The 144,179-nt window shown below is 36.1% G+C and overlaps 8 protein-coding genes and 1 long non-coding RNA gene across 12 annotated transcripts; 4 read left to right on the top strand and 5 right to left on the bottom strand.

Moving 5' to 3' along the window:
* Positions 1-17,551: 17,551 nt before the first annotated feature.
* On the bottom strand, positions 17,552-18,982 carry LOC131650533 (uncharacterized). Its single transcript, XM_058920237.1, has one exon. The coding sequence runs from the start codon at positions 18,980-18,982 to the stop codon at positions 17,552-17,554; it is 1,431 nt and encodes a 476-aa protein (XP_058776220.1).
* A 6,991-nt stretch (positions 18,983-25,973) lies between these two features.
* Positions 25,974-31,957, top strand: LOC131652831 (polyadenylation and cleavage factor homolog 4). The gene is made up of 6 exons (XM_058922809.1): positions 25,974-26,484; positions 28,168-28,269; positions 28,354-28,614; positions 29,051-30,355; positions 30,460-31,008; positions 31,460-31,957. Exons 1-6 carry the CDS (start codon positions 26,224-26,226, stop codon positions 31,505-31,507), a joined length of 2,526 nt encoding a protein of 841 aa, XP_058778792.1. The 5' UTR covers positions 25,974-26,223; the 3' UTR covers positions 31,508-31,957.
* A 9,317-nt stretch (positions 31,958-41,274) lies between these two features.
* LOC131652832 (uncharacterized) lies at positions 41,275-43,718 on the top strand. The gene has a single exon (XM_058922810.1). The coding sequence runs from the start codon at positions 41,404-41,406 to the stop codon at positions 43,453-43,455; it is 2,052 nt and encodes a 683-aa protein (XP_058778793.1). The 5' UTR covers positions 41,275-41,403; the 3' UTR covers positions 43,456-43,718.
* Positions 43,719-45,269: 1,551 nt separating this feature from the next.
* LOC131650536 (uncharacterized) lies at positions 45,270-45,707 on the bottom strand. Its single transcript, XM_058920241.1, has one exon. The coding sequence runs from the start codon at positions 45,705-45,707 to the stop codon at positions 45,270-45,272; it is 438 nt and encodes a 145-aa protein (XP_058776224.1).
* Positions 45,708-45,894: 187 nt separating this feature from the next.
* On the bottom strand, positions 45,895-46,913 carry LOC131652833 (uncharacterized). Its single transcript, XR_009298842.1, has 3 exons — positions 46,667-46,913; positions 46,501-46,574; positions 45,895-46,017 (listed from the first exon to the last, which is right to left on the bottom strand). It is a non-coding gene; the product is annotated as an uncharacterized LOC131652833 (long non-coding RNA).
* Positions 46,914-55,031: 8,118 nt separating this feature from the next.
* Positions 55,032-66,628, top strand: LOC131652834 (uncharacterized). Its single transcript, XM_058922812.1, has 8 exons — positions 55,032-55,247; positions 55,357-55,540; positions 56,071-56,168; positions 57,521-57,593; positions 58,012-58,229; positions 65,038-65,080; positions 65,518-65,771; positions 66,062-66,628. Exons 1-8 carry the CDS (start codon positions 55,063-55,065, stop codon positions 66,441-66,443), a joined length of 1,437 nt encoding a protein of 478 aa, XP_058778795.1. The 5' UTR covers positions 55,032-55,062; the 3' UTR covers positions 66,444-66,628.
* Positions 66,629-81,438: 14,810 nt separating this feature from the next.
* LOC131652835 (plant cysteine oxidase 2-like) lies at positions 81,439-84,940 on the top strand. The gene is made up of 6 exons (XM_058922813.1): positions 81,439-81,592; positions 81,749-82,053; positions 83,196-83,314; positions 83,498-83,660; positions 83,917-84,135; positions 84,718-84,940. The coding sequence occupies exons 2-6, from the start codon at positions 81,837-81,839 to the stop codon at positions 84,840-84,842; spliced, it is 843 nt and encodes a 280-aa protein (XP_058778796.1). The 5' UTR covers positions 81,439-81,592; positions 81,749-81,836; the 3' UTR covers positions 84,843-84,940.
* Positions 84,941-98,696: 13,756 nt separating this feature from the next.
* Positions 98,697-101,042, bottom strand: LOC131647322 (uncharacterized). 4 transcript variants are annotated; one of them, XR_009297788.1, is made up of 10 exons: positions 100,693-101,042; positions 100,340-100,506; positions 100,056-100,154; positions 99,900-99,968; positions 99,685-99,825; positions 99,515-99,604; positions 99,247-99,414; positions 99,081-99,156; positions 98,888-98,992; positions 98,697-98,800 (listed from the first exon to the last, which is right to left on the bottom strand). XR_009297788.1 is itself a non-coding variant. In XM_058917223.1 (10 exons), the coding sequence occupies exons 1-10, from the start codon at positions 100,961-100,963 to the stop codon at positions 98,795-98,797; spliced, it is 1,203 nt and encodes a 400-aa protein (XP_058773206.1). In that variant the 5' UTR covers positions 100,964-101,040; the 3' UTR covers positions 98,697-98,794. The 4 variants fall into 4 exon arrangements, 3 of the variants coding, with proteins under 3 accessions (XP_058773206.1, XP_058773207.1, XP_058773205.1); XM_058917223.1 differs by having other exon boundaries at positions 98,888-99,003; positions 100,693-101,040; XM_058917224.1 differs by having other exon boundaries at positions 98,697-98,992.
* Positions 101,043-102,555: 1,513 nt separating this feature from the next.
* On the bottom strand, positions 102,556-110,029 carry LOC131652836 (uncharacterized). Its single transcript, XM_058922814.1, has 5 exons — positions 109,723-110,029; positions 109,333-109,382; positions 107,640-107,763; positions 107,419-107,526; positions 102,556-103,386 (listed from the first exon to the last, which is right to left on the bottom strand). The coding sequence occupies exons 1-5, from the start codon at positions 109,904-109,906 to the stop codon at positions 102,734-102,736; spliced, it is 1,119 nt and encodes a 372-aa protein (XP_058778797.1). The 5' UTR covers positions 109,907-110,029; the 3' UTR covers positions 102,556-102,733.
* Between the last annotated feature and the right edge of the window lie 34,150 nt (positions 110,030-144,179).

Genomic DNA, 144,179 nt, shown 5'->3' on the forward strand with positions numbered 1-144,179 from the left:
AGCAGAGGTATTTTTGGGTTTTCGCTGGAGGTTCCTTCCATAGGGGGTCTACAAAGAAATTTCCTAATTATTTCCGCCTTGGGGCGACAAGCTAGACTTGTGAGTTGTGACTCAATGAAATTGTTGGTCCATACGAGACATTTTCTCCTGCCACCCTCGAATGTATTTGAACCCGCACACCCCTAATTTTCTAAAATATTTAAAATTTTCTTTTCGAATTATTAGTTAAAAATAATAGAGAAAAGGGATGAAGCATTGTAAAATAGTTTTACACTGTCAACCAATCACAATCATGTATCTAATTAAAACACTCTTTTATTTTTAAAAAATTAAAGACATGGAAGATTGATGGTTTTTTATTGAATGACAGTGTAAAACTATTTTACACTGTCAGTGCATATCTATTAAACCCAAAATAGTATACGAAAATTCTGGTAGTTCAAATAAAAAATTTGGTATCAATGTAAAAATCTGATAGATTATTTAAAATGTTTGTTTATGCCTTTTTATCGGTTTTTATAAAATAACCAATAAGTGAAAAAATATACCATTTCTTTAAAACACAGATTACCAAATATTTTCCAAAATGTTGAAAAATACGGTAGTGTAAAATCACTGGTTTTTTTAAAATCTCATGCATTTATCAGATATTCACCAGAAATATGAAAAATTCGATAGTTTAAATTTTCACGATTGAGATTTTGGCGACAATTTTTTACAGTTTTGATTCCATAATGAATCCAAATTTGAATAAATAAGGATCATATGTTGTTAAAAAAAACATCTTAGAATCTCTCAATATTCCTATATGAAAGTTGTATAGTTCAACGGTGTGAAACTCCATGGTGATTTTTGGCTCCCCAAGGACACCGCCAGTCTCGCTGTTCTGAGATTCAAATTGGATAATCTGTTATCCCACAGCGAGAACAAAAAGGTGGATAAGATTGAGTTTCAAAAGGTGGGATCATCTACAAGCATTGTTGGTCAGCCACACTAGGTGGAGGTGCTGGAAGTTGTGGCACACCATCAGAAGGTCCCCCAACACAGAAGGTTCATCATCATCTGAATGGTCAACATGTAGGATGATGTGAAGGTGTGATACATACAGTAAGGTACCACTCTAAGTAACCATCCACACACTACCTAAAGAGTTGAACCTCCACTGCATGATCTATAATAGCATGGGCACAACAGGCAACATTATACACAAACCATATATTAATGCTCTCAGTTGGAAAAGTAGGGACTGGTTGTGGGATGTCATGAACATATCCAAACTGGCGCAAACACCTCTCAGGTAAGTGTCTAGCCGCTAAGGTCTTTCATCGCAAATAGCAAAAAAAGGATGTGCCATCAAACACCTGATACACTTTATGGCTTGCGTATGGTGTCCATATATGACATCGTTTAAGGTTAGTACATTGATCCTTTGTCTATACTTTGGATGACTGCAAGTGTAAATGTCTAACCCTTCATCTCTTGGTCTGTAGGGAGCCAGTAGTGGTAGGAACATTAACACACGTGTCAGAAATGGACGAAAAATGCTTGCATATCCAACATTGCGCAAGAACATAGGCAAATTAACACATGTCATAAATAAGAACTAAATTAATAAGACATAACAAATTTCTATACATGAAATAGACTAATACAACAAGCAAGATGCCTCGTCTCAAAGACAATCGCCTTTCCAAGTGTATAATATAGTATAGCCAATTCAGCACACCCCCGTGCCTAATTGACACAAATAAGATTAGTAAACAGAGACCTGTGTCATGGCAAGTGTGGTGTCGTTTTTTTACCTCCCCGTTTCACTTGGGAGGACGGCACGCCGGACCCTTCACGCAAAATTTGGAAGGAGAAAGGCGCCCTTGCGGGATGACTTTTATTTCAGTTCTTCCTACGATAGCACACAAACTTTTTAATTATCCTACGAGGAGGAAGGGGAAAAAGATCTCAAATAAACCCTAAGAGTTTTCTAGGTGTGGGGATTTCACCTAATCAGAAGTTCTGGAGTCCGGGAGGTCGGTTATACATAGGGAAGATTTTAAGCACCCTACATATCCGTAGTACTCTACGGGAACCTTCTCTATGTCTATGTGTTTGTGTTGCTGCTTGATTGGGAAAGTTTCTCCTTTGTGTTAGGAGAAAGAATTGAATTTGAAAGAAAGATGGGCTGACTATTTTTGGTTTTTGATTAGCTCGCTGAGATTCCTTATGAATCTCATGCCTACATATCCCTAATGGAAGTCCGAGCTTTTTGTAGTTCGGGGAACTAATTAGGGAAATGAATTGATTTTTTTTTTGGTACCTTGCTTGAAGCTTGAATTAAATCTCTGTTTACAGGAAAGAGACATGAAGTCATCTTTATAGAGAGGAAATTATACTATTCCACCACAAACATTTGAAGTGACAGAAAAGTTGGGTTCGTTTCATAAGAGAGGGACCTTACTTGGTTGTGTGTAAGTATGCCACTCGCGTGTCTCTTGAATGAAAGAAAGTTTCTCAACCAGTTTAGGGAAAGTGTACAAGTCTGGGTGTATGTTCCCCAGAGCATGCCTTTCAGAGTCCTAAATGGGAGAATGTTTAAATTGAAATTGAAATGTTTGTATTTTGAATGTGGTGAAATAAGAGAAATATCTCTCTATAGAGATAAATCATGTCTATCTACTGTATGAAAGATTTGAATTTGAATGGCTTGTATGAGGCCCAAGCTTGAGGCTTAAAAGAGTTTTATTGACTCTGGGAGATGGCTCCACTGGGAATTGACTTTGACTGAGGAAATTTGTGTTCTGTATGAAGCCCAGAATTGTGGCTGACTCTAACTGGAGAGTGTTTATTTTATTTGATTGATTTATTTAGTGTTCTGTACAAAACCCAGAATTGTGGCTGACTCTAGCTAGGGAGACTCTATTTTTCTGCCTTGTACAAAGCCCAAGGTTGTGGCTGAGTGCTAAGGAAACAGAGTTTGGAGACTATGGATGACTCTATTTTATGCCTTGTACAAAGCTCAAGGTTGTGGCTGACTCTTGATGGGGAAAGATCTACCAGTGTGGAATCTTTTGACTCAAAGGGGAGTATTTGCCTTGTACAAAGCCCAAGGTGGAGGCTAACTCTACTGAGGATTACTCTGTTGTTCAGAGATTGAAGGTTGACACTTCTAGGGACTGTGCTCTTATTAAGCAGGGATTGATGAATGAAAGACCCAGGTTTTAAGGTTGACCTTACTGGGGAATTTGTTTGATCGATTGAGACTGACTTAGGGTTGACACTACTGGGGAGTTTTGAAGGTTTGAATGATGTATGATTTGGAAGCTAACCCTTTCCAGGGAATTTTGATTTGAAGGATTGATTTTGGAGGATGACCCTTTCCAAGGAATTTGGATTTGAAGGATTGATTTTGGAGGCTGACCCTTTCCAGGTAATTTGGATTTGAAGGATTGATTTTGGAGGCTGACCCTTTCCAGGGATTTTTATGAAAAAAGAGTGTTTTCATACTTCTTATTTAAAGTCCAAGATTAAGGCTGACTCTGACTGAGGATATTTCATATGTGGAATCTAGACTCTACTAAGGAGAAGACTTATTGAAGATTGAAAATATAGTGACAGAGACTGTCCATGTCTCTCATTCCAAAAGGTGAACTCAATACTGAGATTGAGACATTCTTGGCTTATTTAAAGTCTGGTTTGAAGAATAGAAGAATCTCACCAGGGTAGGCTAAAAGGTGGCTAAGGACCTGTTCCTATGTTTATAATAAACCTGATGGGTCCTTGTATACAAGCTCAAGAGAAAGCTGTGAATATGCTTTTAATAAGCCCGTGGGTCCTTGTATTGTAAGCCCAAGAGGAGGCTAATCGAGGGTCCTTGTTATTGCACAAGAGAAAGCTATGTTGGTTTTGAACTTATTTTGGCTCTAAGCAAATGGGTAAGAGGTTTCACCGGGAATAATTCCTCTTGGATGGATGTGCCCTATTTTTGTTCTAAGGCTTTTTTCAAGATGTTTCACCGGGAATAATTATTCTTGAGGTTTGAACTAAAGAATTCTAGTTAGGAAAGAGCCTTCACCAGGAAGACATTCTCAATCCTAGGCCATAGTCCTATAATATATATACAGTTTATTTGTCCTAAGGTTGTTCTCAGACGGAGTTCTAAACAGTGTATATACAGTTTATATTTGACAGTAGTTTAAATGAAAGCTTGTAAATTGAAAGTTGTAAAGCCTAACCTGGATGAAGAGGAAGCCTTTGAAATATGTATGTACAGAAGGGGTTGGGTCTTAGACTCAAGGAGAGGCTTAAGGGCAATTAATTTGAAGTTATTGTTGTTTTGAAAACAGATTGAAAGTTTGATTGAAAACAGTTGAATGTTTATTGAAAACAGTTTTGAAATATTTTAATTTGAAAACAGAAGAAGTGAAGATGGACACTTGGTCACATAGGTATATGAAGAGTTTCACCGGGAATAATGCCCTTCAATACCGAGAAGAAAGTTTTGAAAACAGATGAGAAGTTTTCTATTTAAAGAAGAGTTTGAAAACAAACTATGAAAATAAAAAGTGTTGGGTCTTACACTCTATTAGAGGCCCAAGGATTGATTTACTGTTTATGAAAAACAGTTGAAAATATTTTTGAAATACGTAAGGTTTTGTTGAATGAAAACCTTAATCGTCTGTTTGATCGAGGTTTGAAAATAGTTTGAAAATTGACAAAAGTCAACTTAATTAGGGTAATGGCAAAGTCTACACCTAATAAAGACCTAAATGATTAGGGTTTTATCACAAAATATTTACAAAGTGATTAGGTTTTGAAAATTCAATGAAAACATGTATTAAAAGTATTTTAAATACTTAAAAACATACTATTTTAAACCTAATAAAAATATATCAAATAAATAATATTTTTTGTGATTTTTTTGATTATTCATAAAATAGATATGATAAATGAGAAGTGTGTAAAAAATCAAGAGAAAATGATTTAATTTGATAGGTGAATTAATTGGTTAAAGTTGTGAAGAAAAATGAAATAAACAAGTGGTAAAAAAATTGGTTTTGGCCTCACCATGGCTTGAACCCACGCCCTCATGACCAACACACAAAACCTGGCCAACTGAGCTAAGTGCTCAGTTTGTATAACATATATGAAACAAGTGTGGAAAAATGGAAAAAAAATAACAAAAGGTCCGAGGGGGGATCGAACCCCAGACCTTATGGAAAGAGAGGCAAGAAGCGCATGTGACCAAGTGAGCTAAACGATGTATTCGTTTAATACACGCTTCCAATTAATTATATTTGAAACTTCCCTCTGAGAATTCAAAAATGGCGCCACTCACCATCTTCGTCTTCAACCTCAAGCTCCACTATTTTTGAATTTTTGAACTTACTCATTTCTCAACCAAATTGGATGATGTAAACATGAATTTTGTTCTAAATTTCCTCACGAATCCAGATATGTAACTAATATTAATTTATATTAACTACAACTATCTAATTCTTCAGAAATATGAAGAACACATAAACCCTAATTTTAAAATTAAATGATGATGAAGATGAATAAATGAATGATGATAGAGGGTTTTTAATCCTCTGATGATGCTGAGGAAACTGGTATCGAGATATATTGCAAAGAGTACTTGAATAAGAGTGTTAGAGTTTGAAAAAATACCTCTGAAAATGGAGGTCATGGTGATGGTGGAGAGCTTCTGGCTATGGCTGGATGATTGCAAAAGCTTCCTGGTAGCTCAATGATGCTAACTGAATACTTATTTCAACTTGAATACTTCATAATTGCTTTACTTGATACCTTCTATTTGAGCTTCAAGTGAACATGGAGAGTGTTGATTCTGCACTTACAGATGTGTTGCAGGTATCTGAATAGCTTCACTACACCCTTAAGAACATGTTGATGTGCTTAGATTTGTTTGACACCCTCTGAATTGTTCTACAGACCTCCAACTGCTTAAGCTCTAAATTGAAAGTGGCTATGGTGTTTCTCCACTTCCAGAAGTGCTCCAGGTGCTTGGATCACTTCTAATGATCCTCCTTGAGATGTTAGAAGGCTCACTTTCAAAAGAAGATCTCTGGTTTGAAGAATTCGATTCTTCTTGCCAAAGAACTTTTGAAAACCATAAGCATGAGGAAGAGAAGGAGAAAGAAAGAACTTTGAGTTGCTTTGGTGTGTCTAATACTGAGGAAGGCTCTGCTATTTATAGGCAAAAGGTTCAGAGCATTTGGATAGAGTGAGCTTGCTTAGTGAAGTTAACTTGGTTTCTTAGCTATGAAGAAATTTTGAAAATATCACATATGCAATGATGGAATTTCGAGCTAGCTCCCCAACCATTGATCTCTTGTGATCTTAGGGGACATTTCTGATGCAGAGGAGAGTTCCAATTAGCTTAGCAAAGATTCTAATTGATGAATCATCATTTGCCATAAATTCACAAATGTAATCATTACATAATCACATGTTTTGGTTTTTGGAATATTCTCTCAAATATTTGTGAAATGATGCAAATGATTCCATATTATCCCTTATGGTAATTCTGAAGTTTATAGGTACCATTTGGTTAAGGCATTTGCAAAATCAAAGTGTGTCATTTCTTGGATTTTCACTTCATGCACCTTACTTTAATCAATCATAACTCCTAGCTCATGATGAATTTGGAGAAGGTTAAATACAATTTGAAAAGCCCTTGATATGTTCTTTGATTCATTAGTTTGGTGCTTGTCCAAAATCCTTAGGGAAATTAGTGAAAAAGTCACATAAAGTTTGACGAAAACTAGGGTTTCTTTACTAGTTTCATGAAGGCAGCAACTTTGAAGCTCCATATCTCTTCAATGGTTGATTTTTAGCCAAAAAATTATATGTGACAAAGTTGTTCATTGGATAAAAATCTACAACTTTGATGTTGGAAGTTTTTTTCAGTTTGTACTTGAAATTTTGAGATATTCCCTTCCAAAGTTTTGAAAAAAAGACCTTTAAACACTTAGAAAAATTTCTAAGTATGAAAAGTCAATCTTTGACTTTTTGATTCTTGATTTATTTTCTTGATTTTTATTGATAAAAGGACCTCAATAACCATATATTGTTGATTTTGATCTTCAAAGGTCCATGGTTGACCAAAAATCCAAAAAGTCAAAGATGATATTGTATAGTTGACTTTTCCAGGTAAACTGTGATTTTTGGAGATTTCAGGTGAATCAAGCTACCATATTCAAATGGATGATATGAGTGGATCATATTAAGATAGTAGAGGTTCTTTAGCCATGGTTTGATTTGTGGAGCCATGTCCTGATTAAAAGTCAACTGTCCAGGTGAATTAGGTCAAAAACCCTAATTTGTAGGCCAGATGAAATTGATGACTGTGGATCTTGAATTGAAGTACAATTCCCATTGAATATTGACATAGGGATCATTTGAAGATGATTAAACCCTTTGAGTGATGCTCTGGAGCCTTTTAGGGTTTCCCAGATGTGGGCCCTGATTTTAGTCCTTGATGGGCTCAAAACCCTAGTTTGGTGACCTGAGCAAACCTGAGTCTTGATGACAGATCCCTGATCAACATAGGTGGATGAATGAATCATTTTTAATCCTATGATTGTATTAGAGGTAATTTTCTCATTGATTGATCCTTTTCCTGAGCTTCTTTGTTCTTGAACACCCTCGACTGAATACTAGGTAAACAAGTGACTGCTCTGGGTATTTGTCTTGAGCTGATGAAATGTCTGGAGATGTGACATCTCGGGGGGGATCAAAATTAGGGTATGACAGCAGGCAAAACTCACAGAGTCACCACCATATTTTCTTTATTCCTATGGAATAGGGGAAATAATGATAAAGCCTAAAAAAGGGGTAAGACGGTCATCACAATCGAATAGAGGGTTCGGGAGCCGGCTAAGTGAGGAGAAGATTTAGACACCCTTCACTTCCCTTGTACTCAAGAGGAACCTTCTATATTTCTAGGATTAAGGTGTGTTTGTCTAAGTATGCTTGCCTAATTATTATTTCTTACTTTTATTATTTATTTATTTATTTACAAGGGATGTGATATGTACAATTAAGGGTTAGTGGACTCACCTTTGGTTTCGCAACCTTATGCCTACGTATCTTCATCAATGAATGAATAAATCAGTGTCATCGTAGTTCAGATAACATGCAAACATTATGATGTAAATTATGCTGAAATTATGGGTTCAAGCACGCCCAAATCGCACCATAATTTTTCTAGCCACTTTTGGACAAATTTTCACAATTTCCTCACCTTTCTTGTCTTTTGACAACCTTGTGCCTTCTCTCATATTTTGTTGATTTTTCCTTTAAAACTCATAATATGTTCACTAGTACAACTAAAAACAACAAAAATTTATTCTCAAATTACATGATGACTAACTTCATCATAAGCCAATTTGGCTGATTCCTTTTGTCGAGCTTCCTCAAAGAAACCAGAGAAGTAAGTATAATCTTCGTCAGAAGCTGAAGACCAAAACTCTATATCTATCCTCAGACCAGGACGAGCTAGCAACACATGGTTTAACTCCAAATGAACAAAAGCATCTCTTATATATCTAAGCCCGAGACGTTTATGAGAAGGTCTTTCAACATGAATAACTTTGGGATGGAAGCCAACCTTTCTTCTCCTTTTTGTGTGGAAATGGTAAGACTTCATTTACCACGACACAACTAGGGGAAAATCATACCTCTTTTCAAGTAGGAGAGGGAGAGTCAAATTGAAAATCCCGCTAACCAGACCAGAAGGTGTCCTAGTAGGCATACCCGAGGGAGAAGGTCCCACAACGAAATGCATACTCGGAATTTCGACCAAAGCAGCAACAACCTAAATCGCATACCTTACTTGTTGCATTGCATCCTAACTCTTCATCTCATCTGCATAATTAAGAAAGGAGACATCAAAGAAGTTTCAATAAGCTGAAACGGGGAAGACAAGGCTGTTGCTACCGCGAAAATTAACAGAGTCGCCACTAACATATTTATCCTGAAAAGGAAGGGAATGCCAGCAAACCACAAAACAAAACAACGGTCTCACGACCAGAGAAAAAGGGTAAGGGAGTCGGTTACGCGAGGGGAAGGTGTTAGCACCCCTCACGCCCATCGTACTCGATGGTATCCACGCTAGTGTCTAAATCTATGGGTGTGTAACAAATCTATGCTAATCTGGACTAAAATGAATGCAGAATGTAGGGAAAAGAAAGAGTTATACTCGCACGGGCCCTACCCCGCTGCCTACGTATCCGTTTTGCGGAATCAGAGGTACCGTAGCTCGGCTAACTAATTTCTGTTTGTTTTGTGTTTTTTAGGTGAACAAGTTAAATTCACACTCCGCTGCTCGACCTTTGGAGACTTATGCCTGGGAATGGAGCGGAAATAACAAGCTCTTAAGAAAAGAAAATCAAAGAGTGTGGTTTGTGTTTTAAAGGATGCATGAGGAAAACCTAAGCTAAGGGGGAAAGCTTGCTACCTAATGTTATCATACAAAAGGTACAAGTCTAAGCTAAGCTAGCAACCTACGAGAAAAAGGGAAGCACACAAATAGCACACAAACGAGCATCCGCTCGTGAAGCAAACAAAACCAACGGTACTGACCGAATGGTAGAAAAGCGGTCCCGCCATAGCCAAGGGGAGCAGCTCAACCCAAGTCAACCAAGCATTAGACCTCGTGAAAATGATCGGGCCATAGACAAGAGGGCGGACCCCTCTCAGCAACCAAGCCGTCACGGATCGTAAGGAAAACGGTGCGTGCGTACACCGAGCATCAACGTTGAGCGACGCGAGCTATAGGAAAGGCGGGGGTCCGGCTGCATGAACCCTTTTCCTGACATACTCGATAACAAGATCTTGTGCAGGTTCATAAGCGAGCCACGCGTAGCGTGCGCATACCAAACGGACTCGATGAGACTAGGCGGGGGTTGATTGCTAACCCTTTCCGCATGCCTTCCATGAGGACTTAACGGAGTGCCATATAGGACTTATTACACCGTGACTCCCTGCCGCAAAGCACAAATATAAACACACCAACAAAAATAGAGCCTCATTCCAGGACTTGGCCAGATGAATGTCTAGGTCCTACTTCTCATGTTAAAGGATGATGCGAGAAAGCGATAAAGTGCGAGAAAAGTAAAATGAAACGGGATCAATACCAAACGGATGATGATCCGTAAACTAAAGCGATGCAAAGCGAAGAAAGTAGAATCCCGCAAGCGAGCTAGCAAAGCAAAAGCAAATAGTCAGCACACCGATTAGCCACAAAAGCGCACAACGATCAATGTATGCATCAAGCATGATCACAATACACCTGCAAGAGGAACAAGCAAACCAAACAAGCAGATATAAAGTAATAGTGACCGTGTCTCACGGATGAGAACACGATACGAGTGAATAGGATTGTGTCCCGCAAATGATACGGAACACACAAGTAACAGGTGCCGATCGATGACTATCCAAGAGCTTTGCACACTAGCACACAAGTTAGAGATAACAAACATCGCAATCGGAATTGCGTTATTACCATAAAACGAAAGGAAAACGACAAGTAAGGTAAACATGAAATGGATAATGAAACATCTAAGAGAAATCAAACATGGATGATCTACAAATTAATGAAAACAAAGCATCTAGCAAGATAGTACGTCTCATAAGCTTTCCGACGATATAAAGAACGTGCAAATCGGAGCTACGAGTAAAAAGTTATGTAAGATTGAAGTTATAAAAGAAAACACAAAATTTGCACACAGGAACCGGTTCCTGCATAGGACAACCCGGTTCCTAGTACTAAAAACCAGAGGCAGAAAATTGGGAACCGGTTCCCACCTAGGGACAACCCGGTTCCTGGTACTAAAAACCAGAGACAGAAAACTGGGAACCGGTTCCCACCTAGGGACAACCCGGTTCCTGGTACTAAATCACAGAAGCAAGAATATTTCATACAGCTGGGAACCGGTTCCTGGCTGGGACGAACCGGTTCCTGGCACACAAACACAGGGAAAAAAACAACGCAGGAACCGGTTCCCACCTAGGGACAACCCGGTTCCTGGTACAAAAATCCAGAGAATCAGTATTTTGGATTGAGTGGGAACCGGTTCCCGCCTGGGACAACCCGGTTCCTGGCGTAGCTAAACAGGTTTTTATGCATTTTTAAGGCTCTGGAGCCATTCGCACTCAATCCAAAACCGTTCCAACTTGAGATTAGAGCAAACAAACATTGAAAATTCATGCCATACGTGAATCCGCGAATCAAATGAGTCACATATCAATAAACATGCTAAGTGCGACGCGTTAAGCAAGGCAAATATTAAGCAAAAGCACTACACATGCATTTGTGCAAACACTTTGAGTGCGACACAAGTAACATACATGAACATCAACAATTAAGCACACAAAATCATCCAATAATCACGGATTCGAACATGAATATCACAATTCATCATCAACGAGCAACAATTATATGCAATCAACATAAAATCCAAACACAATTCACATGAATACGACAAATTCGAGCAAGAAACGAACAAATTCACCGATCAATCATCATCAATCATCCATTAATCAAGAACAAGAAGTGGACCGGGATTCGAATTCACATGATAATCAACAATTAAGCACTTAATTCAAGATCCGAAAGCTTACCGAATGAAGATCTAGCCGAAGCGCGAACACGAACACGATGCGAACGCGAACACGACACGAACTCGAACGAAATCCGGAGGGAGAGAGGGAGTGATAGCGTGCGAGATGCGAGGAGAACAGGAGGAACAATTCGAACTTCCGATCTTGATTCTTCAATCCATGTTCTTGATCTTGGTGGAAATTGATGAATCTTGATGAAAGTTTTATGTGTATTTGTGGTTTTGATCTATGAGAATTGAGAGAGAATTGAGAGAAAGTGTTTGTGAAGAAAATGGGTGAATTGAAATTATGAGAGTTCCCCCTTGATTTGTGAAGAGAAAAATGTTTATATATTGTCAACGCGAAATGTCCAAATTGCCCTCGGTGCATCTTATTCTGGCTCGTTTTAAGGAAACTCGGTTCGGCTCTGAATTCCGGAACGAAACCAACGCCATTGCGAAGATGACCAAATTTATGACTCGTCTCCGCGAGAATCGTCTTGATCCGATAAGCGATGAAGAAATTACGCGCGTTTGAATGACGAGAAACGTCGATTCATCTGGTGCGACTGTGCAGAATTTTGTGAGTACCGCTCAAAGAACTCGATAAAACTCCATCTTCGGCTCCAGATATGAACAGGCATGTGTGACGAAGAATCGAAACTAACGAAATTTCTGAGAGAATGCCGCCGGAATGGACTTCATACAATAAAAATTGAGGAAGTTATGAATTTTCGAACTCGGCGCGACATACTCGAAAACACACTTTTTACCGAAACAACGCGACGATCCTTAAAATTATGGGAGTTTTCCGTGCATAATTGGCCAATGGTCCGAACATATGAAATCTTGATAATGATGGTACGGAGCTCCAGTTAAATTTTCAAGTGAATCCGACGAGCGGATTGGGAGATATGAATTTTCCGAGGTCCAAAACCCTACATTCAGCACTGTTTTTCACTGTGAAATCTCAAATAATTTGCATATCTGGCCACCTTCCTCGAGGAATTGGCTTTCGAGCCGAACACGAAAGTTGTAGATATCGTCGAAACAGTCGAGGAAGCGCGGGAACTTGGTTCACATCACCTTCCAGATAGGACTTATGAATTTTCTCGTATTTCCCTCGTCTGAACCATTTTTTACACCTTATCTTCTTAAACCCATGAAAACTCTTTATTATTTTTCTTCAATTTTTGGATGACGAAATAAACGTCATTATTAACTTATAGCTCAAATAAAGAGGGCAAATTTTGGGGTGCAACAGCTGCCCCTATTCAAACTTCTTGAACCTGACGAGTGAGAAACGAAAGTTTCGAACCGTTGAGGTGGAAGGAGATTGAATACCAGAATGAACTCGAAAATTTGCACTCTTGATCAATAGAAGATTCCGTCTTGTAATAAGAAGGAATGTACCACCCCGCAAGTAGGGAGAAAAAACTTCAATTGATCTGGGCATCGAGAATAAGTAAGCCTTCATCTGATCTGACAATTTCAGGGAGAGGGAGACAAACTTCTTCCGATTTAAACATCAGGATGAGCGCCTGTAATGATTAGGCGAGTTTCTCTCTGGGAGGCATTTGAATCTGGATAACTTTCCTGCAGAAAGAAACAGATATGATATGCTTTATGCATGATGCATGTATGAATGTGCATGGAACAACGCTCCCGAGAGGGAAGGCGCTATACGCTTAGAAAATGCAATGTGAATGATGCATGATTCGAACGTTGCTTGGGGAGACAACGGGTGAGCACTGAATTGCTGAAGAAGTCCTGGAGAGATTATGGAACTCTGCGGGGAGGACAAGATGAATGACCAGAAGTCACAAACTGCGAGCTGACAGAGATGAATCAGAAATCTCCTGGAGACGATCAAATCTGGATGCGAGCTCTATTTGGGAATAAATCCTGTTTGGGGATATGAACATCCCGATTGACTGCTTGGGGAATACCCTGGCAACTTCACTGGAGAAGCAAATTCTTGACACACTGGGGATGAGGAGATAAGAGCAAGTCAGGGAGATAACTCTGGTGAGGAGTGACCAACTGTCTTGTATATGACGCATTCCGCTGGGGAAGTCTTAGATGAGAACAGATCCTGCTAAGGATGCAAATAACTCTTTGCGGAGGGAAGAAGCTCAGTGGGGAAGATGAATACTTCTGCAAAGTGAGCTGCTGGGGATAGGAGAGATCCGTTGGGGATAAGGAACTTAGCATAAGAACCTTTTGTTAAGACAACTCCATTGGGGAATAAGATGACTCTCCTGGGGAAAACAGGTCAATCTGTTGGGGAGAAAAGCGCTCTACTGGGGAAAATGAGGCATTCGGGCAAGGAACCTCATTAAGAGCTTGCTGGGGAATCAGATACCATTCAATCATGATTCAACTGGGGAGAAGACATTCCACCGGGAACAAGACTTTTGTAGCATGGAGAATGCATCAAGATGTGCTTTACTGAGGATATGAGAATCTTGGAACAAAGAAAGTCTCATCTGAATGTAATCCGCTGGGGAATGAGAATCTCTCGTTAGGAAGCACTCGTCTGGGGAGTGAGAATCTCTCATGGCTAGGTCTGCCAACATGTTGATGCGAAGCGCTTGCAAGGACGTACCTGCGAGACAAACAAATGAAAATGCCCCGGGATATAGCATGGCATCTTTCACAGGGTCTCCTCACATGGCAGAGAGCGGTAATGCTCACCCACAATGGGCAAATGCAAGAGCAAACAGATTGTCAGACATCTTAGCTTTGAAACTTTCTATACAGGCAATTCAATGAGTTGACAAGCAAGCAGTGATTAGAACACCAAACAAGTATCGGCCCGAGTATCAAACAGGCATTGATTCTCCAAGAGAATGCCACTAGGAATTATGCTTAAGGGGTCAAGCAAATGTTGACTTCAAAGGGACCAAACAGGCATTGGTTTTCATAGTGTTCTGCATATTCATATTGATTGTAAAAATGCCAACAAGTAATGGGCTTACAGACACATTGAGGTGTACACGACAACTATCCGCAATTGTTGGAAATCCACGACGCGAGGGTCGGAAAGGAATCAAACTCACGACGCGAGGGTCGGAAAGGAATCAAATTCACGACACGAGGGTCGGAAAGGAATCAAACTCACGACGCGAGGGTCGGAAAGGAATCAGACTCACGACACGAGGGTCGGAAAGGAATCGAACTCACGACGCGAGGGTCGGAAAGGAATCAAACTTACGACACGAGGGTCGGAAAGGAATCAAACTCACGACACGAGGGTCGGAAAGGAGTCAAACTCACGACGCGAGGGTCGGAAAGGAATCAAACTCACGACACGAGGGTCAGAAAGGAAATAAACTCACGACTCGAGGGTCGGAAAGGAATCAAACTCACGACGCGAGGGTCGGAAAGGAATCAAACTCACGATATGAGGGTCGGAAAGGAATCGAACTCACGACGCGAGGGTCGGAAAGGAATCGAACTCACGACGCGAGGGTCGGAAAGGAAATAAACTCACGACTCGAGGGTCGGAAAGGAATCAAACTCACGACGCGAGGGTCGGAAAGGAATCAAACTCACGACGCGAGGGTCGAAAAGGAATCTAACTCACGACGCGAGGGTCGGAAAGGAAATAAACTCACGACACGAGGGTCGGAAAGGAATCAAACTCACGACTCGAGGGTCGGAAAGGAATCAAACTCACGACTCGAGGGTCGGAAAGGGATCAAACTCACGACGCGAGGGTCGGAAAGGAATCAAACTCACGACGCGAGGGTCGGAAAGCACAGGACTCACAACACGAGGGTTGGAAACTCACGACTCGAGGGTCGGAAAGCACAGGACTTACAACACGAGGGTTGGAAACTCACGACTCGAGGGTCGGAAAGCACAGGACTTTGATGTCCACATAACAGGACTCTAGTTGAGGGATACTGATAAGCAACGGTTGCAACCTCTGGAAGAGATTTGAAAATCACACTGAAATGCAAAGAGATACCACTAAAGATTGGACTTTCAGCTTCAGACCATTGAGGATGACGACCCTGATGGTTCTCAAGTTCATAAGTTGTTTAGCTCACACCTGAACTTTAAACTGGACACCTCCTGATGAGGATAAAATGCCAATGCATAGTGTCTTGCCCCAACTTGTAAGGATTTTGAAGAGATTCGTCTTGTAAGGACCTTCTGATATCTGTTTATACCAAACTGACTTGCCCCATTATCAAGAATTTTGACACCATGCCCCTGCCTAACTTGTATTGTAGGTAGGTTTGACTGCACTTGGGTGAATGCCCCTGATTGCTTAGCATTTTGAGAGATTCTTCGAATCTTGACCTGATTGCCTCAGATTGATTGAAAACTTACTCGATAGAGTAATCAAACGCTTTTGTGCCCCTGAGGGTGATTAGACTTTGAAATATTGCTGCCTCTGCTCAACAGAGTTTTGAAGACAACTTGCCCTTCGGGAGGGATAAAATTTTCATCTGAAGTTCACGATGGAAACTTTCTTGATGTTAAGCACTCGTTCACATGCAAAGAATGTTTATTATGAGAAATATAATTCTAATGCAAAGATTATGTTTGTCTTGAAGTTTAAAGAAACTTTTTATGAAAGGATGTCGTAACATCGATTTTTTTGTGAAAGAAAGAAAAGATGGTGTGATACCAACTCAAGCGTTTAGCGGATTTCCTAGGAGTCAGCTTACCGTATTCTCATGTATAGTCTGCTTTCGAATTAACCCTGCTTCAATTAGGACTTTCAAGGGTTGTAACGTGGCCAGGTTCACGGTTTGAGAAAAAAAGATTTTAGGCTCAAATTATTTGGTGCCCACCCCCTTCATGATGTTCTCCAATCCTAAGTTCAGTTAACTTGACACGAGAATTCATTTTTCAAGAGGAGTTTGGAAATGATTGAGGAGTCAATGAGGTCTTTTGGACACGGCAGTCACTTTACCTTTTGTTTTTGGTGTCTGATCACACGACTTTGTTCTTTGTTGAGGATCTTTATCTTGTAATCCTGGTTTTTCGCTTTTGCTTTCTCTCTTTTTTTTGTTTCCCTAACTTTTGCCTGGACAAATTATTTTGAATTTTGATTTGGATATCCAGCGGGATGCCCTAATTTTTGCCTAAGTCACATGTTTTCAACTTGTTGACTTAGCGGGCTTTTTTTTTCTTCTTTCTCTTCATTATTTCTTTGAACCAGTCGTGTGATCCTGAATCTCAGATTTGTTGGAAGTGATCGTGACTGCCTGAGTCTTTGATTGATGAAGAAATACCATTGTGGTATCGTCATATTTTGACCTCCTGATGTGAGAGATAAACCACAGCGGCTTTGATGTTGGTCTCGACCTCCTGGTGTGAGGGATAAATCGTTGTGCATTTGAATTTCCTCAATCTTCTGAAGGATATCCATTGTTGTATCCTTAGATATGTGCTCCTGATGAATTTTGAATGCTCGATCAGGTTAACTGAACACTACCCGCCCCTGGGTTAAATGTGAGGGTTTTTTCATATAGAAAAGAAACTCCTACTTCGAAGGCTCAGAGGGGTTAACAAAGGTTTCACTCCCTTATATCTCCAGTGTTTAGGAATTTGAAACAATGACTGTACATCATCAACAGGGTTTTACTCAAAAGCATACCATTTGAGGTTCTTGATATTATGTTCATCATTCTCCCTTCGGAGTTATCATGCTTTATTAACAAGAGTTGAGTACCACAAAAAGCGTAGAAAAACATATAAGAGCAAAAAGCGAATGGATTTTTTCAAGACAAACATATCCAATGCATTATTATTATAGTTCAAAAACAAACAAGTTTTACATACAAACAGTATTGCATAAAAAAAGAAAGATTACACATGAAAATGCATGATGAATTTAGGAATTGCCAACATGGAGGAGATTCTCTCTGTATGGACTTATTGCTTCAAAAGATCCATTGAGTCAAAGGAGAACTTCAATTCTGGCCTTCAGGTGTGAATGCAATAGCCTTTGCATCAATTAGGTCTTGAACCTTGTCTCTGAATGGCTGACAATCTTCAGTCGAATGACCAGGTGCCCCGGCATGGTAGCCACAACTGACATTAGGGTCAAATCCCTCAAGATACAGGAAAGAAACGAGATCCAACTGCTTTGGTTCCACCAAGGAAAGTTTGAGCAATTCAGATAATAGCTCATCATGAGTCATAGGAATGGCATCATACACTCTTTTTGGCTTTCTACGCCTCTGTCTACCCTGCTGGTGACGATTTTGTTGGTGGTTCTGCCATGGCGGCGCGTACTGAGCTGATTGATCATGCAAAACCGGCTCCCTTTGGACAAACTGAGTAGGTGGATGATTGAGAGCTGTAGCACAGATTTGTGGGTCATCCTGAATAGAAATAATCGCTTCCACTTCATTACGAGAGATCTGATCGAGAGGATGATTAAGAGACTCCTCTTCATACTCAGGAATTACACTGGCTCTTCCATCCACACGCCTGGGGAATTCAAAAAGATCATCAACATCTTGGATATTACCATTCCTAAGACCGTTCTCAATTCGTTCGCCGACGACAACCAATTCTGCAAATTCAGAAGCACCAATCAAGCCTTGGTAGTATGGACCTTCCAACATATCTTTGAACATACCCATGAGCTCTTGTTCTAATAGTGGAGGTTGAACACTGGCAGCCAGTTCTTTCCATCTTCGGGCATACTCTCTAAAAGACTCATCAGTTCTCTGAGTCAAAGCTTGGAGTTGAATTCTGGTCGGAGTCAGGTCGCTGTTGTGCTTGTAACGCTTGACAAACGCTTCTGCTAATTCTTTCCATGTTCGGACATGAGTTCGTTCAAGTTGAGTGTACCACTCGAGGGATGTACCACTGAGGCTGTCCTGAAAGAAATGCATCAATAGCTTGTCATTCTCAGCATAAGGAGCCATTTTGTTACAAAATGCTTTCACGTGAGTCAACGGACAAGTGGTTCCCGTGTACTTCTCGAAGTTAGGGACTCGGAACTTAACAGGAATCTTGACACCAGGGACTAGGCACAACCCATCAGCATCTAAATCAACGGAGTCACGACCTTCTATAACTTTCAACCTTTTCTCCAAGAGGTGGAACCTTTTGTTAGTTTCATTATTCGGGAACCTGAAGGCTTCAGGTTTTAAGTTTTTCTCATGATGTGCATTCTCCTGAGTAGGAATAGGAATTTCAACAACATTTCTGACATTCTGATTCACAAGACCTTCTCCCAGGGTGGGAATACCATCCGTAACTGGCCTCTGAAGAACCTGTCTCAACTCTTCTTGTCTAAGAGCAAGGGTTTGAATAGCCTCCATACACTGACCCATGTTAGTCCCCATTTCTGTCCTCATCAGATTCAAGTTTTCACGGATTTGTTCCATGGCTAACTCTTGATTGTTGATCGGTGTCGAGAAGTCAGAATCGTACTTCTGTAGAGAAAACCAAGTGAAGAGAAGGTTGAGAATAAGAGCTCCATATTTGATTACCTGTCACGAATGCATGTATGCATGAATGGATGCAATGTTATGTTCCCATCATTTCTAAGGAATCCTCATGTTTTGATTGATTTAGCAAGTAAGAGACGGAAAAGCTCGGCACGAGGCTTAAAGATACGATTCCTTGGAAATGGAAAGAACATGTATGCTAGTTATTTTTTGTACATCATTTTTTGGAAAAGTAAATATGCAATGATGCAAAGTGGTGGGGCTTGTTGCCGCCCACCAGGCATTCTGGACTGCCGGTAACACACATAGTACGAAGCCAAAGGTTCGGCCCCAAATGGTATACCACACGGAACACGAAATATCAATCCATAGAACCAAAGCCCATAGTCAGTAACACACTAGAATAGAACACAGATTACCACTCGAACAAGAACCATAATACCCCACGAACAGGAACCAATAGTACACTCAAACGAGAACAGCGGTAACCCACGAACAAGAACAACGGTAACCCACGAACGAGAACAGCGGTCACCAACAATGTACCTGTTATATGATCATTGATTCCCGCCCCACTCACGGGTCAAATCTAGGCCAAGGTAAGGTCATGAAACGCAGTATACAGTCCGCCCGAAGGTAAGCATCATCACAACGCGGATGCGGGTGATGATAATACCTCCGTTTGAAACCACTACTCTGCTCGTGGTCACATAATCCATCCCGAGACGTACACCTCGAGACAAACCATGCTCCCACTCTATCCTAGGGTTCCTATGGTTCACACATAGCCTGGGTATTGGGCCTTTTACCTCTTGAAACATCCACCCAACAGACAGAGATCCAGCCAGTCCAGAATATGATGCAGAAAAGTAAAAGCGCACATAGAATGCAATGCAAACAGGTAAATATGCAAAGCAGTAAAACACCCAATGATAAACACACGAGCGCTAGGATCGACTCGCTAGGTCCGGACCAGCAACAGGTCAAGACGTCCCCAGCAGAGTCGCCAGCTGTCGCTACCCCGCGAAAATTAACAGAGTCGCCACTAACATATTTATCCTGAAAAGGAAGGGAATGCCAGCAAACCACAAAACAAAACAACGGTCTCACGACCAGAGAAAAAGGGTAAGGGAGTCGGTTACGCGAGGGGAAGGTGTTAGCACCCCTCACGCCCATCGTACTCGATGGTATCCACGCTAGTGTCTAAATCTATGGGTGTGTAACAAATCTACACTAATCTGGACTAAAATGAATGCAGAATGAAGGGAAAAGAAAGAGTTATACTCGCACGGGCCCTACCCCGCTGCCTACGTATCCGTTTTGCGGAATTAGAGGTACCGTAGCTCGGCTAACTAATTTCTGTTTGTTTTGTGTTTTTTAGGTGAACAAGTTACATTCACACTCCGCTGCTCGACCTTTGGAGACTTATGCCTGGGAATGGAGCGGAAATAACAAGCTCTTAAGAAAAGAAAATCAAAGAGTGTGGTTTGTGTTTTAAAGGATGCATGAGGAAAACCTAAGCTAAGGGGGAAAGCTTGCTACCTAATGTTATCATACAAAAGGTACAAGTCTAAGCTAATCTAGCAACCTACGAGAAAAAGGGAAGCACACAAATAGCACACAAACGAGCATCCGCTCGTGAAGCAAACAAAACCAACAGTACTGACCGAATGGTAGAAAAGCGGTCCCGCCATAGCCAAGGGGAGCAGCTCAACCCAAGTCAACCAAGCATTAGACCTCGTGAAAATGATCGGGCCATAGACAAGAGGGCGGACCCCTCTCAGCAACCAAGCCGTCACGGATCATAAAGGAAAACGATGCGTGCGTACACCGAGCATCAACGTCGAGCGACGCGAGCTATAGGAAAGGCGGGGGTCCGGCTGCATGAACCCTTTTCCTGACATACTCGATAACAAGATCTTGTGCAGGTTCAGAAGCGAGCCACGCGTAGCGTGCGCATACCAAACGGACTCGATGAGACTAGGCGGGGGTTGATTGCTAACCCTTTCCGCATGCCTTCCATGAGGACTTAACGGAGTGCCATATATGACTTATTACACCGTGACTCCCTGCCGCAAAGCACAAATATAAACACACCAACAAAAACAGAGCCTCTTTCGAGGACTTGGCCAGATGAATGTCTAGGTCCTACTTCTCATGTTAAAGGATGATGCGAGAAAGCGATAAAGTGCGAGAAAAGTAAAATGAAACGGGATCAATACCAAACGGATGATGATCCGTAAACTAAAGCGAAGCAAAGCGAAGAAAGTAGAATCCCGCAAGCGAGCTAGCAAAGCAAAAGCAAATAGTCAGCACACCGATTAGCCACAAAAGCGCACAACGATCAACATATGCATCAAGCATTATCACAATACACCTGCAAGAGGAACAAGCAAACCAAACAAGCAGATATAAAGTAATAGTGATCGTGTCTCCCGGATGAGAACACGATACGAGTGAATAGGATTGTGTCCTGCAAATGATACGGAACACACAAGTAACAGGTGCCAATCGGTGACTATCCAAGAGCTTTGCACACTGGCACACAAGTTAGAGATAACAAACATCGCAATCGGAATTGCGTTATTACCATAAAACGAAAGGAAAACGACAAGTAAGGTAAACATGAAATGGATAATGAAACATCAAAGAGAAATCAAACATGGATGATCTACAAATTAATGAAAACAAAGCATCTAGAAAGATAGTACGTCTCATAAGCTTTCCAACGATATAAAGAACGTGCAAATCGGAGCTACGAGTAAAAAGTTATGTAAGATTGAAGTTATAAAAGAAAACACAAAATTTGCACACAGGAACCGGTTCCTGCATAGGACAACCCGGTTCCTAGTACTAAAAACCAGAGGCAGAAAATTGGGAACCAGTTCCCACCTAGGGACAACCCGGTTCCTGGTACTAAAAACCAGAGACAGAAAACTGGGAACCGGTTCCCACCTAGGGACAACCCGGTTCCTGGTACTAAATCACAGAAGCAAGAATATTTCATACAGCTGGGAATCGGTTCCTGGCTGGGACGAACCGGTTCCTGGCACACAAGCACAGGAAAAAAACAACGCAGGAACCGGTTCCCACCTAGGGACAACCCGGTTCCTGGTACAAAAATCCAGAGAATCAGTATTTTGGATTGAGTGGGAACCGGTTCCCGCCTGGGACAACCCGGTTCCTGGCGTAGCTAAATTGGTTTTTATGCATTTTTAAGGCTCCGGAGCCATTCACACTCAATCCAAAACCGTTCCAACTTGAGATTAGAGCAAACAAACATTGCAAATTCATGCCATACGTGAATCCGCGAATCAAATGAGTCACATATCAATAAACATGCTAAGTGCGACGCGTCAAGCAAGGCAAATATTAAGCAAAAGCACTACACATGCATTTGTGCAAACACTTTGAGTGCAACACAAGTAACATACATGAACATCAACAATTAAGCACACAAAATCATCCAATAATCACGGATTCGAACATGAATATCACAATTCATCATCAACGAGCAACAATTATATGCAATCAACATAAAATCCAAACACAATTCACATGAATACGACAAATTCGAGCAAGAAACGAACAAATTCACCGATCAATCATCATCAATCATCCATTAATCAAGAACAAGAAGTGGACCGGGATTCGAATTCACATGATAATCAACAATTAAGCACTTAATTCAAGATCCGAAAGCTTACCGAATGAAGATCTAGCCGAAGCGCGAACACGAACACGATGCGAACGCGAACACGACAGAACTCGAACGAAATCCGGAGGGAGAGAGGGAGTGATGGCGCGCGAGATGCAAGGAGAAGAGGAGGAACAATTCGAACTTCCGATCTTGATTCTTCAATCCATGTTCTTGATCTTGGTGGAAATTGATGAATCTTGATGAAAGTTTTATGTGTATTTGTGGTTTTGATCTATGAGAATTGAGAGAGAATTGAGAGAAAGTGTTTGTGAAGAAAATTGGTGAATTGAAATTATGAGAGTTCCCCCTTGATTTGTGAAGAGAAAAATGTTTATATATTGTCAACGCGAAATGTCCAAATTGCCCTCGGTGCATCTTATTCTGGCTCGTTTTAAGGAAACTCGGTTCGGCTCTGAATTCCGGAACGAAACCAATGCCATTGCGAAGATGACCAAATTTATGACTCGTCGCCGCAAGAATCGTCTCGATCCGATAAGCGATGAAGAAATTACGCGCGTTTGAATGACGAGAAACGCCGATTCATCTGGTGCGACTGTGCAGAATTTTGTGAGTACCGCTCAAAGAACTCGATAAAACTCCATCTTCGGCTCAAGATATGAACAGGCATGTGTGACGAAGAATCGAAACTAACGAAATTTACGAGAGAATGCCGCCGGAATGGACTTCATACAATAAAAATTGAGGAAGTTATGAATTTTCGAACTCGGCGCGACATACTCGAAAACACACTTTTTACCGAAACAACGCGACGATCCTTAAAATTCTGGGAGTTTTCCGTGCATAATTGGCCGATGGTCCGAACATATGAAATCTTGATAATGATAGTACGGAGCTCCAGTTAAATTTTCAAGCGAATCCAACGAGCGGATTGGGAGATATGAATTTTCCGAGGTCCAAAACCCTACATTCAGCACTGTTTTTCACTGTGAAATCTCAAATAATTTGCATATCTGGCCACCTTCCTCGAGGAATTAGCTTTCGAGCCAAACACGAAAGTTGTAGATATCGTCGAAACAGTCGAGGCAGCGCGTGAACTTGGTTCACATCACCTTCCAGATAGGACTTATGAATTTTCTCGTATTTCCCTCGTTTGAACCATTTTTTACACCTTATCTTCTTAAACCCATGAAAACTCTTTATTATTTTTCTTCAATTTTTGGATGACGAAATAAACGTCATTATTAACTTATAGCTCAAATAAAGAGGGCAAATTTTGGGGTGCAACAAAGGCCCTGGGGCAACTTACCAAATATTTTCTTCCTTTAATTTGGCATCCACCAGCCAACGAGTGTGAATGCATATTTTCAATCGGTTCCTTAACCCCTGTCAGATGAGACAACTCTACCAACACAACCAAGCTCCTATAGAAGGCCACCAATTGAGTCTTCAAGTATAACTCATATTAGGACTTGTCCCCCTATTTGTATAGGTATGGTCTTGCTCCTGTCAAGTAATCACTTTGAGTCTAATACTTACAAAATTCGTTTATGCATACGGGTGAAAGACTAAGTTCTAAGTGGCAGATATTTGCACACGCTTCTTCACCAAGTGGAGTAACTAGGTGAAGTTGATCCTTGAAATGCTTCATGCTATCAAAATAAGCCTCAAAATATCTAATACTTTGCCTAAAAAAAAAGAAAACCAGAACCATTCGGGTAGTTGGCATTTTTGAGTTTTAATAAGATGAAAGAACAATGTCACAACTGGTTTACCCCCTTATACTTACCTTGATGCTGTAAAACTTTAACAAATACCCAGCTCAACGAATGTAATTTTGAAGGGGGCGATCAACAAATGATTCAATATGTTTACTTCAAAAACATTGAAGGGAAGACGATAACCTATGAGAGAGAATAGACACTCGTGAGAAGGCATTGCACACCTATCGTACTGATTACAAATACTCTTATTTTTATATGGAGGAAATACTCTTCAATCAGCTGCAGGATCCATGCCAGTCATAGATTGGTCAAAGACATCTTCGCTAACAAAAGTGGAAACAATCCCCAGTATCTATGGATCCACCTAGTCCCCTAAAATATCCTTACCGTCCTTTTTTGTCACGTTTGACATGAACACTATGATTAAAATAAGTTATGAAAAAAATAAAACATGCAAGGGGAACGAGAGCAAAATGACAACATTGAACTTTGGAATTCAAAAGAAACAACAATAAAACGTGCAAGGCCAATGCCAACGAACGAAGTCGTCTGACCTTGATCTAACACTTGAACAAGAATGCTCCTTGAGAAGAACAGTAAAAGAAGGAGAAATATTCTCCTTTGCAGGTCGATAACGACATAAAAGGTAAAATGGTGCTTCAAAAGCCCTTTACATCCTACTTGAGTATTAAGGATCGTACAATCACTCCCACGTTACCAGCGATAGAGATCTTCTCGAAAATAGTTTAAAAAGCACTTGATTACTCTAAAGATGGAGAAACATCATTACTAATTAACATGGGAGACGTGCCATTTTCCCCAACATCGTGTTACGTCTTACAAGGGAGGCATTCAATGCACCTATTCCCAAGAACGACAACATACATCTAAAACTTCCACATCCGCGAATTATGTGAATGTACACATGTACGTGCTACAAACCTTCGTCCTACAAAGCAAAATCAAGGGCTTGGGGGCAACTGTTCCAGGGCGTCCACAAAGACCTAAAAAGACGAAGATCTAATAACAAAGCAACAAAACATTTGACTCATAACATGTAGACTATTTTCTTCCACCGAACAGACAATCATCATTTAGAGTGTTATGCCATCTCGCCAGATCAATCTATCGGCTGACCACATCCCATGTGCGTGCAATTACCAACCATATTTACGACAATACCGCACGTTGTGCAAAAGCTACCAATAGTATCTTCTCAAAATTACGTTAAAGAGGCTTAAAACATACGGTGACGGTTACCGACTAGCATTTCAAAGACACACTTAATCTTACAAGATAGCCCCTCAATCACATCAAAAATTCCGAACCACCATAGTAAACTCTAATTCCACACTTTTCAATCCTTTCTAATTCCAATATAAAACAAGAATAATAAATACCTCCCACTAACCTTTAACCTTTCGTGAGCATCTTAGATAATCAATAATATCTTATTTACTTTTAATTTGTAAGATTAATTCAATAATATTTTATTTATTTTATTTTTGATATGCAATATTAATTTAATTCTGAGAATGAAAAAAGATGTCTCAAAAAGATTTTGTAATAAGAAAAATCTATATATCTACTTCATCAGTCACAAATTCACAAGCACATGCAGGGTTTGTGTTTCGTTTGTTGAAAACCCAATTCAGAAATCGTGAGAAGCAACCACTCTCACAAACCGATTCAAACCCTAACCGCTACTTTCAAAATCAAATTCCCCATGTTTCAATTTCGCCCAAATTCAAAACCCTAACCCTAAAAATCCATTCTCCATAGATTCCCTCCGCAACATGAGCAATGAGAATGGACAGAAACCCCCACCGTCGATACTGGTTGGTCGATTCAAGGCTCTGTTGAAGCAGCGTGAAGATGACCCAAGGCTGAGAAATTCGCAACCTTCAACAGAAGAAATTGTGCAGATTTACGAGGCTTTGTTGGGTGAACTCACGTCGAATGTGAAACCTATCATCACTGATCTTACCATCATTGCTGAACAACATAGGGAACATGCTAGAGGAATCGCTTATGCTATTTGCGCTCGTATTCTCGAGGTTTTCATTTTTTCCTTTTTACCCTCTTGTAAACCTCAACACCATTGTTCCGATCAAAAGCTATCGTTGTTTCAATTCTCGCTACTTCAATTGTTATCTATTTTCTCGTTCGCTTTTTGTTTATTTATTTTCAATTTTACCAGCTTATGTTTATTGCGGCGTGTAGATAGGAGAAAGTTTCGATTTTTTGTTTTCATTCGCTTTGCTTAACATTTTCTTAATCAATTAATCATTTATCTAATTGGGAACTGGAAATTTAAAGGAATAATTTTGATGTAATTGTAATCATGTTAAAACAATTAGTAGCTTCTGGGCATTTCAGTAACAAAGTGTAAAATTAAAAGATTCAAGTAAGTATACTCCAATTCATTTGAGCACTTAAAAATGAATTCCGGAACCTACAAGAATTCAAGAATCTACAAAAGTGAAATACTCAGTGTTATCGAACACCGACGGCTGACAGCGGATTATGGCAGCCAGCCCGAAACTTTTTCGTAAAATAAAAATAATGAGGTTTAAGGCCTATGGTGAATATATAATAAGCATTCTGACTGTGACTGGTGCAAAATCCGTCTGTCATACCACCATGTTGCTGTTGAGGTGACAATTTGACAACGTTGGAAATACTATAATATTATTTAACTTTTAAAGGATTTAAGCAAGCCTGTTTTCATCTCTGATTTTGTGAGTGTTTGTGTTTGAGCTTATCGTAGTTTTGAAATGAATGAGACTGATCAATGATGAATGAATGATCTTGTCTTGCATAATTCATATAAGACTATTGATAACCCAGCTTACTTTACATATGTTGCATGCCTATGTCATTTTGTAGCACTATTTACGGTGTAGTATATTTACGGAGATTATATATGTTGGGTTGTTGGTGTCAACTTACTGACAGTTAAGGTCATTATAAGACAAATCTATCTATTATATATCTTGATTCTGTGTATTGATTTCATCACTTTGGCATTTCAGAATAACCTAACATATTCATAACAGTTTCATGTTCTATCCCAAAGGATCATCACCACTTTCTATCATTTTTTTTTATCAATACCTATATTGCTAATTTTCATTTATCTTACTACGCTACTCACATTTTTAGTATTTCCTTGGGAAGAATGTTTTTTCATCATTTGCATTCAAAGTAACTTGCTCATATGTTTGCTTTATCTTTGTCGACACTGGTGATCTCAAAGGCGGAATAATTTAAAATTGTTTAATTATGATACCAATGGCTTTTCGTAGATAAGTTTAAATGGGCATTGTTTGCTGATATCAATGGGAAATCTCAAGTTTGATTTTTGTTGGAAATTGATACAGGAACTTTTACTAAAGTATTGATTCTTATTTCTTAAGATACCCTGTGTCAATTTTTCCATCTTAGAGATTAATCTCACTAATCTCTCTTCTGAAAATTGGAACTTTGTAAGAAATGTTTAAAGAATTTGGTAAATAAATTTGCATTAAAGCATTTTAGTAAAAGTTCAACAAACATAACACTTCTCACAAAATGTTGTAACTAACATGCTATTGAGTTTGGTGTGAGGAGAATAGCCCCTTTTTCTTTATTAAATTTCATTTGTAATTTAGTTGATAGTGTGCAGTATAAGTATTTCTATTATTCGAATCTTTGCTGTTTGCATGGTTCTGCAATTTTTTGAAGCTATCTTTTTCCAGGTGTCTGCAGAACATAAGCTTCCTTCACTCTATCTCTTGGACAGTGTTGTGAAAAATGTTGGCCAGGAATATGTTCGATACTTCTCACTACGTCTACCCGAAGTAAGTCAATTCAAGTTATATTAATTTGAATTCCTAAATAATTTAATTCTGTCATTAAAACTTGTAGTTCTATTGTCTCCCAAGGTGTTCTGCGAGGCATACAGACAGGTTAATCCAAGTTTGCATTCTGCGATGCGACATCTCTTTAGTACCTGGTCAAAAGTTTTCCCTCCCTCTGTCTTACGGAAGATTGAAGCACAATTGCAATTTTCTCAAGCTGTTAATAATCAACCATCAAGTGTTAATCCCCTCAGGGCTTCTGAATCTCCTCGGCCAACTCATGGGATACATGTTAACCCAAAATACATAAGACAAATGGAACACTCTACCTCAATTATGGATAGTGTAAGTTTTATTTGTAAATATGTACTTATAAACTATTCTGGATGGTCAGTATCTCATTTACTTTCATATTTAATAAGGATGTGTTTAGTATCATTAATTTGCATGTATTCAGGGGGAAAGAAAAAATGAAACTGGTTACATGTAACCAGAACTGAATGTGGATTTTTGTGGAAAATATCTTAACTTTGTGCAGATACTCTGGATCTTACTCAGCAATTTGCTTGTAAAATCATCTGTATTTAAATATTTTAATTTATGCTGAGGCAGTGAAAGTCATGGATGACGTATTAATTGCTTCTATTTCCTTGTATCCAATTAGCACTTTGTTGTATGAGAAATTGATTCTGTCGTATGTGTTAGTGTTCTCTGGCAACAGAGAGATCCTGTAAACTACTATAGGATACATTCTGACAGTGTGTTGGTTTCATCCTGTCAGGTTGTGGGTGAAAGGTTAGGTTCACCAGGAACTGTAGGAAATGCAAATTTTGGCCTTGCAGCTAATAAAGTTCATCAATTGGTGCCAAGTAGGGTTGGCAAATCCTCTTCACCGTCAGGAATTGGACTTGATAGGCACATGCCTTCATATATGGATGAATATGTAGTTGACAATTCTGCTGGCAGGATAGTTGAGAGAGAATCTCCTCATCGTGCTGTTGATTATGGACTAGTTAAAGGATTGAGTAGAGAAGAAGAGTTGCGTGATTGGCCGCGAAAGCAGTTTTCCGGTGATGGTCCGAAGAGATTTCCAACTTCTATGACATACAGTCTTAGTAACGGACAACCACGCCAAAATCCAAGAGCTCTAATTGATGCCTATGGTAGTGACAAAAGCCAAGAAACTTCTGGCAGTAAGCCTTTGTTAGTTGAGCGGTTGGATAGAAATGGCATGGATAAGGTTGTGACGACATCATGGCAGAACACTGAAGAGGAGGAGTTTGATTGGGAAGATATGAGTCCAACACTAGTGGACCATAGTAGAAACAATGGTTTCCTGCAACCAACTATTGGTTTTTCCTCAGAAAAGCCTGTTACTATTCCAGGCAGTGCAACTTCTTCAGTGTCAAGGATATTTCATGGTCTCAAGTCTAATATGGAGTACCGTCCACCAGTTTTGCCGGCAACTTTTGAAATAAGGAACTCTATAAATGTGCATGCTCCTCGTCCTCCCAGCTTAAATCCTACATTTCCATTTAAGAACCCTGTTAGGAATCCATTCGAATCAATAAACGCTAATAGTACCATTGTGAGTCATGGTCTGAATAGACCATTTCCGATCCATGAACAATCGTTGCCCGGTGTTGAGAATAATGACATCAGTAAAAGAAACCCGTATCAGTTACCTAATCAGCTAGCTGGTCTGATTTCATCTAATCCACAAAACCCTGTACAAACACCACAGTTACAGTTTTTTCCATCTCAAGATTCAGCAGCATCGCAATTTAGTTATAGGCCATCTTTGCAAGGACATGGTGCTGCTATAAGTACCCCCATGTCAAATGTCCGACCTGTTATGCCATTCCCTTTGCCTGGCCAAAGAACTGTAAACAACTCTTTTCATTTCCAGGGAGGACCGTTGCGGCCTTTACCTCCAGCCGGTCCACATGCTCCATCCCAGATGCTACCTCATCCCAATCCTAGTCCTTTTGTTTCAAGCCAACAGCCCACTGTTGGATATTCTAATTTGATTAATTCACTCATGGCCCAGGGTGTAATCTCGTTGGCTAATCAAGCCCCTGCACAAGTAACTAAATCTATCCCAAGTTCGAATTTTATATTCCCATTTTTCTTCCATTTTTGATTTAATGCAAACCAATTTTGTAATTGAATTAAGTTATATATTTGTAGGATTTTGTTGGAATTGAGTTTGATCCAGATATTCTGAAGGTCCGTCATGAATCTGCAATCAAAGCCTTATATGGTGATCTTCCTAGGCAATGCACGACTTGTGGCCTCCGTTTTAAATCCCAAGATGAGCACAGCAGTCACATGGATTGGCACGTGACTAAGAACCGTATGTCTAAAAACCGTAAGCAAAAACCCTCTCGCAAGTGGTTTGTGAGTGAGACAATGTGGCTTAGTGGTGCAGAGGCATTGGGAGCTGAATCAGCTCCAGGTTTTTTGCCAACCGAGACCACTGAGGAAAAGAAAGAAGATGAAGAGTTGGCGGTTCCTGCTGAAGAGGACCAGAATACATGTGCATTATGTGGAGAGCCTTTTGATGAGTTTTACAGTGATGAAACGGAGGAGTGGATGTACAGAGGAGCTGTATACCTTAATGCGCCTAACGGAATAACAGCAGGCATGGACCGGTCGCAGTTAGGCCCTGTTATCCATGCTAAATGCAGATCTGAATCTACTAGCACCCCTACTGAAGAATGTGTGATGGACGAAGGGGTATGTGTTTCTCATATTCTTTACTTATCTAGGCATCTGTCCTGTTTTTGTTCCACTCTAACTCATTGACAGTCATTTTGATCCTTAGACCAATACTGGCTGACTACAATCCTTACCAACTTTACCTGTCATGTTTTCACTTCCCCTTTGTAGAATATATTTTTGGGGGAGATATAGAGGTCCTAAGTTCTGCAGCCATATTATTCTTTTAGTGCCGTAATTCTGTGTCTTCAAGTGATAATCAACCCATTATATTGTAAATTGCACGTTTTTTATTAAATGCAAGTGCAATATCCCGTTTTTTCACCATCTTCTTCACTGTCCTGTTTTGAATAAACACTTGTTAATTATGTTAAAAACTGAAATTTTTTGTGCCTATTTAACCTGTACTGATATGCTTCAAGCTGTCTTCAGCAAATAATTATTCTTTTGTTTTCTCTTTTGTATGCAGGGCACATATGAAGAAGGAAATGAAAGAAAACGAATGCGGGTCGTCTGACCAAAGTCGACCATTTTTGTTCGCTGTAACTTATGAGTTTCAGATAAATGTATGCTTTTACATTTATTTTTTTAAAGTAGAGCAGAATCTTCTAAAATACAAAGGCCTCTTGCCTAAATCATGTACATGTATAGTTGCTCCTGTAACATGCATATTTTATTGCAGTAAAATGTTACATTTAGCCTGCAAATTTTCAGTTCCTTACATTTATTGTACTCAAACAAGTTTTCAAAATTTCCATTTCTATTACATGATTTCTTGGATGGAGAACAGAGCAGGAAGCTAGAGGCTGTTTTTTAGCATGGAATTTGCAAAGGATCGGCGAACACTTACTGTTTGAATTGTTGTATTCTATATAAATGGTTCATTGATGAGAGAGAATACTACAGATATTTGACATTGTTTTCCTTCTATAATTATTTCAGCTAGACATTTTGTTTTTACTGTCAATGCCCAATGGCTTTTTCAATTAATGTTATTTAATTGCTTTTCCTCTATTGTTTTTTGTTCTAAAATACTTATTTGTGATCTTAACCTACTCATTTATGATTCGACATATTAATGGAGAGATTAGTGCAGTTAGACCATGTACAATGGTTTCAACACTCAACACCCACTTTTTCAACTCCCAACACTCCATATCATTTTCTCTTTCTTCCACCTAATAACTCAACACTCATTCAACTTTTACCCTCTCCAATGGTTTTTCACTCAACACCCTACTCCACCACTTTTTATTTTCATATTCTTATTTAATTTTATGATTCAGTCATTCATCTGCTGCCACGTGTCCCCTGCGTCAGCCTCAATTGTGTTGAGTTTTCTCAACACCTCTCTCTTCCAGCACACACTCAACACCTCTCTCAACACTCATTGGAGGGGATTTTGCATGTTGAGTTTAAACTCAACAGACCCATTGCACATGGTCTTAGGGAGTCTCAGTTGTAACTAACTGACATGTGTCAGTCAGTAAACTGGCTACACTCAATAATCTTCTATTCCATTTCCATAGACACTATAAATAGGACTTTCATATAATAACTAACTGAATTCATTCAATAAAAATCAGAAGTTGAAATTCAACATTCAGTTCATGACTCTATATTTCATATAATAACTAAATGAATTCATTCAATAAAAATCATAAGTTGAAATTCAACATCCAGTTCATGACTCTATTTCAGCGTTTATGAATTGCATAAAACTACAGTTTTAGGAATTCAATGATGAGCTTTGCTAATTTGACACCATATTTGAGTAAACCGTATAAATCATTAAAGCAAAATTTTCTTAGACTCAAACCAATTTAAAATAAGTTATTAAAAAATGAAACTTATATATACTATTATGTAGTGTTTTACGGTGTAGATCTTGAAAATTGGTGTAAAAATAACTTTTCTCTTCTAATATGGTATTAGAAGTTTGAAAAAATTGGTGGGTGTTGAAAATTGGTGTAAAAATAACTTTTCTCTTCTAATATGGTATTAGAAGTTCAAATCACTCTTATGGCCTTTTTGAACGTTACTCTTGTGCATACTACATAGATCCAAGGTTGCTAGGCCTTACTTTGTCGCCTGTCACCAATAAACACTTTTGAGAAGTTAGATTAGGCAAACTACCTACTATTGTGTGCCTTACTTTGTCGCCTACCACCAATAAACACTTTTTGAGAAGTTAGATTACACAAACTACTTATTATTGTGTCAGCAAGTAGAATCATCAATCAAAGCACGTAAACTTCATCACTTTTTAGTAAATCCTATTATCCTTACCAAGTTTAACTCGACCGTCGATGCCACTACAAATTGTTTCTCTTCTCTTTTGAGTATGATGTTTGGGAACAACAAGATCAAATCCTATTGGCATGGATTCAATCTACTTTGACGCACAACATGCTTATACGCATAATTGGTTTGAAACACTCGTGATGCTTTGGATTGGTTCGAAACACTCATGGATGCTTTGTATTAGAGAAAATAGAAAGGTAGAGAGAGAGTTTCATTTTCTGTTATAACAAAATTTGTATTTGATTGAATGAATGCAGTTACAATCAACACTTGTGCATTATATAGCACAAGTGATAAACCTGTGATAGCAGGTAACATTATATCAATACTGACAGCTGTCAGTTACAATGCTAAGCTCACACTAATACTGCCTATACCTTCAATACCCCCCCTCCCCACAAACTTAGGGGAGCTAGCAACCCTAAGTTTGTGTATTAACTCAAGAAACTTTGTAGAGGCTAGAGGCTTGGTAAGAACATCAGCAAGCTGGTCAGTACCAGGAATATGCACCACTTGAATTTGTTTGGCCAACACTTTTTCTCTAACAAAGAATAAGTCAATCTCCATGTGCTTAGTTCTAGAGTGAAGAACAGGGTTATGAGCCAGAAGTACAGCAGATTGATTGTCACATAACACCACAGGGGGTTTGGTAGTGATGCAGAGTTCAAGCAGTAATGTCTGAATCCATAGCAGATCAGCAGTGGCCTGAGCAAGACTTCTGTATTCTAACTCAGTACTAGATCTGGCCACAACACGATGCTTTTTAGACCACCAAGAGATGAGATTAGACCCAAAGAATATGGCAGCACCAGAAGTACTGCGCCTATCATCAGGGTCAGATGCCCAATCAGCATCACAGAAAACATGAAGGGTAGGAGGGGCTTTAGGAGAGAGGGGACTTAGAACCAGGCCATGATGGAGAGTACCCTTGATGTACCTAAGAATCCTCTTGACTGCAACCCAGTGAGTGTCAAGAGGGTGTGACATAAACTGACACACTTTATTAACAGAATAGGTCAGGTCAGGTCTAGTAATGGTGGCATATTGCAAGGCACCAACCACAGACCCGTACATGAAGGGATCAGAAAAAGCTGCAGAACCAGTTTTAGTAAGCTTGCAAGTAGACTACATGGGAGTAGAAACAGGGCTAGACTCAAGCATATTAGTCTTCTGCAATAAGTCCCTAAGATATTTAGTTTGAGTCAGTAACAAGGAACCCTGAGCAGCATGTTTGACTTCTATGCCAAGAAAATAGTCAAGCTCACCAAGGTGTTTGAGAGAAAAAGCAGAATTCAGTTTGGAAATGACTTCCTTGAGGAGAGCAGGTGAACTGCCAGTGAGGATTATGTCATCAACATAGACAAGGAGATAGAGAGAATGTCCTTTGGAGAAATAGGTAAAAAGGGATGGATCACATTTGCTAGGCCTGAAGTGAAATTGAACAAGAGCTGACTGCAATCTTTCAAACCACTGTCTAGGTGCCTGTTTAAGGCCATAGAGTGCTTTATTAAGCTTGCACACAAGGGAGGGGTCAGAATGGATAAAACCTTGAGGTTGCTCCATGTAAACTTCTTCAGAAAGCAAGCCATTCAAGAAGGCATTATTGACATCAAGCTGGTGAAGAGGCCACCTGTGAGTGACAACAATAGTAAGAATGACCCTAATAGTTATAGGCTTAACCACAGGAGAGAATGTCTCAGTAAAGTCCAGCCCATGTCTATGATGAAAACCCTTAGTAACTAGGCGTGCCTTGTACCTACTAATAGAGCCATCAGGATTCTCTTTAAGTCTAAATACCCACTTGCAGCCTATGACATTTTTGTGGGAAGTCAAAGGCACCAGGGACCAAGTATTGTTCTTCTGAAGGGCATCAAACTCAGCTTGCATAGCTGACTTCCAATTAGTGTCAGCAAGAGCCTGTTTTACAGTCCTAGGCTCAGTGTGAGCAAGCAGTAATCTAGGTTCAAGCCTAGGTTGAAGGAAGCCAGATTTGGCTCTAGTTTGCATAGGATGATTGTTAACAGGGACTTGAGACACAGGGATGGTATGAGAAGGGATAGAAGGAGCAGAATCAGGTGAAGAAGAGGAGCTGGGACTACTAGAACCAACATTAGAAGGAGCTGACACAGGGCTAGATACAGAGACACTAGAATTGGGGTTAGGGACAGGACTGCTAGAAAAAGGAGAAGAGGGAGGAAAGGGAGAAGGATTAGGTGGGACTCTGTTGAGATGTGGAGTAAGAGAGCTTAGAACAGGGCTAGAACAGCTAGGAGCTAAAGAAGAGGATGAAGAGTTAGTAGGAAGAGAAGTTGAGAATAGTTCAGGAAAGGGAAATTTAGACTCATTAAAAACCACATCCTTGGAGATATACAGCCTACCATTAGGGGCTAAACATCTATACCCCTTATGAGAGGTAGAGTAACCCAAAAACAAGCACTCTTGAGACCTAAAGGCCAGCTTATGAGTGTTGTATGGTCTTAAGAGAGGGAAACAAGAACATCCAAAAACCTTAAGAAATGTGTAATCAGGCTACTGATGAAATAAGAGAGTAAAAGGTACGGCAAACTGTACTGAGGCAGATGGCAGCCTGTTGATAAGGTAAACTGCAGTAGAGAAAGCATAGTCCCAGTAGGAGAGAGGAAGAAAGGCCTGACTGAGTAAAGTAAGCCCTAAATCAACAATATGCCTATGTTTTATCTCAACAACACCATTCTGATGGTGTGTATGAGGGCAAATCAGTCTATGAACAACTCCTGAGGCAGATAGAAAGTTGGTAAAAGGTCTAAACTCCCCACCCCAGTCAGGCTGGACAACTTTGATGGGAAGATTGAGCTGCAGTTCAACCATAGCCTTAAACTTCTGAAAAACAGACAAGGCCTCAGACTTATGCTTAATGAGATACAACCAAGTAAACTTGGAGTATGCATCTACAGAGGAGATATAATAGAAGAAGCCAGTAGTGGACTTAAAGGGAGAAGGACCCCAAAGATCAGTGTAGATTAATTCAAGTGGTTGAGTATACACAGTGTGTGAAGTGGGTGAGTGAAGTCTATGAGATTTCCCAATACAACAAGCAGAACAGAAAAGATCATTGGCTTTATTAGTAAATGGAACATTACATTGTTGTAAAACAAGTTTAAGAGCATGTGTATTAGGATGCCCAAGCCTAAGGTGCCACATATAGGGCAAACTAGAAGTTACAGAAACAGAATAAGCACTTTGTGCAACATTATTGGAAGGCTTAGAGATGGAAGCCAAAGAAGACTTAACAGACTTGGAAACATTGATGGAAGGAAACTCATACAGACCATCAGCACCCACATGACCTTCTAGTAAAGTGGCATTAGACACCTGACATTTAACAAGGCAGTGATTAGCAGAAAAGACAAAATAGACATTATTATCCTTAGTAAACTGACTGACACTTAGCAGATTTTTGGTTATAGATGGAACATGAAGTAAGTTTTTAAGAGTGAGGTGTGTGGGAGGATGTAAAGGTGAAGGAAAAGAGCTAGAGCCAGCATTGTGAATAGGCAGACCTTGTCCATTGCCTACATAAATCTGGTCATGTCCTTCAAATGGAGTCAACTGCTGCAAGTTGGAGGCATCCATTTGTAACATGATATGATGCCCCTGAGTCAGGGAACCAGGAACCTGAAGGTGAGGGCACTGAACTGGCCACAAAGGTACTTGGAGCTTGAGCAATAACTGCAGGAACAACTGTAGGTACTGTGGCAGGAACAACAGCTACAGGAGGCCTAGCCCACACATAAGGAGAAGGTTGAGTTGCAGATTGAGGAACCTGAGTGTAGTAAACTCCAGCACCAGGCCACTGAGGTTGCACATAAGAAGTGGAGGCTTGGGGAACAGAGGACTGAAACTGATGATTGAACCTATGCCAGCATTGTAACGCAGTGTGACCAGGTTTGGAGCAAACCTGACACTGAATGTGAGATGTAGGAACTCTACCACCTCTGCCTCTATAGAATCTGCCACCACGAGAGCTCCTGCCTCCTCGGAATGCATGAGACTCCTGCACAGGCTGAGTGGAAGCATTGGGAGTAGAGGAAGAGGAGTCTACTGCAGGTGAGGGAGGCTCCTCAGGAGAAGTTGAGGGAGCAGCACAGTGTGTAAGGTTGAGTGACACCAGATCCGGAGGAGATTGCTTCTTGAACTTGTTAAGACGAAGTTCATGAGCTAACAAAAGGATCTCAACTTCGTCTAGATCCATAACACCAAACTTGCTCTCAACAACGGAAACAACAGGAGCAAATTCAACTGGCAATCCTTCCAAAATGACGTCAATGTGATGAGACAGGGGAATAGGATCTCCAATGGAAGCTAAGGCATCAACAATCGTGCGAATCTTCAGGAGATAGTCCTGAACAGAGAGAGTATCAAGTGTAAGAGCACGTAATTCAACACGGAGATGACGCGCTCTTGCACGAGTTTGCTTCTGAAAGTAGCTGAATAAACGATCCCACAGTTCGTGCGAATGTGAACATCCAAGAACTCGCGAGAGGATCTCGCTCGATAACGTGGATTGAAGCCACGAGAGAAGCATCTGATCCTTGTGGATCCACACTGAGTACGCCGGATTGAACGAACCGGCACGGCGAGCAGCTTCAGAGAGGAATTTCGGAGGAACACGAGCACAAACCACCAGATCGGTGAGATCGTGTGCGTTGATGTACGGCTCCACCTGTTGGCGCCAGAGATGAAAATTCTTTTCATCTAGCTTTTGCGCGATCTTAAGAGATAAATGAAGACGGCGAGATTCGTCAGAAACCGGTGGCACCACCGGCGGACCGTCCGGTGAACCAAGGTTAGAGTGCGGCGGCGAAGGCGGCGGAGTAACGTCAGCCATGGACCAATTCAGAAATCTGATACCATATTAGAGAAAATAGAAAGGTAGAGAGAGAGTTTCATTTTCTGTTATAACAGAATTTGTATTTGATTGAATGAATGCAGTTACAATCAACACTTGTGCATTATATAGCACAAGTGATAAACCTGTGATAGCAGGTAACATTCTATCAATACTGACAGCTGTCAGTTACAATGCTAAGCTCACACTAATACTGCCTATACCTTCAATACTTTGGGATAAAGTTCACACCTACTTTCAACAACACACTCACGTCAAGCTATGTAACTCTTTTCAGATATGAGCAATGTGCGTTTTAACAATTGCAAAAACTTTATTTCTATGTTTCTTCTAAATTCACTCCTTAATTGGCTCCATCAGCGCAATTGGAGAAACGATATATGTTGGTGAATATTTAGATATCATTCTTGAAGGCTTACGTTAAGAGTTTGAGTCAACTATATCTATAATCAACGACAAATTTGGTTCAATCTCCATTGAAGAAGTTGAGACCTTAATTCTTTGTCATGAAGTGTGTCTAGATCTTTTTCGTAAACAAACATTAGCCGTTATGAACATTCAACTACATCTACACATGTAACATCCAACTCATCTACTGCATCTCAAGCTAATCTTAGTCAAATACCCGAGCTCAACTCTAAACCTAGTGTGCAGCCTTATGGTGGTCGTAGCTGTGGCGGTCGTGGTTCAATTCAGTGTCAAATATGTTACAAATATGGTCATGATGCCTCAATTTTCTATCACAGACTTAATAGAGACTTTATTCATTAACTACCTCTTGGTGATATACCTACCACTTCTCAACTCTATCCACTTTGGTTCAATCTCTAGCGTCCACCTCGCAATCCTACACCTTGACCTTCATCTGCTTACTTACCCTGGCCTTACAACACATGGCAAAATCCAACTTACACTAAACCTCGCAACATGGATCTTCAACCTATGTTGCCTATCCTAAACCCAACACAGTTTAAATAATTATCCCCTAAACCTCATACACTTATTCTCATTATTGACCCTACGAACTAAGTCTGTTGGTATCTTGACTCTGGTACTTCTCACCATGTCACCTCAAATTCCCTAAACATTCACCAACACTCCCTTTTTGAACGTCGTAATCAGATTGTTATTGGAAATTGGCAAGGTTTGTCAATTTAATTTATTGTCACTTCCTCTTTTAATTATCCTTATAATTCTAAATTTGAATTTACTTTGCAAAATCTTCTCTATGTTCCAACTATTACCAAAAACTTACTAAGTGTCAGCCAATTTGTTCGTGACAAAATTTTTCCTTGAATTTCACCTTAAATTTTGACTTGTAAAATCTTAGACTACAAATGAAGTCCTTTTCAATGGCACACTTAGTTCAAGCAGTGGTTACTCATGTTATATTCTTTTGTTGATGCCTTTACCAAATTTACTTGGTTATACCTTCTAAAGAAAAAATCAGTTGTTGTCCTCATCTTTCAAAAATTTAAAATCATGGTTGAACTACAATTCCCCTTTAAAATAAAAGATGTTCGGTTTGATTTGGGTGGTGAATTATGTCCCTTCACCATCACGAAAATGGTATAATGGAGAGAAAACATAGGCAGATAGTAGAGTTATGTCTTACACTTTTGGCTCAAGCTTCTTTACTTTAAAAAAATTGGGACCATGCTTTCCTCACTAGAGTCTATCTCATCAATATGTTACCCACTTCTTCCTTAAATTCAAAATTCCTTATACTAAATTTTTTAACCCACCTCTTGATTGCAATAAACACAAGCTTCCGTTTAGGTCTAAAAAATGCGTGTTTCTTGATTATTCCACATCACACAAGGGATACGAATTCCTATCTTCTGATGGTCGCGTCTACATCTCTAAAGATGTAACCGTTAATGAAAACTAGTATCCTTATCCTAATATATTTCCCACCAAAGTTACTCCTATACCAACACATGCCATCTCTTCTTACATTCCCACAATTAGCAAATCACTTTCACAAATGTCCTTACCCCTTACATATCATATATCTTCACCTCAATCACATACTTTTGCAATGCCCATCATATCTCAACCAATATCGCTCATAACTATACCTATTTCTTTTCAGCCTAAGTCACATTCTCCTCCCAAATTAGCGCACACTTCAACATGACCATTCATCCTCAACTTCCTAAAACTCCCCACAACCAACCTCAAGTCTCTCCATTACCACAAATCCTTCAACAAGTCCATCACCTAGCATTCTTAGACCAATCTACATTATCTCTATAACTGCAACTAACAATGACCATGCCATGTAAACCATATCCAAAGTTGGATTTCTTTGTCCTAGAGTTAATCCTATACTTTTACTCGCCCGTGTTGAACTCAAAAATAACAAAACAAGCCACATCTGACCCTACATGGCTAGCTTATATGAATGTTGAATATAATGCTCTTATTACAAATGTCACTTGGTCTCTTGTCTCTCCCCCACATGGTATAGAGTTCATATTTGTTGCAAATGTTTTTTTTAGATAATGATTGTGTTTAACTTAATTTCTCATGTTTCTTTAATTGTTTCTTAGATAATGATTGTGTAATTTTCAATCACAATACCTGATCATAATATTCAATTGTATAGTCCTAATGTGTCTTGATTGAATGCAAAGTCTCAGCGACAATGAAAAATTATAATAAACTTACGAAAGATTCAACTGACTCAAATTTAGTTGTCTGTATACTTGTATGATTGATTATAATATAAATTCTTTTAAAAATTCTAAAATTGTTTGCCCATTGAGTTTAAACACATATAAAATGAAATGGATAATTTGATTTGATTTTCAATAAACTTATCAATTGCAAACAAAAAAAAAACCAAATCAATTCAATTAAATGATAAAAAATTAGTAAAAGAATAAATTAATTAACAAATTATTAATGTTTCGTTAAATCAGCTTAATTGATAACTGCCTAGAAAATTCACGCTAGTTTAAATCCACGTCTATCCGCTTGTTTACTAAAAAAATATAAATTAATTAATATTTTTTTGTTTTAAAAAAAATTAAATTATCTTTTATAGAAAATTGTTAAACAAAAAAAATACTTCAGTATTACTCTTTCATAACATCGTTCACTACACTAACCAGCAGCATCGTCATTACCCGCAACACTTCACTTCCCCCAAACCCAAAACCCCAATCCAACACTCAAATGCTTCGAACACCAAACCCGAAAACATAAACACCACCATGCCGTCCTCCGCCACACTGTTTCTTGTAACACTGGTGGCGCTGATCACCACCATCGCCGCCACCACCACCACTCCAATCATCGGCCTAGACTCCTACCTAACATCCCAATCACGAACCGATCCACAAGCCTCAACCGACTCCTTCCAATCTCTCTCAACCTCAATCAAAAAATCTCTCTCCCATCTCCCCTCTCTCTCCCTCTCCCTCTCCCCAATCCCAATCTCTCTCACCATTCACCTCATCGGCGATTTCCCCCCAAACACTCACTCTCTCCTCTCCACCTTTCTCTCTCCTCTCCCTTCCCCCTTCCAAGTCATCACCCCTTTCTCTCCTCTCTCCCAATCCCAATACCAATCCCACACACTCTCTCTCCACCACACTCTTCACCTCCACGTCACCACTTCCCAAACCCAAACCCTCTACCAATCCATCTCCCAAACCTTAACCAACCTCTTCCAAACCACACCAACTCCACTCCGAACCTCACTTCTCCCCTTCCCTCACTCCTCCGTCGATAAAATCATTTCACAGCATTTCAATTCCATTTCTCCCAAACCTGAAGGCTTTCATCTTTACCTAATCAACCTCCCCAAACCTAAAACCGATCCTGTCTCAAATTCCGTTAAACCCTACGCTTACACCTACACCTCCACCGCATCTGATAACTCCTCCCCCGGTTTCACCAACTGCCTCGGAACGTTCTGGACTTCCTCCCAACGTTATTTCTGGATCGATCTCTCCGCCGGTCATGTCGATTACGGTCCGGCCGTATCCGGCGATGGACTTATTCCGAAAGGCGAGTTTCATCCGTTCGCGACACTGCACGGTGGACCGAAGTCGCAGCGAGCTTTGGCGGCTGATCTTGCTTCCCTTGTTTGGAGTGCTTATCAGGTTTTTCTTGCTCCTAGTTTGAGAATTCCTGTTCATTTTGAGAATAAGCTTGTTGTTCAGTTTATTCATGTTTATTCTGGTGAGGAGAAGGATAGGAAGGGATTGGATTGGAAATTGATTGAGGAAAGTTTTAGAGATGAGAGTAATGGTAAGATTTTGTTAGGGGAGCAGAGTTTGAGTTTTAAGGTTTATGATGTTAAGTATGATGAGTGTCCGATTTGTTCGTTTGCGGTTTCTAGGTCGACGAATTCGTATACTTCAAGGTTTTTGTTTGATAATTATACTTTGATTGTGAGTGAGTATTTGGATTCTAAGAGGTTGCATCAGATTTTGTCTGATTCGGCTGATGAGATGAGGAAAGTTGGTGGGATACCGGAGGAGGATTTTGGGAGGGTTATTCCTGTGTATGTTTTTGACTTGGACTATACTTCGTTGTTGATGTTGGATCGGTATCATCAGAGTGTTGCTTTTAAGGATATGGTGATTGCGGTTAGGACTAGGAATACGCAGACGGTGAGTGATTATAGCTGTAATGGACGGCATGTGTTTGTGCATACAAGGGAACTTGAGAGGCCTATTGTTGGATCAGTTCTGCAGAGTATGTGGGGGGTTTCGCCGACACATTTGTCTTGGAGTCCTTTGCATAATAGTACTTTGGTGGATTATACTTGGAGTATGGGGCAGACTCCGTTTGGGCCGTTCTCGGAGTTGTCGTCGTTGTCTTTTGTGCAAAAGGATGCTGCAAGGAGAAATATTCTATTGACAACGTTGAATTACAGTATATCGAGTGCTTTTGATGTTCTGCAGTCATTAGAGACGCATGGCGGGGATAGGAATATGCTGAAGCAGAAGCAGCATGATGAGTTTGTTCAGAGATGGAACCTTTTCAAGTACAAGCTTAACAAAGCAGTGTCTGCGATGTCGCATCTGGATTATGAGATGGCTCTGTTTTACGTGAGGTCTTCTGATCATGATCTTTATGCCATTCACTCCATTGTGTATCATGCCTCTCAAGAGATTGAGGCATCACTCACATGCTTTAAGGATCCTCCCTTTCCCTGGGTTTCGGTCTCAACTTCTGTCGCGGCCTTCATTGCTCTCTCTTATGTTTATGCAAAACGGCATAAAATTTTCAGAAACAAAAGCAAGCAATTTTGATGCTCTCACAACAGGACAGATGTTTGTATGATTTTAAGAAAGCACAACATGTATCATTATACAAGAGGTATGCTGATAGGCTTGATATTTAAATTTGCTGGAATGATCAACTCCTGTTCAGCATGCTGTTTTCCTATTATGGTTGTTCTTTGTAATCAGTTTTTTTTAGGAATTTATCACCTTTTCAGTATGATGACTTAAGTTTATCATTTCTATGTGGATGAGTATTGTTAGCAGAACACAAGTAGATTGGAATTCAAAGCTTTAAATCTGTAAACACATAAGAGAAATAGAAAAGAAAATGATAGACAATTGGATCTTAAAACAGTCAAAGACAGCTGGAATTATGGTTTACCACCAGGTACAATGACGAGAAGCTTTTGTCATAAACAAAATAGGAATTCTGGTTTCACTAAATCCTTTAGTCATAATATAAGTCAAGTTCAAAACTAACCCAAACTAGTGCACACCCTCTGCCTAAATTGTCAACATATCTTATTGTAGTTGTCTTTGAATGAATGCAACTAACAGGGTATAAATTAAAACCAAAATCACTGTAGACTCGCAGTGGCTGGCATCATCTATGCTTTTGATTTTCAAACATTTTAAGGTTCATTAATTTTGCATAAGCAACAAAGAAATGTGTAGCAACTCTGATGCTTTAACAAAAGATAAGCTTGTCTTGCAGCTTAGAAATAACTATATTTGTGGTCTAGTGATCAATTACCAGATTTTTGCACCTCCTATCTTGGAGGTTGAAGTTCAATTCAAATTGAATAATATAATTCTGTTCTGCTGGTGCAGAAATCATGAGTGGTCGAACTCATTGCTTCAACATTTTCATGTCTAAGGCTTGCTTTTGTACCTCTAAGTGTGAAGTGTTAGAAATATGTACTACTAGTTTTATTTGCCATAGGTGAAAATATACAGACAGTTTCTTTCTTCTGAATTCCTATTTTGGTATGAAAAATCTTTTTGTATGACTGCATCTGTTAACATGTCAACCTGGATAGCATGCATGACAGAAATTGTTCTCCCTGATATTGAAAATACAGAAGTTGATCTTCATTTAATCCTGTTGTTTATTATCAGTGGAAACATTGAAGACTGCTCAATAGTTCGTTAAAAACAACTTATTTTTTATATTGGGTGAAAAACATAATTAAGCCTCCCTATTACACTTCAGAACGGGAACTGGTAATGCAAAATTAGGAATTCATAAAATTATCTGAGGTTAACCTATTTTAGTTTAGAGATGCACCCGAAGTAGTCTAGGTTTGAGTAATCTTGACCTCTTAAGCTAGCTTTTGGGTAGAGGTAGGCCTAAATATGTACCTCCGACGTCTTAAGATAGAAATACTACATGAATGAATTTTGAATCAAAATAGAAACCTTACTATGTATTACTGGTTGGTTGCAAATATGCACGGTCATACATGATTTGTTAGCACTAAAACATGTGGTCAAATCAAAGGGTTTAGTTATAAATTAGCTATGAGTACCTTTTTGTCTTACTAGATCTTGTTAATTATGGTTGGCGTGTATATATTTTGGGGAAGCCAAACATATTATTTTAAGTAAATGGATTTTTATTTTCAAGTCCGAAACTGAAAGTCATGGGATCTTTGCATATAAGTAATTCAATGTTACAAAGGAGGAATTCAAAATTATTGTTCTGCATGTTTCCTTCAGTTATGATGCTGTGAATTCTCTAGCACTTGTTCGCCTTGGCTTCGAAGGACGACACTTCTCTTTAAAAATCTAGCCATTTCAAAATATCAAATTTATGTTTCATTCCTACATTTCTAAGTTGTCTAATGGGGTTTTAGAAACGGGATGTCCCCAATTCCATCACGGAAGATCCCATCCAACTCGTCATCATCGTCACTTGCCATCTTTGGCCGTCGATCGTTTATGTCTTCCCCATCAGTTTCATCTCCAGTTATGTTTGAGTTCTTTTTCACTAATTCTCTAAATACTGTAGAGCGGAAAAGTAGCCCTAGTGCAGTGGGAGAAGAACACGACTTAGTGCTGGACATTTGGTATTTATTATTGTCAAAAACTTCATACTTTTGAGGGGAATTCAGATATTCTGAGTTATAAGTAGTAGTACTGCTGTGGATGGCCAAGGATTTCGATCCATCAATTGGAAAACAGTTAGATTGGGATGCTACTCTCTGAGTCTCTGGTGCTTCCAGCTTTTCGAGTTTTGTTTCTGAGATATTTCCTGCTGAAGATTTTAACCATCTCATATAAGTACTCAAGTCGAAGTTAGTTATAGCATGACTCCCTCTGTACTCAATGGCTGCTATGTCATAAGCACGAGCAGCTTCCTCTTGGGTACCTACGTTGGGGAAGGTACAGAGATTTCGTTAACTAGATGCTCTAAGAAGTTAATGAAATGACAGATGCATATCCATATTCTATGTTTGTGTATGTCTGCGTTATCTGTAGCCCTGTGATGGGCTATGGAGATGCAACTTACTGTAGGTGCCAAGGTAGAGATACTTGTTTCCAAAAACCCTTCCAATCCGTGCTTCCCATCTACCGTTGTGGTGGTGCCTGCAATTTACCAACCATTTTAGTAAGTATCTTCATCTACAACAACTCAGAATGCCTGTACATCCAGTCATAATCTGTATCACCTTGCAACACCCCTATACTTTGATGCCCCTCTTGAAAAGCCGCTGCTCTTTCTGTAAGATATAAAATGAGTCACATAAGGGTGAAGAAGCTGTGATAATGCTCCTAAACTGAGATTAGAGACACCCATGTAACGTAAACACCACTATTAAGATTAAAGCTTTCAAAGTCTATGAAGCACGGACATCGACATGGCACTTACTCATTGACATTAATAATAGTTTGTGAAAATGCTATTATTGAATGTAATCACTTGTGTCGATGTTGAAAACCATGTGTCAGACATCAAATATGACTTCAATATGAAGTCTAGGTGTTGCATAGTTCTGGTGTACTTTCCTGGAAGGGATTGAAAGTCCCAGCACCATTAGGAACAAAGACATGATTAAAGTCTACATTTACCTTCTTAAAGTGGCCAAGTACTCCTCTTTTGTCATAGTTTGCATTATTTCTACTTGTTCTTCATACTCTGCAACCTGTTGGAAGTATAAAGAACATGAATAATCTGCATATAAGCATCAAGTAAAAATGTGTGCCACAATATTTAGACATATAAATATCATCATACAGGAAAATTGGTGACAGTCAATGTTCCCCAGTACTTTAGTGCAGCTAAATCATATGCTCTGGCTGCTGATATTTCGTCATCGTAAGCCCCTGCGATATTTGGAAGATAATTTGTCTTTGTCTAAGTAATTAACAGGGATAAAAGCAAACCTTATAATTAAGGTACTTACCAAGATAAACTGTTGGTCACAGTATCCAATTCCAGTCAAACATTCCAAGTGCAAAATTTGAACATGAAAGCACACTTGTATGTTAGTAGCGACACAGTAGTAAAATTTGAACAAATATTGGTTGTTCTATAATACACTTGTTTTTAAAGTATTTATTTATGCTATTAACAGCACCAATGAGAAGTAACCCAACCTTGCTTCCCTTTCTTTTTTTGGGTTATGTTCCAAGAAAGCTTGTCCCATAAGTGAGCTTCATATCGACCCGTCCATCTATGTCTGTTTATATTCAACTTTTGATTAGTAAATTTAAAAGAAGTGTTTATGTTGATGCTCGACATAAACTTATTAGAACTATAGAGCAAAAGAGTTCATTCTTTACAACCTGCTGACACCCCGAAATCTTGAACTTCTCTTTGTGGTGTTGGTAGTAGCATTTTGACAAACTTGTTGCTTCTGACCTTGGTTTTCCTCAGAAGTAACCACAGGCTCTCTTCGCCGTCTTTTGGCAATTACTTGAAAATCATTATCTGCCATGGACATGCTGCTCATTCTCTTGGTCTCTTCATTCTTTATCATCACATCCATTCCTCTAATGACTTGTTTCAACCTCTTGGGTAAAAAAAAATTCCTTGTTAATTTTCCTTGACTTGTTGCTCGTGTAGGTATGTATGTATCCTTAAGCTTGCATACTTGTTTTGGACTTGTTATGTTTTTGTTTTTTGTTACTTTGAGGATTGAAGTTAAAAACAAGGGGACGATGATTACATGGAAATTCAAGGACAAATTTGTGTTCTGTTTGCTAGCCTAAAGTCCAAGTGTATTAATTTACTTTATATTGGTGACTGGATGATTTAAATAACGTTGCCTTTAAAAAATTTAGAAAAATAAACATGTAGCTAGTGGGGCTTGTTTAGCTTGTATCAACTTTTAATTCTAAAAAATAATAAGGAAACGTTTGATATGTTTAGTATTTTCAGTTTTCACATCAATGCTGTACTCCGTATAAAGTGACGCATAAGTACGTAAGTTTGCACATAAGAGAATGGAGATTATGTGTCAAATTAATTATGGTGTTTTCACACACACAAAAGTAATCATGGTAAAAAATAGGAACCTTAGTATTATTTCCCTAAATAAGGTTATTGTTCTAATCTAAAGTTTATATTATTTGTTTATGAAATATTGTTCGCATTGAACCTTGTGTGAGCTTTAATAGTTTTGTTCTTTGGGTGAAACTCACCTCATAGGTTGAAGATAGTCGATATTTATAAATTATCTTTAGTCGATTCTTAAGCAACATAAGTTTTTGATGTACTAGAATACTAGTTTACAATCGAAGCTAAAGTACTAAAGGATCATCATCTATCAAGTGTGAAATATGTTCGACCTTTCTCTAGGGTATCAATGTTTTGAATAGAATTCAAATCATTAAAATGAAGATACAGATTTTGGCTTGGGCTTGACCGTGGGGACTTTTTTTCCCAGTTGTTAAGATAGCATTTGTTTGCTTTTTTCTTGCCTTAGTTGTTATTCATTAATGGCCGCTGCATCAACTAGACATCCAAGAGTATGACATGAGTATATATGAAGTTGATTACCCTGGCTTCTTTTGCACTCTTCACCAATCATTTGTGTCAATATGTTGGTCTATACATCATCATCACTAGTAATGATAAGACTGATATTCACCGATTGAAACATCATTTGTCTCTCCACTTCTAGACTAAAGATTTGGGGAAACTAAAATATTTTGTAGGGATTGAAGTTGCTCAATCTAAAATTGGTGTGGATATTAATCAACGAAAATATGCTCTTGATATACTTGAGGAAATTGACTTGATTGTCGATCTAGATATACTTGAGGAAATTGACTTATTTGATTGCCGATCTAGTGACTCTACTTTGGATCCTAATGTTAAGCTACGACCAGATTTGGAGAATCCACTAAAAGACCTTGGTAGATATCGACGTCTTATTGGCAGACTTAATTACAGTACCTCACAATGATTTGACCAGACATTACATTTGTTGTTAGTCTGGTTAACCAATTTCTAGATACTCCAAGTGATGACCATTGAAACAATGAGATTCACATTCTTAAGTATATAAAAATGTGTAGGCTAAAGGGAAACACCTAAGTCATGAGTTATTGTGATGCTAATTGGACAAACTCATCATCATATAGAAGGTCCATTTCAGGGTATTGTATTTTCTCATTGGAGGAAACTTGATCTTATGGCAGAGCAAGAAATTGAACATAATCGCAAGGTCTACTGTAGAATATCGTGTTATGGTAGCACAATTACTCCAACAACTTAAATTAGGAAACATTAAGACAATTAAACTAATTTGTGACAACCAAGTTGCACTTCGTACTGTCTCCAATTAGATTTTCCATGGAAGAACTAAAACATAGAGATCGAATGCCACTTTGTAAAATATAAGGTTCTTTCAGGAGAAATCATAACTGATTTTGTTGGTTCAAATATTGATTAGCTGACACATTCACCAAATCCCTTAGAGGACCTTTGGTTCAATCTATTGTAACTGGTTCAATCTATTGTAACCAGCTTTGTCCATATGACATGTATGCTCCAACTTGAAGAGGAGTATTAGAATTAATTATGAGAGTAGATATTCTAGAGTGATTGTTAGTATTCCTATACTAAAGAACTTTCTAGATTAATGCTTATTCATTAAGTTTCAATTTATTATTTATTGCAATACTATGACAAATACATACAATGTGATCTAACTTAAGACTAGGGCTGGAAATGAGTTGATTCGAGTCGAACTCGCCTTAGTTCAGTTCGACTCGTTAAGAATTGGTCGAGTTCGAGTTTATCACGAACTTTTTTTCAGCTCAAACTCGACTCGTTAAGAATTGGTCGAGTTTGAGTTCATCACGAACTTTTTTTCTGCTCAAACTCGACTCGTTAAGAATTAGTCGAGTTCGAGTTCAAGTTCATCACGAACTTTTTTCAGCTCAAACTCAACTCGTTAGAAGTTCACAAACAACTCGGTTCAACTCGTTAGGTTTATCTCGTTAGGTTCAACTCGCTTGTTTCACGGACTTAAAAGTAATTTTTAAAGTCTATTTTTATATGTATATTTGACATTTTAAATTAATATTTTTTTAAATAAAAATAAAATAAAAGTTATTATATTGAAATTTACACGATGTTGATTTTATTTGTATAATTATTTGTAGAAATATTTTGCTCACTTGAGAATATATATTATCAATTAAAATCTTTAGACTAAAAAAAAAATATGGGACTAAGATTTGGAGCAAATCTTTAAATCTACTCTTAAAGACAATATAATCTATCTCGTATATAATCGATTTGACTTATGAATCTAACGAGTCGAACTATGTATAGTTCAAGTTCAACTCACTTAGTTAATGAACTTAGTTTTTAGCTCATATTCAGCTCATTTGATTCATGAATCTAGTTCAACGATTTAATTTTCGAATATAATTTCGAACTATTTTCGAGTTGGTTCGGTTCATTGTCAGTCCTACTTAAGACACACAAAAATTTATAGAATTTTATAGTTATTAAATCAGTCACAAACGTTGAATGCTACATGTTATTCGTCACATAAGCAAAAATTGGCGTCGTTTCTAAATTTGTATAACAATAACAAACATAATATATTTTTAAAATAATATATTTTAAAAAGTTGAAGTATTAGAATGGTTTTTTTTTTTTAAAATTATGAGATCAAAACGAATAAAAAAATTGCTATAAATTTATAAGAGTTGCAATATGCTCATCATCAACCAAAAAAAAAAAATTTGCTATAAAAAATAAATAAATAAGGAGTTGTTACATTCTGATTTCACTATGCACTATATAATATACGCTTGAAGAGAATAATAAATATCAAAGTTGATTGAAACCAAAACAGATTGTTACCATCAAATAAAAATAAAAGTTGTTACAATCCGACTCGCCGCAAACAAAAATAACATAGCCACATTGTTTTTTACATTTTGTTCCTAAACAAAGATGCTCGAAAGAGTGTGTTGAATCTTAAAAGCAACAAAAATAACAACCAATCTTTAAAATGTCAACACTTAAAAATAAATGAAGAATATACTATTGTGATTACAATATATTGAATTTATCGCTGTTGAGTATAAGTTTGCAGGCAGTAGTATATTATTTCACCATAGGTATCTCAAATGGATGAAATTTTATATTATAACATACATTATTTGACAGTTGAGAATTTGTCTTTTTTTTCTTTTTTCTTTTTTTCATTTAAAACAATTTCATGTTATGCAGCTCTGTATAAAATCCCAAGGAAAGTTATAGACCTATTTTCGTTAAGTTTAATCCAAACACATTGTAAAAGATTATAATTATAATGCTCACAACTATATTTGAGATAAGAGCTTTATCCTATTTTTGAATGAATGATCCTATCATCATTTTTTTTTCATACAAAATAAACATATTATTAGTCAAAAATAAATATTTTCTTCCAAACACAACTATATTCAAATATTTAAGATAAAACTTCTAAAGACTTTTTTTATTTCTTTTTCTTATCATCATCGGGTGGTCCTCCCTACCAAATCTAATGTCAATTATCATTGGACTAACTAACGATTAGTGAAAACTTTCTTTAATATCAAGAGAGATACCGTTTAAAAATAGTTTGTCAACAATTTCTTATAAATATTCGACAAATTTATCAAACAATCAAAACATTGACAATGAATACATGAAAACTCATAAATCAAGTGCTTCGACAAATAGACTAACACTACAAACATACAGGACGGTAATACAAGAGAGAAAGAACCTTAGAATCTCTTGATATTGTCACGAAAAGAGAAGTTTTGTGCCTGAAAAATGAGAACAGGAAGAATCTATCATCATAGTTGAAGGAGATGAATGTTGGTAAGAGTAATAGTTGTACTACTACTGGCCATCAAGCAGACTAAGAGCAAGGTCTCATGCAAGTGTTGTCTAATAGTAGATATAGTGTAGCGGAGTTTGAACACCCCATAATTTTCTGCAATGTGCAATTGACCATACTGCCTCATACTAATTCTTTAGTTCAAACTTTACAAAGTTTGGTTCGCCATCAACATAGGTTACCTCATACAAGTAATTTCTGCTTTATGATCATTCATGGTATGCTTTACTACATTTTGACGATCATATAGTCAACATTCAGCAACATTCAGATGAGTAAATGCAAAGTAGCAAATGACATAAACACTTCTATAAATGTTTAGATACATGAATAAAATAAATTAGTAAGATAGTCACGGGGTATTTTTAGAATGAGTTTAATGGTATAGGAATTCATCACTCAGCCATGTCATGTTACTAACTTAAAAATTATAGAGTTATGTTATTTAGATTCTTTGACACCTTAAGTGCAGTTATTATTGGTCTCTATTTCTTTTGTAGGCTTTTGATGATTTTCTTTACATGATCTGCAGTGGTATAATCTTTGTTAAAACTTTCAAGTCAACAACAAGAGTCTAAAACCTTGAGAACATATCCTAGTTTCTTCTTCTTCCATTCTGAAGACTTCATACTTTTGAATCAAGGCCAAAACTTTAGTTTCTTTCACTTGTTTGTTTCCTTCATGAGTCATTCTAAGAGAATTAAATATAAATTTTGCAGAGTCTCTCTTTGTTATCTTTTCATACTTAGTGTATATGATAGCATTCAACATAATAGTTCTTGACCTATGATGATTTTTGTTGTCCTTTTTCTTTTGATTACTCATTTCACTTTTTTTCATTCTAGCACCATTTTTATTCAGAGGATGTCTGTAGCAATCTCTGACCATGTCCCACAGATCTGCATCAAAACTAAGGAAGAAACTTTTGATTCTATCCTTCCAATAATCAAACTCGTCACCATCAAAAACTGGAGGTTTATCTTAGTAGTTATCTTTATCATTGTTAACATCTGTCATTATGTGTTTTAAAAAAAGATCTTTATATGACATGGTTAAGTGTTTGATGAAAAGAAATCAATACCGAAACTGGAGCTCTGATGTCAATTGAAGATAAGAAGAAACATAAGAAATGAGAGTTTGAATTGGGTTTCTAGATTAAAACGTTTTGCAACCCAAGAATACAAACAACAAGAATGCAACAATGATAAATGCACAAAGATTTATTATCTTGATTCGCTGCCAACGAAGCTACCTCCAGTCCACCTGCCAAAGTGATTTTTCCTTCTCAATCATAACTTGATCTACTAATCAAAACTTTGATTACAACCTTAATGACAACCTATCAAAGACTTCTTAAGAATCTCGATTATACCCTAGTCTTTCAAAGAATTTAATAACTGTTAAATACAAGATTTGTATTTACAAAATTGCTTCTAAAATAGGCAGATACATACAGTAATAAACAAATATTACACTTGAGAAAATATGATATAAAAGGCTAAGTGTTTATTTCTATTTTCTCTTTCTCTTCGTACGAGTCTCTTCCTGATTTTCCTTTTCAATCTTCTTGTATTTCCTCTTATTTTCCAAGCTTCCAAAACCTCTTTAGATAGGCAATGAAATAGATTTGTTGGAGGGTGAAGTTGGAATATTCTAATAAAAAAATAAATGATGAAGATACTTGATAGTACCATAGGAGTGGTGCATGCAGCATGTAGTGGATGAAATGAAGGAAAACGTTGGTACAATAGAACTGTCCTTTTTTTTTCCAGATTTTCAGAGTATTGGAAGGAATATTTGATCTTGTACTGGTTGTACTCTTGCCACATATTCTTCTTTTAATCATTATCTTCTAGTCAGAGACTTCAAATGTAAGTTGATGAAGTTTGAGTAGAGTTCAAAGTCTGTCTTCAGAATTTGGTGAAAATGAGACGTGAGAGTCTGTCTTCAGAATTTGGTGAAAATGAGACGTCAGAGTCTTTAGTGTTCAGAGTCTTGAGGCTTTAGATACTTGAAATATCAGAGTCTTTCTCAGAGTCATTTTGAATAAATTCTTGCAGAGATATAAACTTGATAATCCAGATGCTTGACTTCTATTTAAACACACCTTTATTTCTTTCATTGGTTCAGAGTGTGTCTCCAATTCAGAGTCGGCTTGCTTCAGATTTGATTGATCTTCAGATTTTGCATAGATTAGACTTCAGATTCGCTTTGTTTAGATTCTGGTTCTTCTGTACTTGACTTCTCTAGGGTCAAAATTTGTTTTCTTTGATCTACGCACTTAACAACATGATTAGAGAACAAAATTATCCTATCAAGCTTTGTTATCATCAAAACTCAGGGATAATTGCATAACCAAACTTATTCCAACATATAGGATCTTGCTCGGGATGGTCTTTAAATGCGAGTGAGAAAATAAATGTCTAAAGTAATGACACTTCTCCATACTCATCATAACGAAACTAATAACTACTCCCTCTGTCCCATAATGAGTGATCCATTTGGAATAATTTAGTGTCCCAAAATGAATGACCCATTTCAATTTTCAATAAAAATTTTCCTATTCTACCCTCTAGTTAATTAAACTTTCACAATTTTCAATATATGATTAGAGGTACTATGGTAAAAATATTATTCTCTTTCTTATTTTTCTATCATTTTTTTAATATGCGTGATATGGTGGGCTGTGTTACTCATTGTGGGACGGAGGGAGTACATATTAATAGAATAAAGATAAATTCTTTGGTACCCATGCATCCAAATTGGATACGGGTACCTTTGATGTAAAATGTTATAAAATTTTAATTTATTTTAAATTAAATTAAAATAAATAAGTGGGATGACATAAAATTATACTACCTTCGTTTCAAAATAAAAGTCGTTTAAGGTTGTTACACACACATTAAGAAAAATAATGATTGAGTGAATAAATGTAACATTTTTACAAAATTACCCTTAATTACTATTGGTTGATATACATTGTCATATTTTGAAAAGAGTGTAGATAAGAGATAATGTTGGTAAAAATTAATCAATGTTGCATTGGGAAATAAAAAAGACTACTCTCTCTGGTCCAATTTATAAGAAAATATTCCCTTTTTAGATACATTGAATAAATAATGTATCTGGACAATATGTTGTACAGATACATTATTTATTCAATGTATCTAAATTGGGAATCTTTTAAACAACTTTTTAGACAACTTTTTAGAACTAAAAAACATTTATTTTGAGACAGAGGAAATACTATATAATTGGTTGAGGGTACTAAACTCAAGGGTAGTAATTGTTAATGGCATCACCGTCTAAGTCTCCGTCGCCGGATGCGGCGGCGACATCAATAACCGATCTCAGCGAGGACTCAATAGGTCAATGCGCAACAAACCTAACCCTCCGCGACGTATGCAATTTAGCAATGAGCTCCACCGCCCTCAAACGCCTCGCTTATACCGATTCAGTTTGGCACCACTTGTTCAAGTCGAAATCGAATCTCTTCCTATCCCAATTCGTCAACCAATTTTCATAATCATTAAATTTCATCAAAGAAATGCTTAATTATTCAATAATGTTGTTGTTGTTGTTGCAGAAATCGTTGGCATCGAGAATTACCTGCTGGTAATGGAACTTCAGCTAGGGAACTGTACATTTCTAGACACACTGCTTTGCATCAGTTCAAATTCAGTGATCCTTTTGCAACTGACTGTCATACTTATGCTTATAGAAATTTAGACCATTTACTTCTTCATCAAAACAATATTATCTTTGCTCAGGTAATTCTTATAATAACCAATGTTTTAAAACCTATCGTGTTGTGGTCGGGTAAGGCTTTTGCGATTTTGGTCGATAGAGGTGTTGTGATACTGATTGCGGTCGTTGCAGTGTGAATTAATTATAATTTGTTGCATGTTTGATTTATTTGGCCTAATGTGAGAATTATTGAAGGCATGATCTGTAAACTGTTTTTACACGGTTTGTGCATAGATATTATATTCATAGTTTAATTAAGTGTCTTTTCAATAAGTTATTCTAAGCCTAATAATTAGGTGCTTATTCATATAACAAGTGTTTATTTATACATTTTTATGGCCATTTTATTCTGAAAATACTCTATGAAGTTGTTATGAATTTTTTCTATAGATGTATCTAAACACTTATGGTAGAAGTTGATCCATGTAGCCAATCCCATGTAGTAGGATAAAACTTGGTTGCTGCGGTTGTATGTATCTAAACACTTATAGAAGTGTTTATGTGATTTGCTACTTTGCATTCACTCTTCTGAGTGTTGCTGAATGTTGACCAGGGCTCAATTACCGGAATGATAAATTTCAATGATAATCCAACGGGAGTAGTAAAGCATACCATGAATGATAATCATAAAGCAAGAATTACTTGTCTGAGGTAAGGTAACCTATCTTGCGTTTTTTTTTTTCTTTCCCATTGATGCTAAATAATTTGATGTATTTGATTCTTATAATCATCTGAACATGCATATCTTGCTCCTGGTGTATCTGGCTTTATTCCGACTTTATGATTTTAACAAACATTAACAAACTCACTTTCTGAAACCAAACATAGTTACTTTTTTCCTATTCCTATCTATAACTATTTATCATTGTGGCTATAGAAAACAAACTGTCACTCCTTGAAATTATTGACTGGGAACCAATCTGACAGATCCCTGAAGTTTAACTATACACATCAAGCATTCTGGCGATGATTTCAAATTAGATTATCAAAATATTGGTATACATGTTCATCTTGTGGTATTAAGTAGCTTATTTTTTATTTATTTGTGAAAATTGTAAAATGTAAATGGCTGCCCGTGTAGTTGTAAATAAATATAACCTATATGTAAGATGATAATTAAAGTCTCTGCGAGGGAAATATGTGTAAACTAAAATTCATTATTTTTTCCATACCCAAAAGAAATATATTTTCTAGCCAAATGATAATAAAATATATTTATTTTGTAAAGTTGGAACTGATGATTAGTATGAGGCAGTGTTGTCAATTGCACATTGCAGAAAATTACAGTGTGTGCATACATCGTTAAGCTATAGTCACTATTTGACAACAATTGAACGAGGCCTTGCTCATGGTCTGCTTGATGGCTAGTAGTAGTACTCAGAGTAGTCAATAGCGGCCAATAACGGTGCTATCCCGCTATAGCGACGCGGAGGTCAACTTCTATGGGAAGAGCCTTAGCGGTGTAGAATACTATAGTGGCAGCTATAGGCTAAATAGCGGGATAGCGGAGCAGAGTGGTTTCTAGCCCGCTATTCTTTTCCCCCTAAAGAACTAAAATTTTCCCTTAAATTTACAACGCTGTAAGAATAATTTTGGGTTTTTCAATCAAGTTTGAGTTGAGACTCAACTTTAACCTTCTTTCATAGTCGTTTATGCACTTCAAGAGTCACGTGTGCTTTGATTTATGAATATTTTATCAGTTGAGTTATTTGTTTAATTTTACATTAAATATATGTTTATAATTATTATATGTAATTTGTCTAAAAAATGATCAAATAGAGCGGTCATCCTGCTATACACTATCCCACTTTTGAGGTCGGCCCCTCCACGCTGCTATCCAGAAATGACTATTCTGGTAGTACTACTATTACTAGTACCAACATTCCTGGAATTTTTGGCAGTTGTTTAGTTTCAAGAGTCAAATATCTTTTCCACTACTAATTATAATTATAATTTCATGAAATTCCGGAGAGTTGGCTTAATCTTCTGAAATTTCATTGCAGGTTGTTTTCCCTGGGGGAACAAAATGTTGTGGCCACCTCAAGTTGTGATCACTCCATTCGTCTATGGTGGAAGGTATCATTTAGTTTATGCAAAACTGTAATAAGATCATCATGTTTATATACGCTTAATAGCGAGCTGCATGAAAGTAGAGTCACGAAAGTATTATAATATTACAGTTTAATGTTTGATAAAGAAGGGTATGATGTATGTAGCAATGTTGATATCCCTTTTTCGATCGAAAGTAAATCTATAAAAATACACAAGTTTGTTTTAAGTTAGAATTTAATTTTCTATTGCCTTGTGTTGTATTTCAATTTCAAGTGTGTTTAGGATTCACCTAACAAACAAAACTAAAACAGAAAAGAAAAAGCATTGTTTATGTTAGAATTAAGATTTGTGTACTGTGTTCATACGCATATGTTTGTGCAAGGTGTTGTTTATGTCATGTGTCTTAGTTTATGTTTTGTGTTTCTTCATCCTTGCGTTGTAGGATTCTTGTCTGCGATGTTTGAGAGGTCACAATGGTCCAGTGTTGTCACTATCAAATAAATTATTGGGAGATGGTAGCAGCCAAGTGTTGGCAAGTGGAGGAGAAGATGGTACTGTTCGGCTATGGTCCCTTAACTCAAGTGGAAAAAGAGGGCAGCATGCTTTGAGGGCTACACTCTATGGACATGAAAAAGCTGTATGTTTGATGTCAGTTTCCGGGTATGAGTTTGTCTATCTCAGTTACTTTCCTTTCACCAATGTTATGTTGAAAAAAATGTAATGATGGGTAGCATTTGGGAATTGATTGAACAGATTGCCTATTATTTTCTGATTCAGTAGTCAGCTATATGCCTATACATTTTAAACTTGCAATATTACTTACGCTCTCTGATTTTAAATATAAGCAAAAAAGCTAACTCACACCATTTTAGTTAATACTATTACTTAATTATCTTGATTTAATAATAATATTATTGTATTCTCCAAACTGTCCTTCATTTGATTTTATATTATGGGCATAAAATGTTGTTGGAAATCTTAAATTTTAACTTAATCGAAGGGTATTTTACGAGTGTTTTCAATAAACAAGATAAAATTAATTAAGATTTGCTTATATATTTCTGTTTGTACAGTACAGCTCATTAAGGATTAGGATTAATGTAATTAATTAGTTATTATTTCCTGTTCTTTTCTGTAATTAGAATCAGCATTCATGGGAAATTAATTCCCTTGATTCTTAGGTCAGATTTCTCTTTCAAATTCTGCCTTATGCAGTCTATAAATACAGCATATGTAATTCTCATCAAATAGTAGAAAATATAAAATATATTTCTATATGGTATCAGAGCACGATCTGAACCATCCCTAAACTAGTGCTGCCAAACGATGGAGGATCCCAAAGCCGATGAATCACTCAAAGTGGAGACTGGATCATTTCCGACCAGTTCACACGAAGGGCTCACTCACCTCATCACAGGCCATAAATTAAATGGTCAAAACTATACCCAATGGGTAAGGTCAATCAAGATCTTCCTCGAAGGAAAAGGAAGGGAAGGCTACACTACAGGAGATTCTAAATGTCCCGAAAAAGGAGACAAAAACTTTCAGAAATGGAAACTTGAGAACAACCAAGTAATGTCATGGCTGCTCAATACCATGACAAATGAAATTGGTGAAAATTTCATGTTCTATGACACTGCAAAAGAGATATGGGATGCAGTGAAAGAAACATACTCAAATGTTGACAATACATCTGTCATATTTGAGATTAAAAGCATTCTTCATGACCTTCGACAGGGAGAATCTTCTGTTACTGAGTATTTTAATATACTTAACAAACACTGGCAGCAACTCGACGTATATGAAGAGGTTACATGGTGTTGTACAGAAGATCAAAAGAAGTATAAGGAGCTGGTGGAAAAAGATAGGATTTACAAATTCCTATTAGGGCTAAACAAGGACCTAGATGAAGTTCGTGGAAGGATCCTTGGAACCAAACCACTTCTCAAAATTCGAGAAGCCTTTTCAGAAGTGAGAAGGGAAGAAAGCAGGAAGAAAATCATGTTGGGAACACCCAACTCAGTTTCGTACAGCGAGAGCTCTGCAATGGCAGCAAGAGGGAATCAGCCCCGGCCACCACAAAAGAAAACCCGCCCCTGGTGTGATCACTGCAAGAGACCAGGCCACACAAAGGAAACATGTTGGATCATACATGGAAAACCTTCGGAGACCAAATTGTTCAAAGGCAAGGAGGGCAGAGGTAACACAGCATTTAACAATCAAGAAGCTGAGGTATACTCTAACTCATCTCCTTTTAGCAAAGAACAAATGCAGGCTCTTCAAAAACTCCTTCAGCAAACCATGTTAACTGCAGAAAAAAGTGGTACTGCTGTAGTGGCTCAAAGAGGTAATTATTTACATGCTCTAAGCACTATTAAGGAAAAAACAAAATCATGGATTGTTGACTCAGGGGCTTCAGATCACATGACTGGTGATTTTACTTTGTTTAGTAGTTATTCTCCATGTCCCTATAACTATAATGTTCGAATAGCTGATGGTACACATTCTAAGGTCATGGGTAAAGGGTCAATTGTCATTTCACCAAATATTACACTTGACTCTGTTTTGTATGTGCCTAAATTGGATTGTAACTTGCTGTCTATTAGCAAGATTACAAGAGATTTGAAATGTGTTACTAAATTCTTCCCTAACTTGTGTGAATTTCAGAATTTGGAGTCGGGGCAGACGATTGGCAATGCTGAAGAGTGTGCTGGACTCTACCTCCTTCAAGTGGAAAAATCAGAAGCAAAACTCAAGAATAATTATCATGTTGCAGCTGTAGTTTCAAGTGATGATAATCCTGTAATGATGTGGCACTATAGATTAGGCCACCCAAATTTCATATACTTGGAAAAAATGTTTCCCTCTTTATTCAATAAAAACAAGGAATATTTTCAGTGTGAAATTTGCCAATTGTCTAAACATACCCGAAACCATTACCCACCCCAATCCTATAAACCCTCCAAACCTTTTTCATTAATTCATAGTGATGTATGGGGACCATCACGAGTCCGCAACATTACAGGCTCGAGATGGTTTGTCACCTTTATTGATGATCACACACGTGTTACCTGGGTGTTTCTAATGAAGGAAAAATCAGAAGTAGGGAGAATATTTGAAATTTATCATAAGATGGTACAAACACAATTCCAAAGCAATATTCAGATACTTAGAACTGACAATGGTCGTGAGTATTGCAACCTTGCTCTAAATTCCTATCTTCAAAAGGTTGGAATTGTTCACCAAAGCTCGTGTGTGGACACCCCCCAACAAAATGGAGTAGCGGAAAGGAAGAATAGACACCTTTTGGAAGTGACTAGATCAATCATGTTAGCCACAAATGTCCCACAACACTTTTGGGGAGAAGCTGTCCTTTCCGCAACTCACCTTATAAATCGAATGCCCTCCCGTATCCTTAACTTTAAGACCCCACTCTCCACACTTCAAAACCTATTTCCAATCAGCAAAATATTTTCCTCTATTCCATTAAAAATATTTGGATGCTCAACTTTTGTCCATAACCTCAACCCTCACCGAAGCAAATTAGACCCAAAATCCATCAAATGCATTTTTCTTGGTTACTCCCCTCACCAAAAGGGATATAGGTGTTACTCTCCCCATACCAAAAAATTTTACCACACTATGGATGTAACCTTCTTTGAAAATCAACCCTATTACACCAAAAATGGTATTCAGGGGGAGCATATCGTAAATTCAGAATACCAACTTTTGCCTCTTGAACTAACCGAACATGACAAAATCTTACCAGACCAAACCGACAACACTCAATCAGCCGAACCTATGCCTAAACCAGCTGGAAAATTACCAGAACAAACCTCTAACATTCAGCCGAGTGAAAGGACAAATGAAGTTATGACGGAAACAGGACCAATTATAATCTCAACCACATCTCAACAGGATTGTGATCCAAAAACAGGTAATTGGAAGGGTTTTTGTTATAAAAGAAGGAGGAAGGAGGTAGAGTCAAGCATATCTCCAATGCAAGGCCATGAGTCAAACCAGGCTCTAGAAAATGAAGTTCCCACAGGTAATATTCTTCCTAACTCTGAACATGTTGATACAGCAGATATTGATATTCCTATTGCTATGAGAAAAGGGGTTAGAACTTGCACTAAACACCCTATTGAAAAATATATCTCCTATGGTAAACTATCACAAAGTTACAGGTCCTTTGTAGCAGCTGTTGACAACATAGAAATTCCAAATAATATTCAAGAAGCATTGCTGAAACCTGAATGGGCAGCAGCTGTAACTGAAGAAGTTCAAGCACTTGTAAGAAATGGCACATGGGAGATCACTGCTATACCAGAAGGGAAGAAAGCAGTAGGATGCAAGTGGATATTTTCAATTAAACACAATGCTGATGGGAGTATAAACAGGTACAAAGCTCGGTTGGTTGCTAAGGGATTCACACAATCATATGGGGTGGATTATGAGGAGACTTTTGCACCTGTTGCGAAGCTCAATTCTGTCCGGGTTCTACTATCTCTGGCAGCAAATCTAGATTGGCCCCTACACCAACTAGACATAAAGAATGCATTTCTAAATGGAGAGTTAGAAGAAGAGGTATATATGCAAATTCCTCCGGGACTTGAATCACCTGGAACCTCAAACATGGTGTGTCGACTTCGCAAATCTCTATATGGCCTCAAACAATCACCAAGGGCATGGTTTGATAGACTAACAAAAGTTGTCAAGCAAGATGGTTTTGTTCAATGTCAAACAGACCATACTATGTTTGTCAAGCACTCTTTGGATGGGAAGATAGCTTTGTTTATTGTCTATGTTGATGATATCGTAATTACGGGAGATGATGATACACAAGTCAACCAGTTAAAGAAAATTCTAGCAAAAGAATTTGAAGTCAAAGACTTGGGACAACTCAAGTATTTTTTAGGGATGGAAATTGCACGAACAAAGAATGGTATTTCAGTTTCTCAAAGGAAGTACACTTTGGATTTACTTCAAGAAACAGGTATGCTTGGATGCAAAGCTGCCAATACTCCCATAGAACAAGTAAAAAGGAGTGAAGACGAGGATGTACCAGCTAATAAAGATAGATATCAAAGTCTAGTAGGAAAACTAATCTATCTAACACACACCAGACCAGACATTGGTTTTGCTGTAAGCATGGCTAGTCGTTATATGTCAAATCCAACTGAAAATGACATGAGAAATGTGAACAGAATTCTCCAATACCTAAAAGGTACGCCGGGCCGAGGACTTTATTTTCAAAAGAACTCAAACAGAGGTATTGAAGTCTACACCGATTCTGATTGGGCGGGATGTTTATCTGACAGGAAATCGACTACAGGCTACTGCACATTTGTATGGGGTAATATGGTAACTTGGAGAAGCAAGAAACAATCTGTTGTGGCCAGGAGTAGTGCAGAAGCTGAATTCAGAGCTATGTCACAAGGTATTTGTGAAGGAATTTGGCTTAAGCGAATGCTAGATGAGATCAAAATTCCTACCAATCACCCCATGAAGATATTATGTGATAACAAGGCTGCTATTAGCATTGCTAAGAACCCGGTACAGCATGATAGAACAAAGCACGTGGAGATAGACCGACACTTCATCAAGGAGAAAATTGATCATGAAGTTATAAGTGTTAACTATATTCCATCATGCCAGCAAACTGCAGACATTCTAACAAAAGCCCTTCCAAGGAACATATACGAGAATATCAGATCCAATCTGGGTATGATAGACATCTACCACCCAGATTGAGGGGGAGTGTGGAATAGTTAATACAGAATCAAATGATTCTGTTTGTACAGCTCATTAAGGATTAGGATTAATGTAATTAATTAGTTATTATTTCCTGTTCTTTTCTGTAATTAGAATCAGCATTCATGGGAAATTAATTCCCTTGATTCTTAGGTCAGATTTCTCTTTCAAATTCTGCCTTATGCAGTCTATAAATACAGCATATGTAATTCTCATCAAATAGTAGAAAATATAAAATATATTTCTATAGGTAGCATTTGGGAATTGATTGAACAGATTGCCTATTATTTTCTGATTCAGTAGTCAGCTATATGCCTATACATTTTAAACTTGCAATATTACTTACGCTCTCTGATTTTAAATATAAGCAAAAAAGCTAACTCACACCATTTTAGTTAATACTATTACTTAATTATCTTGATTTAATAATAATATTATTGTATTCTCCAAACTGTCCTTCATTTGATTTTATATTATGGGCATAAAATGTTGTTGGAAATCTTAAATTTTAACTTAATCGAAGGGTATTTTACGAGTGTTTTCAATAAACAAGATAAAATTAATTAAGATTTGCTTATATATTTCTGACCATCAAAATTAGAATTTTTGTTATTTATATTTGTGATCAGAGGAAGTATATTCTAGTTCTTATAATTTTCACTCGTATGTTCTGGCTAGCAAGTTAGTTGGTTTAAGAGATTCAACTGATTTAACTTTCATGTGTGTTAAAACCAATATACGAATCATTGCTTAACAAACAGTAACACACTTGTTAACAGCCAGCTTAAAACTTTACCAATCTTTACATCATGGTATAACAAATGAATTTATTGTTGTAAAAGGCAACATGTTTATGAGTCCTAAGATTGTTAAATTATAAGAGGTCACGAGTTTAATCTGAGAATTTGACTAGAACGATCGAATATTGAATTTTTATCGAAATTTATTGTATTTGAGTTTTAATTCTATCGATTTAAGCTTCTCATTAATTTTCTTGTCGAGATATATTTAACTGGAACTTTATCTGTTTTATAAAGTAAGTGAGTTCAATTTTAAAAAAAGTAAGTGTAGCAGAGATGAAGATGTTGCGCTGTATGTGTAGTAACTTGGTAAAGACTAGACAAGATAGAATTAGAAATGAAAATATTAGAGAGAATGTTCGTCGGGTAGCACCTACAGTAGAGAAGATGGTGGAAAATAAACATAGGTGGTTTGAGTATGTAGAGAGAAGACATGTAGATTCTGTGGTAAGAAGAGTAGATCAGATGGAGAGAAGTCAAATAACTAGAGGAAGAGAAAGACCTAGAAAGACAATAAGAGAAGTTATTAAGAAAAATCTCGAGATTAACGATTTCGATTGAAACATGGTCTTGAATAGAACATTATGGTGAAAGTTGATCCATGTAGCTGATAGTGGGATAAGGCTTGGTTGTTGTTGTCCATTAAAATCTTTCATCGGCACTACAAAGAAAATTGAAAGTGAATTAAAATCTCTCATCGGCACTACAAAGAAAATTGAAAGTGATTTGCTTACATCAATTCAGTAGTGTTTTTAATGGTGGTAAGCAAGTTCTATATAATTTGTCAAAAAATGAGGTTTTTTGCATGGCATGTGTCCAATGTTTATTTATTCACTATCACTCCTTTCATTTAAGTAAGTACTAGTCATCTCCTTCAGCTACAATGATTGATCCTTCCTCTTCTCACTTTTCAGGCACAAAACTTCGCTTTTGGTGTCAATCTCAAGAGATTCTAAGGTTCTTTCTCTCTTACATTCCCGTCTCTTCATGTTGTCGTGTTAGTTTGCTTGTCTGTGTACTTGATTTATGAATTCTCAAGTATTCATTGTCAATGCTTTGATTGTTTGATAAACTTGTTAAATATTTTGTAAGAAATAGTCTGCAAACTATTTCTAAATGGTATCTCTCTCGAAACTGAAAACGGTCTTCCGAAGCTTATCTTCAATAACTTCAACAGTTTAACTAGTGGAGCTGTGGAAGTAACCTAGTTCCAGAATGTTTTATGTTTAGGTGCAAATTACTATCCAGAGGAGTTAAACATTAACATCTATCTTGTATTATTCACATACTATTTGTGGCTTCAAAATCGTGTCATGGATGATACATACACATTTCTTCTACTTCAATGTTTGTGTTAAGCCCTATAATTGAAACCTTTTATTATGCTATTATAGGTGAGGGTTTGGGATACGGCTAGGTCATCATCGGTTCGCTCCTCAAGTTGTGTGGGAATGGCTTCTGTTCATGGCGCACCGGTAAACATGAAATGCTATGAATCGTTGTTGTATGTGGCAGCTGGTCCCTCTGTCACTGCAATTGATTTAAGGACAATGCAGAGAGTTCTCACAGCAGCTGTCCATCAACCAAAGTTATATTCATTTGACATCGCCCCTTCAAAATCTGTAATATGCACCGGCGGTGATGGCAGGTATGACTATTTTGAAAGAAACCTTGTTACTGCTGCTAAGTTACTCACAACACTGACATTGACATGTGTGAAGTAAACACTGATGATATAATTTAAGAAAATGAAAGTGATTGAACGTAACCACATGTGACAGTGTGTTGTCCGGTTTAGACGCCAAATAAGCCTTCATTGTGAAGTATTAGCGCTACTTTGAAATATCATGTCATGTTATGTTTAGCTTTTTTTTAGATATGTAGTTTACATGCAGCAAATGGTGTAACATAACACTTGCCAAAACTTCAATGCTGCAGAGCACTTCTTTGGGATATCAGGAGAAATCAAAATTGGTTAAAGCCAGAACCGATAGCCGAGTTAGATGGACATTCTGGGCCAGTAACTAAGTTGCTCATGGATTCATACAAAATAGTTACTGGTGGTTCTGATGATAATTGTGTGAAGGTATGGGAAGTTGGGACTGGGGAACAAACAAATTCATTTATCTGCTGTTTGTGTGACGAAGAGAATTGCAGTTGTGGCTGTGATGCAATAGCTATAGATGGGTGTAGAATTGTCACTGCTACTTTTAGTAAAGGTCATAATTTTGGTGATGGTGTTGTAACCTTTAGGGACTTCAACAATGCTACAAGTCCTATTACCAAATTAGAAACTTCTTCTAAATTTTGGGATTCTTAGTCTGGTGGTAATTATGATAACTGATATGTGAATAATATATGGCTCCCAAAATGGTATATGGAACAATTATTTTCTTTGTCACTTGGTTTATGTGGCATGGTAGAATGTCACAGCATATACTAGATTGATTGTGACGATATTTTATATAAAATTTTGAGTTTAAATTCGGATTATTATCTTTCTCATTTTCTGTGTGTGCTTATTTAAATATTTGTTGATCACTAAACTAATAGAAAAAAAATAAAATGACATGCTTGTATTTTATGTTTATTAATAGAACAGTAGGTAATGCTCTAAGAGAATGAGGGAACAAGTGCAGTACGGAGGCAAGCCTCTCTACCGTAGGAAACTAAAAATGTGGATGGAGAACAAATTCCTTGCAAGTATGATAAAATGGAAAACTAACCCTCGGTATGAGATTTTCCTTGTTGAGGTGAGGAAAACTCACTCCTCAACACCCTTTTCCACTCTCAAAACTAGTCTACCTTTTTTCATGTGTCCCTCCCCTTTTTAAATCCTTCTTTTTTCTAAAAATAATTATTTACATCCGATCAATTGATATAGGAGATGATTCACTCATCCAAACAACTAAAAATAGGTTACTCTAAACAACTAAAAATAGGCTACTCTTCTATACATAGGCGCCGTCTATAAGCAATGATGTTTATTTTTGTTCACATTCATCAATTAGTGGCGGTTCTAAACCGCCACAAATTTTTATTGTTTAATTCGACTCATTTTGTGACGGTTTCAAACCGTCGCAATAATTTTATTGTTCATTTTGTGATGGTTTCATAGTGTTGCAAAAATTTTACTGTTTATTTTGTGACAGTTTTAAAGCATCAAAAAAGTTTTACTACTCAATTTGTGACGGTTTGAATCTGTCACTAAATGTTAAAAATGATAAAATAGGAAAATTTCTTTACCCACCTCCCTATGGGGGTCACCCCCAGTGAAAACCCCACTTTACCTTTGCTTCGGAAATGCATTTCCGAAGTATTTTTTTTTTTAAAAATTTTCTCAGACTTCGGAAGTGCATCTCCGAAAACACCAAATGGGGGGTGTTTTCGGAGATGCACTTCCGAAAACACTTTTTTTTTCAGATTTTGGGGGGTTTCGGAAATGCACTTCCGAATTACGCAAAAATTGTGTTTTTTTTTTTTTTTTATGTTTTTCGAAACAGTCTCGTATTTTTAATTAAAGGAAAACGCCAAATAAAATAAGCGACATATAAACAGAAAATACTAATATGATAAATCAAATCCAGATAATATATACAAGCCGATCTAAATAGTAATAGTGTGCGAAAGATACAACCCGAAAACAAAAAAAAATAAACCCGAACTCCTACTGGGTATGCCTAACCCTCTCTCCCCGGGACCTCCTCTGCCGCCTGTATGCCGCCGCACGGCCCGCATTAGTGACGATCATCTCCATCACGACGACTGCCTCTGGACCGCCCTGATGAACGACACCTCGATCCAACGTGTCCCGCCCAAGCATCTCTATCCGCTGGCAGATCGGCAAAAGATCAATGGCGTGGTCATCCTCGGCCTGCTGGTTCTCTAGGATCTCCTCGTGTGCTGGCCTAAGAGCGCCGGGAGCGTCGGGTCTCAGCAGAGGATGTGACACCCGGTAGAACCATGTGACGTACCCCTCCACACTGTGCCAGTCCTGGGTGACCCGAATGCGACGATACTCCTCCGGCACCACATGACGCTCCCAATCCTCAAATATGCCAGTGAGCTGCACTCGGGTCACTGTGTCGGGAGAATGGCCTCCAAGTGACGTCATCGTGCATCGTGCGGTCGAGGTACCCACGGTATGGTCCCACTGCATTGTTCCCCCTCTAGAGAACGTATCTGGTGGCCCTGGCCATGGCGTCATCGTACTCAGGATCAATGTGGAAGCCGTGGACGCGGGAGAAGTAAGAGATGATCCAGCTCTGAAACACAAACACGATAATGTATTAAAAATAAATACGAAACATAAATAAATACGAAACAATTAAAATGAAACGTAACGTAAGTAGTGTGCAGGATCCGGTTAACTGCCTCATCCTCAAGTTGGAGGCCTCATTCAGCTTCTGGTATAGGTATGCCAGAGTAGCTGCCCCACAGTTCCACTGGTGAACGGTAGTCAAGTCCATGAAGTAGCGGAGGTAGGTCACGTCGATGTACCTTGCACTCTTGTCCACAAAGACTGCAGCGCCTACCACAAACATGTACCAGCACCGGAGAGCGCAGCCACGGTGATAATGTGTAAATATAGGTCGTCACCCGCATCCTCAGCTTCGGCCGCCGCCACTAGGTGGTGCTCTAAATAAGTGCTCAGTATGGTGAACCGAATATGAGGCCCAGATGTCCTGATGCACTCATAGTCAGCAACTTCGGGCTCCATACCCAAATAGAGCGCCATCCACTCACTGGCTTCGATCCTCTGGATCCGGGAGTGGTGCAACAGCGCCCCCCCTGATCGGCAGGTGGAGAAGACACTGCACATCGTGCAAGGTGATCGTCATCTCCCCAACCGGTAAGTGGAAAGAAGACGTCTCCCTGTGCCACCGCTCCACAAAGGCCCCCTGCATGCCGTGGCTGATGGTGGTATACCCCGTCATGCAGAGCTCACTAAGCCCTGAAGCTCTCACCGCATCGTTAAACCACTCAGTAGTTGGTTTAAACAGACTGAAAACCTTCCGGGAGTGGTTCATCATTTTCAAAGGCTCTCTCCTATTACAAAAAAAAACAAATAAAAAAGTATGTTAAATAGACCGTTAAGAAAATATTGAATAAACGACTAAATTATAAACGGTTAAATAATATAGTTGGGCAAATTATAAAAATACCTCTGCCTCCCAAATACGCCGAGCGACGTGCTCGTGGTAGGTAAGCAGCACGGAAGTGTCACTGGGCCCTCCCGGGTAGCCCTCCTCCTGCTCATCCTCCTCCTCGTGTGGAGGGTCAACATCCGGTACCTCCTCCGCCTCGTGGTATGGCATTGCCTCCTCCTCCTCCTCTCGCTGGCGGGAAGAAGATACCCGAGCCAGACGACTCCTCGATCCAGATGTAGAGGTACCCTCGTCCATCTGCACGGGAACTCGCACACATCCCTGGCCCTGCCCCCGTCCCTGCGTCGACGCCAGCTGCGCCGCCCGCTCGCGTCTAGCCGACGCAGTCTGGGTCTCTCTACCCTGTCTGAAGTGTGCTTGGTTGCCTGACATGTTCTTGAAAACAATTGAAATCGATTAATATGCGAGACAATAGAAAAAACTAAAAAAAATTGCATTTCTGATACACTTCAGAAGTTCATTTTCGAAACTGGGAATGGAGGTGTTTTCGTAAATGAACTTCCGAAACACCCCTGCGAAGAAGTTTTCTGCAACTTCCATGGCAGACCCCAAAATCCTAATTCAAAACTACTTTTATTCATTCTAAACAACCTAAATATCATTACCAACCTATCTTAATGTGATTTTTGCAATTTCTAAACACCCTAATAGAGATATGAATAATGGATCTAAAAATTGAAAAAAATTGAAAAACTTACCAATTAGTGTTTGAGATGATTTAGGTTGAGATTGGAAGAAGATTTTGGCAATCTCTGATACTTCACACTTGCTTTTTGCAGAAATTTTGAAGAGAGGCTGAGTTTGGAAGAAGATTAGGGTAAAATGAATGGGGGAGGGGGGCTGTTTTGCTTAATATGCAAAACGCGCAGTATTTCGGAAATGAACTTCCGAAATGATGTTTTCGGAAATGCATTTCTGAAATAAGACAAATTTTGAAAAAAAAAAGCGCTTTCGGAGATGCATCTCCGAAAACACCTTTTTCTTGCATTTCGGAAATATTCCGAAATCAGGGGTATATGTGGTTTTTCACCAGAGATGACCTAGAAGGTTGGGAGGTGGGCAAAGAATTTTCCTAAAGTAGTACCGCATTGCTTATATGAGAGACCTCTCACCATAGCCTGACCGCTATACATAGGGTACCTATGTTTACATGAGAATGAAGAGTCCTATTTAAGCTACATCTAACCATTTTGTTGTAAATGATTGTGTTTTTGAGTTGAGGGTCAATAGTAGCAAGAGAATAAACAAAATTGTTCCTTGACTGCCGTATGCTATATAAATGGTTTCAGCAGTAGAAATTTTTAGCATATCTCTTCTCCAGCTGTTTCTACTTGTTTCTTTGACAAGTCATCTCATTACTTGAGTCCAACCTTGAGGCCTTTTCGAATATCCAAGCCAACTAAGGATCTCTTGCCAAATTGCACCAGTTATTTTGAATCCAAAAAACAAATGTTCTCTAGTTTCCAAGTCTTGACAGAAGCAATACATATTATCTGTCATCACACCATATTTTTGAATTCTATCTTCTGTTGCTATTTTTCCAAGAATATTGAGCCATAGTGTGAATTTGACTATAGGTCTGACATAGTTGTTGAAGAACATTTTTCTCTATGTACTGGACTTTTTTCACCTCTTAGCTCCTTATACATGGCAGCTGTATTATATGTCCCATTTTGCATCACTGCACCCCAAGTTATATTTGAGCAATTTTGTCCATGCACTTCATTATGTTAGTCAGAATCCAGGAGCAATTGTCACCATGTAATTACATCATTGTTCTTTATATAATAGGTATTCAACCATTTCACATGATGTGTGAGAACCTCTAAATAGTGTGATGAGATATTCTCTTATAGTATCTATGTATTACTCATGTTCTATTTGATAATAAGGTTTGATTACAAATACTTTAGAATATTCTCCTTATATTTAATGTTCAATTAAACGAATTGATTATTATAGAGACTTTATTTCTTTGAAAATAAGTAAGTTTTAAATTTAAGCATAAAACCAATGAACTTCGAACTTGTACATGATACATTGACAATTCATCAATTAATTCAATTGTGATCTTTCCTCTGTAACGAAAGTTTCTTTCTTCCACATATACTTACATCGTCGTGACATTAACATCAATGAGACATGTTGTCTAACTATTATTGTCATGAAAATTTTATGATATAAGAAGTCAAAGGAACCATCAACTCTATACTATTGTTGGATGAAGAGAGTCTATGTGATCATTTCATTAAACTTTAAACAATCACACTAGTAAATTAGTCGCTACATTTTAATTTTAAATTCGAAGACATTAAGTATATGATTATGCTGCTCAGCACCTATTTATTTATCAAACATTTTTAAGTCTCGCTATACACCGACACATGTATAACATAGATTAATATTGAACCAGTGAACTACATGAATTTTTATAATAGCATATCCAAACGTATCGTATTTCTGCTCCGTTTAGATCTAGCCCACAAAAAATGAGGCGGGACAAGACAAACATATTTAAGGATGTGGATCTAAAATTTTGATCTGCTCCACATTAAAAGTGAGGGCGGGACGGGATGGACCCGCGAGTACCGCTCTTTTTAGATCTAAAATTACAAAAATTTATATAAATACATGTGGCTAAAAAAGCGTGCATAAAAAACGGGACGAAACAAGACGATTACATTAGAGGTTGAAATCCTAAGTTCCTGTCCCGTCCCGTATTAAAATGTGGGTAAAACGAACATGTCTAACGGACCAGATTCGTTTTGCCACCCTTAGATACCAAAAATTATTTCCTACTTTTTTTAAGTTTTGCTATTGGTTTTGCCTCTAATCCAACTCACTGCCAAGGAATTTTAAAGTAAGAAAATAACTTCAAAAAAAGTTGCTAAAAATCAGTGATGAAAATTGAAGTAGAATATAGGGCAGGAACATCAAAGTATATATTATTATAAGATTAAAAACAACAACATACAAATAACCAAATCGTGGTCAGAATCGAACGAATCTTTTACAAAAACACTAAACATTTGTTAGAAAACCTCGTGTTCAATGCTTCCTTAAAACAGGCACTAATGCAATGTGGGAGCTAATATATTGCATATAATATTATAATGTCATATTGTATATAAAAACCAAATTTACTTTTGCATTAAAAAAAGAAGAAGAAAAACCAATTATACTTACGTAACACTAAAGCTATCTAAATTTTATAAAATTTAAGTTAAATTGTTACCAATTGGATCATTATTTGTTTATTTATTTTAAAAAGGTGTATGTATGCTATTTGGTTGTACTTGAATAAAGATGAATCAAAGCGCATAAATGGACGAGACAATTAATATTTTATATGATGGCATGACTCATGAGGATCTTCAAGTGTTTCGAGGAAAGAGCTTAATTTTTAAGTGCTTAAATTAAATAAAACATCTTTCTTTGGTGCCCAAGGGACCCCGTTTTCTGTTCCATTAATTAACTCTTTTTATTTTTATTTTTTAAGTTTCATGTTAGTTAGTTTCACATGTGTAGTTGTATGGATAAGTATGATATGACTTGCTTGTTCAATGAACCTTGCTCAAGACAATATGAAAGTGTATTGTTCATTACATTTCATGCATAAACCCTCTAAAAGTATAAAAATATTCTTAAAATCTAGATTTCTAATGCATCAAATACACAATAAACTATCTTAGAAATACGCTAAATCAAAATTCAGATTTATCCTCACACTAAATCTAATCGCAAAATCATGCAAACTCAAAATTAAATGATTTGTCTTTTGAAATTCAGAAGCTTTCATTTATGTATATGCACATTTATACCTATCTCTACTCCATCCCTTTCATTTTGTGAAAGTTACACACAAGTGAAAACAAAGCTTATTAGTGCCTACTCGTGTTTCAATATTTTTCAATTTTTTTACAACTTTTAATCCACTACATTCAACTTTGGCACATCTCTCAACTTTTACTTCACCACATTCAAGCCAAGACCATTCATCTCTCACATTTGATAAGTTTCTCATTATTTGTGATGCATACATTTCCTAGAGAGGGGTTATAGTTACGCTACATTAGATTACATGCAATAGAGTTTTTATATTTGTTTTGGCATAATCAGATTTGGTAGGAATTTTGAACATTTGAGGCATATAGTTCGTAATGCTTTATTTATGTTTCTGTGCTGGATTTGTGCAGTTCGAATTTTGAAATCTGAATCCTTAATCTGGATGATAAAATTTTGATTTATCTGTTTTGCTTCCTGTTTTTTGAATTCAATTTGCTATTAAATTGTTTTTTCTTCTTTGATTATAATATATATTTTCTTGTTTGATTATAGGAAAAATAAATGACAACCAACAAAGATTGAGACATGGTAGAGTGGCTCACATGCTCTAGACCCTTGGGACCCATAGTTAGAGAATCTTCATTTGTTGTTGAAGCCCCAACTGCTATAGTACATGCTACTGTACCTGATGTTGTTGTGCCTCATAATTTTCCATGAGACCCCTCACAATTTTCCATACTTCTTCTATATGCACACCATACTCCTATGCACATGTGGGAGGGAGAGGTAGCAATAATATTTAATTACTCTTTTAAACATTTGTGTTATAGTAGTAATAATTAAAATGTATGACAATGATGTATTTTTTATTTGGTAGTACTGTGAGAAATGTGGTAGATCATACATGCTTCTAGGAGCTTCAACACTTACTTCCTCGTGTCCTCTTTCATGGTAGGATTCAGTCTTCATTGAGGTTGAACTACTAGCTTGAATTATTCTTCAAGTTTGATGTCATGCATACAATACGGTTGACTTATCCCTTTCAAATCCATCACACTCAAATCAAGTGTCTTTTTATTACCTTTTAGGACTCTCAAAATTTTATGCTATTCTAAAACAAACAAAGAACTACCTATGATGACAGGATGCAACAATTGCTCTTCCAAGAATACATATTTCAATTGTTTCGCCAACTCCTAATCAATGTTTCTCGTGGTTTTCTTAACTCGTGAAGGTTGCAAATGAAGTAATCATTTGACTATCTCCATGTCAGATTCATCTTCACATGCGTTGACTGAATTTATAATGACTTAATTCGCTGGTAGTGATAGTGATTCCTCTACTGCTACTTCTTGACCAATCTCTCCCACCATATCAATTCTATAGCACTGAGGATTCTCTTTTAGATGTTTCATTGTTTCGAACAACTTTAACACACTATTTTCTTTGTTGAATCTTAAAATCAACTCTCTCACTTCCACATCAATTAAATCTCTACATTTGCTAAGAACGATCTTATTAAGAGTAGTGGCATTTCATAGTTTTTTGCATATCAAGAATCAAAATATCAACTGGGAACAACAAATATACATCTTCAAGAACTCTGTACAGGTAAATGATAGATCAACCAGCTAATGTAAGAGTCGTCTAAGTTGGTTTAGGTTCTCAACGGTTCAACTTTCTCATCATAGACAGTGGCATCAGATTGACACTTGCTTCTTAATCACACAATGCATGACCACTCGTTATTGAACTAATAGAACATGGGATAATAAATCTAATTGGATCAGTGAGTTTAGGTGGAAGCTTGTGCTTAATCATAGCAATTCATTCTTCTGCTAAAGTGATATTCTCATCATACCATAATTTACACTTTTCTGATAAGATCTCTTTCATAAATTTTGCGTAAACTAGCATTTTCTCGAGGGCCTTACAAATTGAGATGTTAACATGTATTTTATAAACATCTCCATGAACTTCTTGAATTGAACCACTTCCATTTCCTTCTTTGATGTCTTTTTCAAGATTGGGTAAGGTGGTTTGACATAGTATGGTAGTTTTGGGTTGGGTTCATTTAGGATATGTTTCTTGGTTCTTCTCAAAGGTGAGTTTTGATCTATGAGTTTATCAAGGGTATCCCCCCTAGTCAAGTCTTTGCTCGTTTCCTCATTTTTTGCTCCCTCTGATTTTTTCTCAACCTCTTTCAAACTCTACCTCTTCTTCAATATTTTTATCACCCTCCCTTACTTCTTTTCTCTCACCAATAGCCCAAGGGTTTAAAGGTACCACTATATTCCTCAACTCAATGGCTTTGCAACTCTCATTTTTTGAGTTATCTACCCTATTCCTAACAACTCCCCTGCTTGAGCTAGGTTATGATGCTAGCTGTTAAGATAACTGGCCAATTTGCATTTCTAAATTTTTGATGGAAGCTTTGGTGTTCTTACTCATAGTTTCTTGATTCTTGGACATTACCTCTTGATTATTCCCACTTGCTTGAGTAGCTTTCATAAATTGTGTCACGACTTCTTCAAGTTGAGATGGTTTCCTTTGTGGTGCTTGAGGAACCTATGGAACACCCTGATTTGCAATCAAGTTATGATTATTTATCCACTTAAAATTTGGATGATATTTCCAACCAGGATTAAAGGTGTTGGAATAAGAATTATTCTTCTAACATTTGGCATATTGAGCTTCAACACTAAATCCACTTCTACAAAAAACCCTTTTACCTTGGTAGGAAAAATAATTTTACCACGATTTCATAGGCGAGGTAACAAAGGGTGACATCAAAACTCGCCACTTTTCCCCTCAAGTAAAGTTCCACCAAGGGAAAAATTGTTCTGGTCACGGGTTCAAACCATAAGAACAACATTTTTTGAATTTTCGAAATTGCGCTACTTTTTACCTCAGTTTGGAAATAATACTCGAGGTAAAATAACCTGTCTACATTATTTTTGTTTTAACCTATTTTTTGTTTTTATATGCAAATCATCAATTTTTTTTACAAATTTTGAATCTTCCTCCTCATCATCATCAACAACAAAAATAAATAGAATCGTTAAACATTAAATATCAACAAGAATAATAATAACAACAAGATTCATAAAATCTTTAAACATTAAATTTTTTTTAAAAAATAACAACAACAAAAAATAAACATAATCAATAAAATCATTAAAGATTTAATCTCAAAAACAATAACATTAAACATTTTACTTGACACAACAACAATTAACATTGATAAGCAATTATAAGATAAGAGATTATGTAACTCCTTGTATAATATAAACATAAATTAATATCAAACACATTATTTATTGATACTGATACAACATAAGTGCATAACAATATTATTTATATACATGTCCAAGATACTCAAAATATATCATATGACACATGATATACATGAGTGCCTAACAAAATACTAAGATATGTACAACGAAAACTATCCTGAAACATCAAAATCTTCGAAACATCTTCGCATGACATTACCTTTGTCTTTATCTTGCCTTGAGTTACCTAAAAAATTGACAATTTAATGGGGAGATAATAATCTCAGCGGGTTCTCTTATCCTATGGGTTCACTCGGATCTAAAGGGATTACTAACGATATTCTAACTTAATCCAATTTACTTTGTCCTAGTTGTATACACTTGCACAATAGAGCAAAAGATTTAGTATCTAGGGGGTTTTTGCTTCGTTTGGAAACACATAACATAAGTCCACATAACTCAATGAATCACTATTCGGGAATGCAACGCAAAGTAACTTTCCTCGACCGATCCCATGTCTGGGACTATGGATACGGGTCATGACTTTCTGTCACGTCAGACAAATTTTCCACTATGAAGTTAGCTCTTCAATGGGACTCTAACTCACTGCAAGCTTTATCCTCTATGAGACTCTAACCCACTGCAAGGTTATCTCCTCTATGGGACTCTAACCTACTATGAGGTTAACTTCCCATGATTCGTCTATCTCGATACTTTAAATAGGGGTCAGACTTATGATAAGCACATATAGAGGTTATTTTGATTAATCACCATGTGATTTTACTCATCAATAATATTATCATAATATATTTCCATACAAAGCCAATTAAACTTGGAATTACACTATCATTCACCATCCATGCCATTCGGGAACTCTCTTAGACGAGATGATTCATTTCAAATGACTACTCGCTCATGGGTACTGTAACACCCGAGGCCAAAGAAGGCGAGGGGTGGTTGCACCACATGTAACACTTGAGACCGAATATGGAAAGGAGTGGTCGCCACATCAGAATGAGAGGGATCCCGAGGCTTTGCAGGTATGGGACTGTATGGTTGAAGGAAAGCTTATCAGGATTGATGGGTACTACCTATACCAACAAGATGCATCTTCTTTTTGGTAGCCCGTTTCATAAGAACTCCATAGTTAAGTATGCTTGACTTGGAGTCATTCTGGGATGGGTGACCTTCTGGGAAGTTTCCCAGAAAGTGTGTGAATGAGGATAAATCATGCTGAAAAAACACATGTTGGTTTGTGGGGCCAATCGATTATCCCGAAAGAAGTCAGGGGCGTTACAAATGGTATCAGAGCCAGACCTTTCCCAATACGATGTGGTTCGAGGACGAACCATGCGAAAGCTGATGTGCATGTAACACTTGAGGCCAAAGAAGGCGAAGGGTGGTTGCACCGCATGTAACACTCGAGGCCGAATATGGCAAGGAGTGGTGGCCACATCGGAATGAGAGGGACCCTGAGGCTTTGCAGGTATGGGACTACATGGTTGAAGGAAAACTTATATGGATTGATAGATACTACCTATACCAACAAGATGCATCTTCTTTTCGGTAGACCATTTCGTAAGAACTCCATAGTTAAGCGTTCTTGACTTGGAGTTATTCTGGGATGGGTGGCCTTCTGGAAAGTTTCCCAGAAAGAGTGACCTTCTGGAACTTCCCAGAAAGCGTGTGAGTGAGGATAAATCATGCTGAAAAGATCCGTGTTGGTTTGTGGGGTCAGTCCTTTATCCCGAAAGGAGCCAGGGGTGTTAATCGAGCATCATAACCTAATTTATTCATTATAACCTAAGTTTATCGCCACTAATCATTTTCACTAACTATGATCCTAGTTTAGGATAAAGCATTTTATTTCTTGGTGTAACATAACCAATGCCTTTTCTCCCATTTCCACTCACCCTATAGAAATAGAAGTCATCTTGCTTCCATCCATCTTTCTTGCTAGAAAAATATTTGAAAATATGTTCCATATTTCTTAGAAACACGTCCATAGCCCATGAGAGCTTCTATAAGAATTTATCTTTTTAGTTTTTTCACTCTTGCTTCTGAGATAAGATTTTATTTTTCAAAACTATTAATTTTTTCTTTTAAAGTGGAATTTTCTTTTATCAGCTCACTATGGGCTTCAGAATTGACAACCATAATCTATTTTAGATTCTTGTATCTTTTATGAAGTCTTTGACTCTTTTCAAGGATTTCAACTATAGATAATTCCAGTTTAGAGCAATTTAGATGAGAAAATACCTCTTCCGTGTATGAATCTGATTCAGATTCAGAGGCGTCAGTGCTAGCCATAAGAGACATGTTAGCTTATTCGTCTTTAGAGTCATCCTATATTTCCATTAGAACCTTATTTATCTCCTTGAAGAATTTATTGTTAGAATTTTCTTTGACGAGTTTGGGACATTCATTCTTGTAATGACCGGGCCCTTTGCACTCATAGTAGATGGCCACTTTGTCAGCTCCAGACTTCTTCTCCCCAAATGTTGACTCAAAGCTTCCACTTGTCCTTTTGTAGCCTCTGGACTTGTTCTGTCTATGCTTCTAGAGTCGGTTGACCCTACTAGATAATAGAGACAACTCATCCTCTTCATCAGAACTTCTTTTAGACTCTTCTTCTTTAGCTTAAAGAGCTTTAGCCTTTACATATTTACCTTTAGACTTCATATCCACATACTTCACTTTCCTCTAGGGCTTATCCTCTTCTAGCTCGATCTCACGACTCCTAAGAGAACTTACAAGCTCTTATCCTTAAACACCTTAAGTATTGTCATCATTGGCCTCCATTTCTTTGCCAGGATTTTGGTGATTTCTTTACATGATCTACATTAGTGTAGTCCTTGTTTAAAACTTTCAGTCTAACAACAAGAGTTTGAAACCTTGAGAACATATCCTCCATAGTCTCATCCTCTTCAATTTTGAAATCTTCATTAAGGCCATAGCCTTGGTTTCCTTCACTTGATTATTTCCTTCATGTGTCATCCTCAAAGAGTCAAATATCGATTTTGTTGAGCCTCTTTTGTAATCTTTTCATACTCAATATAGGAAATAACATTCATCAAGATTTTTCTAGATCTGTGATGATTTTTGTTATCTTTCTTTTGTTACTCATCCATCTTGTTTTTTCAATCTTTGCAGCATCAGAATCTACAAGATATGTGTAACCATCTATTACCATATCCCATAGATCTGCATCATATTCAAGGAAGACACTTTCTAATATAATAACTTTTTGGAGACCCAAAAACAAACTTAACAATGATAAAAATACTCAAGGATTTTTATACAAGTTCACTGTTAACAAAGTTAATCCAGTCCACTCGCCAGAGTGAGTTCGCCTTCTCAATAAGGACTTAATCCACTAATCAATCAGATTACACTCAAAGACGAGTTGTCAATGACTTCTTAAGGCTACATACTAAACTTAGTCCCTCAAAGAATACAATCTCGAAGACAAATTGTCAATGACTTCTTGAGGCTACACACTATACTTAGTTTCTCAAAGAATTCTATGAGAGTTACAATAATTACAATTGGTTGTAGGTTCTTGAGCTTCACCTGGATAATAATTATAATTGGTTGTAGGTTCTTGAGCTTCACATGGATGATAATTATAATTGTAGGTTCTTGAGTTTGTCCTATGTAAAATTTGTGTTTGAATGTTCCTAAGCAAATCCCGTGTAAAAGATACAAACGAAAACCTCGACTTGGTCAATACCGAACCAGACATTGAGGGGGAGAGGGCTTCTATTTCGGTATGAGAACGCGACCTAGAAATAACCATGAACCAACCAACATAAAATCCCATAAGAGACTTAACTTTCTTGGAAGACAACGAACAATATGATAAGGAATAGATAGAATTCTAACTTTGATTGATTAACGTGACGTCAGACCGATGACGTCAGACTAATTACGTCTCTTTTTTCAACTATAGACTCATGAAAGGTTCGTGGATCTTAAGAACAAGGATGCACATGTCCTAGTATAACACCTGATCAAGGCAAATGATTGAAAGAGGACCTTCATATTGCATAATGAATGATATCCAAACAACTGTCTTTAGACAACTGTCTCACATTAAAAGATTTAAACTCTCGAAACTATAAAACCTTAATATAAAAGGTAAATAAGATGTCAAATTAAGATATACACCCAATAACCTATAAATACATCTTATATATGATAATTAATAATTTGGACGTCGGAGTATAAATATCATCTCCCCGACATTAAACCAAACTAGAAAGATACTAACAAAAATTTTAAAATTCATTTCTAAATTTGAATAACTTCTCACTCGCATAAACAACTTCAATCGCATAAACAACTCCAATCTCCGCGAAATTAAAAAACTATTCATAAAAACAACTAATTTTCACACACACACATATATATATATATATATATATATATATATATATATATATATATATATATATATATATATATATATATATATATATATATATATATATATCCTTTTAATATATTATGTAATATTTAGTAAAACTTATTTTAAATATTGACTATGTAAAATATTTTAGTTAAATAATCTTAAATAAGTAAATACTTAAATATTTTAGAAGCTAATAAGAAAAATTGGCATCATCTAGTAATTTGATTGGATTGGAAGTTTCTATACAAAACATTTATTTATATAATTAATTTGATATATACAAATTAAATCAGCATATAACAAGATAATATCAAATGATTAAATAATTAAGAATCTAGATAAAAAGCTCAAAAGTTGCTGGTATTGATGAAATAAGGATAACAACAATTGTAATCCTACTATTGATAAACTCTTCATTACTTTTCAAGATTTTGCAGTGCCCTTTTTGTTAAAATAATACAAATTATTCACACAAACTATAGACAAGTATTGATTAGGATAATTAACAATGACATAAAATCAAATCATATGATATAATATTATTATATTATATAGTAAATTATTTAAAAAAATCCGCTGTTGAAAACAGCCCATTGGAATATCAAAGTTAGCCCCTGGTTTTGTTTTCTGACTTCTCTTTGCATAAACCAACTGTTTTCTCTCTCTCAACTAACCCCTTCTTCCTCTTTTATATCAAATGTCAATCTTCAAATCTTCATTCACCTTCACTATTTTTCTTTCCAATTTTTACTACAATTTTCACCCTTCTCTTATCTTCAACTTGTGTAACCATAACACAAAAATCACCTAGTACCAAAAAACAAATGTAAACCAAAAATCTTACCTCATGTTTATTATTTTTTATTTTATTTACTATTAAAATCTAATTGCTCTGTTTTGCTCTGTTTTTGGCTCTGTTTTTGAATTTTTGATGGGGTGTGATGATTTTGAAATTTGGATTGTTTTTTGGATACCCTTTTAGGTGAATTGAAGATTGGTGCATTGGATTTTTCAGTTGGTTGATAAAGTTGAGAGCTTTGTTAGTGTTGTTGGTTTTGGTTTTGGTTTGAATGGGGATTGAGAGAACATTGGGAGATAGAAAAGGAAGAGATTTTTGTGAATTGCCAAAGGAAACAATTACTAACAGCAGGGCAAGGAGGAACCGGCGGCGTCATAAGATGCCGCCGGTTCAGAAACTTTTTGAGACTTGTAAGGAAGTCTTTGCATCTTCTGGGACAGGAATTGTTCCTCCAGCTCAGGACATTGACAAGTTGCAATCTGTTTTAGGTATGAGGTTCTTTCTTATTGATTTTGTGTTGTTAAATTAGTTGTGTTTTTTTATATGAAGCACTTGATTTAAGAAAATATAAGTAATTGAATGTAATTGTATAATCATATGTGTCAGTGTCGCGTGCCTTCAATTTGAATTGTTGATGATTAATGTTGTTTATTATGTCAATAAGTATCGTATGTGTCAGTGTCGTGTTTATGTCCAACAATGATCCGCATCAAATGCACTCTCAATTTGAATTGTTGATAATACTCTCTTCGAGTTTTTAATTTTTAATATAGGAAAAAATTTATTTTTTAAATTTAATGAATAAGTAATAAATATAGTTGAAATTGATGTGTTTTTGTTGTGTCTTAACATGGATTACATGCATGTGTTATATTTATATTTATATACTATATATTCCAATCATATATTAAAATGCATGATGTTTTGTGCTATTTGTTCCCCATGAGAGATATATATTTTACATTGAAAAATTCAGATGTTATGTCAAGTACATGTTCTAATGTGAATGTGACATCAAGCATATTGATAATATTAGTCTCTCTCTTGTTTCTCTTCTCTCCCCTCTTTTTATGACTAATTTGGTGATGATGAGCTAGATTATAGGTTAGCAATAAAGGTTTAAATCCCTATTACTAGATATGGGACTATCAAATGTCAATCAATAAGAATGGATTTTATAGTACATTCTTGCTTTTTGTATGGTGATTATTTGGACATTCTTGTCAAAGTGGGGGGAAATGGTTTGTGACTTTAGGCCTACTAGTCTAGGAACAAAAAAGTCCATTATTTAGACATACAAGGTCTATGTCAAAACTCTAAAGGATATTCCTCTATTCTTGTTTTATGTATGAAAATGAAAATGGATATCTATAATTTTCCCTTGGAATTCACTCACTTAACAATAGTAGTTTGGAGACCACAAAGCTAAACTACCTTTGCACTATTTCCAATGGTTTATATACTATGCCGAACTAACACTTTAAAATCGTGTTTGGCATCTGACACTAACATATTTGATTATATTAATTTTTTTTAAAATTATTACTGGTGTCGATTTATCGGTGTCTATTTGCTTCATAGGGTGAGTTTTATGCACCAAGTATAACACTCTTTTATCATTTTGGTGCAGATGGAATAAAACCAGAAGATGTTGACTTGAGACCTGATATGCCATATTTCATGGCAAATGCATCTCATAGAAGGCCAAAAATTACATACTTACATATTTATGAATGCGAGAAGTTCTCGGTAAGTTTCTAAACCAATCTAAATACTGAGTTTGATAAAACCATCTGATTTTGATTCAACTGTCATCGATATACTGTTTGCATGCACGTGAATTTAGAGTATCTTGACGGTACAAATTATAAAGAAAAAAATAGTTGATAGTGACCTTACTTATTATATATGTTTTTTCAATGTGTTGTATAGATGGGAATATTTTGTTTGCCACCATCTGGTGTTATTCCTCTACACAATCACCCTGGAATGACAGTTTTTAGTAAGCTACTTTTTGGAACTATGCACATCAAATCATATGATTGGGTTGTTGACTTGCCTCCTCAATCTCTTACAATTGTCAAACCCTCAGAAAGTAAGTTGTACTAATATTATTCACTGTATCTTACGTCGTTCTCTGATCCTATTTATAAGAAAAATTTCAAAACATATTGAAAAAGTAAATTTTTTCTTATAATTAGAACTTGAGAGAATATTTACTATCATGCTTTTGTACTCTTACTATTCTTTTTTCATTTGGATAAACAATGCTATACATAGTAAAAAAAGTAGTCATAAAAGAGAGAAAAAAAAGTGGCTATTGAATTAACAATGATGTTATAATTTTGCAGGCCAGGTTCCTAATTTGAGGTTAGCGAAAGTAAAGGTTGATGCCGATTTCACTGCTCCTTGCAACCCTTCAATCTTGTATCCGGAAGATGGTGGAAACATGCATGTTTTCACCGCAGTGACAGCGTGTGCAGTTCTTGATGTTCTTGGTCCTCCATATTCTGATATTGATGGAAGGCACTGCACTTACTATACCAATTACCCTTTTTCCAACTTTTCAGGTAATTTTTCTAATTTTAGTTCTTATTACTTTTCTATCTCGGATTTCGTGTGGTAAAAGAAAACACGCGTTCATCTAATTAAGGATATTAGCTGTTGGATAAAGATCAAATAGCTCGATTCTAACTTTACAAAATTGGTTTTAAAATGAATTTATAGTATGAGTCGTGTGATCTTATCCAATGGTTACGATTCATGATTGCGTGTTAGAGGAAATTCTTTGCAAGATATCAAACGATCAATACCAAATTGCTTAGACGAAATTTCATGGATTTTTTGACTGGAAATCCATGTCATTCGATCTTTGGTCCAAATTCATTTGACTGCTTGATTGCCCAAACTCGTGACTACCGGAAATCCATATCTTCACTATGTTAATATTCTATCTGGTTCTTATTATTCGAGAAATTTTACTTTTTAGATTAATTGAATAACTAATATATTTGGACTAAATATAGACCAAATCCATTGCTTATTTGCAAGCAAAACTTTAATTATATTTATTGTGTTCAAAATTGACATGTCATTTTCAATGTGCATAATTGGTAATGCTAAAACTAGCCTACAATTTGATGAAATTTCAGTTGAGGGATTATCCATACCAGAAGAGGAAAAGAATGTCTATGAATGGCTACAAGAAAAGGACCAACTTGAAGATTTAAAAGTTGAAGGAAAAATGTACAGTGGTCCAACAATTGTGGAGAGCTAGCTAATCATAATCTCTGTCTTCAAACATACACACCAACCATGTTTCAGTTCTTGTAATCATTTTCAATTTCTATAGAAAGAAAACAAAATTTCTATCAACCTTAAAGATTCCATGCTGGTTTTGCTTGTTTGTTATTGTACCTTTTTTTTTGGTGTTTTTTTTTCTTCTTCTTTTCTTTAGGGAACATCATAAAAAGGAGAAATGTTGCTAATAGAAACACCATGTTATTAGCCATCCATATATAGAATTAGTTTGTTATTCAAATTAAAAAATAATGTTGTATTTTGTTCTTCTTGACCTTGTATGAAATATGTCACTCATATAATTCTTTTTCATTATATAAATAAATAAAATAAATAAAGAAAAGAGGTTGCGTCTGACCCAACCCTATAAAACTAATTCGTAGGGTGAGTATTGTCCCTATTTATAAGTATCAGGTCATATATTGTCTTATGTATAACTCTTAACACACTTTCTTGCACATGATTAAACATCTTTAAATCTTTGGACCTTTGGAGCGTGAAAATAAATGGTGAGTGGTATGATAATGGAAACTTGATAATATTTGATAGCAGATGATCATCGGATGTTAAACCAATTCATAATACCATGATAAGAAATGTTGTTTGTGTCTAACTCAAATCTCAAACCAATTTATAAGATGAAATTTGTCTCCACTTATCCACTTATAAGAACATGTTTAGGTCACATATTTTCAGACTCTAATCAACAAACTATTAAAATTTATTCATTGTATACATAAAATTCTACATTTTTTTCATTTTTTGTATTAATCTTTGAAAGGGTGTCTTATATATTGAGATTCATGATATGTATATGTAGATATATAAATGAAGCAAAACAAATCTTGTGTTTAGAATTTAGATGACACTTTTTCTTCTCTAATGTGAGATAGTTGCATGCATGTACTATTATGTTTGATGGTGACCTTATAGTAATTTTCAAGTGATGTGAAGTTAATTACCTTAGAGAAATTGCAATAGCCAACCATGTACATGGTGGAAAATGTTGGTCAAAGGGTATTGCAATAGCCAACCGTGTACATGGTGGAAAATGTTGGTCATGATTTGATTACTTTTCAAACTAGATTATAGATTCTTGACCTTAGAGGGACAAGAAAAGGTAGAAGAGAAAAATAGGCAAGTACAAATTTTTATGATGAAAATTACATGTGATAAAGACTAGGTAGGTAGGAAAACTAAGCACATTGGATTGAAGCTAGCTTGAGATGTATAAAGTCAATTAAGGTGACTCTTGGAACACCAATGAGGTTGATCTGGCTTTATTACCTTTATTTCCTCAAGTGGTGCCAAAGTTTCTAACACCGCTAACTTGATCACCATGATACTTATCTCTTAAGGGATAGTTCTTTGCTTGTATTATTTGACTTTGGTGCAACTCATTTGTTTGTGTTTATTGATTGTACTAGTTGTTTAGGATTACATGTGTCTCCTTAACTTATGATTTGACTTTAGAAACCTTAATTAGTGATTTTGTTGACATTTCTAGTGCTCATTTTGATTGTTTTGTTTTCAAGTATGGGATAAATTTCGGAGTCATCTACGTGTTTACCCTTAGACTTTGTTTGCGAGTTTGAAAGGGACGAGAGGGAAAGACTTTCGAAAACGAAAATTTAAAAAATATAAAAAAAATTTGATTTTTTTGAAAAAATAATTTTGTTTAGAATGATAAAAGAGTCATTATTATTATCATTACTATATTTTTAATTTTCAAAATACTATAACAACCTAAAAGATATTTGAAAAATTTATGTAAGCTCTTCAAAACTCTCTTTCAATACAATTTTTTAGTTCCTCCATTTTAGGGGGTTGTTGGTGTTATAAATAAATCAAACCCTCCAAAACCCTCCTACTCAAAATCTTTCTATTCTTTTCCCCCAATCCTTCCTATTTTCCAAAATCCTCCCCTCCCTTCCCCTCTAAACTCGCAAACAAAATCTTAAAGAAGTTAGATGTTATTCTTAGTATGGATTGGTTATATTCTCACCGCTTCCGTGTCAACTATTTAGATGAATATATATGACCGACAAGATTATACCATTGCATGGTATATTCTTTAGGATAAAAGTTGTTGCATGAAAATAACTGGGTGTTAGGAGTTGTCAAATTTGTACTATTTTTGTTGATCTTGTTGCACATGACTTGTACTATTATACTTTGTATTATTGTTGATTTTCGATATTTTGTTATCTTCCTTGAGAGGGAATCTTGAAAAGTGAAAACATCAAAGGCCACAACCAAATGACGTCAATTGTAGTTGGTCTAACAAATGATTAAATGATTTGACTTCTGTGTCATTGACTGGATGATCAAAGTAATCTTCATAGTAAAAATAATCACGAGAGAAAGTAGCTCATTTTATTTAGTCAAAGGAACCAGTACCAGAGAAAGTTGTGTTTTCCTTCGTTGGAAGGAGTTGGTGCCAAACAAAGAGCTTGTTGTAACGGAGAGTCGTCAAGAGCAAATCAAAACTATGAGAAATGTTGAGTTTCTTAAACAAACACAAGAAACTCTATTAGATTTTCACAAATAAGAGAGATGAGGGAAGAAGAAGAAGAAGAAAAAAAAAGTATTGGTTATAACTATTTTACCATTCACTTACTCTATAAGGGTTCAAAGATTACAAGTGAATAACAACAACCAACCTCATTCAGCAACCTGAGAGATCTAGTCTATTTATAGACTACTAAGCAAAGTAAAGCTACAAGGTAACTTAAACAATTGAGCTAAGCAAACAAACCAAATTTGATATGCTAACAAACTTAGCATTATCGACTACTACATGCTTGAGCGTACTTCGACTACAACATGCCGGACTTCGACATCAACATGTGAACAAACTTCGAAAATAAGTTTAAACTGTGTCGAACCAAGAAGTTATCCCTGTCGAGATAGAAGAGTTTGATCCAAAATCTCACAAATCTCCACCTTGAAACAAACTCTATAACATAAGGGAATCAACTAAATTTCTTTATGCAACGTTATCAACTGCATATAGTAGAAAAATTTGCAGTTTGACAACATCTTGGTGATCATATTTGATGACTTCTTGGCAAGTGTAGCGATAATGTCGCAGTAATAAATATGATAATATTCACATGGACTGCTATTTAACTAGGCAATATTGTGCAATATTAAGAAAATAACAAATGTGGGGTTTCGAGTTTAATTTGCGAGAAAATAAAAGCATTCTGACAATTATGAGAAAGCAGTCGGGTTTTGTATAGAATCCATTATTTCTCCCCTATTGATCTCTAATGCATTACATAAATGAAACTTCGTTATATTTCCACAGAGAATTAACAAAACCACTATACCCTATCCCTTAGTGTATAACTCACTTATTTTTACTAGATGTCTCTTATCCCTATTCAACCGACGTAAGTGAAATCAGGCAATGATACAGTATATTAATTCTAATGCTTCTACTAGAGGTCTCCTATCCCTAGTCAACCAGCGTAAGTTGATAAGTGCCAAAATTTCGTTATTTTTAGTATATATTTATGGCACTTATTGATTTTATTCTTTTAGTTTTTATAGTAAAACTCCGACTTTTGGGTAAACAATAATATAATTAAGTTTTTGATTCAATTATGTACCGTTTGATTGTTTTTCCTTCATTTTATAGGTATTTGAGCGTATTGAAGCCTCAAGCAATAAAGTCTCGAAGACACGACTTCAAATATGCAATTTTGGAACAATAAGGAAGAAAATTCTACAGAGCCCACTTAGCCCAGGTTGTAGCGCGTTACCATTTTCAGTAATAGGGGCATAATTGGATTTCTGAGCCTACTTAGCATTGTCAGCCCGCTAAGCGCAGTCCTTTTTTCAGGCGCAGATATTTTGGGAATAAGTGGCAGCCCGCTAAGCCCAGCGAGCTGGCTTAGCGCGATTGCGAAATTTTTCCTTTATATTTCTTTTTTCAGCCATTTGTCAGAGTATGGTTTTGGGTTTTTTTTGTTCCAATTCTATCAATCTCATTCTTATGTTAGATTAGCTTAGAAAATAACGATCGGGTCGTGCATTTGGATGATCGGAGGTGGATTTCTTATCAATCGGAGCTGACAACCTGTGAGATATTTGGTTTTCTTCTCTCCCTCTTTGTATATTTCTCTTTTGTTGGGTTTTGTTTGTATATTTACTCTAAACTTATGTATATTTATCGCTCATGGAATTTTATAAAATGTGCTTTACAAATCATTATTGGTATCTTCCCCAATCTTTTTGCATTTATGTTTGGATTTGTGTTGTTGTAGAGATATAACTCACAGATTCTGATTAGGGATAGATTTTTGTTAGCTTTTAGACTCTAGAGATATATTTAGAGCTAACAATCACTTGTGTGTCGAAGCTTATGCTTTCGTGTTTGAGTTGCACGAGAGAGATCGGTGACGCGAGAATATGGATGTTCTCGCAACTTTGCGTTAGAGGTAATCTCGATTGTGATACGTCTCGTTGGTGCTTCAGAGATGAAAAATGATGTGAGAGATACGTGATGGTAATGACGAGTATTGTATGTTGAGGGCAACTTATCGATAGGTTTAAGCTTGTGACGAGTAGTGTATATTTATGCCAGATAAGTTATTATCTTCGAAGAATGTATTTATTTTCCTGTTTATATCTTTTTACTTTTTGTTCATTTTAATCCGAGCTCAAGAACGAAGAAACCGTTGAATGACATTCTAATCAGACCATTCTCTGTGAACACTATAATTTCTGGAGTACTATTTTCAAAACTTTTGCTTTCCAATTTATTGCGTCAACATAAGTACATTAATTTCCCTAGTTCAAACGCATAGGCTAAGGGTCGGTATTTCCTATACGTCAATAATCACATTAACGCTTACAAAAAAAAGTAATCACATTAACAAAGTATCTCAAAAAATGCGCGTTAAGTAAAAGATGCAATTAAATAGAGATATAACTAAGACTAGTCATTCCATATCAAATTAAACATGTGTCCCTAAAGGTTTGAAATAAATTCATCAGACAAAACCTAACCTAAGAGAATTTAGCTACTCATTCTGATTAAATTACAATACCAAATAATAAGAATAAGGTTGCATAAGAAAATACTAGAAGATCTGTCCTCCAATGGCTTCGAATGCATTGTAAATCTCACTTTCGGTGTTGAAATTCGTCACTTGCTGTTTAAAATCGCAGAACCCTTAAAAAGATGGAAAAATCCCCATTTTGAAGCCTCCAGATCGTACCAAAACGCGTCAGAAATTGTCCAGAAAAAGAATCCATCGCGTGCGTCATGGACATCATCACGCACACGATGCAACTTTTGCAGCCCCATCAAGCATGCGATGCCCTGCACAACTTTTCCAGAAAATTTATCTCTTTTTTGCTCCTTTTTCAGCCAAATTTCTCTAAGTCCCTATTTCTTCATACTTGGTCATTTTTGCATCAATCTTAGCTATTATTCCTCAAATTTGATCATCTTTGATTTGTTTTTCTCTGTTTCTTCGATAAAATACATCAAATGACAGAGTGTCATCACAAACCCAAAATTAATTTGTTGCTTGTACTCAAGTAACTTGCCTGCAACTGTTAATTTCAAACAGAAAAACAAACTGCAAGAATAACACATGAACATCACGATATAATATTTGCTTTACCTGATCATCATTCTAGCTTCTAACTGCAATTCAGAAAATTCAAAAAACATCATCAACCTAATCAAGTACTCAATTTGTCTCTCATCTCACTATGATTCACTCAATTGACAAGATAATATCTCAATCAACATGCAAAACTTCTTACACTGAGTTTGATCATGTTCTAATAAAATTCATTAAAGTAATCAAAACACACACACATGAGGGCTTTTTCGGTTGTAACGTGGCTTATCTTAGGGTAGGATAGTTTATAGAAAGTAGGTTTAAACCTTTGAAGTTAGGTACCTAGTTCTCCTTTTTTTTTATCACACCAACTCTTTTTTTGATTATCGGTGCTAGAGATTTATATTTTTTGTGGTCTTTGTTATGCATTTTGCATTCTTTCTCTCTTTTTTAAATTTTGACAAATATCTCTAGTACCCCTAACCTCAAACTTAAAATTTATTCACTTCAAAGAGTAACCCCAAACATGTTCTTTTGCATTATACAAGAAAACTAAATTTTTTACCCAACTCCAAAGAGAGGGTGGAAAGATTTAATCTTTCAAGTCAATTGGTTAATAAATGTGGATATGTCATCAAAAGAAGGGCTAAGCTTAAGGGTCCGTTTGGTTGGGAGTAGATGGAGGGGAGGGGAGGGGAGGGGATATTTATAAAAATTTGTGTTTGGCTCATTTTTAATAAGGGGAGGGGAGGGGAGGGGAGCAAAATCCCTCCTAGACCCACTTTTTGCTCCCCTCCAAATTGGAGGAATTCGGAGGGGAGGGAAGATTTAGTAATCATAATTATATTATTTTTCCTATTTTAACCTCAATTATTTTTTTAATTCCAAAATTGTCCTTATTGAATTATTAAAGACTAGATTTTTCCTCCGTATTATTTCACGTTTATTTTTTTCTATTGTGTAGTTGCTATTGGTGCGTTGTTCCTCTCAGATGAGTTTTTTTCTTTTTATTTTGTTGAAGTTCCCTTTTTGATATTATATTATTATTTTTATAATAATAACATACTTATACTTATATCGGTTCTTATATATGATAGTAATAAGACTTTTTTTATTATACTATTAATAATAATAATAACATTATACAATATATGTAAATATAATATATTTATGTTATAAATAAAATTTTTAACTCTAATATTATTTATTTAATTTTTTTAATATTCTAACCTTATTTTATTTATTTTTAATTATAGGAATTGTTTTATTGAGTTAGATGAATCATAAGATCAGATAATAGTTTGATTTGCGTTGAAGATATATAGTTCAACTAATGTGTGTTGTTGTTTACGGTTATATTATGGTTTATGAATGAACAAGTTTTTATTAAGAATTATTTTTACTAAGCACAAATAATAATATTTATAAGGATGAAAAGGTAAATTGATTTTAAAATCCCTCCCCTCCCCTTGTGAACCAAACATACTTGTTGTTAAAAATCCCTCCCCTCCCCTCCCCTCCCCTCCCCTTCTTTGAACCAAACATATATTTAGTTAAATTCCCTCCCCTCCCTTCCCCTCCATTCCCCTCCCCTCGATTAAATCCCCTCCCCTCCCCTCCCCTCCGTTGAACCAAACGGACCCTAAAGTGGTTAGCAATGGATATTCATATTAATATAGGTTGGCTTAAAAGGCTCTGAGATTAAAACCGCAAAATGTCTCGGTGTGTGTAAATCAAACTAGACAAATTAAATCGGAAATAGTTCAAGTCTGATAAGATAGTAAAGCATGGATACACTCAAAGAAAGAAATTGTAAACAATGGAAATATTTTTCTCAAACCTTACTAGCTGAGGTTTATGGAAGTTGAGTACAAGCCAGTTGTCTGTTGATTACATTTTCATCTTTCGCTTTCAATTGGTAAGGCACTTTCCTAATGCTCAAGTTCTCTCTGATGGTGCCTTTGGTTCATCTGCTTATTGCTAAAGTTGCAATTCTTGTAAATTTGAAGGAAACAACCGGAGAAAACTTGTTTATTAAAGAAAATCATTAGAAAAATGGTACAAAAGAAAATTGAGCATTGTAGCTACTACTCTAGAATGACTTGAGAGATTGACTTGTTGGACGTAAAAGGAAATTGCGGAAAATAATACAAATGTCTGAAAACTCCAAATTAACATGTCATTGGAGCGGAAAAAGTCTTGCACGTCTTGCATGATGTTGTTGAAGTCTTGGTTCTGTTTTTTCCACTCTACCTTCGTTTGATTTATGATGATGATGCTCAAGAGGAACGACTTCGCTTTGGACCTATTTCCTAAGAAAACAACAACAACAACAACACTAGAAAGTTAAAAAAGATTAGAAAAAATTATTAGGATTCGAGAGAGATTTTAATCTCTCTTTCTTCTTTCAGTCCCTTTCTCATGTCTTTGTCCTCCTACTCCTTAATATGACTTGCTACAAAATAAAAATGATTAATTGAAATGAACCCGACCTTAAAGTTTCAACTCCTTGGCAAAACCTTCAAGCCACAATGCTTCTTTCACGACTTCAGTGAGGGAAATATATTCCACTTCAGTGGTTGATAAGGCGACAACCTTTTGAAGTGTCGTTTTCCATCTTATTGTTGTGCTAAACATAGTGAAAGTATATCCAGAAATAGATTTCTACTTGCATAATCTAGAATTCATACAACCTACATAATCAAAGTTGACAAATACTTTGATTTCTACTTTGCTATCTTCATTAGGGATGGCAACGGGGCGGGTCGGGAACGGTTATTACCTCCCCCAAACCCAAACCTGAATCCCAAAACAATCCCCATTTCCCGCCCCAAACCCAAACGGGGATGGAGAATTAAAACCCAAACCCGATCCAAATGGGTTCGGGTATCCCCGCCCCGCCATCATCCATTCAGTAAAATTAATTTTTTTTAATAGAAATATTTATTTTTTCCAAAATTAAATTACTTTATAAATAATAAAATGAAACAATTTTAAAAAAAATCATATATACATTTCAAATGTTTTAAATAATAAATTTAAATCAAAATATCAAAACTTTGGCTATGTATTTATTATTCTAAATTATCAAAAATATATAATAATATATAGAATGAAATAAACGGGGCGGGTTCGGGGACGGGTTCGGGGTGAGTACTAGTGTCCCCATTATCCGACCGGACCCCATATTTTCTAATCGGGGAAAACCCAAACCCGAACCCTAACCCAGTCAAAGTAGGTTTTCCCCGTCAACTTCGGGGCGGGTTTGGGTGGGTACCCGCGGGTATGGGTTTTGTTGCCATCCCTAATCTTCATCATAGGTTCCACCATAAAATAACACTCTGCTCATAGACCCATTTATGTATCTTAGAATCCATTTTAATGCTTACCAATGTGTCTTCCCAATATTGGCCATATACCTACTTACAAGGCTCACTCTATAGGCTATGTCTGATCTCGTACATACCATGACATACATCAAAGAACCTACTATACTAACATATGGAATATGATGAGAGACTTAAAGAAAAGTGTATGTTCTTTCGTTCTTTCTTCCTCCTTGGAGAAAAATGGCGTTCTTTCGTTAACTGGAGAAGAATGGTGTTCTTTCGTTTGCTAGGGATCAAAAAGTAAATGAGATAGACTTAACATTAACTCCGAGGGAATAAAAAATTTAGAGAGTTTTTATCTCGTTTTTATTAAAAACCGAGGGAACATATCCAATGTAAAATCTATAATAAAATAAAGGCGACTTTTTGGTTCCAAAAGGAATAAAAAATTAAAGAATTTTTATCTCGGTTTATTTTAAAATCGAGGGATAATATCTGAGGTTAAATCTATAAAAAATAAAGACACCTTTTTGCTTTTAAATAAAACATAAAATTATAGGAGCTGAAAATCGAAGCTAAAATCCTGAGTAACTATTTATGTTGGTTTTGCAGAAAACCGAGGGAAAATATTGATTGTTTTTAAAAAAATAAAACATGGCGCTCTCAATACCTATACCCTCGGTCTTTTATTGTTTGAGGTAAAAGCTTCGTTATAAAAAATAATATTTGTAGTAGTCTTCTCCATAAGCCTTCATCTCATTCGTGATCAGAGTCACTCTAGAGATGTAATATGGTATTTTCTCATTGTTCTTCATGTTGAGATTCTTGTATTGCTTGCATAGAGGCTGCAACTTCACTTTCTTCACCGACGCGTCACCGCTATAACACTGCACCAGTATATCCCGCGCAGCTTTCGTCGTCATCGTGTCGGCGATCTTCTAAAATATCTTTGTATCCATACACTGGTAGATATATAACAATGTCTTCAAATCCTTCTTCCTTGTTCCACGTTGCGCATTTCTCTGTGCTTCTGTTGCATGTGCTGCAACCACCGTGTAACCGTCATTGACGAGATCAAGAACATCTTGAGCTCCAAACAGCACATGCATCTGAATCAGCCACCGATTCCAATTCTTTCCATCAAAGACTAGAAGCATTGTGTTCAAGCTATAGTTTTCATCGTTCATCTTAGATCTTGTGCATCCAACACTTGTGTTTCCCAATCCCGCAAAATCAATAAATGTGATTCTTCTCCAATTCAAAATTTAATTCAGTATGAATTTGAGGAACAAAATTGATCACACACCTCACGTGCACCCGTGTTTCCCTAAACCAAAATCAGAGCTCTAGATACCAATTTGTTGGAGTTAACACACAAACTCCATTGATGCAGAAAAGGAAGAAGGCGAAGATGGAAGAAGAAAGGGAGAGAGAGAGAGAGAGAGAGAGAGAGAGAGAGAGAGAGAGAGAGAGAGAGAGAGTTTTGTAACTATCGTTTCAATCTCAAACTCAAACTCAAAATAAATAAATAAACATTTTACAAATGAAATTCAATTTGGATTTATATACTAACACCCAAATGAAATGTCAACCAAATGCAAAACCATATAAACTCAAATGCAAATAGAAGCAAAATGCATAAGTTGAATTTGAATTACATCTAACACATTTATTTTCATGTTAGGGTGCGTTTGATTCATAAGAGAAGAATAGATGTTGGACATAATACAAAATAAACTTTTAAAATAGCGGCAACTCTTTATCTTTTACGGTGTTTCAAGAACAATGAACAATAAAAACAAAATAAAATAAAATATAATATTTATAAATATAAATATTAATAGGAGAGAGAATACCTTTTTATATTTAATATAAATAAAAGAATATTTTAATCTTTTAAATAAATTATACTTTAAATAAAAAGTAACTTATAGTTTAGTGAAAAAAAACTTAGTTTTTATCCAGCAATGAACAATATTTAAATCAAACACACACAACACATAAATTTGTTTTCTTGGGTTCCTTGTTTCTGATAATTTTTCCCCACCTTTATGGTGTAGGTCACACCTTTGAAAATCTAAAATTGCTCTCTTAGAAGTATTTAGAGATGCATCTCTGAACGCACCATGAATTACTTTTACCAAAATTTGGTTCGGAGATGCATCTTCGAATATTTCTGAGATGAATTCGCATACGCATCTTCGAAAACTCGTCTTTTAGATGTGCATCTCCAAAAACTTCCCTGTATGCATTATGGGCAGAAATATTGTCTAAGTTTATATATATTTTTTAATCTTAGGTCATTTAAATTTGACTAATAGTGCTATATTCCGTAATTTGATTCAAACATTAACATCTCAAAATAAGATTATGCATGAATTAAAAAAACAAGTCAAAATATTACAAACATAGTTCTCAAAGTATGGAAAATACTAGTAAAACATCAAAAAATACAAAATAAGAACAACCTAGCGCGTATGCCTTATCCTAACCTATGGCTCCTTCTCTGCCACCAGTAACTCAAGGCATTTCGTGTCTCAATAAGAATGAAACGTGTAAGGGCAACTGCATCATCTCCACCTCCCTCTAACAGCCCAGACTCTATGCTCTCACGTGTATTTCATATCATATTCTGAAAGATCGGTAACACATCAATTGCATGGTTATCCCTAGACTGCTTATTCTCCAGGATCTCCTCATGAGCAGGCCTAGGTTGACGTCCAGGGGCATCTGGTGCCATGACAAGGTGTGATACAAAATAGAACCAAGTCATGTAACCCTCAGCATAATGCCACTCTCTTGTAACTGACGTACTCCAATACTCCTTTGGTACTATATGACTCTCGTAATCCGCCAATATGTCATTAAGATGTTTGCGCACGATGCTGATAGAAGCAGCCACAAATGGGGATCTAGGAATGATATGGACAAATCCAAACTGACACATGCATCACTCCGACAAATACCAGCAGATCACATTACTCCCACATTCCAGCCATCCAGAGTAACTTGAAAGGGGGTCAAAGGCAATAGTCTCCCAGTGAGGGGCGTATGTTGTCTAGTCAACGTCATCAAGCTGAGTCATGTCAATATACATACAGGATGGTCGCACAATATCATTTCCTCTATCTAGAAAATAAAGGCAAGCACATGGGTAATCCTTAGTATACCCTAACACACGGTCAAACCCGTGTATACGGTAAAAGTGAGATATGATCCATCCCTGAAAATGAATAAGAAAAAATCATTAGTAACAAGTTTTAAATATGACGTTTCTATGTGCCATCTCTTGGCAAAAGCTCCATGCATGCCATGGCGGATGGTCTTGTAACCGGAAAAACACATACCAGCAAGACCGGAGTATCTGATGACACTTGGAAACCATTGAATCTTTCTGATAAAGGTTGTGAATCTTTCTGTTGTGGTTAACAAATTTCAAACAATCGCGTTCCTGTTAAAAATAAAACATAACAATATCAATCGCATTGAATTTGGAGGGAGATTGTCATGTGCAGGATAAGCTTCCTCTTGGTGCACGTGAGCAGGGGAGACGTGAGCATGGGAGACATGAGCAGTGGAGATGTGCCCCTGGGATGAGGACCTCTGTGATAGGAGGCTCCTAGAAATCGAAGCTTCCCGTCAAGAGGCATAGGGACAGGTACCCTCCTAGCTCTGACCTGCTCATTTTGAACTCGAGCCCCCTCGTAGCGGACAGACGCGTGTTGGCTTTACGTTAGAGTCTCATTCTCTTGTTGTTGTTTGAAGCCATTTTTCTAGTAAAAATGAGAAAAAGACATTAGTTTGAAATTCTGCAATAGAAATATTGGCCAAATTCGGAGATGTATCTCTGAAAACCATAAAGGACTCAATTCGGAGATACATTTGTGAAAATGGTTGTGTTTTGCTTCAATGGAAGGAAAAATTCCTAATCTTTCCCTAACAACCCAAAATGAATCCAAATCATAGTCAATGTTTGTAACATTATATATTTCGAATTCTAATACTACCCAATACATTAAAAGTAAACTATTTTACCTAATACATTAATCGAAAGTCAAAAAAGTTAAATGAAAAACTTATTCGAAAAGTGTTGATAAGGATGAATAATGTTGAATGTAGTATGTGGAGTGACTTGAGATTAGTAAGAGTGAAGTAGAGGTTCTTCCGTTGCTTGAAAACTTGACTGGAACAATGTTGCTCACGAGCTCCAATAGGGGAAGAAAAAGATTCAAAAAATGGAGGAGAGGGACGGTCTAGCGCGTGTTAGATATACATTAAATTTTTTTGAAAATGCATCTTCCAAAATTTCTCTTAATTTAAAAACAAGGGTTAATTCGGATATGCATCTGCAAACAAACTCTAAAACATCTCCGAATTAAATTTTGGCATTGTGAGGGAAGCTCAATAATTTGCGATTATTGTGTGAAAAAGTGCGGCCGAAGATGCATCTTTCAACATTTTCAACTTTTTGCCATGGATTTAAGAGAACATGTAAGAATGGAGAAAAAATTACCTTGTAAATAGTGTACATTTGATGTCTTCAAAATTTGTTTAGGAAATAATGAACAGTTTTAACTTGACACTACTTTGAATACAAACATTTGAAATTATACATAAAAGAATATTTTCAGTCTTTATGAGTAGAAAATAGAAAATATATTATCAAACTAAACATGCCTTTAGTTAAGTATTAAAATTCTTTATCATATCCGACACACTAACCGAATCACAAGTTCTTTATGCAATTGCAATTTGTGCTTCAAATAAAACGTCCCAATTTTACTTTGTCATTAGAAAATGAAATATCTTGACAAACAAACTATATGATGTTTTGATTTTTTTTTGACAGTTACTATATGATGTTTTGATACTATGCTATTAACTAGTAAATTATAATACTATTTTCCTCTAAATAGATTAAAAAATCTCTATAGTTAAATATATGAAAATAATGCTAAGCTTTGGTCTCATATCTGTGGCTGCCAAGTATAAGCTGCTCTTTTCCATATCTCATATCAAAGCTGGAAGAAAAGGAGAAGATGAGCACACAAAATTGAATGAAAATTACAATTTGAATATACATTATTACTACTTGTTCATTTCTCAACTATAAATTCTTGAATCTCTATTCCGGTATGTCGAGCCCCTCCTTGTATTCTCAACAGAACTTCATCTCCGACTTTTAGCGATGTCACTGGAACAGCCGATTTTAACTGTTTATTTCCTGAATAGCAAAAACATTACGACACTCAATGAAACCGAAGAAATTGCAATAAAATGTATAGAAACATATAGAATTACCTTGTAGGGGACAAACCAATGCAACAGTTTCTGCATTCTGCAGAAGTATGCTGATTGTTTGATTGTCTGATTCTGTCTGAAACGATACGCAGAGTTTAGCATCAGTATCATCAAGCAAATATTCCAATTCAATTTTTTTCCGATTGATGCATAACATAACACAAACCTTTGCCTCCACAAGGATTAGTGGTCTGCTTTCAATCTTCACACGCCCGACAATTGCAATTCTTTGTCGACCTTGTTGATCGACCACAATCACTTCTTTTCCTGATTTTAACTCTGACAGGTAGCTCGTTCTTCCTCCTGGAACAGCGACATAGGCATGTACTGGTCCCTGTCATGATAAGTAACCGATTAAAAGGATTCATCATACATCTTCATTTCATTGACGGAATATGTTTAATTTGAGCTCGATATTCAAAGGCACGCCTTACCGCGTTCACTCGAAAAGGTCTGCTTGCAATGTAATTTGACTCCAAGCATTCTGAATGAACAAGAAACAATCCTCTAGCAAAAGATCCAACCTAGAGAAATTTGTTAGCCAATAAGAGTGGCGGATTCACTGGATTAACTGATAACCTCCGTAGAGGAAATGGATACATACGAGAAGTCCTTCACCGGGCCTCATGAGACTGCAGAGATCAACACAAACGCGATCCCCCATTCCCGCCACTTGAATGTTTGTCACAGTGGCTTTGGTCAAGTTCAATACATTGTTTTCTTCTGTTCTCCGGTCGAAATATTCCTGAAAGTTTCCAACTGAAATAAGAGTTCATGTCTCATTATTACTCAAGAAGTTCAAATACGTGACGAAATTACCTTTAGCTCAAGAACAGGCTCAACATCTTCTACTTTCAAAACTATGCCATCTAAACCGTGTTCGAGAGCCTATAAAACTCAAAGGGCTCAACTGTAAGAAGATTTACTCAAGCTTTAAGCAAGAAAAGTTAACATCATTGATCTCATATAATATACCTCAAGAAATATCTGAGCTTCGGACGTATTATCGGATACAGCAAACACAGTCTTTTGGCTGTTTTGAAATGCAGCAATTATATTTTCTGCAGGTATTACCTGAGTGAGCAATTGTATACAAAGAAAGTTACTAACATTTTATAACATTATTTCGCTTTTCACCAGTCATTATTAGAGTTTCGAACGACTTTCAAGCATCGGTCCACCGTAAACTATACAAGACACTTCTTCAACCTAGAAACAGCCCTAAAAGATTCTCACAGCAGTTTGAAACATTAACATACCTGCCAATCTAGTAAGTTAACTACAATGTTCTCTGCATGTTCATCCTCCGGTCTAAGTCCCTCTAATTCCTCTGGCGTCGAAACATCGAAAACTGTGGCTACCCTTTTATTCTGTGCATCCAAAATCTCTCCCTCGCCAAGAAAAAGAGGACAGATTACTGCAATGGCTGTACATCATCATGGGCAAAATTCAAAATTTTCATAAAATCAGAAATATGTAATAAATTAGAAATATCAAAAAATTGAAATCTTTCTAAATCAGATAGAGTTGCAAACACAAAAGGGCTATGATAATACAATTTGATTGTAAATATAACTCAAGGGGAATAGAGATAGAGAGTAGAAATGCATACATGACCAATCATTGGCGAGTTGAGGAAGGTTTGATGGGAAAATGAAAGTGTTCCATCCTCTCTCAACAGCTGTAGTCATAACCTGCTTGTTGTTGGTCCATATCCATACTTTCTTTGATTTTTTTCCATCCTTGTTGTCCTGAGATGGTGTCCAAGAAGAAGAAGAAGACATTGATGAACAAGGGTTGTGGCGGAAATGGGTGATGGAAGGTGGAGATAGAGATGAAGGTGGAGTGAAGTGTGCGAATCCAATTTGCGACACCAAAGCCATCGTAAGTGTTACTTTATGTCAGAACTAACCAATGTTTTTTCGTGATATGTTCATTCGCAATGCTACATCTTCATTTTTAATTTTTCCAACTTACTTTCTCTATTTTTTTTTTTTTTTTTATCTCTTCACAAAATTAAAATGTGTTTTTGTAAAATTATGTGATATATTGTATTGTTATTTTTTTTAATACAATGATAATATTTTTTAAAAAAATTAAAATAAATACAAAAATAAGAATCCATTACTTTCTATCGCTAACTTGATCACTAAATTAACCATTTTTCCAAAATCAAGTTAAAAGGATATCAGGATCAATCAAATTTTTCTTAAGTCTATTAGCATCTATTGTAATTTTTAAGATTCTAGGCACGATCAAAATTACAATAGGATTATGTAATTGGAATCTATGTCTACATTTATTATTTTAATGTCACTAACCAAAGAGATAGAAGATTGAAGAATCACAAATTAGGATAGATACACACATGTTGATATTGTAATACCTATGATTCATGACTAGGTCCAACCAACCATGGAGTTGGACACCAAACGAGAAAATTATGGTGAAAATTCTATCACATCAACTACTTGAGAAGTTCAAGGGAGGCAACACGAGATTTGGAGGAAACTAGAAGAGCATGGACGTAGGATACATAACAGTACGTAAGACTTTGTTACATTTATCAATAGCGTACTTTTAGTTAAAAGGCTATGCATAATCTATTGAGCATAATTCAATTAAGTGATAGTGGTTATGATATCTTCAATCAAAACTCATGTAAGACTATTAGTCAAAAAGAAGATTTTGTCTTCTTTAGTGGAAGGAGAAATAAAAATTATAAAATCAAATTGTCTGACTTTAAAATACATGAGGTACAATGCCTTATGTTAGTGAAAGTAAAGAAGTGGTTTTTCCACGCACGATTAGTCTCTAAGTTAAACAAGCTTGAACTAGTAAGAGAATTGTCTAATATGAAGTATTAATCAGACACTCTTTGCGAGGTATTTAGAAAATAGAAATTTGTGGAAAGTTCTTTTTATTCTAAAAGTTTTATTTCCTTTTCCATATCACAAAAGCTCTTATACATTGATATGTCTGGCCTAGTGAAAACTCCATCAGTAAAAAAGTATAGACTAATCATAGTTAATGACAATAGCAGATGAACATAAATAAAATTCCTAAGACACAAAGATGAATGTTCTGCAAACTGGTGCAAGATAAAAAAAGACTTGAAAATTGCAACCATTAAAAGTGATCACGACGAAGAATTTGAAAACAAATCTTTTGAAAAATTTTGTGAAGAAAATTGTATTTTCCATGATTTCTCCTATAAAACTCCACAACAAAATAGAGCTGTAGAACGAGAAAAATGTTGCAAATCACTTTTGAGCATAAATTGTAACTTGTAAATACAACATATTACATTCAAGATAAATCTATATTAGACTTCTATTGAACAAGACTTCCTATAATTGCATTGAGTGTCTCACACATTCATTGTTCAAAAAGACAGTTTTCCCAATAATTATTACAAACTCAACAATTTTATAAATTTTTCATAAAGATAACTCAACAAATAATTATTAACAACTTAATGAATTTTATAAGTATCTCCTCAAACCCTTCCAATCATACAAATATTATTCTAGGTAATATAAGGTATTACAAAATAGATGAAACATGACAACAAATCATGAGTAATTAACAAAAAAATCCACTTATTTGACTTAATCATATAGATTGCATGAACACAATAATCATGCTAAACACTAGAATTGTGAAAAAGCATGTGGAACTTTGGTTGAAAACCTCAACAACATAACATGCTTATAAGGCTTTTCTTTAGTAACAATAGTGGAAGGAAAATTAGGATGATTAACTGAATCAGGAAAAGCTTGACTCTCCAAACAAAGCGCACTACGTGGCTGATAAACAAATCCACCTTTTCCCTTCTCATTCTTCACAAAATTAGCACTATAAAATTGCAAACCAGGAGCATTAGTACTAAGCTTCATAACTCTCCCTGATTTCTTATCCATCACTATAGCTGCAACCTTTAATTTCTTGTGTTTCTCCTTTTCTTTATTAAGCACATAGTTGATGTCATAACCATTTGTTTTTGGTAATTGATTAATTCTTTTACCAACAACTTGTGGCTTTAGAAAATCATAGGGTGTTCCTTTGACTGATGAAAATTTGCCAGTGGGAATTAGATTGTTGTCTATAAGTGTGATTTTTGACCCAAAGATTTGAACCACTTCATCTAAAATGTTGCCACTGTTGTGGTTTCCTAGGTTCCAATAAGCATGGTTAACTAAATTTACTGGTGTAGGTTTGTTAAGAGCTTTTGCTTTCATGATTATAATTAAGGAGTTTTTTCCTAGAATGTAGCTCACTGTTACTTTGAGGTCACCAGGAAATCCTGTGACACAAAATAAATAATAAATCTTAGTTCAAATCACAAACATACATACCTATTTTTTATTTAAGTATCAAAGAAGAAAATATTAGTTACAAAAGATATTATAAATATCAAATAAAATCACATTAAATATTTTTAATTGATTCAGTTTTTTTTCTTCTTGAAAATCTGAATCAACCAACTCGTGATAGTTCTAGAGGTATTTTGATCTAGGAAAATTCTTAGGTGGACACATACCAAAGAAATTGTTTTACACACAACCAATCACATAATTTTAATTAATTAAAAAATAAATACTGATTTTTCTCTCTCCTTCATAAACTCAACCACCCCATGAATCATATTAAAAACAAAATTAAAATTAAAATAAATTTAAAAAGGACTCTTTCTTATTGGTTGTGCCTAAGAATGTGGATTTAGGGTCGTGTTCATGCAAGAATTGCTCTTTGATCTATTAGGTATATATAATATAATAAGGAGGCAATTAGATTAGATATTGTTCATTTCTAACTTTTTTTCAGAATGATCAACTTTTAGTTGTTTTAAAGAGCGGTCTCCAATACGTCCCTTGATAGTTTTGGAATAGAGAAAGGATATCTACACATATTATGATGCTCAAGTCAATGATCATCATAGATGAGGGGTATAAAGTTGTTAAGAGAATTTTATGTGTAACTGATTTGATGTATGTTGCCCCCTTTTACATGGATTCCCATAGAATTTTTACCGACCCTCTCTCTTTAATTTCCATTCAACCATTTATACCGGCATATAGCAAGATATAATTCATTTTGTTATCTAATGGTCCTTATTTCTCTCTTTTTGCTTGGATCAAGTTTTTTTCTTTAGGACGAGCTCAAACCTGCTCACTAGGTCCTAAGACCTTATATTGGATGAGAGGTATTTGTTCTCTGGCATCATTTCTCTGACTTTACTTTGGTGCAAAATATCATATTAGGCCTTTGTGACTTTGTAGATCATTCTCCATTGAGTCATATGTTAGGGCCAGGACTAGGTAATATCATTCTTTATCAAGCCATCTGCTAGAACCGAGATCAGGGAAGATCACTTGCCCCAACGCATGATTTAGTGTGACCGAAGTTAGACTTGTAGTTCTGCATTGTCTTTTCTTTTTTATAGCCCGATATTTTTCAATTTATCTCTGTCTCGCAAACAATTAAGGCCAAGTTTCATTTCTTGAACTGAAACTGTGTTTTCATATACTTGGTTTCTTCCTTTAGCTTTTTTTCGTTTACCATATTGTATCTTAATCATTTTTTAGTGGACATATGTGTGAGACTTCTCATTTTCTATGTAATAGACTCAATCTTTTATTGTAGGGAAATATAGTTATTTATTTCTCTGTGAGAGAGGTATCCACTTAATGACTTTCTACTTCATGTTTTTATCTATGACAACTCTTATCAACAAAGGGACGTGAGAATTCGGGTATCCATTACAAAACTCATTGTTATAAAATGAGATTGGGAACATTCCATTTTCATCATCTCTCTATGTGGCTTATGGTTTTGTGATATAGTTTCCCTTAATTTCCTTTTCATGGAGTTAAAGAAATCTCTTTGTGAGTGAGGGAACCCGTTGGAAATAACCTCACTTCTGTTCACTGCTTCCAAACCTAGAGTGAGTTGGTTTAGTTGTTCAATCAAATCCTCCTCCTCGGGGATTTACTTGCTTCTCGGTGGTTGTAACCTACAGTTTTTGAGGACCTTTCTCGATGCTTATAAAAATAGGTAAGTTCTCATATTCTATGCATTACCCCTGGCAAATGTATAGGAATAAAATAATATGTTATCTTCGTCTAGCTATTTTTATTTTTCTTCCACCTGCAAGACCTCGCTTCTCCTTCTTAGGTTGTTGTCCTCTTCTTCTTTCTCTTTGGACATATTATTCTCATGATGAGCGAATCTCGATAGTTTGCCTTTTCATTAAATCTTTTATGGTGCCTTTTATGGCGTCTTTCATTAAGAATAGAATGTGTCTCTATCTATTCTTCTTGGTATTCAACATTAGTTAATCCCTGTAGAATATGTTTCGACAAAGTGTTCAGAGGGGTATAATCTCGGTATCTTGGTGGCAGTGCTCTTTTTGTTTCTTTGTTGGAATGAGTTTCCTTGCAGAATTTTGATTATTTTCTCAGATTCTTGTTGAATCTCTTCCCCTTATCTCTTTCTTGATTCTACATTCTCAAACTTTCCTCCATAGATGGATTTCATGGCTTCCCGATTCCGCCATACTATATGTGCTTTTCAGCTCATGCTAGTAGCCTATTGAACATTTTTTATGCTATGATGTCAATACACTACATACTTCTTTCTGCGAGTAACCTAGGACTGGAAGCATCCTCCTTATGATTATATTCCCCAAATTATTGACCATCTCGGATCAACCTGAGGAGTGTGTGAGAGAGGTAGGTTAGTGGGTATATGAAAATCTTATTTGAAATTTGAAGTGGATGAGACCATTCTTCATCCATGGGAAACCAATAGTCACAATCGTATTTTATGTCCTCCAAGGCTTCACTCTTTTCCTGGATAGAGATAAATGGAGTTGGAATCATACAAGAGATGGTGTCTTCATGATGACATATGCTTATCAAGCTCAAATGGATCTTAATAAATTTTCTACCATATCTCATCGGCTGATAATTTTAACTTTCCCCTTATTTGGGTTAGTTGGCCTCCTTTTAAGATTTTTTTTTTGCAAATCTTGAAAGATATATTTCCTTCTAGATAAAACATGTTTAAGGGAATGGTGATTGTTGATCCAAATGGATTTATTTTTCCTTTTTGTGCGGATTTGGTTGAGTTGGTTTCCTATTTGTTTTTTACTTGTGAGATGACTTCGATTGTGTAATATATAATCTTTAAGTGGTCGTGGTGAGAGGTGGTTATGGTTAGAGATCTTAGGCTTCTTTTTAAGTGTGTTATCTCTTTAGGTGGTATGGAGAGGGCTATGGATGATTTTGGTATGATTTGACATGTTGTTTTTTGGACTATTTAAAGTGTTTGTAATACCATTATTTTTTTCTATTTTTTTCTCAACAAATATAAAAGAAGTGGAGGACATGTATTTTTATAACTTAGAAATGGTTTTTAAATAGATCAACGAGGAACTCATATACTTTATCGGTTTTTAGGTAGATCAATGAGGAACTCATATACTTTATATGATTGGATTTAGAGTCTTATCATTTGCCTTATTGATGGGTTTAGCTTGGTTTTGAGATTGTTTGTAATTTTGGTGTTTTTTTTTTGAAGTCTTTGTTCTATTGATGGTGGTTCTAATGGCTTAAGCTCTAATATGTACTCATAATGAATGAAATCTTTAGTCGTTTGAATTTTCTCTTTGATGTTGTATTTATGTTGAATGTATAGTTTATTTTTCAGTTGCTTGTTTAAATTTTTATTATTTAGTTTTTTTCTCTCTTTTTTGAGTGTTCAGTTTTACACACCTTATACTATTTAAATACATATCTTCAAATTATTTATTACACTCATATTATTAATATATTATTTTACTATTAAAAAAAATACTATAATCTTATTCTTTGATTGTATATTTTCTATAAAAATGCCCTATAAAAAAAATATGATTCTGAAAATTGTAAGAATCTAATTGTGCTTAACATGGACCGGCCACATCATGGGTTTGGCCTTATTAAGTACCAATTCCTATTTTGATCCAATCAAAATATATAAGTAATACAAATAATTTTTTCCCAACAATGTAAATCTTTTAGATTTTTCACTGAATACAAACATTACTATTTTAGAGATTTAAAGGCTAATTTAATTTTTTTCATCTCTAATTTTGGTTTATGATGCTATTTTAATAAACATTGAAGAAATAAACATATATATATATATATATATATATATATATATATATATATATATATATATATATATATATATATATATATATATATATATATATATATATATATATATATATATATATATATATATATATATATATATATATTAATGGAATTGATTAGTGTTTACTTACCTTCTTCTCCATCAAAACTATGGTAACTGAATTTGATCAATTGTCTATCACCTTCTTTTACATACTTTTCCACTTTCCAAAGAACATCACTGAATCCTCTAGTTCCACCTAATAATAATTGAAATTGACACAATTTCAATTATAATTTCATATACCATACAATATTATAGAAAAATTTATCATGTGTTTAGTGGTAAATGATAATTAAAAATGTGCACTACCATGAAGAGTATTGTTTCCTTCATTTGCTATTAATTTGTAATGTGTTCCATTTAGAGTAAATTGAGCTCCTCCAATTCTATTAGCAACCCTGCCAACTGTAGCTCCAAAGTATGATGTATCATTCTGCAAATATTATTAAATTGGTTAATTGTTTATATTATTTCATAACATTTTTTTTGAATGGAGAATTAATTAATATTTGATAAATGAAAAATCGAATTTCAACCCACATTTTAGAAGTGTTCACCAGTACAATATGTAATATATATCATTAAATGTTTTTAATAGTAATATTGATCTACACTAATTAATGATCAAACGTGAACCTCACTTTTGTTAATTGTAGTTCTAATATGGACCTACACTAATTAGTAATTAATGGTCAAAACGTGACCATTAATTAGAAGTTTATAGCAACACGTCCCTCCACTCTAACCAACACGTCCTAAAATAGAAGTTTATAGCATTTGAATGTGTATCCTTATATAGATGTCAATTTTTAAGAAATTATTAGGATAAAACTAGTTCCCTTAATAAAATACCACTGTAGATAGTTATTATATCATTTTATCTAAAAAATTCATTTTTCTACAAAAATTTATTATTTGTTATTGTACAAAATACTTTTATATCACTTGAAAATTAAGTTTAATATTAGTTTATATGCAATTGAGGTCGTCTTCGAGAGTGTATAAGATAATCTATAATACAATGTTTCAAATTTTTGAGTTAAATTGACACTAAATTGTTCGCAAATACTTACTCAATTGGTAGAAGACGATATTATTAGATTAAATGTCATTATCAGAGTTCGGATCCTGGTATTCACAGTTGTGTGTGAGTTTATAGTGATTATTACCACTTAATCTACAAACAAATAAGATTGCCACTAAATTGGACCTCATAATAAACTTGTCACGATTAGAATTCTAAAAAACTTGATTTTGTATACAACACTCATACATCTCAACTCAATGAAACACTTTTTTTTTTAAAGAACAAAGTCGCGAGAGTTTTCACACTTAAATAAGACAATACCTTATAGTCGCTATGACACAAACATGACTTTTCACACAAAGAAGACAATACCTCATAATCGTAATGAATAGACTTTAAATCGACCAGAATATTAATGTCATCTATAAGAACCCAAAATTTGTATTGTACCCCTTATTGTCGGCTGAGAGACAATTATTCTGAATTGACAAAAAAAATATAGACAATACTTCGTAAGCGTGTGAGATCGATCATACATCTACTTTGTTACTAAAAATTGTGATCATACATCTACTTTGTTACTAAAAATTGTAATAGTCCCATCTTAGATTTATTTTTTTTCTTTTCAAATAATTCATAAATAGGTATAAGACTACTACACAAGCGGGACCCTCGACTAGATATTGTCAGACGATTCCAAGGGAGAAGATAAAAAATAGAGGCTATAAAAATGATAATTGTTTAAAAATAATTATGATGAAACCAAAGATAGAAAATGTACCCTCTAATTGTAAAATACAAATCCAAGCTATAACATATTAATTTGTCCTAAACAAAACTTTGCCGTCATAAATGAATAAATTGAAGAAAAACTCAGAAGTTTTATTTTATCCTTGTCTGCAACTGAATTATCAAGAAAATAAAACAAAATTCAAAATACACATTTGAAGGAAAATTTTGTAACAAGATACTTACAGTGTATGTCTTGACATTATCATATCCTAGAACAATATCACCTAACTTTCCTGAAACAAATTAAATCATATGGCTAATAAAAAATTAATACAATATGTGTATTAAATTAACTAAATATAAAACAGATAAATAAATATTTAAAAATTCAAACATTGCATATGTGATTAACTAATTTAAGACTAAATTACCATTGAACTATTTATTTGTTCATTATTCTGTCAGTTAAATCGTCCGATTAAATTTCAAAAATGTTTATATATATATATATATATATATATATATATATATATATATATATATATATATATATATATATATATATATATAAAGTAAAAATTAATGAAAATTAATTTTAAACACTAGTAATAAAATAAATATATATAGATTTACCATTTTTATCGGGAAGGATTAATGAAACAAGTGTAGCACCCCAATTAGTGACCTTCAAAGTAAGATCACCTTTCTTGAGCACAAACAACTTAATATTATAATCCTTCTCTTTCTTAATTGAGCCATTGACAAATCCAGAAGAAGCTAAGAAGAGAAGACATAATAGCATAAATATCTTGATCATTTTCCTATAAAGGAATTATGAGTGGTGCTTGTTTAATGGCTTAGAAAATAGAGAGAGAGAGATATATAGATAGAGAAATTTGAAGTTTGAGAGAAAAAGAAAGAAAAGTCATAAGGTTTATATTGACTAGCGTTGGATGTGGATCTATGACATGATTAGTCTTAATATATAGTGTCAAGTTGTGATAATTAAGTTGTTGGTTGTCACATTCATGTGTGCTCCCAAGTCAATTAATGAATTTTATAAGAAATAAAAAATTGGGTTGAGATTTGATATATAGGAATAAGAGAACATGAGAGGAAAATAATGGATAAAATATAAGAACAAAAATCTTTATAGTCAAGTTCACAATCTTTTTCAATTTTATGATTCATATGGTAACCTGATTGATATTGATTCAATAAGCATAATGGTTTCCCTCATAGTCATATAATTATAATTAGTGTGTCTATGCAGTATAAGACTTTGAATTAAAAACTTAGGTGGTTAGAGTGAAGATAAAAATTTAAGTTGTAAATTTGAAACAACAAAAAACGTGAAGAGAAAATTTATTAATGTATAACAACACTAATAAAACTACATGAACAACCAAACAAATTAAAAAAGTGATAGCAAGCAAGTTAGACCCAACAACAAAACTTGAAAAAAATGGTTGGTTAGGGGACTTCAGTTAGCAATAGTTATAGAACCTTCCATCATTGATGCTTCATTTTCTTTCTCAACTCCTCGAAATCCACAAATCCTATTTAAATTTTTTTTTAATGGTAGTTTTAAAATCACAAATCAGTGTCTTAATGATGCAAAATGGTTTAGGGCGTGTCTTGATGCAAAAAGGTTAAGTAGCAGCCTACACATTCCGACAACTAAAAGTGTATATATGAAGAAAATTATCCAACTCACAAACTAGAGTTAGCTGCAATAATCAATTTGGATCCTCGGCAAGGGTGGTTGAAGCAGCAAAATTTGCAGTCAAATGTGTGCCATTAAATTGAATAACTATGTGATAAGATCATTTCCTATTTTGCAAACATAATTTAATCCTTAAAAAAATTTAACCAATCCTTCTAAAGAAACATGATTTAATATTACTAATATGATTTAATTGGAATTATTTTTTAAGCAAAACAATATATTTAACTAAAATATTTATATTTTTTTAAAACCAAATCAATATTTATTATTCATTCTAAAAAGTTAAAAACTAATTGATTTTATATTAAAACATATATAATGATTGATATATTTATTAACAAACTAGCTTTTGTTGTCTTGTCATTCTTAAAAAAAAATATTTAGAAGAAAATATGAATTTATTTCTTTCAAGTATAACAAACTTTATATATTTTTTAATATCAATCAGTTAATTTTGATCTTTAAGAATAAATAAAAAATTTTAAAATTTTTTAATTAAACATATTGTCGTGTTTAAAAAATACTAATTAATTGAAAAATCTTTATTTATTTATTATAAATATATCAATAAAAATTACTTTTTTAATTATTTTAAAATCAATTAGATTTTACTTTAGAATAAATTTTTTATTTTTTGAAATATAATTTTGTGTTTAGTAAAATACCAATCGAATCATATTAATAATATTAAAACTTTTTTTAAAAAGATTAGTTAAGTTTTTATAAGTGTTATGTTAGCAAACAGGAAATGATCTTATTACTATGTAGTTATTCAATCTAATGACACACATTTGGCTGAAAATTTTGCAGCTTCAACCACCGAGGATTTTTATATTAATAACAATCTAAATATGTTAGAGAGAGACTCCCTCCCCTCTCTCTAGCTGTTTCGTTTTTTTTCTTTTAGCTGAACATGTCTAAATATGATGGTGTTTGGGAAAGGGCAACAAGCAAGAACACGAAGTTTCTAGGCAGCAAGGTATCAAACGGAAGAAGGGAAGACAAGGCTGGGGAAGGGAGGAAAGCAACAACATTTTTTGTTATTAGGTTTGAAGACAAATGGGAGGCTAGAGACCTTTATCATGAGTTCAAAGACCTTGGTGACATTGATGAGGTCTTCATTCCTAACAAAAGGTCAAGGTGGGGGAACAAATATGGCTTTGTGCGGTTTCTTAATGTGGCAGATGAGAAGCTGTTGGAGACTAAATTAGACAATATTTTCCTCGATGGGAAAAAAATCTTTGCCAACCTACCTAAGTTCGACAGGAAATTGATGGGCGGTATCCCAAAGGGCCAGCAGAGGAAAGACTATGGGGCCATTTCCTCAAGGGGAAAAGGAATAATGACGGAAGAGGTGAAAAGGGACGCTAGAGTTACTCAAGGAATTTCGTTCGCTCAGAGATTGGAGGGTGAATCTTCTTCTATTTTGAGAGTCTTTAAGACGGACGAGGAGGGAAGACGGAGGTTCGAGAAAGCTCTTGTAGGGGAAGTCTCATCTCCGGGGACGGCCTACTCCATGCAAGAGCAATTTTATTCTTCGGGCATTTTCTCGGTTTCTGTTATCCCTCTGGGAGCTAACCTCTGCTTGCTTGAAGAGAAACATGAAGGAGGTTTGGGTGAGTTGATGGAGGGTGGCAAATCGTGGCTGGACGACCGTTTTAAGAATATTTGCAAGTGGTCCTCCAGAGAGTTAGATCTGAACCGGTTGGTGTGTATAAAAGCTAGAGGGATCCCCAGTCATGCTTGGTCAGACGATTTTTTCAGGTTCCTTTCCCAATCCTTGGGGACCTTTATCAAATCGGATGATAGAACAAAAGAAAGTCTGGCTATGGATGACGCTAGAATCCTAATTTGCACGGGGAAGAATTCTTTGATTAATGAAGAAGAGAAGTTCTTTATTGACGACGAGGTTTTCCACATTTCGTTCTCTGAGGATCCTTGTCAGGTTGATGAAGTTAACCTGAGGGAGATATCCCAAAGTAGATATCAGGTGAACATTGAATCTTCTGTTGCAGATTCAGTTAATGATTCTGATATTGGGGACGCAGGAAGTGAGGATGAGTATGTACCGGATTCTGCCGGAATCCGTGTAGCTGATGATGTTGAAACGGAGACGGTGAGGAAAAGGTCTAAGGAAGCGGGTGATTATCCTTTGGGTAATGAGCTGTCTAAGTCAAAGGTTATTCAGCTTGACCTTCAGTTGTTTAAGGAAGGTGCAAAAGGTACTAGACACTTTTTGGAGGGTAAGTCGGCGAATCATAGTTCCAACGTTATTGTGTCAGAAGGTGAGACAAGTGGCAGCCTTTTGAGGGGGACTTATCCCGAGAGGTCTAAAAGGAGAGAGTACATACGTGGAAACGAAAATGTTAAAGGAGCTAACTTGGTGGGCCCTCTTTCTTTGGGCCTACTATCGTTTGATGAGGCTTGCAACAAGACAAAAAAACTAAAGCCCAAATTGAAGAAATTGAGGGAGGTTCGAGAACTAGAAAATAATACTGATATAGTTGATATCAAACAGTCTTATTTTGCCTGCTTAAAACCTAATTCTGGCCCTATTCTAATGAAGAATACCCAAAATAGACAAGATGAAGGAGACTTCTCAGGTGGAACGGTTCTGTGCTGCGATTCTATGACGGAATCAGACGTGGAGCGCTGTAACAAGAGGTTGGTGCTCAATAAAGAATTCACGGTGGCAAGGAGATTAAAGCAGACCATGGAGAATTTGGGGATTGTGTGCGATGACAAAGAAGATGAGATTCTGAGAGAAATAGAAGACATGGAGAAAAGAGATAAGGAAGGAATGAAGGAAAGGATGGCGATTTCGAGAGGTTTGAAATGATAGTTGGTTCTCTGAATATTAGGGGAGGAGGGAGCAGAATCAAGAGGAGAAGAATTGGGTTTCTGATTCAAGCTAACAAAGCTGATATCTGTTTTCTTCAGGAAAAAAAATTCACTATGTTCAATTCGAAATTGGCGGAAGAGTTGTGGGGCGACAAGGAGGTGGATTGGTCTCATTTGGATTCGGTAGGCGCTTCTGGAGGTTCGGTGATCATGTGGCGAAGGAATTCAATGGAACCTATTCAAAGCTTCAAAGGAGCTGGATTCATTGGAGTCAAGGCTTTTCTGAAAGATTCAGGTTCTTTTGTTAACTTTATAAATGTGTATGCCCCGTGTAACTACGTTAAGAGGAGGGAGGTTTGGAGGGACCTTATCAATTTGAAGAGGAAGAACATGGGATGTGAATGGTGCATTGGAGGTGACTTTAACTCAGTTATGTTCAAAGAGGAAAGAATATGGGCCTTATATGCTGATGATAGAATAAACAGGGAGTGTTCTGATTTCATGAAGATGGTAGAAGAAATGGAGGTCACTGATCTTCAATGTGTCGGAGGGAGGTTCACGTGGTATAGTGGTAACGACAAAGCCAACAGCAGATTAGAAAGCTTTCTGTTATCTGATTCTTTGATTAACAAGTGGAAAATCGATTGCCAAATGGTTGGAAAGAGAGAACTGTCGGATCACTGCCCGGTTTGGATAAAATCTGGAGGAATTGACTGGGGACCGAAGCCGTTCAGATTTAACAATGGGTGGCTTCGTCATAAGGATTATGAGGACTTTATCAAGAAGGAATGGAGTAATGTTCATATTAATGGTAGAGGCGATTTCAGGCTCTATGAGAAGATGAAAGCGTTGAAGCTGAAACTTAAGGCTTGGAACAAAGAGGTCTTTGGCTGGTTATATCTAAACATAGAAGAGAATATCAATGAGCAAAATCGTTTAGATCAGGTCCTGGTCGATAGCGCAGGGGTTAATCTGCCCGATGTCGTTGAAGCTCGCAGACTAGTCTCGGAGGAAATTTGGAACAAACTGGAACTGAAGGAAGGATTATTACGGCAGAAATCTGGGCAGTGTTGGCTTAAAGAGGGTGATCTCAACACCAAATTCTTTCACAGTTCAATCAAGGACCGGATTAGAAGGAACTCGATCAACCAAATCGAATCTGACTCTGGAGTAGTGGAAGGTGTTGAAGGAATTAAACGCTTTATTCATCAGAATTTCTCTAATTTTTTTAAGGAACCCCGCCTGAACCGTCCATTGCCGGAAGGTATTCTCTTCAACAGGATGGGGATTGATGAAGCCTCCAATCTGGAGAGACCATTCTCATTAGAGGAAATAAAGAGTTCTATCTGGGAGTGCGATAATGATAAGACGCCTGGCCCCGACGGTTTCACTTTGGCTTTCTTCAAATTCCATTGGGATATGCTAAAGGAAGATTTACTAAGGTTCTTGACAGATTTTCATGATAAGGCAGTGTTTATAAAGGCGGTTACAGCTTCGTTCATCACTCTTGTCCCGAAAGTTTTGAATCCCCAGTCAATAGCGGAATTTAGGCCTATTTGTCTGGTAGGGAGTCTCCACAAAATCCTTTCTAAAATTCTGGCTGGTCGGTTAAAGGAGGTTATTGACCCTTTGATTTCCAAGAAGCAGTCTGCTTTCATCCAGAAACGCAGCATTCTGGATGGTGTTCTAATGGTCAGTGAGACGATGGATTTGGCAAAGAGGGAAGGATCAAAGTGTTTGGTTCTTAAAGTCGACTTCGAGAAAGCTTACGACTGTGTTAACTGGGATTTTCTCAGATTTGTTATGAAGAAGATGGGCTTCGGAAACAAGTGGTGTAGGTGGATGGATGCCATCGTCTTTTCTAGTTCCATGGCGGTTCTTGTTAACGGCAGCAGTACGCAGGACTTTAAAGTGGAACGTGGCCTTAGACAAGGAGATCCTCTATCTCCGTTGTTATTTGTCATGGCCATTGAAGGTCTAACTCTGTTAATGGAAAAAGCAGCTATCATGGGTGATTATACAGGCTTTTATTTTGGTGAGAATAATGTGGTTGATATCTTGCACTTTGCCGACGACACCATCATCCTAGGCAACGGAGAGGAGCAAAATCTTTGGTGTTTGAAGACCGTTTTAAGAGGTTTCGAATTAATGGCTGGCCTAAAGATAAATTTTAGTAAAAGCAACCTGTTCGGGATAAATATGAGTGATGATTCTATACTTTTAGCTTCCTCTTTTCTGTCTTGTGGGATAGGAACCACCCCGTTTAAATTCTTAGGTGTCATGATTGGCGATAGCCCGAGGAAATAGAAAATGTGGAGGGAGGTGATTAAAGGAATCAGAAGAAGGCTTGACAAGTGGAGGGGGAGACTTCTATCTATTGGTGGAAGGGTGGTTTTAATTAACTCTGTCCTTAACTCTATCCCGTTGTACTCTTTATCGTTTTATCGTGCCCCCAAGAAGGTTGTTAAGGAGATTCGTAGCATACAAAGGTCTTTTCTTTGGAAAGGTGTGGATGGAGGAAAAGGCATCAATTGGGTGAAGTGGAGTCAAGTCTGTAAATCTAAAGAAGAAGGATATTTAGGCATTCGGGATGTCGACCGTATGAATGTGTCGCTTCTCATGAAGTGGAAGTGGAGGATATGTACGGAGGAAGAACCTATTTGGAAAAAGCTCCTTAGGTATAGGTATGGTAATACGGAGGCGAAGATGTTTGTCAACGACAAGAGAGTCGTATCTAATAATGACTCCATTTGGTGGCGTGACCTTATTATGATCAATGACTGTGATGCTGCAAATGGGATGTCTGCTTCTGATGTATTTTTTTGCAGGGTTCATAATGGTGAGGCAACATCTTTTTGGTTCAGCAAATGGGTGGATCAGCAACCTTTATCGGAAGCTTTTCCGGAGCTGTACGCGAAAGCAATTAGTCCTTTTGTGCTGGTGGCAGAAGCTGGTTGGTGGGACGGGTCTGTTTGGAGATGGAAACCGGATGAGTGGCTGATTGACTATGATGACGACGACGAGTACTTGATGAGGATGTTGCTGCTGTGTCTTCCAAGCATTGACCGTAACAACTTGAGCAAGGACGAAATAGTTTGGCTACCGGATGAATCTAGCGGTTTTTCGGTTAAAAGGTGCGATTATGAAATTTGCAGGAGGGAAGGGTTTTCGGGGCTGCATCCAAATGTGCTGAAAAAATTAAGCCTCCTCTGGAAATTTAGTGTTCCCTCTAGAGTGGGTATTTTCGGGTGGAGGTTTGTTATGGGGAGGTTACCAACGAGAGACCTTCTGAAGGCAAGAGGTATCATTGCTAATGAATCCGATTGCGGTTGCGTTTTTTGCTCCCTTGAACCAGAAAGTCTCTGTCACTTATTCGACTCTTGTATGGGTACCAGAAGAATTTGGACAAAGGTGAGTCAATGGCTGGGTGACTCTGTGAAATTGTCTTTGGAGGAATTGAGGAATTTTTTGGATCATGCTGATAAGGTTAAGGCTAAAGAAGATCGGTTAACTGTGGGGATTATTTGGGTATCGGCTTTGTGGAATGTTTGGTTAATGCGAAATGCTATCATTTTCAAAGGTAATAACTTTAGCTTTGACGAATGTTTTTCGGCGATCGTACTGTGCTCGTGGAAGTGGTTCAGAATAGTTAACGGATCCTCTTTAACTTGTAATTTTTATGCTTGGAATACTTTCCCTCTATCCTGTATAAAGAGGTGAATTTCTGTGTTTTCGGTTGCCGGTTTTTATCCGGTCTTTAATCTCATTACTTATTAAAAAAAAAACCACCGCTGCCGAGGATCCAGATTTCTGCCATAATCCTTGCACTTAAGATACTAGCTTTATGAAGTATATTTTAAAATTTTTAATGACCATAAGAGTTTGAAATACTTGTTTATTCAAAAAGAGTTAAATATATGTGTAAGAGAAGGTGAATGAACTTTATGAAAGGCTACGATTTTGAGTTAAAGTATCACCTTGGAAGGTCAATAAGGTGGTAGATGTGTTAAGTAGAAAATCAATCATAAATTAGGATGTGTCATAAATGTTTTCTGTTAACCGAACCATATTAATTCTTTTATTAATATGTTTTTTAAATTGGTTTTTTTTCATGCTTTTAAACTGTGACTGGATTGTCACGTTGACATTTATTTTTTATTTTTTAAATACTTATTTTTAATTATAATTTTATTTTTAAACAATTCTGATCAATAATATCGAAAAAGCCAAAAAAAAAAATTATATGGAATTGAAGGCAGAACCTTTAACCAATATTTTAATTTTTTACCACTAGTCCAATGTACATTCATGACAAATAATTCCTATGATTTTTAGTAATATTAAATAATTCTGAATTTAAAACCAAAAAGGGAAAACTTGTTTCCAATAGGGTCTCAAACCCAGGTCCGTTCAAGTTAAATGATAGTCACTTTACAACAAGACAAATAATTTTTTATTGTTAATATTCTTAATAATGAATACTTAAGTTCCAACGGACAATCCAAACCAAGTACCATAAATATATTCTTACTACTTTTAGAGAACCCTAGCCGTTGTTCATTTTCATTTCTTTGTTTCTTCTCTCATTTTTTTCTACTCTCTCTTCTTTGTTTCTTCTCTAATTTCTCTATGATTCTTCTCACAAACATAACATTTCTAACCTGGGTTCTTCTTTTGAATATCAAATTTCATAGCACTACAAAAAAAAGCGCTCAAAAAGTGGCGGCTATTTTACATATTTGCGGGGATTTTTTACCTCCGCAAAATGTTTTGTGAGAGTTTTAGAAACTGCCACTTATATGGATCCCACAAATTATTTGCGGAGTTCTTAGTGACTAGTATCTCGGTGAACAAACTTCGTAGGTTGCTTTATGGAGGTTCTAAACTACCGCAAAATATTTGAAATATGTAAAAAAAATGAATTCAAAGTAGACAAACTTTAATTTTATTAATTTTCAAAAAGTCACGATAATTATACAAATTTATGAAGATAAGGTACAAAATTTTCTTCAACTATACTTCACAACTTAGACAAAATGTGCCAATGCACTAAAATAATAAAACAAAACTAATAACTAACTATAACACTAAAATGATAAAGTAAATAACATTTTTTTCTATGTTGGATGCATTAAAAACACATATAGGTGGATGGTGTGTGTATGCAATGGATTAAATTTCCATGCTCCTTTTCTCTTACGACTAAAACAGTATGTTAAAGTTTGATGGGAATAACTCTTCATCACATAATTTTTATTAATTAAAAGTGTCAACTATAGTGTGGTTAAGTTGTTTTGCAACATGCACTACAAGAAAAGTGTGATATAGCCACTTAATGTTGCGACGTGATTATCACGTGGCTCAAAAAAGTGAGTTGCGACGTGATAATCACATCACTATAGGGTTTTTATATTAAAAAACTAAAACGAACGTTGGCACATGGAGTGTCTTTAAATATTATTTTTTTTAAAAAGTTGCGAAATGAAAAATACGTCGCAACATTTAAATAAAATAAAAAAATTTGAAAACAGATAAAGTAGTCTGACAAATGGGGGAATTTCAAATTTTCATTTTTTTTGTTGCGGCATGTATTTCACGTCGCAACTTTTTTTAGTATACCACGCCATAATTATTGCTGAACGTTGACTGACACATTTATTGCTTTTAGAAGTTGCGACGTGATTTTCACTTCGCAGCCTAGACACGTGAAAATCACGTCGCTAAAATCTTTATTACCTTTTGCCAAAAAGCTTCTTCCCCTCCCTCGTTACAGAACACTCTTTCTTCCCCAATTTCTTTCTCTTCTTCCTCATTTCCTCCAACCCTTCTTCCCCATTTTCTCCAACCCTTCTTCCTCATTTTCTCCCAAAATATCTTCCCCATTCAAGGTAAGTATGAAATCCTTTTTAATTTTCTGTATAATTTCGTTTTAATTTGTTAATTTCGTTTTAATTTTTATAATTTATTTGTTTGTGTTATAAACTTTTTTTAGGTGTAATATTTGTGATTGAAGATTAGAGGAAGATATTTGAAGATATTTGAAGATTGATAGAGGAAGATATAGGTAATTTTGGCATTTTATTTTTTTTATGATTTTTTTTATTGATGAATTAGATTGTAGAAAATTAGGTTTGTATAAAATTATATTGAAGGTTAAAATTGATGGATGTTAGTTTTGTAGTAAATTAGGTTTGTAGAAAATTAGAGTTGAAAATTAGATTGTAAATTAGAGTAAAACAATTGATGATTAGAGTTGAAATAGATTGAATAGATTGAATATTAAATTTTAATTGAATATTTAATTTTGATGATTAGAGATGATGAAAAATTGATGAAATATATTAGGTATAATAAGTTTGTATATTTGGTATAATTGAATTTTGATGATTAGAGATCATAAAAATTGATGAACAAAATAGAAATGAAATTAATGTTATTAGAAATGAAATATATTAGGTATATATTTAAAATAAAATACAATGGATTAGAATTATATTTTATATTTTTTAAAAGGAATAATAAGTTTGTTAAGAACAAAATAGTGTGAATTAGTATTTTTTAAACAACATTTTAAATGAAGGTTACTACATATAGTTATTAAAAAATAATATATTATTTTATTTTAAAAATGTTTATTATAGTGTGAAGTATATTATTTTATTTTGAAAAATAATATAATAATATTTTGTTTATAGTTGATATAAGTAAATGTTTAATTATTTACTTATAGTTGATATAAGTAAATGTTTATTTATTGTTACTAAAAAGAGAATGATTGGATATACGTGCAGTATGGAATATTATTTGTATTATCGTAGTTGGATGTACGATAGAGTGGAACCAGGATGACGTGCACTTAAACCCAATTTTATAGAAGGAGTTAACGGGTTTATCACGTGGGCGTTTGCTCAAGAATGTTGTCGAAGCGAAGGAGGAGTTAGGTGTCCCTGCCTTAAATGTGAATGTAGACCTATAGTTAGTGACCCAGATGAAGTGGTCAGGCATTTGTATAGAAGGAGTTTCATGGAAAATTATTGGGTCTGGACGTTTAATGGTGAAAAATTGCCGAGTAACGTACCAGAGACTAGCAGTACGCATGCTTCAAGTAGTCGTCCGTCAATGGAATATGAGGAAAGACCGCCTATTGAATATGAGGAAAACTTTAATCAGATCGGTGACATGGTTGAGGATGCTTTTGGTGTGAATGTGACCTATGATCAACCTGGAGATTGTGATGGGGAAGAGATGCCGAACGAAGAAGCGCAGAGATTTTATCAATTGTTGAATGAGATGAATACGCCGTTGTTTGGCGGTTCGTCTGACTCTAAGTTATCAATGTGTGTGAGATTATTGGCCGCCAAGCCAAATTGGAATGTTCCTGATCAGTGTTTGGAATTCTTTGTAAAAATGATGTTGGACTCAACTGCAATGAAAGACAACTTACCTACAACATTTTATGAAGCAAAGAAGTTGGTGTCGAAGTTGGGCTTAAGAGTAAGAAAGATTGATTGTTGCATTAATGGTTGTATGTTGTTTTATGACAATGAGTTTGGTACTCAGGATGGATTGTTGGAGGAATGCAAATTTTGTATGAGTCCAAGATATAAAGTTCGCAGTAGATCCATTAACACTAATCAAGACCGTGTAGCAGAAAAGTCCATGTTTTATCTTCCAATAATTCCAAGGTTAAAAAGAATGTTTGCTTCAATGAACAGTGCAAGTCAGATGACATGGCATCATACAAACAAAACAAGTCCAGACACTATGCGGCATCCATCTAATGGCGAGGCATGGAAACACTTTGATCGAATACATCCTGATTTTGCCGCAGAACCTAGAAATGTCAGGCTTGGATTATGCTCAGATGGTTTTGCTCGTTATGTTCAAGCGTCGGGAAGTGCGTATTCTTGTTGGCCAGTTATTGTAACCCCTTACAACCTTCCTCCCGAGATGTGCATGACAAAACCATATATGTTTTTGACGTGCGTCATTCCATGACCTTCGAGTCCAAAAGCCGAAATTGATGTGTATTTACAACCTTTAATTGATGATTTGAAGAGGTTGTGGATTGGTGGAGAATGGACTTATGATATATCACGTAAACAAAATTTTACTATGCGAGCTGCCTTGATGTGGACCATCAACGACTTTCCAGCATATGGCATGTTGTCTGGTTGGGGTACACATGGCAGAATGGGTTGCCCGCATTGTATGAAAGAGACGAAGGCGTTTACGTTGGATAAAGGGGGGAAAAGCTCGTGGTTTGACTATCACCGCAGATTTCTACCAAAAAATCATCCGTATAGAAAGAACAAGACAAATTTCATAAAAGACAAACAGGTAACAGATATGCCTCCGCCCCGATTGTCACCAGGTGCTGTATGGGATAAAGTTTGTGGGCTACCAAAAATTACAGATACTGGAAAGGCATGTAGAATTGAAGGATATGGGGTCGATCACAATTGGACAAAGAGAAGTATATTTTGGGATCTTCCATATTGGAAAGATAATTTGTTGCACCATAATCTAGATGTTATGCATATTGAGAAGAATTTTTTTGATAATGTATTTAACACTGTGATGGATGTTAAAGACAAGACGAAAGATAATGAGAAGGCTAGACATGACATGGAAAAATGGTGCAATCGAAAAGAGTTGGAGTTGAAGCCTCAACAAAATGGGAAATTATTGAAACCGAAGGCTTGTTTCAGTCTGACCTCCCAAGAAGGTAAAGCGGTTTGTCGATGGTTAAAAGAATTGAGAATGCCCGACGGCTATTCTTCAAATTTAGCAAGGTGTGCCGACGCCAACACTGGGAAGTTGCATGGTATGAAAAGTCATGATTGCCATGTTTTTATGGAACAATTGCTACCAATTGCATTTGGTTCTCTACCTAAACATGTGCTTAATCCACTGACTGAAATTAGTCAATTTTTCAGAGATATTTGTGCTTCAGCTTTAAAAGTAGATGACGTCATTAAGTTGGATCGAAATATTCCAGTCATTCTATGCAAGTTGGAACAAGTATTTCCGCCTGGTTTTTTTGACTCCACGAAACATTTACCTGTGCATCTCGCCTATGAAGCTTATCTTGGAGGACCTGTTCAATATAGGTGGATGTATCCATTTGAAAGGTTCATGGGTGATTCAAAACGATCAGTGAAAAATAAGGCTAGAGTTGAAGGATCGATATGTGCACATTACTTGCATCGAGAAACATCACATTTTTGCAGTCACTATTTCAAGCATTTGATGTTAACTCCAAGAATCATTCGAAATCCTGTCAATGTTAGTGAAAGGGGTCAATTCACTTTATCGGTCTTCGGGCTTCCAGGCCGTCCATCTGGAAAAAAGGGTGTGCATTGGTTGACCCAACAAGAAATGCAATCTGCCCATGTTCATGTCTTGATCAACTGCGTTGAAGTTAAACCATTTCTTGAGTAAGTATACATACCCCTAACTTTTAATTTTCTTTACAATCATAAAACTCATTACTCTGAAACTTATAATGTGTTTCTTTTTATGGAATTCAACAACACCTATTTTCATACTACCGGTGTACAATCAACATCTGGTGTCATCCATGCTCAATTCCCAACATGGTTTAAGGAGAGTATGTATAGCATTGTTGCACCGACTCCCGAAATACTCCATTTGAGAAACTTGTCTCAAGGCCCTATTCAAAGCGCAAATGAATGGCACACATACTTCGTGAATGGATATAAATTTCACACTCATACATGGACTGAAGGGAAAAAGACCATAAACAGTGGTGTTTTTGTGAAAGGAGTTACAGATGGTGGTGAAGATGACTTCTATGGTTTTGTCAAACATATCTATGAGTTGGTGCACACTTACTTGGACTCGGAAAATAAAGTTTTATTGTTTTATTGTGAATGGTATGATCCAACTAGAGGCACAAAAATAGATAGGACATATGGTACTGTTGAGATTCAAATGGACCGGAGGTACAAAGAGTATGACCCTTTCATAATGTCACATATTGTTATGCAAGTTTACTATGTTCCTTATCCTTCATTTGTGCCACGTAAACGAGGGTGGTGTGTTGTCATAAAAACAAAACCAATGGGTCATATTGAATCTGACGATCTAGTGGAAGAAGATCTTGCTTTCCAAGTTGATGATGTGGTTGCAGATGAACAAACTACAAGTTTGTCTGATACAATGGTTGAGGGGCATCTAGTTGATTCGTCTATATTGGATGAAGAGCATGAAGGTATTGCATCTGAGGACAATATCACATCAAATGATGAGAATGATGTGGATGACAAGCACGAAGATTTAGAATAATGAATATGTGTTGTTGAAAATGTATTTTTATAATTTCACTTAATGAACTATGTATTGAATGTGTTAATGACAACCAGTTGTTGAGATTATATTTTTATAATTTTACTTAGTGAACCATTTGCTGAATATATTTATATTAATTGTGTAATCTCTATAAATAGGTAAAATGCCACCCCGACTTGATAAAGGTAAGGGTGTAGCTGATGATAGTGGTAAGAAGAAGCACCAACGCCCACGATTAGTAGTATGTCAGTCACCTCAGTTGGCCACGTGTCCTCCCCCACAGAGTCAGGTTAATCGTATGTCCATGGCCAGTACTCAGGGTTTTCTGCCACTACTCTCCTCTCAGTATCCATATGACAGTCCGTCTTTTATTACCCCACCACCACCTGGTTACCCATCCTTCCAGCAGACACAGATGCCCCTGTCGCACCCCATTTTTTGCCCTATGTATTTCATTCGTTTGGATGTGTCGCACGCATTCATCATTCAATCATCACATCGTCGCAACTAAATAGCTTGCATTCTGTATCTTTGCAAATTTCTTAATTTTCATTTCTCATTTATACAAAAATCTCATAAAAATATATAATTAGTATAGTTCACTTACATTTCATATTTCATTAAAAAAAAAATCAAATACATATGTCTAATATCATCATTTTAATTTTGGTTGTTTCTATCTATTATTATTATTTTGATCAACATGTTTTCTGATTTTTAGATTTTTTTATTTCAATTTAATTTTTGTGAGTTGAATTTTGTTAGAAAGTAAAACTAATTAGTTTGTGTTTAAGTATTATGTGTTTCTTAGTCAAGGCCCAAATTACACATGTTTACATAGGCCCATTTCACACAAAAAATAGTCAAACAAAAAAAGGTCTTCCTTCATCTTTCTCTATCCCACGCTTATGCACCATGCCAAGCAAAACAGTCCAAAAATGCTGCTGCCTAACCTGCAGCAATGGTCCAAAACCTGCATATAGGATTCCAAAGCATTGCACCAAAATAGCTATACAAACCCTGCATCCAAAAAACAACAAACAGATTACCAAAATTGTTCAAAATTCACCAATTCTTTCCCTCCCAAATTCTGATATCAAACTCTATATAGAGAGGCTGCATACACAACAAAAAAGGGGGAGACAAAAAAAAACCTCTGCAGAAAATTCTTATAGTCTTCCTCCAAAGTCTAATTCCAAACCTCCATTCAAAACCTCTAAACCTTCTCCGCAAAAGAACCCAATCTTCAAACAAATCTCTCTCGTATTCATACCACTCTTCAACCACATTCACCCAATAACCTCCATTTACAGTTCTTCAGACTTGTAACCCTTCAACATTTCAACCTTCACCATCAATACAATAACCCTTGAACTCAAATCTGAAACCCACCTCTCATACACATAATCTCTCAAACTCACTTTCAGCCTCATCATCAACACTCAACAACAACAGCACCCGCGACACTGCAGCATCATCACAACATTCTATCCGTGCATCAACTCGCCCACATAGGAACACAACTCCAGATCGTTTCGAGCAACGTAATCATCCCCTGTATCACGAATCTTCTTGCGAGACAACAATGGAGAATTTGCGAGAAGAGGAATTTTAGCTAACAGAGAAAGAAATTTGCATTCAGCTTGGGATTCGTCACCTCCGAGAACATCCGGAGTTGGTATTCTTCATTTTCCCCATTTTAATGTCGTGGTTTTGTAGCATATTGTTGAATCGTTGTGGTTTAAATTTGTAATCTCTGAGTTCTTGATTTTGATTGTGAATATTGCTGGATTTTTGTTGTTTGAAATCGTGGCGAGAGAGAACCGTGAACGGTTAAGAACGAGTGAGAGAGGAAGAGATCCAGGTTATTGTTTCACTTTCTTCTCCGAGAAATCGCGAGAGATGAGAGAAACCTGAGAGATGCAACGCGAGAGAACGAGAGAGTTCATGTGAGATGAGAGCGCGAGATCGAGAGAGATGAGAGGATTTTTGTCATATTCGTTTTTGTTGTTTCTGTGAAGAAAAAGCGTGTAAACATGAACAGGAACGTGCTTGAGATCCTTGAGCGGCTGGTTATTTTGTTTTATGTTCTAGGATTTTCAAAAAAAATCTTTCTAACTATGAGTTATTGGGCTGGCCGAAATTGACCATTCGGGTCCATGATTATTCAACCAGCACACCCACAATTTACTGGTAATACACCTCTGGCCCAATTAACTCTTTTCTAATTAATCCTCCTTTGATTTTATCTAAGTATTTTCATAAGGTTTAAGTATTTTATTTTTTAGTATAGGATTTTAATTTTCTTTTCTATATCCTTATTAAAATACCAAAAAATATATTGTAAGACTAATTTTTCTTTTTTTAGAAATAGTTTAACATGTTTAGAAGTTTGTTTGATTAAAAGACATTAAAACCTCAAAAACATTTTAATATAAATTTCTCATCTAAAAAAATCCAAAAAATATATGATCTTTTAATTAGAATTTTATTTTATTGTTTAGTATGTTAAAAAACTCCAAAAATATTTTCCATTCAAAGTAACAATTTCTCGATCCAACGTCGAGTTTCTTCCTTTCGAAAATCATTATCATAATCATGCCGAAAGATTGAGTGATAAGGGGTGAACACCTTTTAAATACCTTGAGCTCTTGGACTAAAACGCGTTAATTAAGTTTTTAAACCTTTTTTAATCCAATCAAAGTGATTAAGTGACAAGGGGTGAACACCTCTTGAATACCTTTAATCCTTTGAACCAAACTTTTAAAGTATTTTTCCTAATCAAATCAAAGTGATCGAGTGACAAGGGGTGCACACCTCTTGAATACCTTTGATCATTTGAATCAAATATTAAAAATATTCCTTAATTAAATCAAAGTGATTAAGTGACAAGGGGTGCACACCTCTTGAATACCTTTGATCCTTTGAATCAAACTTTTCTTAATTAAATCAAAGTGATTAAGTGACAAGGGGTGCACACCTCTTGAATACCTTTGATCCTTTGAATCAAACTTTTCTTAATTAAATCAAAGTGATTAAGTGACAAGGGGTGCACACCTCTTGAATACCTTTGATCCTTTGAATAGAAATATTTCTTAATTAAATCAAAGTGATTAAGTGACAAGGGGTGCACACCTCTTGAATACCTTTTATCCTTTGAATCAAACTTTTCTTAATTAAATCAAAGTGATTAAGTGACAAGGGGTGCACACCTCTTGAATACCTTTGATCCTTTGAATAGAAATATTTCTTAATTAAATCAAAGTGATTAAGTGACAAGGGGTGCACACCTCTTGAATACCTTTTATCCTTTGAATCAAACTTTTCTTAATTAAATCAAAGTGATTAAGTGACAAGGGGTGCACACCTCTTGAATACCTTTGATCCTTTGAATAAAAATCTTTCTTAATTAAATCAAAGTGATTAAGTGACAAGGGGTGCACACCTCTTGAATACCTTTGATCCTTTGAATAAAAATATTTCTTAATTAAATCAAAGTGATTAAGTGACAAGGGGTGCACACCTCTTGAATACCTTTTATCCTTTGAATCAAACTTTTCTTAATTAAATCAAAGTGATTAAGTGACAAGGAGTGCACACCTCTTGAATACCTTTGATCCTTTGAATAAAAATCTTTCTTAATTAAATCAAAGTGATTGAGTGACAACGGGTGCACACCTCTTTGAATACCTTTGATCCTTTGAACCGAACAATAAACATCCTTCATAAAATTAACCAACAAACTCGTAGTTTTTTGCCCGAACTACGATTGCTCTGACTTTCCCATTGCACGAGGGAATACGTAGGCACAAGATACAAATGTCTTGGCGAGCATAATAATAAAAAAAATCTTTCCTTTTCTTTCACAATAATAAAAAAAACCTAAAAATCCTTTCTTTTATTTTTTCTTGATTAATAAACTAAAGAACGCAAACATTACGCAAACACTCATTCATAAAACTAACTAAATGGGTCCCATCGAGTACGATGGAGGTGAGGGGTGCTAATACCTTCCCCTTGCTTAACCGACTCCCGAACCCTAATTTGGTTACGATGACCATCTTATCCATTTCTTTTTAATCGTGGGTTTTATTCGACATTTTCCCTTTCCATTTTGGAATAAATAAAGATCGGTGGCGACTCTGTTCTTTTCGAGTGTGTATACACCTTGAGTATTTTTTAGCGCTACAGCCCCCATCCTTCCAGCAGACACATGTGCCCCCATCCTTCCAGCAGACACATGTGCCCCCATCCTTCCGGCAGACCGGAGGATTTGGTTTTCCACCTCCCACACATACTAGTCCCTCATCTTTCCAGCAGATTGGAGGATCTAGTTTTCCACCTCCCACACAGACTAGTCCCACCCCACATCCCCCACATGTGCCCCCACAGGGTGATGATCAGGCGGAGGATGAGACTGCGGATGATCAGTTGGATGGGAGCGATCTTCGAGGGGATGATGATCCGAGTCAGATTCATATCATTGACAGGAGATTTTTAATTAGGCCCAAAGGAAGCTCGTAAGTTTTTTATTTATCAATTTTTATTTAAGTATACATTTCCATTTTTTATAACTTTATAATTAATGTTAATTCAATTAATGTTGTTTAGATTCACGCCGAGTCGGACTGCTGCCAAAGTTATAAGTTATATAATTCAGCAGAATTATAAAAAGCTTATAAAGACTTTTAAAGATATTAAGGGCGATGATAGAGATCATTGGTTTGCGAAATTTCAGGTATACTTAATTTATTGTTTAAGTTATTGTTATTTAAATAACTTTTTCACTACAATTATCTAACTTTTATTTTATCTACTTTTAATGCAGGAAAAATGTGTGTGGGAACCAATGAAAGAGAGACAGATTAAAAAAATTATTATGGCAGAACTGCAAGACGACTTTCTGACATGCTACGACGTGTTAGAAAGCGTTGGGAACTTCATGGCATCCGTCCTAGTTGGATAGGAGAAGAAATCTTTCGGGAACTTCTTAAATATTGGGAGAGTGATGAGTTTGCGGCCAAATCTGAAAATGCAAAGAAGATGAGAGCATCTGAGGGTGGTTGCCTTAATGCTGTTGGAAGTATAAGCACTGCTGAGCATGTTCGTCGCATGGTAATAATTATTACCACTTCTCAAAGTTATAATTTCAATTAATAATTGATATTATTAATTATAGTTTATTTTGTTATTTAGACTAAGGAATTAAATAGACCTCCACTTATGACCGAGCTGGTTGCGAGGACTCGGAAAAAGAAAATAGGAGCTTTTGTTGACAGTCATACACAAAAAGCTATGGTAAGTTATTTAAGCTATCGGTATTATTTTTTTAAGCTATCTGTATTATTTGGTTAAGCTATCGGTATTATATTTGGTTAAGTTATCGGTATTATTTGGTTAAGTTGGGTATTATATTTGGTTAAGTTATCGGTATTATATTTGGTTAAGCTATCGGTATTATTTGGTTAAGTTGGATATTATATTTGGTTAAGTTATCCGTATTATATTTGGTTAAGCTATCGGTATTATTTGGTTAAGTTGAGTATTATATTTGGTTAAGCTATCCGTATTATATTTGGTTAAGCTATCGGTATTATTTGGTTAAAGTTGAGTATTATATTTGGTTAAGCTATTTGTATTATATTTGGTTAAGCTATCGGTATTATTTGGTTAAAGTTGGGTATTATATTTGGTTAAGCTATCGGTATTTCTTTAAGCGATGAATTGTGATGTATTTGGTGGGGATTGTGAAGTGCCGATAAAGTGTTGATATATATGAATCAAATTGGTGATCAAAGTTAGAATGTATGTGTTATAATGTATGAGTTAAATCGGGATTATTATTCTGATTTATTAATTAATTCCGACAGGTAGAATGTATGTGTTATAATGTATGAATTAAATCGGTATTATTATTCTGATTTATTAATTAATTCTGACAGGTAGAATGTATGTCTTATAATTTTCATGTGGCATGTGACATTTTGTGGCGTGAAAATCATGTGGCAACTAAATTTGTGGCGTGAAATTCATGTGGCAACTAAATTATATTTAACTTTTTTTTGTATGTGTAGGATGATTATCAGGCATTGCTTGTAAAATTTCTGACTGCTAATCCTCAGTATACTCCAAGACCGGGAGAGCCGCCTCATCCAGATGTAGATTTTTATCTTTGGAGTAAAGTCATTGGCGGCAAGGGGCCTAACGGGTGTTTTTTTGGTGGTGGAAATTTGGCAGGCACCTTGAGATCTGATGATAGAACTCTATATCAAAGAGTTCTCGACGGGGAAGGAGGTTCACATCCTGTAACTTTAACAGATGAACAGAGAGACACTGTAAGACAATTGGCGATAAATGAGGTGAGGCGTGAGGCGGCGGAACGTGAAGTGACACTGAAAGCCCAAATGGAGGCCCAAATGATGGCAATGCGAAGTGAGCATCAGCGGGAAATGGAGGTCATGGCGAAAAGACAATCGGATATGGAGGCACAAATGCGACAATTTATGCAATCCTTTGGTGGAAACCAAAATATGGGGGGTTCTGCGCCGACTGATCAGGAAAATCTAAATGAGGATGAGTTTCCCGACCCGGATTGATTGTTGATTTAGTTTAGTTTTTATTTTGTTGTTATAACTTTTAATTTTGAATTTGTGTAAACTATTAATTAAATTATAATTAAATTATTTAGTAATACTAGATTTATAATTTTACTTTCTTAATTTTAATATTAGATTTATATTTAGTTTATTGAATTAATTTATAAATTTTATAAATTTTAATATATTTAGTTTATTAATTTAATTATATATATATATATATATATATATATATATATATATATATATATATATTTGTTTTTTTGAAAAAAAATAAAATATTAGTGACGTGATTTCCATGTCACTAAGTAATGACATGAAAATCACGTCGCAACATTAGACATTAAATGCGCATTTCAGTTGACTCCTAGGCAAATTTAGTGACGTGATTGCCATGTCACTAAGTAGTGACATGTAAATCACGTCGCAACTAAATATGCTTTTCTGACCCAAACGCTGCTACGCCTGCTCTGACTGAAAATTCATTAATCTCTGACCCAAGTTTTGCGACGTGATTTTCACTTCACTAAATAGTGAAGTGAAAATCACGTCACTAAAAGTTGCCACCTTGCCTCCTGCGACGTGAATTTTCACTTCGCAAATATTGGTTTGTGATGTGTTTTTTTGGTTTGTGGCGTGATATTCACGTCACTACTGAGGCTTTTTTTTGTGGTGATGTTTCTCAGCCATAATCCAATGTTCAATATGGGATCACAATCTACATACAAATTTACTGAGAAAAGTGAATACATATATGACTATATATACTTCAAAAGATAATTTTAATTATGACTCGATAACATGATTTAGAGATATATGACAATAAAAAATGATGCATGTGTTCTATCATATTTAAGTTTACTTGTGAGACATTAAAGTAAATACAATAGATTTATTTCAGCATTGTAAACTCAGAATATTTCTTTCAAACAATAGCATAAAACTAAAAACACTAAAGTCCAAAGTAAAATAAAATAATTTCAAACTTACAGCTTCAAGCTCAACTCTATCAAACATGAACATTCTTTTTACTTTGCATCTGGCTCTATTAGCAACCACGAGATTGTGCATGGAATTTCTATAAGTGCTTCTTCCAACTTTACTAGTTGCCTTTGAAAAAAAAGAGATTATGATAATGATACCACTAAACTTCATCAGAAAAATATTGTATCATAAAGACCAAGAAAACCAATTTACCTTGTTTTTTGATGTAGCCCTTGAGGTTGAGTTTTGTATAATTTAGTTGGATAGGTAAAGCTTGGTTAGAGTCTTCAATTGATTTTTCCCATTCACCAAGCTTCAACCAACACATTGCTCTTCCCCATATGCCACGAGCAAGGTTCAGTCTACAAGTCAAATTTGAAAAGATAAGTGCCATGAATTTGAGCTCTTGCCACCATTCTTACATTGTTAAGCAAAACAACAACATTTTGAGAATCAATCTGGTTTTACTTTTCAGAAGTTGCAAGTGAATTCTCAAACCCAAAATACATCAATAATTGAGTTTATTCCCACTTCAACCAAAACCATTTGCCCCTTTGAATTTTTCAGTGAAAGTTACTGTTGTGAAAAACGATGTCAAAAATAAAGTATAATGGGAAATTAGGAAAGACAAGAAAAAACAACAAGGATTGGTTATAACTGCTATTCTTTTACTTTCTCTTCAAACAAGATTACAAGTGTTACAAGAATAACAAATAACCCTCTCACCCTAAATTAGGATTTACAGTATGCAATGATGAGAGACTAATATGCTATTTATAATAAAACCTAACATACTAAACTAATAGAATTTTTCACAAATACCCATTACAAGCCAACTTAGGGTACAAGTTAACTTAAACAATTGGACATAATAACAAGGCCCAGTTCGAAATACTATAATAACCCTAGCATTTCAACACCTACATACTAGAACACACTTCGACTACAGTACGTAGGTCTTCAACACAATCTCTATCGAACCAGAAGTTACCTTTCGAAGCACTAGAGTTCGATCCAATTCTCACAGTTAGTAATACAAATGATGACTAAACTCACTTTCCTAGAGCTACCTCAATCAGAGCTTTGACAATGTTAGAAAAAAAGCTTTAGAAAACATCTCGACAAAAACAACAATAAGTCTGCATAGCATGAAGACGATGATTTTTAGAAGTGGAATTATATCCACTAACAAAACTGAGTATTATAGATTCTTTAAGGAACTCAAACTCTTTGATTGAAGGTCTACAAAATCTGATTTACATTTATATATAAAAACAAAAATAAATAGAACTAAAATAATAAATTTATTTTAAGCATTAACTCACCAAATTTGATGCATCAGATTTCTTTTTTCATTAATATATAAAAATAAAAATAAATTACCTTATAGGCATGTCCCTATTTTCAATTCAACAACCATCTTATAAGCACTTGAATTTGTCGAGGAATCTATAGATTTTTTTTAATAGACAATTGATTATAGAAATTGCATTAGGGGTGCAACCCTTACAACCAGAAAACTCTAAAAAGAGTTGAAACTATTAAGAGGTAGCTTGTACCAATCATAGAAAATAAGCCTAGACTTAGAATCACTATTACATAACCATCTCCAAGAATAAAGCAAAATGTTGTAAATAATCACTTCATAGCTAAAGGAAGCATTTTCAAAAATAATGTTGTTTCTAGTGTTCCAAATACTCCAAATAAGAGCCAACAAAATGAGATTGATTTTTGCTCTATTCTTTATATTTTTCACCTTCTCTTGAATGCTTCCAAAAATTTTGAAATCGTCCAAGGAAAACTCCAATCCGGTGCCTAACCAAAGATATATTATATCCCAAATCGCTTTTAAGACAAGACAATGGTAGAAGAGGTGTTCCAAAGTTTCCGGATGGTTTGAACAAAATACATAATCTAGGGAGGAAAAGTTGGATATACCTCTATGGGCCAAAAGATCTTTTAGAGGAAGTCTATTGATAAAGAATCTCCAAGAGAAGATTTTATCTTTTTCGGAATATATATCTTCCAAACAAGTTCCAACAATTTGATTGTAGAAGATGTCCAAGCCAAGTCCTTTGCGTTAGACACCGCCGTAGAAACACTAGAAACCGAAAAACAACCGTTAGAAGTTAGATTCCAATGAAAGTCATTAACGTCGGTATTATCCGGTTTGATACCGTTTAAAAGAACCTTTAGGTCCCTCAATTGAGATGCCCCGGCCGAGTCTCCCCCAATAGTATCCGGAGGAGGCATTCGCTCAATATCAACAATAACTTCAATGTTCCAAGAAAAAGTTCTGTTATTCCAAGAGACCACCTCGCTAACCGCACAAAGCTTATTGGTTGAAAGATCGAACAAGTATGGAAAAGAGGTACCAAGAGTTTGATCTTCCAACCAACAACTATGCCAAAAAAGAATGTTGTTGCCTCTCTTGAACTTGCAATTAACCCACTCGGAGAATCCCTCATCGAAGCACTCCCCCCTTGAAATCGTTGAGAATAACATCCTTCCACCAAGAAGAATCCTCACGGTTTAGAACTTCCTCACAAGAGGCTAACACTTTGAGTTTTGGATTGTGATATCTCAAGAGAAGAAATTTACTCCAAATTGCTTTGTCCTCCTTCAAAATTCTCCACTTCCATTTTAGAAGAAGAGCTTTGTTCATTTCACCGACATCTCTTATTCCTAACCCTCCTTTCTCTTTGGGCTTACAAACATTCTTCCACTTCACCCAATGGATGCATCTTTTGTTGATATTATCATTCCACAAAAAATTACTAAGAAGACTTCTTGTTTCTTGTAAGATTTTCTTAGGTGTTTTATAGAAAGAGAGAGTGAAAATAGGATTAGCATTAAGCACCAAAGTAATTAAAGTCACCCTACCACCGATTGATATGTTTCTACCCTACCACCTAGATAATCTTGATTTGATATTATCCACAACATCCTTCCACACTCTCTTTCTCCTACCGCAATCACTAATCCAAATTCCTAAGAATTTAAAGGGAAAACTTCCTTTTTTGCAAGAGAGAAAGCTAGTGGCCGAATTTAAAAGCCAATCACCAATATTTCTTTGAACATCATCTCTCTCTTATATTTCTTTTTAATGTTTTTTTCTTGTGCATCGTTTTTAATTTTCACTTTCAATATGAAGATAAACTCAGGTAAAATCAAATATAGATGTTTATTTTTTTAGGGATTTAGATTTGTTCATTAATTTACTTTAAGTCAAGATTTTTTGATTTGGTATTTTTATATTGATCTATTTTTCTACTAACAAATTAGTATTTTTATGTTAGTTGTGATTATTAGTACTACTCTTTCCGATATTATATATAATTTTTGTGAATGCTTGTTGCTTGAGATGACGATAGTCGAAGTTGAAAAGTTGGAGCTAGCTGGAGTAAAAAAAATCCTTTGTGTTTAATTGTAAGTTATGTTTTTGTTTTTTTATTAATTTTAATATTTTGACTATATTTCCTTAAATGCAGGTTCTATGTTCTAAGTTCTGTACACTGGTGTGAAGTTTTTATTGTGTTTGGAATTGTAGGTGTGGAATTGTTTATCTTGCTCACAAAATACTATATATTTTTTGGAGTAAAATGTTTTATCTTCTATAATTTTTGAAGTAAAATGTTATTAAAAAGGGTAAAAAAATACTGTGAAATATGTTGTTCAATGTTTTATATATATTTTTAATATTAATTTTCTGTTTATAAAATATCTGAATAATTATGAATATTCAATGAGCTTGGACTAGGAATCACGGTAAAAGATAGAAATGGATGGACTTGAGCTATTGCAAATAATTTTTAAATGAAGTACAAAAATGATAGTGTGCATGTATCTTTTTAATAAAGGTGAATTTTAATAATAGCTATATTGTTAAAGTCGTGAAGTGTCGAGAATGCTTTAGGAAGCTTATCGTTTTTTTGGGATTTGTTCATATATTTAAACTCTTCAATTTTTATCAAATTCCAGCATATAATTAAGAAGTTCATATTGAATCTTCTTGTCATGGTCTTTTATTTTAGTCATATATTTTAATTGAGCCTTCAATTTCTTTTAGAAAAAAAAAGTTGTTATCAATAGGAAAATTTTTAGATAGGCATAGGCATAGACATAGACATGAAGTTTTTTTACACACAATAAATAACAAAATTTAATTAATTAGAAAATAAAACCAATTTTTTTTCTCCTTTATAATTACAACCACCCTATAAATTCAATTTAAAAAATTAAAAATTTTCTCTCTTCTTATTAATTGTTCTTAAAATATAAATTTAGGGTTGTTTCTATACAAAAATTTCTCGTAAACACGGTTAAAAAATATTTTCACTTATTTTGCCTTTTTTTTCTTCAAAAGGTGTTAGAGAAAGACAGATGCTCAACAAAATCAATTTCAAGCAATTGAAAGAGTTAGAAAATGAATCTCTTAGAAAACGTTTCTCCAAAGATGATGATAGAAAAAAAAATTCAGCAACTATAATATCTAAAATCCTAGGGTAAACAAGACCAATATAAAACAGAATTTGCAGCAACAATAAAGAAGAAGATTTGTGATAATTCTATAATTTTATTCCATACGTAGCAAGATTGGCTGCTGCACTGGAAGCTAATCCTTGCAGGGAGATTGTGGTTTGGAGACCTCAACATCCAGTTCTGCTCGGGGATTTCAAGACTCTCTTTGACTTTCTGAGGGAAAACCCTTCTAAGGAAGACCCAAGCTTGGTCATTGCAGAAGTTGTTGACCCACCAGAAGTTGAAGGTCCTTCTGCCCCCAGGAATCTAGCTGCCATTCTTCAGGCACTTGAGAATGGAGACTCTGAGATTCCAGTTGCAGATTATGGAGATGCTTCTATGCAAGAAGCAGATATAGAAGATCATGTTGCTGAATAAGTTCCTGTTGACGAAAACTCTGCAAATGATTTATCTATAGAAGCTGCAGATCATAATGCCATCCCTGTGAATAGAAGCGGTGAAGCTTCTTCTGATGCATCTTCTCGTCTTGCAAGGACTCTGGAAGATATTCAGAAGAAACAGGATGAGCAAACCTCAGTCAATGCTGAGTTTAGAGCTTTCATGGAGAGGCAAGAAGGACACAACAATATGGTTCAAGAGATGCTGGCTAAGATCATGTCAAGGCTAGGGCCATCTTAGATTGAGTCTTTGTTGTTTTGTTTTGTGCTTTTGCTGCATCTGTTTTTGTGCATCTTGTCTTCCTTCTCTTCGTGTACTTCTGTACTTCTGGATTGTTGCGCTTAAATGAAAGTTATCCTTTTCTTCCATGTGTTTCTTTTTAGTTTTTCATCTGAATCTTTTATGTTTTTGATGATATGACAAAAAGGGGGAGAAATATATGATAAATGATTTGATTTAATCAGTGGCATTTACTAACAGAACTTGCAAAGTTCTATGTTTTTAAGTTGTGTTGTTGCAGGAATCAAAGATTCAAGATCAACATAAGAAGCAACAAGATGAATCAAGCTCTTGGATTCTTGAAGCAAGCTGAGTGCCAGAAAGCTTCAGAATCAGAAGCAAGAAGGAAGAATGATCAGAAATAGCTCTTGGATTCTTGAAGCAAGCTGAGTGCTAGGAAGCTTCAGAATCAGAAGAAAGAATGATCAGAAATTCTGAAAATAGAATATGATCCAAATCATTGTCTATTTGCTCTGATACATTGTCTATTGGATCTGATATATTCTATATGGCTTATATGGCTCTGATACATATTTTGTGTTATGATACACATTTTATGTTCTAACTCATTCATGCTGACTTTTGTCGTTTAGTGTTGTTCTGTAACATTTCAGGATGTAGAGATGCTCTGATGATGCTCTGGTACATTCAACAATGTTCTGATATAACCTAGCATGAAGTGATGTAAGAAGAAATTCAAAGCTCTGAAGCTATCCGAGGGAAGCAGAAATCAGAAGCTGTGAATGTTCAAAAGACAAAGAAATTCAAGTTCTAAAGCTGTCCTAAATGGAAGCAGGAATCAGAAGCTGTGAGTGTTCTAGGGATCTAAAGAAATTCAAGTTCTGAAGCTGTCCAATGGAAGCAGAAGTCAGAAGCTATGAATTATCAAAAGACAGAAGCTTATGTGATCGTCTATACCGAAATAATCAGGGAAGTCTTTTATTATTAAAGTTCTTCGAGTATTTATTTCAGGGGGAGATTATTCATCTCAGGGGGAGATTGTTAATCTCAGGGGGAGACATATTCACATGCTTATGCTATAGCTGTGTAATTTGTCTTTAGCCGTCTGCTCTTTCTGATCGCAAATTCATATCATTTATATATGTTTTTGTCATCATCAAAAATGGGGAGATTGTTAGAACAAGATTTGTTCTGATCAATATTCTTAGTTTTGATGATAACAAGGATATGAATTTTGTGTGAGATAATGTGGTACTCTAATACATTGCAATTTCCCTTTCAGGAAATATATAAAGAGTATGCACAAATCAGCGCTCAGAAGCTTTGTCTCAGAAGGTTCAGCATGCAACATCAGAACATGGTCTGGCAAGACATCAGAAGATGGTCAAGGCAGAATCAGAATATGGGTCTATGAAAGCATCAGAAGAACTTGAGATCAGAAGCAGAAGCACTGAAGTTCTCATGGTATCACGCTCAGAAGCACTTCAAGGTCAGAAGACAAGAAGATGCTATGCACCAAGCTGTTTGACTCTGATGATATTCAAATATTATATTCAAACATCAGATCGAAAGAAAGTACAAGTGGCAGGCTACGCTGACTGACAAAAGGAACGTTGGAGGCTATTAAAGGCAACGTCAGTAGACACAGCGTGAACAAGGCTCGAGGTAGTTGACAAAAGCGTGAAACATTAAATGCAATGCTGTACGGAACACGCAAAGCATTAAATGCATCCAACGGTCATCTTCTCAAACGCCTATAAATATGAAGTTCTGATGAGAAGCAAGGTTACCAATTCTGAACGAAATTATTCTGAAAGACTTGCTGAAACGCTGTTCAATTCAAAGCTCAGAAACTTCATCTTCATCAAAGCTCACTACATTGCTGTTGTAATATATTAGTGAGATTAAGCTTAAACGTTAAGAGAAATATCACAGTTGTGATTATAGCTTTTCAGAAGCATTTGTAATACTCTTAGAATTGATTACATTAAGTTGTAAGGAACTAGAATGATCGTGTTGATCAGAATACTCTAGGAAGTCTTAGAGGTTATCTAAGCAGTTGTAACTAGAGTGATCGTGTTGATCAGGAAACTCTAGAAAGTCTTAGAGGGTATCTAAGCAGTTGTTCCTGGAGTGATCAAAGTGTGATCAGAATACTCTAGAAGACTTAGTTGCGGACTAAGTGGAAAACCATTGTAATCCGTGCGATTAGTGGATTAAATCCTCAGGTGAGGTAAATCACTCCGTGGGGGTGGACTGGAGTAGTTTAGTTAACAACGAACCAGGATAAAAATAACTGTGCAATTTATTTTTATCGTCCAAGTTTTTAAACTACACTTATTCAAACCCCCCTTTTCTAAGTGTTTTTCTATCCTTCAGAAGGCGTGTCTAGCTTGCTAACAGGCTGTGTCTTGGAAAGTGGTGAATCACGTGGGCCAACGGTTACATGTTTGAAGGGCTGAGATTGATTTGAAAAGGAATCCAATGTAATTGGCGGAACATATTGAGTCCACGCCTAGGGAAGTGCAATGAGGTCACGTGAAGTGTGGTTCTCGGGTACAGCAAGTAACTTATTACTAGATTGCAGATCTACTTTACTTGTTACTTCAATATCTAATTTGTTTTTTCCCTTCTCTCTGTCTTTTGAAAAACGCAGAGAACTTTCTTCTCCCCTCTTTCTACTCTCATTCTCAGGTGACAATAACCCAGAGTTTGGAAGCTTCCAAGCTGAAGACGAGATAGCCTCTGAAGCGTGCGTCGTACTTCCCTCGTTCTTGTCTTGGATTTCGTTTGGCTCACCACTGTTTTGCAATGATTCTAAGATTAATGGGTGTTTTTTTTGTTTTCAGGTTGGTTGAAGGATCCGCCATTGCATGTGTAGAACTCATTGTTTCTTCTGGTGGTGGTTCGAAGTCCCCGGGGATGGTTGAATCGGAAAGTGTTTCGTCACCGTGGAAAGCTTTCAACTGAGAAATATGGAACACCAGGTGGATTTTCGATGATTCCGAGAGATCCAATCGATAAGCCACCGGTCCGATTCGATGGAAGATTTTGAGTGAACCGAAATACCGTTTAGCCAACTTCTGAGAAGTGCGACGTTGGATGGAGGTCTGACGGTATGGTTGAAGTTTGAGCAAGACGAGATCACCCACTTGAAAGGTACAGTCTTTGCGGTTCTTTTGACTTGAATCTCCATCAGTTTTATGCTTCTTTTTAAATTTTGTTGGAGTGTTTGTAACAATTCTTCTCTTTGATGCAAGGTATCATCCAAGTCTGTCAGGTCGGTGGAGCCAGCTGTGTATGGGGGAAAAGACAGAGGGGAACGTCCATAGAGTGCTTCGAAAGGCGTCATTTTTATTTCTGAATGGAAGTTTTTGTTATGCCAAAACTCAGCCAAATGTAAGTAGTTGAACCATTTCTTTGGGTTCTCACTTGTAAAACAACGTAAGTACATTTCTAAACACCTATCGGTAACTTATGTTTGACTGTCTATTTCAGGGTGGTAAGCAGAGTTATACTTCAAAGTCGTTCCTTGTGCGTGAAATAGTTCCTTCTAGAAGGTTCTGAGGAACAAAGGGTTGCGATCGAAGACTATAGACTCTGGGACGCCATGTAAGCGGCAAATCTCCACTGAAAAACGAAGGGCGAGATCTTTGGAGGAAAACTTGGAAGGAAGCGCAATGAAATGAGACTACTTAGTAAGCCTATCGTAGATAAACCAAACCACCGTGTGGCCATGAGAGTTAGGTAAGTACGTTATAAAGTCCATACTTAAGTCATTCCAAACTTTAGTAGGAGTTGATAACGGCTGAACGAGACCTAGCTTCTTTATAGTCATGTATTTGCTTTGCTGACAGATTTGGCATGCTTTAATGAAATTTTTTATGTCATTGTATACTCCAGGCCACAGGAAGGAAGAAGATAACCTAGCCAACGTTGGTTGCAAACCAGAATGACCACCCTCTGGTGTGCAATGGTACTCTATGATGATTTGATGTCGCAACCCTTGATTTTCAGGTATAGAGATTCTTTCTTTAAAGTAAATTAGTCCGTCTTTGACCTAGAAGATATTCTGTGGTGATGGATCTGTTTGAATCTTAGTCTGAAATTGTCTTCCTATAGAATCTGACTTGTAATATGCTTTCAATTGTTTGATGAGGAGAGGAACCGGAGATGATATGGATAGCAAGAGAGCTTCATCATCGTGTGTGATACGACCTAAAGCGTCAGCCACTTGATTTGCTTTACCAGGTTTGTAGTGAATATCAAACTCAAAACCTTGTAGTTTAGCAGCCCACTTCTGCTGTTCTAGTGTCTGTATTGTTTGAACTAGGAGATTCTTCAGGCTCTTTTGATCTGTAAAAATATGAAAGTGTCTCCCTATTAAGTATTGTCTTCATTTTTTTACAGCTTCTGTAATGGAGAACATATTGCGAACGTAGACAAATGATTCTTGAAGTCTTTTACTGAGTTTCTTGCTGAAAAACGCGACTGGGGGCCCTTCTTGTGAAAGAACTGCTCCCACTACAACTCTAGAAGCGTCTGTTTCCAGCACGACGGGCTTGGAGAAATCGGGAAGAACAAGAACCAGAGTTGCTGTCATCTTTTTCTCCAGTGTTGTAAAAGATGAGTCAGCTTCCTTGTTCCATTGTAATTTAGGGAAATGTAATAAATCGGTGAGAGGGGCAGTGAGAAAGGCGTAGTAACGCACAAATCTTCTATAAAAGCCGGTGAGCCCTAAAAAACCCATGAGTGCCATGAGTGAGCATGGTTTTGGCCAATTTAGAATAGCTTCTATTTTTGCTAGATCTGGGGTTACACCATCACTTGAAATAATGTGACCTAAATAATCAACACTAGGGACAACAAAAACACACTTGGATAACTTGGCATAAAACTGGTTAGATAAAAGTAATTCTAAAACCAACTTTAAATGATGTGCATGATCTGAAATGGAAGAACTTTAAATAAGTATATCATCAAAGAAAACTAAAACAAACCTTCTCAAATATGGTTGAAGCAAATCATTCATGGCCGATTGAAAAGAACTAGGAGCATTAGTTAAGACAAATGACATTACCAAAAACTCATAGTGTCTGTCAAAGGTTCTGAATTCTGTTTTATGAGTGTCCTTTGGTGTTACCATAATCTGGTGGTAGCCAGATTGTAGATCAATCTTAGAGAAAATAGTTGTCGATCCTAATTCATCAAAGAGTTCATCGATAGTATTAGTAGGTATAGGAAAATGGTCCTGAATGGTAACAACATTAAGAGCTCGATAGTCAACACAAAATCGCCATGTCTATATTTTTTTCGAACCAACAAAACTGGGGAAGAATACGGGTTATTGCTAGGTTTGATAATTCCTTCATGTAGCATTTATTTGATAAGGTCGGTCATAGCATCTTTTTGTGAGTGAGGGTAGCGATATGGTTTAACATTGACTTGGGGTGTATTGGGCAAGATTGGGATATGGTGGTCATGGGTTCTAGGTGGAGGTAAACCCTTCGGTGTGGTAAAAATGGTTGAGTGGGATTTTATAATATTGGAAATTTTTGGGGAAAGTGTGTTAGGGAGGGAGTCCGACAAGTTTGTTGTGGTGGGTTGCAAGTCAGCATCTTTATCATGAAATTCGTGACAAAGTAGTAGGTGGATGGATGTGATTGAATCATTTTGGATAAGGTGACAAAAATTATTGTAAGTGGATGGTGAAATGAGGGTTTGGTGATCACCAGTTATAGTGATCTCGTTGTTGTTGTGAGTGAAGGAAATCTTGGGAATTGAAAATCTGCCATGAGAGGCCCTAGAGTTCTTAAACTTTCCATAACTAGAACCACATCTGCTCCTTCGATTGGAAACAAGTGAAAAGAAATCTAAAATGAGATATTTTGAAGCTTTATAGGAATCTTTGGGCATACACCTGAACATGAAAGTTTAGATCCATTTCCCACCATCACAGAAAAATTTGGAATTGGTTGTGTTGGGAGTTTGAGAGGTTGGGCAATGTGCGATTGTAAAATGTTATGAGTGATGCCTGTACCAATCAAAACAGCCACCAAGAGCCTTTAATAGAACCATTAAACTTTAATGTTTTGGGAGAAAAGTATCCATTGGCTGCTTGAGGTGAAAGTTAGAAATAGGTGTCATTGATTTCGGGATTGGGAAGTAAAAGTTCACTATTGTCAATCACATCAGATGTGTTAGCTTTGTCATTCCTCAATTAGCAAAATAAATTCCCCATTGTACATTTATGGCCAGGAATAAATTTATCGTCGCAATTGAAACACAGCCCTTGGGCACGCCTTTCTTGCATCTAGGAATTGGATAATCGGCGGACTGGTAGCTTGGGTGGTTGGGTTGTGATTAAGGGTTTGCTGATTTTGCAAAGAGGTGGGGATTGTAGAAGGTGGGGTGGGTTTTGGGGTGTGTGTAGAAAATGGTTTGGTGAATTTGGGCTTAGAATCACGTAATTTAGATTCAATTAGCTTGGCTAGCCCAATGGCTTGAGAAATTGAAACAGGTTTGTGAATAGCAATCTCGTTCTAGATTTCCGGTAATGCATCTCTAGATAGCCCAACTGTAACACCCCATAAAATTCTTTATTTAATTTAATTAATTTTTGGATTAAATATTAGAATTATTTGAGTTAACTGAGAAAAATGGAATAATGAGGCTAATGGGCCAATGTCGCTTTTAGTAGAAGGGGGAAGAGAACCAAAAGGGAGAAGAGAAGTCTGAACGTGAAAGAGCAGAGAAGCGAGGAAGTGCGACGCGAAGAAGAACGAAGAATCAACCTTCAGGTAAGGGGGGACTCTTCCGTTTAACTTCTTTTATGGGATTATAGATAGTAGGATAGATTGAACATGTTGTTGGATTCAATTGGGTTATGGTTAGGTTTTAGGATGTTAGGTTTTGGAAGATTTGTTGAATTGTTTGTATTGATGTTGTATGGTAGTGTTTGGGTGTTTGAAATGAGTTATAAACATGCAAAATTGTGTTTGTTGATGCTGTTTGATGTTGTAATACATTATGGTGCATTTTGGTGTGGTTTGGAATTGGTACAAGTGCTGTAAAAATGGTGATTCTGGGTTGCAGACTCGAAGTAATTGGTTACCAAAGGGTGGGTAATCGATTACTCATAGTAAAAATAGCAGGGATGACATTTTGGGAGTCGGTAATCGGTTACCGAAAGGGCAGTAACCGATTACCCATACAAAAAACAGCGTGATGGTCATTTTTGAAAGTCAGTAACCGGTTACCCTGATTTCAGTAACCGGTTACCACTGAAGCTTTTTGAAAAATTATTTTAATTTCTAAAACCCATATCTTTCAAACCGTAAGTCGGATTTTAGTGCCGTTTTGAGCACGGTAAATCTAATCAAATAATTTATATAATAAAATGGTGTTTTGAGTTGTGACTCGATTTTATTTGGTTGTGGTGGTTTACACTTATAGGTACGCTAATG

Source organism: Vicia villosa, linkage group LG2, assembly GCF_029867415.1.
Source record: "Vicia villosa cultivar HV-30 ecotype Madison, WI linkage group LG2, Vvil1.0, whole genome shotgun sequence".
Classification (NCBI taxonomy): Eukaryota; Viridiplantae; Streptophyta; class Magnoliopsida; order Fabales; family Fabaceae; genus Vicia; species Vicia villosa.

Bases quoted from the DNA above. Each gene is read 5' to 3' on its own strand.
- LOC131652831 (XM_058922809.1), top strand. From the start codon at position 26,224: ATGAGCAATGAGAATGGACAGAAACCCCCACCGTCGATACTGGTTGGT. The intron at 28,270-28,353 runs GTAAGTCAATTC...TTGTCTCCCAAG, and splicing joins TCTCACTACGTCTACCCGAA to GTGTTCTGCGAGGCATACAG. The intron at 28,615-29,050 runs GTAAGTTTTATT...TCATCCTGTCAG, and splicing joins CTACCTCAATTATGGATAGT to GTTGTGGGTGAAAGGTTAGG.
- LOC131647322 (XM_058917222.1), bottom strand. From the start codon at position 100,963: ATGGCTTTGGTGTCGCAAATTGGATTCGCACACTTCACTCCACCTTCA. The intron at 99,826-99,899 runs GTAATTTCGTCA...GGAAACTTTCAG, and splicing joins AGCCTGTTCTTGAGCTAAAG to GAATATTTCGACCGGAGAAC. The intron at 99,004-99,080 runs GTAATTCTATAT...TTTGCTATTCAG, and splicing joins ATTGGTTTGTCCCCTACAAG to GAAATAAACAGTTAAAATCG.
- LOC131650536 (XM_058920241.1), bottom strand. From the start codon at position 45,707: ATGAGATGGTTAAAATCTTCAGCAGGAAATATCTCAGAAACAAAACTC.
- LOC131652835 (XM_058922813.1), top strand. From the start codon at position 81,837: ATGGGGATTGAGAGAACATTGGGAGATAGAAAAGGAAGAGATTTTTGT. The intron at 83,315-83,497 runs GTAAGTTTCTAA...TGTGTTGTATAG, and splicing joins ATGAATGCGAGAAGTTCTCG to ATGGGAATATTTTGTTTGCC. The intron at 84,136-84,717 runs GTAATTTTTCTA...ATGAAATTTCAG, and splicing joins CCCTTTTTCCAACTTTTCAG to TTGAGGGATTATCCATACCA.
- LOC131652836 (XM_058922814.1), bottom strand. From the start codon at position 109,906: ATGATCAAGATATTTATGCTATTATGTCTTCTCTTCTTAGCTTCTTCT. The intron at 107,764-109,332 runs GTAAGTATCTTG...TAATATTTGCAG, and splicing joins ATAATGTCAAGACATACACT to AATGATACATCATACTTTGG. The intron at 103,387-107,418 runs GTAAGTAAACAC...TTTGTGTCACAG, and splicing joins TAGTTTTGATGGAGAAGAAG to GATTTCCTGGTGACCTCAAA.
- LOC131650533 (XM_058920237.1), bottom strand. From the start codon at position 18,982: ATGGAACAAATCCGTGAAAACTTGAATCTGATGAGGACAGAAATGGGG.
- LOC131652832 (XM_058922810.1), top strand. From the start codon at position 41,404: ATGCCGTCCTCCGCCACACTGTTTCTTGTAACACTGGTGGCGCTGATC.
- LOC131652834 (XM_058922812.1), top strand. From the start codon at position 55,063: ATGGCATCACCGTCTAAGTCTCCGTCGCCGGATGCGGCGGCGACATCA. The intron at 56,169-57,520 runs GTAAGGTAACCT...ATTTCATTGCAG, and splicing joins GCAAGAATTACTTGTCTGAG to GTTGTTTTCCCTGGGGGAAC. The intron at 58,230-65,037 runs GTATGAGTTTGT...CTCACTTTTCAG, and splicing joins TGTTTGATGTCAGTTTCCGG to GCACAAAACTTCGCTTTTGG.